This window comes from Gouania willdenowi, chromosome 17, assembly GCF_900634775.1.
Source record: "Gouania willdenowi chromosome 17, fGouWil2.1, whole genome shotgun sequence".
Taxonomy (NCBI): domain Eukaryota; kingdom Metazoa; phylum Chordata; class Actinopteri; order Blenniiformes; family Gobiesocidae; genus Gouania; species Gouania willdenowi.
In genome coordinates this window covers 4,512,970-4,655,358 of record NC_041060.1, presented here as the reverse complement: position 1 = coordinate 4,655,358, position 142,389 = coordinate 4,512,970, and the positions used below count along the sequence as shown (strand labels likewise).

The window sequence follows — 142,389 nt, the reverse complement described above, 5'->3', positions numbered from 1 at the left end:
AATAACACGAGCAGCCCGCGCCATGTTCTACGAGCACCTGCAATCTCGACACGAACTACAAACCTAGCTAATTAATTCTCATCTGGACTTCATTTGAAAGAACTACGCCTGAAGGCATCATCTGACATCATCATCCCTTTAATTTTTACCACTTCCTGAAAAAGAGCAGAACTGTTTTTTATATTTCTATATTTGTTACATCCAGGGTTGGGTTCAGTTATAATTGTAATCACGTAATTGATAATTAATTACAATTATGGTGTAATTGTAATTTAAGAAATCAGTTGCAGTAGTAATCGTAATTTAGTTAAGATAATTGACTTGATATGTCTCGTTGCCATGCAAATTCTATAAATATCGTCAATTATATTTTTACGCAAAACTGCTTCTTCACATATGTAGTTAACAATTATTCTCAAATCAATTAATTTTTCCCACGTTTTACCGTTTTAGAACGTTTGAAATCTACGGATTTACTGACACAAAAAAGGCTCAGACGCCCACGCACAAATATATTAAAATGTATATTTTCATTGATTAGGAAGCATAACAAGGAAACCAATAGATAGGAAAGAAATTAGACGCTAGATATTTGTTTTTAGTGTATTTTACAGTTGATTTAGCACCCGTTATCATAGGAGATGCTAACACAAGACTTTTATTAGATTATTTATTTCAGTCTCAGTCATTGTAATATAATTTAAGTAATTGAGAACGTAATTATAATTGACTTTCTGAGGATAAAAAATAATTGTAATTGGAAAAAAAATGCTGGTCACTGTAATCGTAATTGAATTGTAATTGAAAAATGTAATTGACATCAGATTACATCAGAAGCTCATCTTAAGCCTCCTCCCGAACCTTCTCCATCCTCTGCGATGCTGGACGTGAAGATGAAGGACACGTGTCGTATCTGCGGCCGCGAGCTCTGCGGGAACCAGCGTCGGTGGATCTTCCATCCGACGGCCAAGCTCAACCTGCAGGTGCTGCTGTCGCACGCCCTGGGCCGCGAGCTGAGTCGCGACGGGCGCGGCGAGTTTGCCTGCTCAAAGTGCACCTTCATGCTGGACCGTATGTACCGCTTCGACACGGTCATCGCCCGCGTGGAGGCACTGTCAATCGAGCGGCTGCAGCGCCTCCTGCAGGAGAAGCACCGCCTCAGGCAGTGCATCAACGGACTTTACCGGAAGACCAACAACTCTAGCGAGGAGGAGGGTGGTGGCGCCGTGGTGGTGACGGCGCCGTGCGACGGCATGGTGGATATCTCGGGTCTGACCCACGCTAAATACTGCGCTCTGCTTCAGGAGGACTTGGTCTACTCTCTGTACGAGTCGTGGGCAGAAGACGGCGGCGGCGTGGACGGCCACCATCACCCTCACCCTCCTACTACTGGTTCTGGATCTGACGCTACGACTGCTAGCTCGCACCGCTGCACGCCCAACACGCCACGCAAGTGCCGGGGGTGTTCCCACCTGCGCGTGGCCGACTCCGACTATGAGGCCGTGTGCAAGGTTCCCAGGAAGCTAGCTCGTAGCATCTCCTGTGGACCCTCAACCAGATACTCGGCTAGCGTCGCTGGTGGAGAAGCAGATGACGAGTCTGAAGAACCAGAACCCGCATCCTCGATAACCCTGGTACCTGGTTCCGAGGATCAATCCAGGACCTCGGACAGCGACCGGACCCTGGCCGGACGGGCCAGCTCCAGCCTGTCGGTTGCTTCCCTGGAGACGACCGAGGAGTTCACTCAACATGGAGCGTTTGACGACCTGATGTCTGAGCTTCTGTCTGAGGAGCACATGGAACCCCCTGCTGGTCCAAGCTCTCCAGGACCAGATCCCAGCCTGTCCCTGACCCTGTGTCTGCTGCAGAGCTGCTCCACGTACCGGCCGGTCCAGACCTCCAGAGGCAGTAGGCTGCCCGTGCTCCTCAGACATAGGAATGGAGATGCTAAACCACGTCTGTCTCCATGTAGGGGTAGACATCACCAGACCCTGGACCCGCCTGTGATCAAACTGAACGCTGAGAGAGACCAGGACCTGAACCTGGGCCACATGGAGAACCTGTTGGAAGATGTATACAGAGAGTGTCCTCCTCCTCTTCCTCATCAGGTATAAAAAACCAACAAGGATGGGGGAGGAAAAGGACTTTTACTCTGAAAATCTGCTACACATTCTTTTATTTAAAATGACCCACAAAGGGCAGCTTCTACGTCAACGATTGGATACTGACCACAAAAATGTTTTGTGTATATTTTCCTGTCATTTTGTGTGTTTTTGTGTTATGGAGTCATTCTCTTTATTTTTGGTTGTCATTTTGTATATTTTCCTGTACTTTTGTGAATTTTTGTTGTCCTTTTGTGATTTTTTTTTTTTTTTTTTTTTTTTTTGGGAGTCAACATGAAATATGTGTGTGTGTGGCATACATGAGTGGAAGAGGTCAGGTGTTGTTAAAGCAGTGCACAGCGCGGCCTAATTATGCTGTGTATGTGTGCATGCACATGGAAAAAGATCATCAGTATTGTCAGGCAGAAAATAAGCAATTCATTTAAAATGAAACAATGTAAAACAATTTAGCAATCAACGTGGAATTATCTATAAAGGCTTTTGGAATTTTTTTCAGTTCTTTTTTGTGCTTTTGTTTTGTATATTTTTCTGTCGTTTTAAGTATATATTTTGTGTATTTCTAGTCATTTTTGCGTAATTTAGTTTTATTTTTTGTATTTTTTTAGTCAATTTGTGTATATCTGCGTTTCATAGTCATTTTTGCGGGAGGTTTTTCTCTATTTATGTATTTTCAGTCATCCTGTGTATTTTTGTTGTCATATTTCTTGTTAATGTTCTTGTTTTTGTGGGAAATTTGTATAATTTTTGTGTTTTTGGTGTCATTTTTGTGTATTTATTTTTTCTTTCATTTTGTGCCTCTGTGTGTTGTATCTTTGTGATTTTGTGTTTTATAAGTTATTTTTGTGTATTTTTTTTTTGCTTATATTTCTGTTTTTGCATTCGCTTTACGTATTTTTATGTAATTTTCTTGCGTTTACTTTGGGGCTGCATCAAATAAGACCGAGCTGATTTCTAATCTGATCTACAGTGAAGCTAACAGTGAGACACAGGAAATGATGAAATGTTTATATAATGCAGCACTAAAGATATTTGAGCTCCTTTTTGGATTTTGAGTTTTTAATGTATTTTTTTACTTTTCTTTAAATGTTTCCATGGAATGCATGTCCCGTAACGAACATCTGAAGTAGATTATATGTGACAGTCTATTTTTCCAACTGGCCTATTTTCATGTAGAGCCCTGGAGGCAAAGTGATGCACGTCTGAGCGCTGATCTGTCCTCCGCACTGGTTGGATAACGCACGAGCACCATACAATGCTACGTTTTTTGGAACTGTCTCTCACACACACACAAAATATGTACATTCCAAGGCTGAAAATCCTTTCAAAAGTTGTCGTGTAGACAAACGTGATGGAAAATGTTTTCCATCACGTTTTATTTTGTTACATGAAGTTAGCACTTAGAGGCACAAATGTTAATTCATGCATACACTAACCTCTCCAACATCGCTTTTTACAGCAGAGCCACACAAGTTTTATCAAGGCGGGACCACAAAACTGTGACACATGATCAACATTCATGTCACATCAGAGCTTTAACACAGGACACAACAAAGAGTTTTTGTATATATTTTTTTTTTTAGCTTTGGTTCAGTTTGTGTATTTTCTGTCATGTGTATTTTTGTATATAAATTATGTTTTTTTGTGTTTTTTGGAATATTTTGTTATTTTTATAGTTTTTTTTTCTTGTTATTTTGTCTGTTTTCAGTGTCACTTTACATATTTGTATTGTCGCTTTCTATATATTTGTCATTTTGTATATTACTGTGTGTTCTTTGTTTCTTTTGTCATTCAGTGTTTTTTATTATTGTAATTTGTATTTGTTTATTTTTCTATTATATTGTGTATTTTTGTCATAATGTGTGTTTTTGGAGTACATTTTCTGTCATTTTCAATGTTTTTGTCAAAATGTGTGGGGGGTAATTTTTGTGGATTAATTTATTTTGTGTGTGTGTGTTCTTTGTTTCTTTCATGTGATTTAATGTGCTTTTATTGTAATTTAGTTGTATATTTTTTGATCATATTGTGTGTTTTTGAAGTAATTTGGTTGTCATTTGTTGCATTTCTGCTGTTTTGTTGTCGTTTTATATATATTTCTGTCATTTTGTGTATTGTGGTTGTCATAATGTGTGTTTGTGTGGTATTGTGTAAGCAGAGCTGTATTTTGTGTAGCTGCAGTGTTAAACATCCCTCTGTGGCTTTCTTAATGAGTTGAGGAATCAAACCTATGATGAGTATTTGCTCTGTAATGTGTGCACAGGTTCATGTTTGCTCATCTTGTTTGTTTTCTCAGAGTCTCGTTGAAGAGCGCCAAAGTCAGCTGAGCCAGTACGAGTGTGTGGCGGGTCAGTGTGTGAGTGAACTGCACAAGGCTCAGCTACAGGTCCAGTCACTGCAGGCCAAAGTAGACGAGAGCGAGACCAACAACCTGGTATGATTACGGGATGCTACAACCAGGGTTGGGGTCAATTATAATTATAATCGCATAATTGTTAATTAATTACAGTTTTGGCATAATTATAATTGTAATTTTAAACATGTTTGCTGTTGTAATCATAATTTAATAGTATTTGAGTTCAGATAATTGACTTCATAATTGTAATTGACATGGAAATTCTATTAAAACTGTCAATTACAATTTAATTAAACACAAACCTGGTGAATTATTTGTAACAGATTTTTAGGAATTGAGAACTTAAAAGTGCAGTCTGCAGATCCCTCCCTCCCCGCTGCTCTCTTGCCCTGCCTCCAAACTTTCCAAAGTCCCACCCTCAGAGGAGCTAACAAGCTAACGTTAGTCCAACAGCAACATCACAGTAATATAACATGCTCTGTTAAAAGCATGTTACTGCAACGCTTCTCTCTCTCTATGTGCACACACCTCAGCAGAAGCAGCAGCAACAACAGAGTGTCACTTACAGCAGCTCACACGGAGGCTGCTGCGTGCACACAAACGTCACATGCACTATAGAGTTCTAGTGTAACAATTAAAAATCAAACATAATGTAAATCAAGCAGCAGTAATTACCTTTCAAGCAGAAGCTCTCAATGAGCCTGTTTTTTTCACACAAACTACTAGTTTGATGTAAAGCTGTCCTTGAATAGTGACAGCTTTAGCAAATATTTTTTTAGATTTTAAGTAGGTGAATTGATTTGTTTTACTGGCAAATAACTAAATTAGTCTAAATGATCTGAATGAAAAAATTGCTATAAAATTGTGATCTTGATTTTACAAAGAATAAAATAGTGATATGAATTTTTTTCCCATATCGCCCACCCCTAGTTCATGTGTGTGTGTTTGCAGAAGCTTCAGGAGAAACTGGACGAGATGGAGAGTGAGCTGCGTTTGCTACGACAAGCGGCGCAGAGCAGCGAGCGCACCATCCAGGGCCTGACCGAGTCCATCAGCACCAAAGACGGAGAGGTGAGTGTGTGTGTGTGTGTGTCTGTGTGTGTGTCTGTGGGGAATGTGCTTCTACCTGAAAGTCTGCCCTCAGGCTCAGGAGCTGTATCAGCTGATCGAAGGGCAGAACGCCACTCTGTGCACGCTGCAGGAGCTTGCTCATCGTAACCAGCTGTCCCAGCGCACGGTCAGAGCACCACCACAAACACCCTCGTCACAACACAATCAGAGAAAAGATACTAAAAGACTACAGAAATACACAAATCGACTCAAAAAACATACAAGATGACTAAAAATACACAAGATAACAATGAAAATACACAAAATAACTTAAAATACTCACAAAATGACTATAAAATAACTGAAAATAATAGAAAACACACACAAATCAGAGAATATATACTAAATAACTATGAAAATACACAAAATACGAGAAAAAAAACACAAAATGAGAGGAAAATATACAAAAGAAAAACAAAAATACAGAAAAGGGCTCTAAATACTCACAAAATGACTACAAAATAATCAAAAATATACAAAATTACACAAAAGTACTCCAAAAACATGCAAATATACAAAAAAATGTACGTAGATGACTCCTAAAATCACAGAAAACAATACAAATTCACTCCCAAAACACACACGACTTGATAAAAATATACTGTACAATACCACTATAAAAAAATACTGTCAGAAAAATTTACAAAACAACATAAATTACTCCAGAAACACAAAATCACTAGAAAGTGACTCCAAATAACGCTCCCACCTAAAGCTCTTTCTCTCTGTTCTTCAGACTCCTGCAGGTGAAGTGGGCGACGCCCTGACTCTGTCCCGGCTGCAGGGTGAGCTGGTGGGCGTGCAGAGCTCGCTGTTCTCGCTAGGCCTGGAGCTGGAGGCGAGCCAAAGGAGTCTGAGGCACAGCCAGAGGCAGGGAGAGGATGTGTTCAGGTTCAAAGACAGACTGAACTCTGACCTACAGGAAGCCCTGCAGCACAGGGAGGAGACGGAGAAGCACAACCAGGTGAGTGAGCGCAAAGAATGGCAACCTGAAGCACAAAGCCACTCCAGAAATACACAAAATGTACTCCAGAAATACACAAGACCACTGCAAGAACACAGAACAATATACAAAACAACATCAAGATATTAAAATATACAAAGATGACTCTTTAAAAAGCAAAATCACAAAAAATAACTCAAATTTACCCCGTAAACACACAAAAATGACCACAATAAAAAAGACACGACAGAAAAATGACTCCACAAACACAAAATCACTGTAAAATGTAAAAAGTGTAAAAACACACAATTTGAGAGAAATACGCAAAACCACTGTAAAAAAAATACAGTGTCAGAAAAATATACAAAGTGACAAAAATTACTCCACAAACACAAAATGACTAGAAAATGTCTCCAAAAACATACAAGATGACTACAAAATAACAGAAAAACCCAGACAAAATCAGAGGAAAATGCAAAATAACAACAAAAATACACAAAATGACTCAAAACGCAATTTGAAAAAGAATACACATTAACAGAATTAGAGAAAACCACACACAAAATGTACACAAAAAACTCCAAAAACATATAAGATGGCTGAAAACATACAAAAACACACAAAATGACAGAAAAACACACTCACGCAATCAGAGAAAAATATTCAAAACAACAAAAATACACAAAATGACTACAAGAATACCCAAAAAAACTAAAAAATATGCCAAAGTACAACAAAAACTCACAAAATGAGAGAAAAATATACCAAATGAAAATGCACAATGATTTAAAGAACACATAAGATGACTACACAATACAGAAAAGGGAGAAATTATTCAAAACAACAAAAATAAACAAGATTACTGTAAAAATGTGAAAATTGTTTCAAATTAAATCAGGAAGGAGTTGTAACTTTAGTGTAAACACCTAAAAACAGGTTTTAGGTGTTGTAAACAAATTGTATGCTCATACAGATGATGTGTAATCAATGTAAGATGTGAAGGAATGCTGAATGTGTGTGTGTTGTGCACACTGCAGGACCTGCGCTGCTCTCTACACAAGCTTCGGTTGGAGTTGGAGGCTAAAGAAGCCCAGCTGAAGGAGAACGAGGTCCAGGGACTCGTAGCAGAGCAGGAGAAGGACCGGACTATCGCTCAGCTACAGAGTTCTGTGCAGGACAAGCAGCGACTGCTGGAGGTAACACACACACACACACACACACACACACAGGTGGAGATGTGAAGTCAAATGTGTTTGTTTCCAGGAGTATTCTGAGATGCTGGAGTTGACGAGAAGCTCCAAACCACGAGATGCTTTGTTGGACAAGATGAGAGAACGTATTAAAGAGCGAGACAAAGCTCTGGAGGTAAAACACACACAAACATCTCACAGAAACGCACAACCAACATGTTAGACAATGTGTGGCACTCACAACAGTAAATACAAAAAATGGCTAAAAAATACACAACAATGGCAGTAAAAATGCACACAATGAGAGAAAAGTGCACAAAGTTACAACAATAACATTCAAAATGAGAGAACGAGTAATGAAATGACAACAAAATTACACAAAATGGCTCAAACACAAACAAAATGATGGAAAAATACACAACAATGAGACTAAAAACATACATAATGAGACAAAAGTAGAGAAAGTGACAACAAAAACAAACAAAATGACTACAGACAAAATGACTACAAAAACAAACAAAACAGTGAAAAAATACAAAATGACAGAAAAATACAACAGAAATACTTGAAATGACTCCAAGAACACATCAGATAACAGGAAATTACATAAAAACAAAAACACACAAAATGACCCCAAAAAATGGGAGGAGAAATATAGACAATGACATCAGAAATACACAAAGTTAACTAAAAGTTGCACAAGACAATTAAAAATACAGAAAAATGTACAAAATGACAACAAAAAATAGCTTTACAGTAAACTTAAACTCAATAGTAAATCAGCACAAACATAATTTTTTTAATAATGAGTTAATGTGAAACATTAGCTCATAAAGCTAAAGCTCAGTCAGAGCATGATTGTGTATTTCTGGTTAATGATTTTTAAGTCCTCAGATCACAGTTGAAGCTGTGATGAAATGTAACGTGGTGTCATGTGTTTCCTCAGCGCTCCATCGATGAAAAGTTTCGCACTCTAGAGGATCACGACGCTGAGGTGAGGAGCCTGCAGCTCGCGCTCAGGGAAAAGGAGCGTGACCTGGAGAGGCTGCGCTGCATCCTGTCCAACAACGAGCAGACGCTCACGGTGCGTACACCCCACACCTCGTTGTTTTTGTGTGTGTGCATGCTCTGAGTGTGTGTATGTGTCTGTGTCAGAGTGTGGACGCTGTGCTGAGAGCTAAGGAGCTGGAGCTGGAGCAGGCGGCCGACGCCTACAGGAACCTTCAGTGGCTCAGGACGCAGAGCGAGCAGGAGGAGAGACACGCTCTGACAGAGAGAGACGCCATCATCAGCCAGCTGCAGGACGCCCTGCGCACACACAGCCAGGAGACTCAGGTAACACACACGCACGCACACTTTCACACGCAGCCTTAGTTTGTGGTATATCTGACTTTCTATTGTTTGTTTTCGGATTGTAAAACCCTTGAAGCTGTATCTGGTGCAGACAAACCAGTGGGACTCGTTTAGCTCGCAGCAGCAGCTGACACCGCTCTTTCATCGTGTTCACTTTTTCCTTGTCCCCTCCCACAAAAATAAATAAGGAATTTTTTAACAATAAAAAAATAAAATGGTACAAAAAAATGCACAAAACAACAAAAATGATCTACAAAAACCAGAGACGTTTATTAATGTTGTAATACGATGTGTATTGATATGATATGAAAGAAGGTTAAAAAAAATAATAATAGGTCAGACTGTAACCAGTGATGAAAGTATTGACATGTATTGATGATAGAAAGATGTACAAAACTAAAACACTAAAAACAACAATAATATACAAAACCTACAGGAAATTATACAAAATGAATCCAGAAACTCAAAACAACAATAAAAATACACATAATGACAGGAAAGGACATCAAATTTATACAAAATTACTCCAAAAACACTCAAAATAACAGAAAAATACACAAAACTACATCCAGATTAGACAAAATCTATCCAAAAACACAAAACGACAAACAATTACAATACACAAAAGGACAATAAATTGACTTTAAAAAACACATAAGACTACTATTTAAAATTTACAAAACCAACAGAAAAATATATAAAACCACGATGAAATATGCACTAAATAACTAAATACACACTATGGCAGAAAAATAGACAAAACGACAGAGAAATTATTTGAAAGACACACAAAATGACAGAAAAATTCAACCAATACACACAAAGATGACTCGAAGCACAAAAATAACATGAATAATGCAAACAATTACACCAAAAACACACAAACAAACCGAAAATGAAAGAAAGTACAAATCCAATCCCACAGGCGCTGTGCTGACACCGCTCTTCCTCCTCGTCTCCTCCCACAGGCGCTGACGGCTGGCCGTGCTCCGCCCAGTCCGGGCGAGGCCGTGGAGGAGCTGAAGGCTCGCCTGGCGCTGAAAGAGAAACTGATCCAGGAGCTGCTGTCGGACCGACGCCGTCAGTCAGAGGAACGCCACGCTGAGGTCCAGGAGCTGCTGAACGCGCTGGGATCTAAAGATCAGTACCTGCAGGTAAGGCTGTGCAATTCAATTATTACACTCAACGGTAATAATAATATAAATATATATATATATATTTTTTTTTTTCTTTCCCCCAATTATAAATATTTTTATTTGCTATATAAAACAAATGTCCACGATTTAGGAAATCTACAAAAAATAAATCTTGGCACACCAATTATTAATTGTACGTACACGCAAGCTCCTGTGCCCTCTCCTGTTAAAGCTAAAGCTAGCCTGCAGGCTAACACAAAGAAACAGCAAAAACGCTGGTAAAAATTATCTTATGTGGGAACTTCTTGGGTTTAATGATAACGACCTAGAGCAAAGACACGTCTAGTGTAACAAGTGTTTTGTTTTGAGCAAAAAGTGAATGTACTTGATTTTAGTGTTTGAAGAATTATATTTATGTTTAAAGAATTTAAAGATTTCACATTGTTTAATGCAAAAAAAAAAAATAACTTTTTGATTGAGAAATAATCTGGATTTCAATTATGACTAAAATAATCGTGATTATAATTATTTCTATAATCGAGCAGCCCAACCTACAGGTGGATGATGTGCCCGCTGACGGTGGGCGTGGTTTCAACCTTCTGTGCGTCTTCTTTACCTGCAGGACTCCTCCCACAGGCTGTCCCAGGTGATCGCTGAGCGCACTGCACAGCTGCAGGAGCTCCGTGCACAGCTGTCGCTACGGGAACAGGAGCTGATGGAGCTGAGGAGGGAGAAGGAGAGAGAGAAAGGAGAAGAGGGCGTCCAGATGAGGGCGCTGATCAAAGAGAAGGAAGCTCTCATACAGGTATGTTTCCTGTTTCCTGTTTGTGTGTCGCTGCTCGTCCTCACACTGCTACGTTTGATCAGGAGTTGATGCAGGCACAGGAGAGCCAGCAGGAGGTCAAGGTTCTGCAGGAGGAGCTGCAGCTGCTGCTGAAGAAGGACAAAGAAGCTCAGGTATGTTGAACATTTCAGCTACATGTTCTCCACTCAGTACCAGCTTCATCCTCTCTCTCTCTCTCTCTCTCTTTCTCTTTCTCTCTCTCTCTCTCTTTCTCTCTCTCTCTCTCTCTCTCTCTTTCTCTCTCTCTCTCTCTCTCTCTCTCTCTCTCTTTCTCTTTCTCTCTCTCACTCTCCCTCTCTGTGTACAGGAGGAACTCTGTGCTCTGCGCTCAGCTTTGGCTCAACAAGCGTCGCACAACACGACAACAGATCACAAAGTAAGAATGAGTTTTTGACAACATCGCTTCATAAAAAACAAAATGGATAAGTCCCCAACCGCACAAAATGACTCCAAAACAACATCACAGAAAAATACAGCCAATATACACAAAAATAACCCGAAAAATAAAAATGACACCAATAATACAAACAATTACTCCAAACACAGACAAAATGACAGAGAAATACACAAAAGGACTACCAAATGCACTCAAAATGAAATGAAATACACAGTTACTCCACAAACACACAATGACAAAAAAATACACAGAAGGACTACAAAATAAACCCAGAAACCCAAAACAAGAAAAATTGACACAATGATGCCAAAATGACATGAAAGGACATTAAATATACACAAAATTACTTCAAAAACTCTCAAAATGACAGAAAAATATGCATAAATACTTGTACTGCATATAACACAAAAAGATTCTTAAAACAAGACTATAAATATGTACAAAACTAACAGAAAAATATACAAAACAACGTTGAAATACGCCGAACACTGAAAATAAGAGAAAGATGTACAAACCTAAAACAAAAACACACAAAACAACAGAAACAGTTTCTTTGTAGTTTCCCGTGTTAATGCTTCTGTTTCCTGTGGTGTGTGTGTGTGTTCCAGGTTGAACTGGATCAGCTAGTGTCCCAGTACAACCAGCTGAACGACGCCCTGAGAACAGAGAAGAGTTTATATCAGAGTCTGACCCACGCTCACAGGTAGGGGGAGGAGCCTATCTATCATCTGTATGTGTGAGCTCTCTGTGTAACTGTGTGTGTGTGTGTGTGTGTCCTCACAGCAGCAGCTCAGCACACACCCTGGCCCTCCACACAGAGTTAGATTCTGTTCAGGCGCTGCGTGGGCAGCTGGATGAGGTCCTGTCCAGGGCGCGGCACACGGCGCTGACGCTGCAGCAAAGACAGCCTGACTTTGGAGGTGGGAACGGGCACGATGGCTGTGTGGCTAACGCTAATCGCTAAGGGGTTAGCCTAGCATCGATGGAGGCGCATGCTGACAGCGATTATGCTAACAGCTAAACCTCAGTCTAAAGATCCACCTTTATCAGACTTTTATTTATACTAAACTAATATATTTTGTCACATGGTCTGAAGCTGTTTTTATTTGTTGTTGTTTTTTTTAAGTGTGCCTGATGCTCGACATGCTGCCATTTGTGTGCCGTTTCTCACCGTTGTTGTTCTTTCAGCCTTTTTGTCTCATGGAGAAGCTTCTTCACCACAATCGTTTGTCTGATGTCATTCTGTTTGCCAACGACGGCCTCGTGCACATTTAACTCACACACACACACACACACACACAGAAAGGATGGTCGTGTTTGATCAATAACTCCTTTTACTTTATTCCAGACATGGGCAACTGGCAGCACCCAAAGGCAACACACAAAACCACTCCAAAAACACACCATGACAACAATTGTACACTAGATGACTCAGAAAACACAAAACAAATTGACTCTCAGAAACATACAAATTCACAGACAGATACTCAAAAAGGACAAATAAAAAGTACACAAAATTATTCCAAAAAAACACAAGAAGACTTCAAAATAAATAAAACACAAAATGACAAATATCTAGAATGAGAGAAAAATATACAAAAACACAACATAACTCCCAAAAAAAACACACAACTACCAATAATTAATTAGGAAAAGAAATACAAAATGACAACAGAAATGCACAAAAGGACTACAAATTTAAAATGACAAAATCCCACCAAATTATTCTTATTAAATATGCAAAAAGACACACAAAACGACTATAAATAAGTAAATGACAAATATACACAATTACTCCAAAAATAAATGACAGCAAAATCAAACAAGTCTACAAATAAACACCTGAAAAATATACAAAAACACAAAAAGAATATACAGAATGTCAGAAAAATATGCAAAACACACGAAACGACAACAAAAACGCACAAGACCACTATAAATAATAAAAACACAAAATAATCTAACAAAAATATACAGAATGAGAAAAAAAATATAGAAAAACACAAACTGATCATTATTCTAATGCTAACATAAATGTTGATCACATATAATCACATGTTTGTGTCCCTGCTGTGGTGACAGTTGTCCATCTCTGATTTATTTATTAAACTAATCATTAGTTCCAGTGTAGACGATGTTCATGGGGGAAAAAAATCTTTATTATGAATAATTATAGTGTATCTTGTTCAGTTTGTGCAGAAACGTCGACCACAGATGTGTTTAAACCTGGTCCTGGAGGACTGCAGTCCTGCACAACATGCAAAATGACACTTTCAGTTTCTGCAGTAAAACATGCAGTACTGTGGCCCTCCTGGACCAAGTTACACACATAACATACAGCTTTTATTTTGAAAGTTTGTGTGCTTCATTGTCTTCATCCAGCCTCAAAGATGGATTACTGTCAACATTCCTTTTTTTTTTTTATTGTAATTTTCTTTTTTAATGCATCATAAATAAAAATGTGCTGCTTTTGGTGAAAAGCACGTGTGCTATGGATTCCTCTTTATTGTGTTGAAATGGAAAAGCTTCCAAACCCAAATAATTCCCCTTCTTCATCCTTGAAATTCCCTCTTTTATCCCAAAAAATGAACAAAACACACCCCCTAGTGAACTTTGTCCTTTTCTGGTCCCACACAGTAAAAACGTTTCAGAAGCACAACACACATCAGCCCTCATGTCACTTATTTTGTAAAAATAAGACAAATCCATTGGTTTTCATTGTCAAAATAGTAAAATTCCTTCACTTTTCATTCATAAAAATCAGTCAAATCTCCATTAATTGTTTAAAATTCACCTTTAACCATACATGCTTTTAGTGTTAACACACACACACACACACCAGCATGGCACAGTGTGATGATCTGGGTTTGATTCAGTGTGACTTGCAGCTAAAGCTTTGTTTGATGTGAATAATTATAGGTATTAAAGAGTTTTAATGTCTGATTATAAGTCACTGACATGCCCGTGCACACGTAATTCACTCCCAGCTCTACACTGTGTGCACGTTGAAGCATCATCAGTCACTTTGTTCTGAACCAGCGTTAATAACTGGTCATAGAAGATATTTTTAATGTGCTTTAAGTCTCACACACTTCAGTATGACATTGGTTTCCAATTTGTCCTTTTAGGAAACTTTTATCACAGTGAGATCACAAATGTGATTATATCTGATCTGAGGGTCACATGATCAACATTCATGTCAGCATTAGAATAATGACCAATCAGAGCATTAACACAGGAAACTGCAAAGAGATTTTTTTCTTTATTTTTTATTGTATGTGTTGTTTGAGTTGTATGTTTTCTTTTGGGTGTTTATGGTGTCATTTTTGGAGATTTTAGGGCCATCATGTGCATTTTTGTTGTATTTTTAGAGTTATATCTGTATTTTTTTCTGTTTTCTTGTGTGCTTTTGTTTTTTTTATTTTGCATGCTTGTGTTTTTTGATAAATTTTTGTTTTCATTTTGTGTATTTTTCTGTCTTCGTGTATGTTTTTAGAGTCATTTGGGTTTTTTTGTTTTTCATTTTGTTTCTTGCTGTTCTTTTGTGACTTTGTCTCGTCATTTTGCACATTTTTGTTATTTTGTTTCATTTTTCTCTCCTTTTGTGTGTTTTGGAGCTGTACGTTTTTGTTTTGGGTGTATTTGTTGTCATTTTGTGTCTCACGAGTTTTTTCGTGTATATTGTCATTTTGTGTGATTAGAGTAATTTTTGTTGTAAATTTGTGTATTTTCTGCTATCTTCTGTTGCAGTTGAATGGCCTTTTGTGTATTTTGGCGTCGTATTGTATATTTTGTTGATTCTTTTGCATGTTTGTGTTATTTTGTGTGTTTTTTAATTATTTCTGTTGTCCTTTTGAATGTTTCTCTGTGTTTTTAGGGTTGTATATTGTCTTTTTTTGCCATTTTGTGTATTTTTCTTGTCGTTTTGTATCTTATGAGTCTTTTTTTGTGTGTATTTGTTGTGATTTTGTGTTTTAAGAGTTATTTTTGTGTGTGTTTGGAGTGATTAAGTGGATTTTTGTTTATTTTTGGAGTAATTTTGTGCATTTACTTTGGTACGGCCGCACAAAGTCATAGCGTGGTCCACCTTTTGCCCGCGGGCCTCGTGTTGTCTATGTCTGTCTCAGATTGTGTCATGTGTTTACTGAGATCCAAAGCAGGAGAGAATACTAACCTAAAATGGTGATTGTGTTTCCAGAGCTCAGCAGTGACGAGGAGGAGGAGGAGGAGGGAGATGATGAAGAGGGCAGCAGTGAAGAGTTCTCAGACAGCATAGAGGATGATAATGATGAGGAGGAGGAGGAGGACCACAGAGCTTCAGCAAGACCACAGGAGAGTGATGGATGTGTTTCTGGGGCTCAGATGAGGTGTTTTAATCTTCCAGTGATTGGTCATGTGATGTGATTGGTCTTTGATCATGTGATCAAACTCCTTCATCTGTGCAGAACTCTGCACAGCCTGAGGGAGGAAAACCAGAGCCTGGAGGAGGAGGAAGAGGAGCAGATGTGTCCTCTGGTGGGGGGAAAGCGAGGCCCTCCATGTGTGAGTCTGAGCGACGAGCCTGGAAAGAGACAGTGTGTGAGGCCCAGTGACACGGTGAGCATGACTCAGCACTTTCAAATACTACTTGTTACTTTACAAAGTAATTAAGATAATTACTGTTAGTTATTAAAGGCTGAATCAATGACAGTAACACAGGAAGCAACAAAGTTTGTGTGAGTTTTTGGTCTCATTTTGTGTATTTATTTTTCTTTAATCATTTTGGAGATTTTTTAGTATATTTAGTTGTCTTGTGCAACTTTTAGTAAATTTTGTGTGATTCTGTTGTAATTTTTTACATTTTTCCTCCCATATTGTGTGTTTTTGAAGTCATTTTGTGTGTTTTTGAAGTCATTTTGTGTGTTTTTGGTCATTTTGTGTGTTTTTGGAGTCATTTTGTGTGTCTTTGTCGTAATTTTTTGTCTTCTTGAAGTCATTTTGCTGTTTTTGTTATATTTTGTGTATTTTTTTGTATTAATAATAATTGTTCTTTTATTTTGTATATTTCTCTAAATAATTTTTTATATTTTGCTTTCATTCTGTGTTTTTTTTTAAGTAGTTTCTTGTATTTTTGATGATGTTGCTTTTTTGTTTTTTTTTTAAAAGAAAAAATATTTTTCTGTTAATTAAAGTCATTTTTATATTTTTTTCTGATTTTCATTATTTTGACTTTGTTTTATAGGTTTTTGAAGTAATTTTGTGTAATTTTTCTGTTATTTGGTATATTTTTAGTCATTTAGTCTATTTCTGCTGTTTTGTTTGTTTACTTTTGGCCCCTGGGCCCCTGGGTCACTCTTTGCTCATGTCTGGTCTCGGCAAAGTTTCAATATATTTTTTTTGTTAATTTTTTCATTGACTTTAATTGTTGTTGTGTTGTTGCTGCAGAGTTCTGCTGGCGATGGGACAGAGGTGGACGTGCTCTGGCAGGACATAGACGAGGGTCTCCGTGAGCAGGCGTCTCGTTTGACCTCTGACCTGGCTCTGAGCCAGCAGGAGAACAGGGACCTGCTGGAGAAGCTGATGGTGTCTGAGGCCACGGTTCAGGCTCAGTCTGAGCAGTTGAAGGACTACAGAGACCTGCTCAGTGAGTCTTCACACCACCACCACCATTAGAACGCGTTACAGTCCTAATCAATCACTGTGTCTGTGATCAATAACTGTGTCTGTGATCAATAACTGTGTGTTTACAGCAGAGACGTCCGTCCAACAGGCCAGTAAACAAGTCCAGGTGGACCTCCAGGACCTGGGCTACGAGACGTGTGGACGCAGTGAGAACGAAGCAGAGAGAGAAGACACCAGCAGTCCAGGTGGGAGGAGGACAGGAACCAGGAAGTCAATCAATCAATCAATCAATCAATCAATCAATCAATCAATCAATCAATCAGCAAACTGGGTTTTATAAAACATCTTGTAAAAAAAAAAAAAATGTTTATCAAGCCACAAAGTTTTATTGGGATTGACAATCTCTTAAGTAATAGAATGATCAAGTTATGCAAAGGTCAACAAACAAACAAATAAATAAATAAATAAATAAACAAATAAATAAATCATGTTTAGAACGTATTAAACACATTTTCAAAAATGAAAATGTGTTAAAGTACAATATTTAACATGATTAAACTCCAGAAAGAAATAAAAATATATATGTTATGCTAGGTTATGATGTGCTAACCTGTGCTATGCTCTGCTATACAATTCTATGCTAGGCTATGGTGTGCTAACCTGTGCTATGCTATGCTATACAATTCTATGCTAGGCTAGGCTATGATGCGTTAATTTGTGCTATACCATGGTATGCTGTGCTAGGCTATGATGCGTTAACCTGTGCTATGTCATGCTATGCTATGCTATGCTATGCTATGCTATGCTATGCTATGCTATGCTATGCTATGCTATGCTATGCTATTATGTGCTAAACTGTGCTATACCATGCTATTCTATGCTACACGATTCTATGCTCGGGCATGATGGGCTAACCTGTGCTAATCCTCGCTATGCTATGCTATGCTATGCTATACAATCAATGCTAGGTTATGATGTGCTAACCTGTGTTATGCTATACAATTCTATGCCAGAAAAGGCTTGATTTAGATTAAATTAATTAAATTGAATTGAATGAAAAACATGAATAAACTATTGAAAACCCTCACTCATCATTAACATGTTATTATTTCTTCTCCTTTATTTTACTTCACCACGTTTAGAGTTTGACGACCTGGAGATGTGCACGTCTCTGTCCCATCACCAGGACGGGGAGGGTGTGGGTGGGGGCTGGTTGGATCCAAAGCGCTGTGGTCCCAGCGGTGATGAGTCAGCACTTCTTCATCATCTGGTCCAGGACCTGCGCTCTCAGCTCAGCCGCTGCCATAAAGTGATCAGAGGTCTGCAGATAAGAGTCCGTTCTCTGTCCACCACCAGTGACTACGCCTCCAGCCTGGAGCGCACACCCTGCAAGGTGCTCACCCTAAAACAGTTCACTGGGTTTTATCAATTACTTAACTTTTATCATCACAAACATGATTATTAACATTCATGTAAACATTCAGCATAATGACCAATCTGAGCAATAACACGGCAAAAAAAGAAGAGTTTGTATGTTTTTTAGAGTCATATTGTGTGTTTTTATTTTCATTTTGTATATTTTACTATCATTTCTGTATCATTTTATTATTGTGCTTTTTGTACGTTGGTTTTTGTGATCATTGTGTGTGTTTTTTGTGTCATTTGGTTTTTTTTTGTTGTTTTGTTTGCATTTTGTGTGTCAATTTATTATTATATATTTTTTATGCTGTTTGTGTGTTTCTGTCATTTGGTATGTTTTTTGTTGCTGGTTTGTGTGTTTTTGCTGTCCTATATGTTTGTCATTTTGTGTTTGTTGTCATATTGTATATTTTTTTTGAGTGTTTTTGGAGTCATTTTGTCGAGTTTTGTGTGTTTTTGGTATAACTTTGTGTGTTTACTCTGGGTAACTTGTCTGATCTCTCTTGTGTTTCTCAGGTGAACTGGGCTTTTGAGACGTCTCTGGCTCCCAGCGCTGCAGAGGAAGATGAAGGATGGATGTCTGACACTCAGGGGACCGTGTGTGGGTCCAAGCCCAGCTCGGAGCTCCAGGAGCTGGTGTCACGTGTGGCGTCTCTGGAGGCTCAGCTGAAGAATAAAGGCAAAGCAGAGGAGGAGAAATGTCCCACGTGGCCTGAGTGAGTGAGAGATGAGCGACGGATGGATATTATACACTTTAAACTAGTGGTTCTCAACCTTTTTTGGGTCGTGACCCCATTTTACACATTACTTTTTGATGATGTTTGTGATCCAGAGTTACGAGTAGTACTATAGTGACGAGATTTATATTTGAGGAAGTGAAAGTGTAGAATACAGTTGCCTGAGATTGTCTGATAGTGTTTTTAATAACTATTATTCTAAAAATTACAAAAATATAATTATAATTTTATTATAATTTAATTATTTATATTTTTTTATACTGTATTTTCTTTAACTACATGTATATTTGAGATAGAGAAAGTATAGATGATAGTTGTTTGAGATTGTGTGTGGTGTCTTCATTTGAAAAAGAATAGTTGTTTAAAAAAAGTTCCAAAAAATTTGATTTTTTATTTTATTATTATTCAAAAACCTATTTAATTATTTAATTTTTTTTACAGTTTTTTTTTTTTTTAAGCTAGATTTATATTTGTTGAAGTGAAAGTATAGAATACAGCAACCTGAAATTGTGTGATGGTGTTTTAATTTAATTCACTAGACATTTTAGACGACCACATTTTTAATTCTGGGCGACCCTTTGGTCTGCTATACACGTTGAAAAACACTGCTTTGACCTCTTTCTGTTTGGTTGTTAGCAGGAAGTACAACTCCCTGATCCAGGCCCAGGCTCGAGAGCTGTCCCACCTGAGGCAGAGGATGAGGGAAGGCCAGGGAGTGATTCACATCCTCAGCCAACACCTGGGAGACACTACCAAGGTAACAAAAAACCCACACACTGTAAAAGGCTCACATGTTATAGAATAAAGTGCTGACTGTTACATTACTGATGTTGTGCAGGCCTTTGAGGAGCTGCTGAGAGCCAACGACATCGACTACTACATGGGTCAGAGCTTCAGAGAACAACTGGCTCACAGCTCTGCTCTGGTACACAGAGTAGGAACCAAGATCAGCTCAGGTAACATAACACCACCTGATCACCTGCACCTGTTCTCATCCAATGAGATCACACCTGCACCTGTTCTCATCCAATGAGATCACACCTGCTCCTGTTCTCATCCAATGAGATCACACCTGCTCCTGTTCTCATCCAATGAGATCACACCTTCAGCTGTTCTCATCCAATGAGAACACACCTGCTCCTGTTCTCATCCAATGAGAACACACCTGCACCTGTTCTTATCCAATGAGAACACACCTTCACCTGTTCTCATCCAATGAGATCACACCTTCAGCTGTTCTCATCCAATGAGAACACACCTGCTCCTGTTCTCATCCAATGAGAACACACCTTCAGCTGTTCTCATCCAATGAGAACACACCTGCTGCTGTTCTCATCCAATGAGAACACACCTTCAGCTGTTCTTATCCAATGAGAACACACCTTCAGCTGTTCTCATCCAATGAGATCACACCTTCACCTGTTATCATCCAATGAGAACACACCTGCTCCTGTTCTCATCCAATGAGAACACACCTGCACCTGTTCTCATCCAATGAGAACACACCTGCTCCTGTTCTCATCCAATGAGATCACACCTTCAGCTGTTCTCATCCAATGAGAACACACCTGCACCTGTTCTCATCCAATGAGAACACACCTGCACCTGTTCTCATCCAATGAGATCACACCTTCACCTGTTCTCATCCAATGAGATAAACTGACGTTCATATCTCTGGTTCTGTTCCTAAAGGAGAATCTGTGGAGAACTCTGAGGATAAAATAGGACACGAGTTACTCACCATAAGGTGAGTTCAAATACACAAATGTGATAATATTTGTCTTTTTCATTTTTCATTTTTCATCTTTTATTATTTTATTTTAAACGTGTTTTCTTCATTTTTATATCTTTTTTTTAAAACTTCTTTTCTTCTTCTTTTTATATATTATTTTTTCTTTTCTAAAAACATTTTTTCTTTAAAAAAAAATAGTCTTCTTTTTTAAATAAGTTTTTTTTTTTTCATTTTTTAAATAAATAACATTTTAATTATTCTTTTTCTTTTTAAACGTGTTTTGTTTTTAAATTTTGCAAAAATATTTTATTGTTTTTTTTTAAAACATATTTAAAAAAATTCTAGATAGGCTTTTTTCTTTTTTTAAACATTTTTTTCTTTTTCACTTTTAAATAATTATTTATTATTTTTAAACACATATTGTCTTTTTAATTTTTTACATAAGCTTTTATTCTTTTTTTATATATACTTTTTCTTTTTCATTTTTAAATGATTATTTATTCTTTTTTTAAACTTATTATCATTTAAATTTATCAAGATTAGCTTTTATTCTTTTTTTTTAGAAAAATAACAAAAACTTGTTTTTGTTTTTGTTATTTTTGTTATTTTTTTAAAACTGGCTTCTGGTATAAAACTCTAGCAGAAAAATACATTTATGTATCAAGTATTTTCTCATGAATTTAGACAAGATTTCATATAATATTCAGTAAATCACAACAGATGAATAATAATCATTTAGCAGTGGATGTGTTGTGTTGTCAGTCTGCTGCAGTGTTTTTAATCTGAGGTCATGTGACGTCCACCTTCGTCTTAGCGCAGCAGGAGGTTAATGTTGATGTTAATCTTCTCACAGACGCCACAAGGACGCGCTGAGTTGGCGTTTCATCCAAAACGATTCAGTCTCTGTTTCTGCTGCGGATTTATTCATTTTTAACATTTACTTCTGTTACAGACTCGTCTTGATCTCATTCTTCACATATTGTTTCACTTTGACATCAGAGCATTTTTCTCCTGCACTAAGACGTTAATCTCATTAAATGTTGGATGCTTTAAGTCCTTCGTCTGTAGAATCCAAGGCTCCAATAGAGCCTCTAATCACAGAAAACATAGTAAAAACAAAGGTAAATCTAAACCTTTTTTAAATTTAAAATTAAGCCTCGATATGACACGAAAATGCCTCACACGCTTGTTTTAGGACAATATCACACATTTATACGCTATTTTTTACCCAGAAAGCTGCCAATGGAATGTTTAGAAAGTTTAGCAAACGCACAAATTTTGTCCAATTTTGCTCATATAATGTGCAAAAAAAAAATTTTTTTTTTTTTTTTTTTTTTTTTTGGAGTGCATTTTACTGTCATTTTGTGTGTTTTTGCTGTATATATATTTGTTGTCATTTTGTATATTTTACAATACAGTATTTTTCTTTCATTTTGTCTGTTTATGTTGACATTTTGTGTGTTTTTGTTGCTGTCCTGTGTGTTTTTGTTGTCCTATCTCTTTGTTGTAATTTCTGCATGTTTTTGTTGTCGTTTTTTTTAACTTTTTTGAAGTAATTTTGTTTTCATATTGTATAGTTTACTCTCATCTTGTGTAAACTGGTGTAAACTCATCTTTTTTGTGTTTTTTGTTGTCATTTTGGGTTTTTGAAGTCATTTTGTGGAGTTTTGTTGTCATTTGATATATTTTACTGTCATCCTATGTAATTCTGTGTGGTTTTGTTGTCATTTGTGTGTTTCTGTTGCTGTTTTGTGTGTTTTTAAAGTCCTATCTGTTTGTTGTATATTTTGTGTATATTTTGTTGTCTTTTTTGTTTTTTTCTGAACGTTTTGTCTGTTTATGTTGTCATTTTGGGTATTTGGAGTCATTTTGTGTAGTTTTGTTGTCATATTATAGATTTTTGGAGTCATTTTGTACCTTTTTGGACAATTATTTTATATTTTTTGTTGTTTTTGTGTATTTTTGTCATTTGGTGTATTTTTTTGTTCTTTTGTGTGTTTGTTGTCTTTTTGTGCATTTTAGTTGTAATTTTGTGTAATTTTGAATTCTCTCTGGACATTTTTGTTGTCTTTCTATATATTTTTCCACTCCATTTGTATATTTTTATAATCATTTTGTACATTTTTCTGCTGTTTTTGTATATTTTTCTGCTGTTTTTGTATATTTTTCTGCTGTTTTTGTATATTTTATATGCTATTTACACAGAAAACTGCTGACGGAATGTTTAGCAAACAGACGAATGGGTCCAATTTTGCTTATATTTCACGCAAAAAAAAAAAATTGTTATAATTTTAAAAAAAAAGTTATTTATTTTCACGTGTTTTTTAATGGTAGATCTCCCTCTCTTCTTCTTAGGTTGAGTAAAGAGCTTCAGCAAAAAGATCAAATCATCTCGTCGCTGCACACGAAGCTCCAGCAGCGTGTGGAGACGCCGTCCAGCTGCCACGCCCTCTCAGAGACCACCGAGCCCTCAGACAGGACCTCACTGGCATCGGACGAGTACCAAACCAATGAGGACCTGGACATGTGCTCCGATTTAGACGCTGGAGACTTTCAGCACCAGGAGCCAGAAGCAGATGGTAAATAAATATTTATGTATTTACTTATCTACAGAAAGAATACTCTCAAAACCCACAAGACAACAAAAATATTTAAAAATACAACTGAAAATGTTCCAAAAATCACATAATGATGACAAAACTACACATAAATGACCCCAAAAACATCAAATGACAACGAAAACACACAAAGTTAGAGAAATATTTACAAAAAGACTCCAAAAATACACAAAATGATGACTAAAGGCACAAAATTTCTCACAAAAGAGAAAAATATACACAAAACTCCCTCAAAAACGCACACATTTTCTCCAAAAACATACAAGATTACTACAAAATACTAAAAATCATACAAAGCGACACTTAAAATACACATAAATGGCCCAAAAAAATCACAAAACAACGACAAAACACACAGAATTGGAGAAATATTTACAAAATGACCTGAAATATGTACAAAACGAGTCCAAAAACCAACAAAATGACGACAAAACAATAAATCATGGGGGTATTTATTTTTTTACTTCCATCAAACTCTTTATTTTCCATGGTTTTCGTAGTCCGTCCATCCTCTCCATCTCCATCTCGTCATGGCTTCCTCACGGCGTCCAGCAGTTGTCCCAACATGCTCTCCTCTGCCTTTGTGCCTTTGAGCAATCAGCCCGGCCCAGGTATGGGACTGTTCTCACCTTCACCCTCCTTTGTTTTCTGTTGGAGTCACTCCACTTTCATTCCCTTCCAGTCCCGTTCAGGGAGCCTGTCCGCTCATCCCTGTCCACACCCTCTGGTCCGGGGCCCCGGCCCAGGTCTCTGACAGTGATCGCTGTGCGGCCGGAGCTGGAGATGTTGTACAAACGCACAAATGAGCTCAACGGGGGTGAGGGATGATGGATATGAAGTTCAAATCACGCCAAAAACATGTTTTAATACAAAACTTCACTCACAAACAAAAGCATTTTGGTCTGCATATAAGAAACGTACCTATCAAACAAACACAGCATGTTTTAAACAGACAAAAAATATCCAGGTACAAAAAACAATTCTGCAACTACGAAAAATATTCACGCAACTTTTCGGCTATAATGTGCTGCGATGCAGATTTACACACAGTTGTTTTTTTAACTTCAATTATATTTTGTAATTGAAAGATATTTTTTATAATTGACGTATTGTTTTTCTACTTGAAGACAGGTTTCTTTTCTATGAGTAAAACATGCTGCATTTGTTTGATTGGTGCGTTTCTTATTTGCTGCTGCATTCGTTTGTGAATTATGTTTTGGATTTGAGTTTGTTTGCGAATGGTTGGCCGCACAAACACACAAAACACGTTTTACCACTCACAAAACAAACTTAATACAAAACTTCACTCAAACTAATGCAATCTGCGTTGCAAATAAGAAATGTGCCTATCAAATGAACACAGAGCTGTTCTCATGATGGATTTTCTGCAAATGTGTCGCTGTAACATGTGTTTTTATTGTCCTGATTGCGCCCAATTCACTAGTTTTCTTTTTAAATTAAACTGTTTTTGTCTTTAATTCTTATAAAAGCCCTTTTACAGGGACGTGTATGGCAAACTAGCATTCGCTACTATCATAACACTATGATACTTGCATGGGGTGCCTGTTTTCAGCTGTCTATGTTTATTGTATCTAATCTGTCCCTAACAAATAAACCTTACATAAATAATGTTTTACAAAAAGAAACACGTCTTCAAGTGAAAAATGCTTCAGGTACAAAAAACAATTCTGCAACTACAAAAAACTGTCACGCAACTTTTGACTAATATTCCATCTTGCAGATTCACTTACAGTGTAATTACAGTATTTTTTTGTAACTGAAGACATGTTTATTTTCGATAAGGAAAACTTGCTGTATTTGTTTGATTGGTGTATTTCTTATTTGCAAAACATGCTGCATTAGTTTGTAAATGTTTTGTGTGTTTTTTGGAGTTTTTGGCTTGATTTGAACTCCATAATTCACAACACGAGACTTTTTTAAAGCCTTCATCCCACCCTCCACTTCTCCTCTGTGTGTGTTCGTGTCTTTTTCCAGGATTTTCAGTTTCTCCGTCCTCCAAGCCTCTGTTCGAGCTTTCAAACTATAGCCAGCTTTCCCATCCTGCCTTTCAACAATACCCGCTGGGTGGGATTATTCCACCGAGACACCCAATGACGTGTGAGCCAGGGCGGCCGGTGTGGGACGTGGGAAACACGCAGACAACACGAGGAGGTAGAAAAAGAGCAGAAAACATCCTAAAAACTCTGTTTAAAATCTTATTTTTCATTTGATGTGTGGATTGTTTCCTCTATCGGTGATTCTAGGAGTGAATCTGATGGAGGAGCACCTACAGGAGGTGAGATATCTGCGTCAGCGTTTGGACGAGTCCATCAGAACCAACGAGAGGCTCAGGCAACAGCTGGAGGAGAAACTGGCAACCGTTGGAAGGGAAGGAGGTAAATATCAGACATGGGTCACATGGTTGGGTTCTGTGCAGGCCCCCAAAGGGAACACACAAAATAACTCCAATAACTCAAAACAACAGCAAAAATACACAAATTTTCTCTAAAAATGCATATAATGACTGAAATATACACAAACCAACAGCAAAAATAAACAAATTTACTCCAAAAACACACAAGACAACCACGAATATTGAAAAAAAGAACAGAAAATTAAACAAAACAACACTAAAAATACACTTGAATGGCCCAAAAATCACAAAATGATGACAGAAACACATAAAATTACTCTAAAAACATGAATTGACAACAAAAAACACAAATTGACTCCAAAAACACTCAAAGTTATAGAAATATTTGCAAAACAATTCCAAAAACAAAACAAAACACACATAATTTAAGAAATATATATACAATTACTTCATGAACACACAAAATCAAAAGACATGTACACAAAATGACTCCAAAAGCAAACAAAATGACAAAAATATACACAAAACTACAGAAATTATACACAAATTTACTCCAAAAACGCACAAGACAACAACAAATATTGATGAAAGATATACAAAACTACACTAAAAATACACGTAAATGACTCCAAAAACATAAAATGACAACAACAAAAACACAAATTGACTCCAAAATCACACAAAATGACAAGAAAACACAAACAATTTAAGAAACATTTGGAAAATTACTTCATAAACATAAACACACAAAATGAGGACAAAATACAGAATTTGAGAAGTATTTACAAATTTATTCATAAACACACAAAATGACAAGACAAACACAAAATGACTCCAAAACCACATAAAATGATGGCAAAAACACACAAAACTGACAAGAAAAATACACAAAATGACTCTTAAAAACATACAAGATTAGATAAAAAAAAAATACAAAACGAGAACACAAACTCTGTTGTTTCTTGTGTTAATGCTCTGATTGGTTATTATTCTAAAATGCTGACATGAATGTTGATCATGTGACCCTCAGATCAGATTATAATAATAGCCGTGTGTGTTCCAGGTGCAGCTACAAACATCTACATCCAGGGTCTGGACACAGTGACTCAGCTGTCCAATGAGATCCGGATCCTGAAGGAGGAGAACGTGGCTCTGAGGTCCCGCCTCCAGTCCACCTCAGGTGACACACGTTTAGTCCAAAGACGTTTTTATTCCTCCAGTCAGCCTCAGGCGACGGGAAAAACTCAAAGTGACTCCAAAAACACACAAATGACAAAAATATACCCAAAACTACAACAATAATACACAAATATACTTCAAAAACGTGCAAGACAACTACAATTATTGAAAAAAATAACTGGAAATGATAAAAAAAATACACAAAAGTGACCCACAAATTTGAAATTGACATTGAAAATACACACAAATGACTCACAAAACACACAGAATTTAAGAAAATTTTTACAAAAGGACTTCATTAATAAGAAGACAAGTATCCAGCACAGATGACACTCTATCTAAAGCGTTTTTTTATTTCTCTGGCTGATGTTTTTTGTTTTTCTCAGACACGAGTGAGGAGGTGGCTCAGCTGCGTGAGACGCTGTTGTCATTGCGTGCACGTGTGAAACAGAGCGAGCTGGAGGCGGAGCAATGGAAGGAGGAGCTGAGACGTCTACAGACTCACAGTCAGGACCAAGGACAGCTCCTCCACACGCTGAGACAGGAGAGACAGGACGAGCAGGACAACACCAACAGGTCACTGTGTGTGTGTGTGTCTGTGTGTGTGTGTGTGTGTGTGTGTGTGTGTGTGTGTGTGTGTGTGTGTGTGTGTGTGTGTCTGTGTGTAAGTGTGTCTGTGTGTGTGCGTGCGTGCGTGCGTGTGTGTGCAATGTTGTGTAGTAACCCGTGGGTGTGTGTGCATGCGTGTGTGTGCGTGCGTGCGTGTGTGCGCGTGTCTGTGTGTGCACCGTTGTGTAGTAACCCGTGTCTGTCTGTCTGTGTGTGTGTGTGTGTGTGTGTGTGTGTGTGTGTGTGTGTGTGTGTGTGTGTGTGTGTGTGTGTGTGTGTGCGTGCGTGCGTGTGCGTGCGCGCGTGCGTGTGCGTGCGCGCGTGCGTGTGTGCACCGTTGTGTAGTAACCCGTGTGCGTGCGTGTGTGTGCGCTTGTGTGTGTGTGCACCGTTGTGTAGTAACCCGTGTGTGTGTGTGTGTGCGCGTGCGTGCGTGCGTGTGCGTGCATGCGTGCGTGTGTGTCTGTGTGTGCACCGTTGTGTAGTAACCCGGGTGTGTGTGCGTGCGTGCGTGTGTGTGTGTGTGTGTGCGTGCGTGCGTGTGTGTGCGCGTGTCTGTGTGTGCACCGTTGTGTAGTAACCCGTGTGTGTGTGTGTGTGTGTTAGGCTACAACACGAGCTGTCTCTGCTGCAGCAGCAGTTGTGTGAGAGCAGACGACTCGTTCACTCTCTGCAGAGCGAGTTACACGTCTACGACCGCGTCTGCTCCAGCTCCAACACCAACAAAGGTCAGTGATAAATAATCAGGATCAATATATCAACATATATTTAACATAAATCATCCATGGAACAAGTGGACTTAGCTTTTCCTTCATTAAGGAATAAATACTTTTTATCTAACAATATTTACCACGAGTAAATCGTGAGTAAACAAAATAAATTAGTAAATAAACTAAATTAAAAATATTTAAAAATATATATAAATGAATTCAATGTAATATAAATAATTTCATATATTAACATTTTAAATAAATAAATAGATTTATAAATATAATAAATGTATTTGTGAGTAAACTAAAATAATTAATGTAAAAATATGAATAAATATAGGATATTTCAAATAAATAAATGTAAAAACAAATACAAATAATGAATTCATTTGCTGGTAAAAAAAAATCAATTGTGAAAATGAAATTTAAATATATAAATCAAATGAAATAATAAAAAATACTAATGAATTATTATTGAGTAAACATGAATGAATGAATGAATGAATGAAAATGAATTAATAAGCAAGTAAACTAAATTAATTGAAAAATTAATGTAAACATAAATAATATATAACATTAAAAATACTTTTTTACATTTTTAAATTAATGAAAAAATAATGAAATAATCTGTGAATAAAAAAAATTGAGAAAATAATTTACAAGAATAAATACATTTAAATAGATATATAAAAGTAATTGATAAAAAATAATACTGAATTATTGAATTGAAATAATGAGTGATTAACAAAATTAAGTCATAAAAATACATCAATTTAGATGAATATATAAAATTCAATATTAATGATTTCCAAAATGAATTCATAAAATAGTTATGAATTAATTATTGAGTTAACATAATGTATTGTATTTTTTTTAAATGTAATTGTAAAAAAATGCATGTAAAAATATAAATATGTAATATGTGTATAAAATGTAAAATAAATAAATGTGAAAATTAATTAAAAAAAGAATGAATTATATTGTAAGTAAACTTCCATATACATAAACTGATTGTGAAAGGAATAATTTGAATAAATACATAAAATTCAATAGAAATAAATATAAAAGGGATTGAAAAAATAATAATAAATTAATAATTAGGTAAACTAAATTAATTGTGTGTGTGTGTGTGTGTGTGTGTTTCAGGCTATCTGTGTGAGTTGCCGGCTCTCCCTGTGGAGCTCAGGGAACTCCTGCAGGAGGTGAGGAGTCTCAGAGCTCAGCTCCAGAACAGCGTACAGGAGAACAGCGCCCTGAAACAGCTGGAGCTGCACAAACAGCTGGAGCAGAAACTGGGTGTGGCCTCTCCACGCACCCCCTGTCTGAGCGCGCTCAGTGCCAGCCCTCAGAGGGAGAACTTCTGCAGGCGTCTGCTGCTTCACGGTAAAGGGGGAGGAGCCTGATGTATGGCTGTTATTTAGTGTTTTAGGATTAATATTTTGGGTGATTTTGTTGTGGTTTTGTGTATTTTTGTTTCCATTTTGTATATGTTTATTTTATATAATAACCTCTTGTAGTCACTTTAGTGTGTATTTTTTGTCATGTTCTATATTTTCCTTTCATTTTGTGTGTTTTTGGTGTTTTTTTTGTTGTCATGTTCTGTATTTTTTTGTGTTTTTTAGTCATTCATTGTAGTATATTTCTGTTATTTTGTGTTTCAGGAGTCATTTTTGGGTGTTTTAGTTGTCAAGCTTATCAGTTTTCTGTCAATTTTGTCTGTTTTTCTTGTCCTTTTGTGTATGTTTGAGGTTATTTTGGATATTTATTTTCTCATTTAATGGATATTTGGAGTGATTATGTTTTTGGGTGTTTTAGTTGTCATTTGGTGTATTTTTGTTGTAATTTTGTTTGGTTTTTTGAGTCATTTTGTGTAATATTGTTGTCCTTTTGTGTATTTTTCTGTCATTTTGTGTTTTAGGAGTCATTTTTGGGTGTTTTTAGAGTTACGTTGTGTATTTTTGTTGTCCGTTTATAAGTTTTCTGTCAATTATGTGCGTTTTTTACTTATTTTGTGTACTTTTGTTTTCGTTTTGTATATTTTTCCGTCATTTTATGCATTTTTAGAGTCATTTTTGTTTGTTTTTAAGGTCATCCTGTGTGTTTTTCTGTCAAATTGTGCGTTTTCTGAGTCATTTTTACTGGGAGTGGTTTAGCACTGGTTTGTGTGTGTGTGTGTGTGTGTGTGTGTGTGTGTGTGTGTGTATGTGTGTGCGTGTGCGTGTGCATGTGTGTGCTCCACAGATCCATCTCCGTCCCCTCCTGTCAGAGACATTGGTTTGTTTAACTGTGGATCTCCTGGTCTTCCTTCTTATTCAGACCTGGAGGACAACCACAGCACTGCTAATGGTGTGAACTAACAAATGCTTCTTTGGGGTTTGAACTAATGCACACACTGTGACTGAATAACATCAGATCCTCCAGTGCTTCTATCATGGATGTAAACGTGTGTCTCTTCTTCTTCTCTTCCTGTCACAGACGCCCTGGACCCTCACTCTGAGCTGGAGGGAGAAGCTCCCGACGGGTCGTTCGCAAACCGTAACGGGCGCCACGCGGTGGGTCACGTGGACGACTACAGCGCCCTGCAACAGCAGGTCCTGGAGGGCCGAGGCCTCGTGCACAACATGGAGGCCACGCTGGAGGCCCGTCTGAGCCCCCTGCTGCTGGAGGGAAGGAACAAAGAGCAGGTGGAGGATTAGAGCTCATGGAAAGAGAAGCAAAAGCTCTTAAAGAGTCAAACCTGCACCAAGGATCTGAAAATCAAATAACTGAAAATTACACAAAACAACAGTAAAAATACACATAAGTGACCCAAAAATCAGAAAATAATAAATTGACTCCACAAACACACAAAATGTCACAGAATATGAGAAATATTTACAAAATGACTCCAAAAACACACAAAATGACAAAAAATATACACAAAACTACAACAAGAATAATAATTTACTCCAAAAATGCACAAGACACCTACATACAGTATATTGAAAATAATAACTGAAAATGATATAAAACCACACTGAAAAATACACATAAAAGGCCAAAAATATCACAAATGACAACAAAAATAGTAATTACACACTCCAAAAACTTAAAATGAAAACTAAAAATACAAAATAATGACAAAACACACAGAATTTAAGAAATATTTACAAAATTACTTCAGAAAAACACAAAAAATACATGAAATTACTCCAAAAATACACAAAATGACAAAAAAATATATACACAAAACTACAACAAGAATACACAAATTTAGACAACTACATATATTGAAAAGAATTACTGAAAATTATATCAAACGAAACTAAAAATACACATAAATGGCCCAAAAAAATCACAAATGACGACAAAAATACACACTCCAAAAACTTGAAATGAAAACAAAAAAACACAAATTGATGAGAAAAAACACAGAATTTAAGAAATGTTTTCAAAAATACTTCATAAACACACAAAATTATGAGAAAACACACAGAATTCATGAAATATTTACGAAATGACTCTATAAACACGCAAAGTTAGAGAAATATTTACACAATTACTTAATATACACACAAAATGACTCAAACATATCAGAAAAATATACAATAGAAGAAAGAAAACACCCAGAATGTGTTTGGAAGTGAAAAAAGTACCATAAATTATTACCATATGATGTTATGTATGTTGTGTGTGCAGCAGGTCCTGGACTATGAGTGTGTGAGGACTCTTCTGTCCAACACTAAGACCCTCAGACAGATCCTGGAGGAATCCTCGTCTCTACTCAAGATGTTCTGGAGAGCAGCTCTACCCAGCAGTGACCCGTCTGTCCACAGCCTGAAGAGGGTGAGCACTCGCTGAGGGGGCGGGGCCTCACAGCGGGTGTGTGTGTTCATCAGTGCTGTGTGTGTGTGTGTAGGAGCAGAGCATGCAGGAGGAGCTGCTGTCCCTGAAGCTACGTGTGTCTGAGCAGGAGGAGGTCCTCAAAGGAACGATCCAGAGGTTGAGAAGCACCAGCCGCTCCAAGGAGAGCATGGAGCACTTCATCGTCAGCCAGCGTGAGTTTGATATCAAAGAAAAATAAAGGAGGATCAAAGGAATCATCATCAGTGAGTAATGAATCTTTATGTTCCAGTGTCCAGGACTCGTGACGTGATGAAGAAAGCTCGAACTAATCTCGAGGTACGGTTCGATCCTTCAGATTCATCACATACATCAGACATATCAGACATGGGCAACATGGTATATATAAGGGTCACATGATCAACATTCATGTCAGCATTAGAATGATGAGCATTACCACAGGAAACAACAAAGGGTGGAGTCACTTGGTTTAAGTTTTTCTCCTTCAATAACCTTTTGGAGTCACTGTTGTGTGATTTTGTGTATTTTGTGTGTTTTTGGAGTCACAATATGTATTGTTTTTTTTGTCCGATTGTAAGTTTTCTGGCCATTATGTGCATTTTTGCTATTGTTTTGTGTACTTTTGTTTTCATTGTTTTATTTTTCTCTAATTTTATAAAAAATTTTGTCATTTTTGTTGGTTTTTGTTGTCATTTTGCGTATTTTTTTTTTTTTTTTTTTTTTTTAATTGTATTTTTAGAATCATTTGTGTGTTTTTGTGGGTATTATGTATTTCTGGAGTTATTTTTTTGTAATTTTCCTTCGTTCAGTATCCTTTTAAAATCTTTCTATTTGTTTTTGGAGTTTTTTTTTGTGTATTTTCTTGTCATTTTTTGTGTTTTAAGTCATTTTTGGGTGTTTTGGTGTCTGTTTTTGTTGTCCTTTTGAGTATTTTTTATATTCCTTGTCACTTTAATGTGTTTTTGTGTGTTTTAGTTGTCATTTTGTGTGTTTCCTAATTCATATTGTGCATTTTTTTTGTTTTTTTTGTCATTTTGTGCTTCTGGAGTGATTTTGTGTGGTTTTTTGTCCATTTATCATTTGGTTCTGTGTATTTTTGTTGTCATTTTGTGTATTTTATTCTCATCTTTTCTGTTTTTTGAGTCATATTGTGTGTTTACTTAAGGGGCAAAAAAATTCAACACAGTTGCCCATTTCTGATGTAGATGTTTGATAATAGATCTAGTGTTTCATATGTTCATATGTTTATTGAGATGTCCCTTGTGTGTATTAAGATCATCACCTCCTTGTTGTTTCTTCCTAAATCTGCCTCTTGTCTTTTTTAAATCTCTCTAGAAGAATGAGCTGAGACTTTCCTCTCTCAGCGCCTCCTCTTCCTCTCATTGTGCTGGTAATTGTCCTGACATCATGTGTTTGCTCACAGGTAGAAGCTGCCCACGGTAAACCACCTAAATAACTTATCTCCAAGGTTTCATTCAAGATAGTACATAAGATAAACAAAAATATTAATAAGACATGCAAAATGCCAACAAAATTACTCAGAATGAGAGAAAAAAAACCACAAAACAACAACAAAAATACAAACAATGAATTCAAAAATTTACAAATTGACGACAAAATTACAGAAAATGCAAATAATGACTGTAAAAACACAACTGATGATGGAATTTCCCAAAATGACAATGAAAAATACAAGAGAATGACTACAAAAACACACAAAATACACAGAAACACACACAAAACAATAAAACAATACAGACAATGATTAATAAGACATGCAAAATGACAACAAACACGCACAAAAGAACAAATTCACTACACAAAATGACGAAAGAAGAATAAAACAACCATTTAAACACAGGAAATGACTCAGAGGATACACAAAATTCCAACACAATGGCAGAAAACGACACAAAACAACAGAAATTTGTCCAAAAATGTAACAGAATTTCAGAAAGTACACAGAATAACTCATAAAACATAAACAATGACAAAAGACACCTAAAACATCCATTTAAACACACAAAATGACTCCAAAGATGCACAAAATAAACAAAAAAAACACAAAAGATTGAATAAGACAATGACAACAAAATTACTCAAAATGAGAGAAAAAGACACAAAACAACAGGAAAAATACTAGCAATGATTCCTAAATGTACAAATTGACAACAAAAATTCATAAAATACACAAAATATTAACAAAAACACACGAAGTGACATTATGATTTACCAAAATGACAGAACAATACACAAAAATAGTGAAACATAAAGAGGATGTGGTTTCCTGAGCAGATTTTACCTCTTTGTGGTTTCTTCCTGATCTTTTATGTCGTCTAATCACTCTGTGTGTGTGTGTGTGTGTGCGTGTGTGTGTGTGCGTGTGTGTGTGCGTGTGTGTGCGTGTCTACTAACTGCTCGTTCTCATCTTCTCATCTGCATTAAGTCGTGCTTTGAGACTTTTGCAGTGATCGTTTTTGCAAAGTCCTTTAAAACATCACATTTGTTAAACCAGACATGGGCAACTGGCATGTCATGTGACCTCCAAAAACGAACTAAATGAAAGAAAAATACACAGGAGCATAATACAATTACAAAACTATACAATTTGACTCCAAAAACACACAAAATCTCCTCAAATACGCACAGAATTACAGAAGAACACTCAAAAGGATGAAAAAATACAAAAAATATACGAGAGAACAATAAAATGACAAAAATATAAAACATAATTCCAAAACACACCAAATCACAACAAAAATGTTGAGAACCCTCAAAAAAACAATAAAATAATAAAAATACACAAAAACTCACAAATTGACAATACATCACATAAAATGACAGAAAAAAATACACAGGAGTACAATAAAATTACATAAATATAAAAATGTCCCCAAATACACAAAAAATTACAGAAGAATACTCAAAAGGATGATAAAACACACAAAATGACTACAGAAATAAAAATTAAAAAATCCCCAAAACACAGAAATTACAGAATAGTCAAAAGGATGATAAAAAAATACACAAAAACACACACACAATTACAGAAGAATACTCAAAGGGACAATAAAAATGCACAAAATGACTATATAAACAAAAAATTAGAGAAAAAAAAATAATTATAATGACTCCAAAGACACACAAAATAACAGAAAAATATACAAGAGGACAAAAAAATTACAAAAATCTACAAAATGATTCCATGTACACAAAAAAGAATAATAAAAATACACAAAATAACTACAGAAATAAACAAAATGTTCGCAAAACACAGAAATTACAGAATAGTCAAAAGGACGATAAAAATACACAAAAATATTCTAAATAAATAAAGAAACACACCAAATATTCCCGTGGCGCTCACTGTAATAAAAGTCGCTCATTTCTGGTTGAAATCAAATTATTTTTGCTAAACGACTTAGTGTGCTCATATGAAACTCGACTATAAAAACAGCTAAATCATCTGCTCATATAATCTCACTGATATAATCTGGTTTTTCTGCAGCTGAGGACTCGGGAGGTCCTGGTGGGCGGCGGCCTGCTGCTGGTGGGCGTGTCTTGACAGCGCTGAGGAAGCGCAGCAACCAATGTTTGCTTTAGAATGTCAACAACCTGACCTCTGACCTCTGAACAGCCATGTTCCATCACTCCCTCCTCCCCCCGCCTGCACCCACACCCCGCCCCATGCCCCGCCCACACGCTGTCAGCAGGCTGCCTTTGTCTAGAGAGGTTTATCAGAAGGTGTTGGACACGTGCCTGGAATGGATTCAGTTGATGAGGTTCCATGAGGGTCTTGATCTGGATCAGGATCAGGATCTAAATCAGGATCTGGATCTAAATCTAAATCTGGATCTGGATCTGGATTTAAATCTGGGTCAGGATCTGGATCTAAATTTAAATCTGGATCTAAATCAGGATCTGGATCAGATCTAAATCAGGATCTGGATCAGATCTAAATCAGGATCTGGATCAGATCTAAATCTGGATCTGGATCCGGATCAGGATCCAAATCTGGATCAGAATCTGCATCTAAATCCAGATCTGGATCTAAATCTGGATCAGGATGTGGATCAGGATCAGGATGTGGATCTGGATCTGAATCAGGATCAGGATCTGGATCTAAATCTTAATCTGGATCAGGATGTGGTTTGAGATGCTCTTAGACTCCACGTTGCCTGTGGATCTCTGTCCGTGGTCCTGAATGTTGTGGTTACATAATGAGCTCTTAAAGCTGCTCCTCTGAGTCTAAGAGCATCATCCACTAAGAACCAGACGCTGCTGGAGGAGAATTAAAGTTCACGTACGTTAGAAATGGATTGTGAGAGGAATTCTGCACACGGGAACGCTCGCGTAGATTTATTGATTGATTGATTGATTAATTTACGTGTTTGCTCCAAGAAAAGACGGCCTCGAGTTTGAATGTTTAAACATTACTTTTGCTTCTTCACACACACACCAAACATGAGTGAGGGATGATGATTATGAAAGGGGGTGGAGCTAGAGCGCTAGCAGGGATGCTATTGGTCGCCTGGTGATTGACAGCTGACTTTCTCTCACAATGAAAAAGTCAATTTAAAATGAGTTTTCAACTAAACGCTTTGACTGTCTAAAGCTATGAAGCATTAAAGTATAAAAAAGAGGAATGTTATGGTTGGACTAATATTAAAGCATATCTGTCAAACTCAAGGCCTGGGGACCAGATCTGGCCCTTTAGAGGATCCAATTCGGACCCTGGGAGAAAACAAAAAAAAAATGACATGAATCAGCCCCTCGAAAAATACACATGGAGACAAATTTACAAATTTTTAATCTGAAATTATTGAAAAAACTCAAAATGTTTCCAAAATCTGGCAATTTTCTTTAAATTATTCAACAAAACTTCCTCAAATTGAATAGAAATTGGTCCAAATTTTAGATTTTTTTTTTTTTTGGGGGGGGGGGGGGGATTTCTCCCCAGAATCAATTTTATAAAAATGAATACAATATAATAAAATACAATAATAAATATTCAATTTTATGACAAATATCATCCATCCCTAGATTCAACTTTTGTTTTTTTGTTAAACAAAATAGGGGAATTAAAGTTGTGATAATCGTTGTTATTTAATTGCGTTACTTAATAAATCAGAATCACAATATAAATGTAAATATATCGTGATTAAAATCGAATCGGGAAAAATGCATATCGTCCCAGCTCTATTATATCTGATCTTTAATTGAGCTTATCACTAAAATTATGCTAATCCTTACAATTGAGTCGCGTGAATTAATAACTTGGAACTACAATCTAAAATGGAAACGGCACCTGAGTATCGTCATTAAAATCAAATGGGGCTAAGCGTATATCATCTCAGCACTATTACAGTATATATGATCTTTGATAGAGTTTATAATTAGAATTATGTTAATATTTACTATTGAGTCACATGAATTATTAAATCAGAACCACAATATAAATTGGTAACGAGACCCAAGTATAATGATTAAAATCCAATCGGGACAAAAACATATTGTCCCAGCTCTATTATATTTGATCTTTAATAGAGCTTATAATTCATATTTAATTACAGGTACACTTTAACTTGGTTAAACACTAGAGATAAGAATAAATTGTTAATATTTTATTTACTTTTACTTTATTGGCTATTATGCGTTGGCCACGCCTTATTTGAAAGTATAGCTCCGCCCCCTGGTGGTTACACACAGTAATTGGTTTATAAAGCGTTTGAACCAGGCTGAACTAGACTCGTTGTTATCGAGCACGTGCAATACTAGGATTTAGTGTGAATTCATTGGTTGTCACTGAATTATCACCGACAATCATATAAACAGTGTTAGGAAACACACACACACACACGTGCGGTGTGTGTGTGTGTGTGTGTGTTAATGATTGTACTTCATTCTCCAGTGTTAATGCATGAGAGAGTGTGTAACGGTATAAACTAAAGCTAGGGAACAGGATAAAGCATTAGCTAAGCCAACAATTGCCAAAGTTTGAACTCTTTTCTTTCCCTCTGACTTGCCTTGTCCATGAGAATGACTCAGCCTTAATAGCTAATTAGCTAATTAGCTCATTGGGTTAGCGAGGTCGCTAGCTATTTGTTAGCCACCTAATCAACCACAAAGACGATAACCATGAGACAGCAGGTTTGTTTAAACCTTTTTTGGACCAAAAGTTTAGCTTTTTTCCAAACTGTGCTGGTTTTGGATGAAATTAGCTTAGCTTAGCATTCCCATGGCAATGGCAACAAAAGATGAGGTTTTTGTAAATGATCCAAACTTTGGCAGGAGGCTTTTGGTGTTGTCATTGTTCACTTTGTTACTTTAGGCTGTAAATAACTTGTTTTTCTGTACAAAATGACGTGTGCGTGTGTGTGAACATCCAATATTTGCTTTTTAGCAACGTTGATTTTCTGGGTAGCTGTGCAATAATAGTGTGAGCTTTTATTTTGATGTTAAACATTGTACACTTCCTGCAGTGTGTGTGTGTGTGTGTGTGTGTGTGTGTGTTATGGATTGTATTGCTGAGGTTAACCAATCGACTGCCTTTATATAAACACACACACATTGATCACACACTCGTTTTGGCGTCGCTTCGCTTGCCTTTGAATTAAAGCTCACAGGCGTTTTCAGAAATTAGCTTTAGCATTTGCTTTGTTTTTGAAAAAGCCATGGACTTATAGGATTGTTAAACACTAAGTGAAAGTAAAGCTTTGTGCTCTGTGTGTATAAAGATGTGTAATAATAACATTTGTACATAAATGCTGCTGCGTTGCTTGTGTTTTGTAATGAACTAGAAAAGCCGATGCAGGTCTTGTATCTGATGAAACTGCGTGTGTTGTCTTGACTTTGAATGAAGAAATAAATCTCTGAATGAGTTCATCTTTAAGTTTTTGACTCCTTTATTTTAAAACAACTGAAATCCAAATGTTGGGAGTTAAAATAGACAGACACAGACAACCCCCCAAAATGTAAAAAAATTTTTTTGAGATAATGCTTTCGGAACCCTAAAAACTATTGCAAATTTGACGAGCACACTTAAACTGGGATAAAAATGTAGTAAAGCATGAAAAATGAGAAAAAAATGACAAACACCTAAAATCAGATATAAGGCTATAGTAAGGCATAAAAGTTGAAAAACTTTCGATTTATTTTTTCTCAGATAATTTTTTCAAAAGACCCAAAAAACTAATGCAAATATGATGAGCACACTTAAACTGGGATCAAAATGTAATAAAACATGAAAAATGAGAAAAAAGTTGAAAATGAGAAAAAAATGACAAACACCTAAAATCAGAGGTAAGGCTATAGTAAGGCATAAAAGTTGAAAAACTTTTTTTTTTTTTTTTCTGAGATAATGCTATCGGAACACCCTAAAAATTAGTGCAAATATGACGAGCACATTTAAACTGGTACGAAAATGAATTAAGGCATGAAAAATGAGAAAAAAGTGACAAACACCTAAAATCAGAGGTAAGGCTATAGTAAGGCATAAAAGTTGAAAAACTTTTTTTTTTTTTTTTTCTGAGATAATGCTATCGGAACACCCTAAAAATTAGTGCAAATATGACGAGCACACTTCAACTGGGATGAAAATGTAGTAAAGCATTAAAAATGAGAAAAAAGTTGGAAATGAGGAAAAAAAAAAATGACAAACACCTAAAATCAGACATAAGGCTATAGTAAGGCATAAAAGTTGAAAAACTTTCGATTTATTTTTTCTCAGATAATATTTTCAAAACACCCAAAAAACTAGTGCAAATATGATGAACACACTTAAACTGGTACGAAAATGCATTAAGGCATGAAAAATGAGAAAAAAGTGACAAACACCTAAAATCAGAGGTAAGGCTATAGTAAGGCATAAAAGTTGAAAAACTTTTTTTTTTTTTTCTGAGATAATGCTATCGGAACACCCTAAAAACTAGTGCAAATATGATGAGCACACTTAAACTGGGATCAAAATGTAATAAAGCATGAAAAATGAGAAAAAAGTTGAAAATGAGAAAAAAAAAATGACAAACACCTAAAATCAGAGGTAAGGCTATAGTAAGGCATAAACATTTTTTTCTTAAATTCAAATGCCTCGAAACGGAGGTAAGGCATAAGGTATGACATAAGAATGCACACATAGTTGATTTTTTTTCTCAACTATACACTACAGATTTGTACTTGACATCATGAGGTTCCACTGAGAGTTGAACTCAGATCACTGGATTCAGAGTCCAGAGTGCTAACCATTACACCATGGAACCCTTAAAATCAGGATTTTGCAAATTCTTTTTTTCAGAGGAAAGGCTAAAGTAAGGCATAAAAATTGCTGAAAATATTTTAAACAACTCAAAACAGAGGTAAGGCTATAGTAAAGCATAAAAATGGGCAAAAAAATTTCAAATGCCTCGAAAGGGAGGTGTTTTATGTTTTGCATAAGAAAATTTCAAAAAAATTAAAATGCCTCAAAACAGAGGTAAGGCTATAGTAAGGCATAAAAGTTGAAAAACTTTCGATTTATTTTTTCTCAGATAATATTTTCAAAACACCCAAAAAACTAGTGCAAATATGATGAACACACTTAAACTGGTATGAAAATGCAGTAAGGCATGAAAAATGAGAAAAAAGTGACAAACACCTAAAATCAGAGGTAAGGCTATAGTAAGGCATAAAAGTTGAAAAACTTTTTTTTTTTTTTCTGAGATAATGCTATCGGAACACCCTAAAAACTAGTGCAAATATGATGAGCACACTTAAACTGGGATCAAAATGTAGTAAAGCATGAAAAATGAGAAAAAAGTTGAAAATGAGAAAAAAATGACAAACACCTAAAATCAGAGGTAAGGCTATAGTAAGGCATAAAAGTTGAAAAACTTTCGATTTATTTTTTCTCAGATAATATTTTCAAAACACCCAAAAAACTAGTGCAAATATGATGAACACACTTAAACTGGTATGAAAATGCAGTAAGGCATGAAAAATGAGAAAAAAGTGACAAACACCTAAAATCAGAGGTAAGGCTATAGTAAGGCAAAAAAGTTGAAAAACTTTCGATTTATTTTTTCTCAGATAATATTTTCAAAACACCCAAAAAACTAGTGCAAATATGATGAACACACTTAAACTGGTATGAAAATGCAGTAAGGCATGAAAAATGAGAAAAAAGTGACAAACACCTAAAATCAGAGGTAAGGCTATAGTAAGGCATAAAAGTTGAAAAACTTTTTTTTTTTTTTTTCTGAGATAATGCTATCGGAACACCCTAAAAACTAGTGCAAATATGATGAGCACACTTAAACTGGGATCAACATGTAATAAAGCATGAAAAATGAGAAAAAAGTTGAAAATGAGAAAAAAAAATGACAAATACCTAAAATCAGAGGTAAGGCTATAGTAAGGCATAAAAGTTGAAAAACTTTCGATTTATTTTTTCTCAGATAATATTTTCAAAACACCCAAAAAACTAGTGCAAATATGATGAACACACTTAAACTGGTATGAAAATGCAGTAAGGCATGAAAAATGAGAAAAAAGTGACAAACACCTAAAATCAGAGGTAAGGCTATAGTAAGGCATAAAAGTTGAAAAACTTTTTTTTTTTTTTCTGAGATAATGCTATCGGAACACCCTAAAAACTAGTGCAAATATGATGAGCACACTTAAACTGGGATCAAAATGTAGTAAAGCATGAAAAATGAGAAAAAAGTTGAAAATGAGAAAAAAATGACAAACACCTAAAATCAGAGGTAAGGCTATAGTAAGGCATAAAAGTTGAAAAACTTTCGATTTATTTTTTCTCAGATAATATTTTCAAAACACCCAAAAAACTAGTGCAAATATGATGAACACACTTAAACTGGTATGAAAATGCAGTAAGGCATGAAAAATGAGAAAAAAGTGACAAACACCTAAAATCAGAGGTAAGGCTATATATAGTAAGGCATAAAAGTTGAAAAACTTTTTTTTTTTTTTCTGAGATAATGCCATCGGAACACCCTAAAAACTAGTGCAAATATGATGAGCACACTTAAACTGGGAACAAAATGTAGTAAAGCATGAAAAATGAGAAAAAAGTTGAAAATGAGAAAAAAAAATGACAAACACCTAAAATCAGAGGTAAGGCTATAGTAAGGCATAAAAGTTGAAAAACTTTTTTTTTTTTTTCTGAGATAATGCTATCGGAACACCCTAAAAAATAGTGCAAATATGACGAGCACACTTAAACTGGGATGAAAATGTAGTAAAGCATTAAAAATGAGAAAAAAGTTGAAAATGAGAAAAAAAATGACAAACACCTAAAATCAGAGGTAAGGCTATAGTAAGGCATAAAAGTTGAAAAACTTTTTTTTTTTTTTTCTGAGATAATGCTATCGGAACACCCTAAAAACTAGTGCAAATATGACGAGCACATTTAAACTGGTACGAAAATGCATTAAGGCATGAAAAATGAGAAAAAAGTGACAAACACCTAAAATCAGAGGTAAGGCTATAGTAAGGCATAAAAGTTGAAAAACTTTTTTTTTTTTTTTTTTCTGAGATAATGCTATCGGAACACCCTAAAAACTAGTGCAAATATGATGAGCACACTTAAACTGGCATGAAAATGTAGTAGAGCATTAAAAATGAGAAAAAAGTTGGAAATGAGGGAAAAAAAAATGACAAACACCTAAAATCAGACATAAGGCTATAGTAAGGCATAAAAGTTGAAAAACTTTCGATTTATTTTTTCTCAGATAATATTTTCAAAACACCCAAAAAACTAGTGCAAATATGATGAACACACTTAAACTGGTATGAAAATGCAGTAAGGCATGAAAAATGAGAAAAAAGTGACAAACACCTAAAATCAGAGGTAAGGCTATAGTAAGGCATAAACATTTTTTTCTTAAATTCAAATGCCTCGAAACGGAGGTAAGGCATAAGGTATGACATAAGAATGCACACATAGTTGATTTTTTTTCTCAACTATACACTAAAGATTTGTACTTGACATCATGAGGTTCCACTGAGAGTTGAACTCAGATCACTGGATTCAGAGTCCAGAGTGCTAACCATTACACCATGGAACCCTTAAAATCAGGATTTTGCAAATTCTTTTTTTCAGAGGAAAGGCTATAGTAAGGCATAAAAATTGCTGAAAATATTTTAAACAACTCAAAACAGAGGTAAGGCTATAGTAAAGCATAAAAATGGGCAAAAAAATTTCAAATGCCTCAAAAGGGAGGTGTTTTATGTTTTGCATAAGAAAATTTCAAAAAAATTAAAATGCCTCAAAACAGAGGTAAGGCTATAGTAAGGCATAAAAAGTTGAAAAACTTTCGATTTATTTTTTCTCAGATAATATTTCAAAACACCCAAAAAACTAGTGCAAATATGATGAACACACTTAAACAGGTATGAAAATGCAGTAAGGCATGAAAAATGAGAAAAAAGTGACAAACACCTAAAATCAGAGGTAAGGCTATAGTAAGGCATAAAAGTTGAAAAACTTTCGATTTATTTTTTCTCAGATAATATTTCAAAACACCCAAAAAACTAGTGCAAATATGATGAGCACACTTAAACTGGGATCAAAATGTAGTAAAGCATGAAAAATGAGAAAAAAGTTGAAAATGAGAAAAAAATGACAAACACCTAAAATCAGAGGTAAGGCTATAGTAAGGCATAAAAGTTGAAAAACTTTTTTTTTTTTTTTTTTTTTTAGATAATGCTATCGGAACACCCTAAAAAATAGTGCAAATATGATGAGCACACTTAAACTGGGATCAAAATGTAATAAAGCATGAAAAATGAGAAAAAAGTTGAAAATGAGAAAAAAAATGACAAACACCTAAAATCAGAGGTAAGGCTATAGTAAGGCATAAAAGTTGAAAAACTTTTTTTTTTTTTTTCTGAGATAATGCTATCGGAACACCCTAAAAAATAGTGCAAATATGACGAGCACACTTAAACTGGGATGAAAATGTAGTAAAGCATTAAAAATGAGAAAAAAGTTGGAAATGAGGGAAAAAAAATGACAAACACCTAAAATCAGACATAAGGCTATAGTAAGGCATAAAAGTTGAAAAACTTTCGATTTATTTTTTCTCAGATAATATTTTCAAAACACCCAAAAAACTAGTGCAAATATGATGAACACACTTAAACTGGTATGAAAATGCAGTAAGGCATGAAAAATGAGAAAAAAGTGACAAACACCTAAAATCAGAGGTAAGGCTATAGTAAGGCAAAAAAGTTGAAAAACTTTTTTTTTTTTTTTTCTGAGATAATGCCATCGGAACACCCTAAAAACTAGTGCAAATATGATGAGCACACTTAAACTAGGATCAAAATGTAGTAAAGCATGAAAAATGAGAAAAAAGTTGAAAATGAGAAAAAAATGACAAACACCTAAAATCAGAGGTAAGGCTATAGTAAGGCATAAAAGTTGAAAAACTTTTTTTTTTTTTTTCTGAGATAATGCTATCGGAACACCCTAAAAACTAGTGCAAATATGATGAGCACACTTAAACTGGGATCAAAATGTAATAAAGCATGAAAAATGAGAAAAAAGTTGAAAATGAGAAAAAAAAAAATGACAAACACCTAAAATCAGAGGTACGGCTATAGTAAGGCATAAAAGTTGAAAAACTTTTTTTTTTTTTTTTTCTGAGATAATGCTATCGGAACACCCTAAAAAATAGTGCAAATATGACGAGCACACTTAAACTGGGATGAAAATGTAGTAAAGCATTAAAAATGAGAAAAAAGTTGAAAATGAGAAAAAAATGACAAACACCTAAAATCAGACATAAGGCTATAGTAAGGCATAAAAGTTGAAAAACTTTCGATTTATTTTTTCTCAGATAATATTTTCAAAACACCCAAAAAACTAGTGCAAATATGATGAACACACTTAAACTGGTATGAAAATGCAGTAAGGCATGAAAAATGAGAAAAAAGTGACAAACACCTAAAATCAGAGGTAAGGCTATAGTAAGGCATAAAAGTTGAAAAACTTTTTTTTTTTTTTTTCTGAGATAATGCTATCGGAACACCCTAAAAACTAGTGCAAATGTGATGAGCACACTTAAACTGGGACCAAAATGTAGTAAAGCATGAAAAATGAGAAAAAAGTTGAAAATGAGAAAAAAATGACAAACACCTAAAATCAGAGGTAAGGCTATAGTAAGGCATAAAAGTTGAAAAACTTTCGATTTATTTTTTCTCAGATAATATTTTCAAAACACCCAAAAAACTAGTGCAAATATGATGAACACACTTAAACTGGTATGAAAATGCAGTAAGGCATGAAAAATGAGAAAAAAGTGACAAACACCTAAAATCAGAGGTAAGGCTATATATAGTAAGGCATAAAAGTTGAAAAACTTTTTTTTTTTTTTTCTGAGATAATGCCATCGGAACACCCTAAAAACTAGTGCAAATATGATGAGCACACTTAAACTGGGAACAAAATGTAGTAAAGCATGAAAAATGAGAAAAAAGTTGAAAATGAGAAAAAAAAATGACAAACACCTAAAATCAGAGGTAAGGCTATAGTAAGGCATAAAAGTTGAAAAACTTTTTTTTTTTTTTTCTGAGATAATGCTATCGGAACACCCTAAAAACTAGTGCAAATATGACGAGCACATTTAAACTGGTACGAAAATGCATTAAGGCATGAAAAATGAGAAAAAAGTGACAAACACCTAAAATCAGAGGTAAGGCTATAGTAAGGCATAAAAGTTGAAAAACTTTTTTTTTTTTTTTTTTCTGAGATAATGCTATCGGAACACCCTAAAAACTAGTGCAAATATGATGAGCACACTTAAACTGGCATGAAAATGTAGTAGAGCATTAAAAATGAGAAAAAAGTTGGAAATGAGGGGAAAAAAATGACAAACACCTAAAATCAGACATAAGGCTATAGTAAGGCATAAAAGTTGAAAAACTTTCGATTTATTTTTTCTCAGATAATATTTTCAAAACACCCAAAAAACTAGTTCAAATATGATGAACACACTTAAACTGGTATGAAAATGCAGTAAGGCATGAAAAATGAGAAAAAAGTGACAAACACCTAAAATCAGAGGTAAGGCTATAGTAAGGCATAAACATTTTTTTCTTAAATTCAAATGCCTCGAAACGGAGGTAAGGCATAAGGTATGACATAAGAATGCACACATAGTTGATTTTTTTTCTCAACTATACACTAAAGATTTGTACTTGACATCATGAGGTTCCACTGAGAGTTGAACTCAGATCACTGGATTCAGAGTCCAGAGTGCTAACCATTACACCATGGAACCCTTAAAATCAGGATTTTGCAAATTCTTTTTTTCAGAGGAAAGGCTATAGTAAGGCATAAAAATTGCTGAAAATATTTTAAACAACTCAAATCAGAGGTAAGGCTATAGTAAAGCATAAAAATGGGCAAAAAAATTTCAAATGCCTCAAAAGGGAGGTGTTTTATGTTTTGCATAAGAAAATTTCAAAAAAATTAAAATGCCTCAAAACAGAGGTAAGGCTATAGTAAGGCATAAAAGTTGAAAAACTTTCGATTTATTTTTTCTCAGATAATATTTTCAAAACACCCAAAAAACTAGTGCAAATATGATGAACACACTTAAACTGGTATGAAAATGCAGTAAGGCATGAAAAATGAGAAAAAAGTGACAAACACCTAAAATCAGAGGTAAGGCTATAGTAAGGCAAAAAAGTTGAAAAACTTTCGATTTATTTTTTCTCAGATAATATTTTCAAAACACCCAAAAAACTAGTGCAAATATGATGAGCACACTTAAACTGGGATCAAAATGTAGTAAAGCATGAAAAATGAGAAAAAAGTTGAAAATGAGAAAAAAATGACAAACACCTAAAATCAGAGGTAAGGCTATAGTAAGGCATAAAAGTTGAAAAACTTTTTTTTTTTTTTTTTTCTGAGATAATGCTATCGGAACACCCTAAAAACTAGTGCAAATATGATGAGCACACTTAAACTGGGATCAAAATGTAATAAAGCATGAAAAATGAGAAAAAAGTTGAAAATGAGAAAAAAAATGACAAACACCTAAAATCAGAGGTAAGGCTATAGTAAGGCATAAAAGTTGAAAAACTTTTTTTTTTTTTTTCTGAGATAATGCTATCGGAACACCCTAAAAAATAGTGCAAATATGACGAGCACACTTAAACTGGGATGAAAATGTAGTAAAGCATTAAAAATGAGAAAAAAGTTGGAAATGAGGGAAAAAAAATGACAAACACCTAAAATCAGACATAAGGCTATAGTAAGGCATAAAAGTTGAAAAACTTTCGATTTATTTTTTCTCAGATAATATTTTCAAAACACCCAAAAAACTAGTGCAAATATGATGAACACACTTAAACTGGTATGAAAATGCAGTAAGGCATGAAAAATGAGAAAAAAGTGACAAACACCTAAAATCAGAGGTAAGGCTATAGTAAGGCAAAAAAGTTGAAAAACTTTTTTTTTTTTTTTCTGAGATAATGCCATCGGAACACCCTAAAAACTAGTGCAAATATGATGAGCACACTTAAACTAGGATCAAAATGTAGTAAAGCATGAAAAATGAGAAAAAAGTTGAAAATGAGAAAAAAATGACAAACACCTAAAATCAGAGGTAAGGCTATAGTAAGGCATAAAAGTTGAAAAACTTTTTTTTTTTTTTTCTGAGATAATGCTATCGGAACACCCTAAAAACTAGTGCAAATATGATGAGCACACTTAAACTGGGATCAAAATGTAATAAAGCATGAAAAATGAGAAAAAAGTTGAAAATGAGAAAAAAAAAAATGACAAACACCTAAAATCAGAGGTACGGCTATAGTAAGGCATAAAAGTTGAAAAACTTTTTTTTTTTTTTTTCTGAGATAATGCTATCGGAACACCCTAAAAAATAGTGCAAATATGACGAGCACACTTAAACTGGGATGAAAATGTAGTAAAGCATTAAAAATGAGAAAAAAGTTGAAAATGAGAAAAAAATGACAAACACCTAAAATCAGACATAAGGCTATAGTAAGGCATAAAAGTTGAAAAACTTTCGATTTATTTTTTCTCAGATAATATTTTCAAAACACCCAAAAAACTAGTGCAAATATGATGAACACACTTAAACTGGTATGAAAATGCAGTAAGGCATGAAAAATGAGAAAAAAGTGACAAACACCTAAAATCAGAGGTAAGGCTATAGTAAGGCATAAAAGTTGAAAAACTTTTTATTTTTTTTTTCTGAGATAATGCTATCGGAACACCCTAAAAACTAGTGCAAATGTGATGAGCACACTTAAACTGGGACCAAAAGGTAGTAAAGCATGAAAAATGAGAAAAAAGTTGAAAATGAGAAAAAAATGACAAACACCTAAAATCAGAGGTAAGGCTATAGTAAGGCATAAAAGTTGAAAAACTTTTTTTTTTTTTTTCTGAGATAATGCTATCGGAACACCCTAAAAAATAGTGCAAATATGACGAGCACACTTAAACTGGGATGAAAATGTAGTAAAGCATTAAAAATGAGAAAAAAGTTGGAAATGAGGGAAAAAAAATGACAAACACCTAAAATCAGACATAAGGCTATAGTAAGGCATAAAAGTTGAAAAACTTTCGATTTATTTTTTCTCAGATAATATTTTCAAAACACCCAAAAAACTAGTGCAAATATGATGAGCACACTTAAACTGGGATCAACATGTAATAAAGCATGAAAAATGAGAAAAAAGTTGAAAATGAGAAGAAAAAAATGACAAATACCTAAAATCAGAGGTAAGGCTATAGTAAGGCATAAAAGTTGAAAAACTTTCGATTTATTTTTTCTCAGATAATATTTTCAAAACACCCAAAAAACTAGTGCAAATATGATGAACACACTTAAACTGGTATGAAAATGCAGTAAGGCATGAAAAATGAGAAAAAAGTGACAAACACCTAAAATCAGAGGTAAGGCTATATATAGTAAGGCATAAAAGTTGAAAAACTTTTTTTTTTTTTTTCTGAGATAATGCCATCGGAACACCCTAAAACTAGTGCAAATATGATGAGCACACTTAAACTGGGAACAAAATGTAGTAAAGCATGAAAAATGAGAAAAAAGTTGAAAATGAGAAAAAAAAATGACAAACACCTAAAATCAGAGGTAAGGCTATAGTAAGGCATAAAAGTTGAAAAACCTTTTTTTTTTTTTTCTGAGATAATGCTATCGGAACACCCTAAAAACTAGTGCAAATATGATGAACACACTTAAACTGGTATGAAAATGCAGTAAGGCATGAAAAATGAGAAAAAAGTGACAAACACCTAAAATCAGAGGTAAGGCTATAGTAAGGCATAAAAGTTGAAAAACTTTTTTTTTTTTTTTTCTGAGATAATGCCATCGGAACACCCTAAAAACTAGTGCAAATATGATGAGCACACTTAAACTGGGAACAAAATGTAGTAAAGCATGAAAAATGAGAAAAAAGTTGAAAATGAGAAAAAAAAATGACAAACACCTAAAATCAGAGGTAAGGCTATAGTAAGGCATAAAAGTTGAAAAACTTTTTTTTTTTTTTTCTGAGATAATGCTATCGGAACACCCTAAAAACTAGTGCAAATATGACGAGCACATTTAAACTGGTACGAAAATGCATTAAGGCATGAAAAATGAGAAAAAAGTGACAAACACCTAAAATCAGAGGTAAGGCTATAGTAAGGCATAAAAGTTGAAAAACTTTTTTTTTTTTTTTCTGAGATAATGCTATCGGAACACCCTAAAAACTAGTGCAAATATGATGAGCACACTTAAACTGGCATGAAAATGTAGTAGAGCATTAAAAATGAGAAAAAAGTTGGAAATGAGGGGAAAAAAATGACAAACACCTAAAATCAGACATAAGGCTATAGTAAGGCATAAAAGTTGAAAAACTTTCGATTTATTTTTTCTCAGATAATATTTTCAAAACACCCAAAAAACTAGTGCAAATATGATGAACACACTTAAACTGGTATGAAAATGCAGTAAGGCATGAAAAATGAGAAAAAAGTGACAAACACCTAAAATCAGAGGTAAGGCTATAGTAAGGCATAAAAGTTGAAAAACTTTTTTTTTTTTTTTTCTGAGATAATGCCATTGGAACACCCTAAAAACTAGTGCAAATATGATGAGCACACTTAAACTGGGATCAAAATGTAGTAAAGCATGAAAAATGAGAAAAAAGTTGAAAATGAGAAAAAAATGACAAACATCTAAAATCAGAGGTAAGGCTATAGTAAGGCATAAAAGTTGAAAAACTTTTTTTTTTTTTTTCTGAGATAATGCTATCGGAACACCCTAAAAACTAGTGCAAATATGATGAGCACACTTAAACTGGGATCAAAATGTAATAAAGCATGAAAAATGAGAAAAAAGTTGAAAATGAGAAAAAAAAAATGACAAACACCTAAAATCAGAGGTAAGGCTATAGTAAGGCATAAACATTTTTTTCTTAAATTCAAATGCCTCGAAACGGAGGTAAGGCATAAGGTATGACATAAGAATGCACACATAGTTGATTTTTTTTCTCAACTATACACTAAAGATTTGTACTTGACATCATGAGGTTCCACTGAGAATTGAACTCAGATCACTGGATTCAGAGTCCAGAGTGCTAACCATTACACCATGGAACCCTTAAAATCAGGATTTTGCAAATTCTTTTTTTCAGAGGAAAGGCTATAGTAAGGCATAAAAATTGCTGAAAATATTTTAAACAACTCAAAACAGAGGTAAGGCTATAGTAAAGCATAAAAATGGGCAAAAAAATTTCAAATGCCTCAAAAGGGAGGTGTTTTATGTTTTGCATAAGAAAATTTCAAAAAAATTAAAATGCCTCAAAACAGAGGTAAGGCTATAGTAAGGCATAAAAGTTGAAAAACTTTTTTTTTTTTTTTTTTTTTGAGATAATGCTATCGGAACACCCTAAAAACTAGTGCAAATATGATGAGCACACTTAAACTGGGATCAAAATGTAGTAAAGCATGAAAAATGAGAAAAAAATTGAAAATGAGAAAAAAATGACAAACACCTGAAATCAGAGGTAAGGCTATAGTAAGGCATAAAAGTTGAAAAACTTTTTTTTTTTTTTCTGAGATAATGCTATCAGAACACCCTAAAAATTAGTGCAAATATGATGAGCACACTTAAACTGGCATGAAAATGTAGTAAAGCATTAAAAATGAGAAAAAAGTTGGAAATGAGGGGAAAAAAAATGACAAACACCTAAAATCAGAGGTAAGGCTATAGTAAGGCATAAAAGTTGAAAAACTTTTTTTTTTTTTTTTCTGAGATAATGCTATCGGAACACCCTAAAAATTAGTGCAAATATGACGAGCACATTTAAACTGGTACGAAAATGCATTGAGGCATGAAAAATGAGAAAAAAGTGACAAACACCTAAAATCAGAGGTAAGGCTATAGTAAGGCATAAACATTTTTTTCTTAAATTCAAATGCCTCGAAACGGAGGTAAGGCATAAGGTATGACATAAGAATGTACACATAGTTGATTTTTTTTCTCAACTATACACTAAAGATTTGTACTTGACATCATGAGGTTCCACTGAGAGTTAAACTCAGATCACAGGATTCAGAGTGCAGAGTGCTAACCATTACACCATGGAACCCTTAAAATCAGGATTTTGCAAATTCTTTTTTTCAGAGGAAAGGCTATAGTAAGGCATAAAAATTGCTGAAAATATTTTAAACAACTCAAAACAGAGGTAAGGCTATAGTAAGGCATAAAAGTTGAAAAACTTTTTTTTTTTTTTTCTGAGATAATGCTATCGGAACACCCTAAAAACTAGTGCAAATATGATGAGCACACTTAAAATGGGATCAAAATGTAATAAAGCGTGAAAAATGAGAAAAAAGTTGAAAATGAGAAAAAAAATGACAAACACCTAAAATCAGAGGTAAGGCTATAGTAAGGCATAAAAGTTGAAAAACTTTTTTTTTTTTTTTCTGAGATAATGCTATCGGAACACCCTAAAAACTAGTGCAAATATGATGAGCACGCTTAAACTGGGATCAAAATGTAGTAAAGCATGAAAAATGAGAAAAAAATTGAAAATGAGAAAAAAATGACAAACACCTAAAATCAGAGGTAAGGCTATAGTAAGGCATGAAAGTTGAAAAACTTTTTTTTTTTTTTTCTGAGATAATGCTATCAGAACACCCTAAAAATTAGTGCAAATATGATGAGCACACTTAAACTGGCATGAAAATGTAGTAAAGCATTAAAAATGAGAAAAAAGTTGGAAATGAGGGGGAAAAAAATGACAAACACCTAAAATCAGACATAAGGCTATAGTAAGGCATAAAAGTTGAAAAACTTTCGATTTATTTTTTCTCAGATAATATTTTCAAAACACCCAAAAAACTAGTGCAAATATGATGAACACACTTAAACTGGTATGAAAATGCAGTAAGGCACGAAAAATGAGAAAAAAGTGACAAACACCTAAAATCAGAGGTAAGGCATAAAAGTTGAAAAACTTTTTTTTTTTTTTTTCTGAGATAATGCTATCGGAACACCCTAAAAACTAGTGCAAATATGATGAGCACGCTTAAACTGGGATCAAAATGTAGTAAAGCATGAAAAATGAGAAAAAAATTGAAAATGAGAAAAAAATGACAAACACCTAAAATCAGAGGTAAGGCTATAGTAAGGCATAAAAGTTGAAAAACTTTTTTTTTTTTTTCTGAGATAATGCTATCAGAACACCCTAAAAATTAGTGCAAATATGATGAACACACTTAAACTGGTATGAAAATGCAGTAAGGCACGAAAAATGAGAAAAAAGTGACAAACACCTAAAATCAGAGGTAAGGCATAAAAGCTGAAAAACTTTTTTTTTTTTTTTTCTGAGATAATGCTATCGGAACACCTTAAAAACTAGTGCAAATATGATGAGCAAACTTAAACTGGGATCAAAATGTAATAAAGCATGAAAAATGAGAAAAAAGTTGAAAATGAGAAAAAAAATGACAAACACCTAAAATCAGAGGTAAGGCTATAGTAAGGCATAAAAGTTGAAAAACTTTCGATTTATTTTTTCTCAGATAATATTTTCAAAACACCCAAAAAACTAGTGCAAATATGATGAACACACTTAAACTGGTATGAAAATGCAGTAAGGCATGAAAAATGAGAAAAAAGTGACAAACACTTAAAATCAGAGGTAAGGCTATAGTAAGGCATAAAAGTTGAAAAACTTTTTTTTTTTTTTTTTTTCTGAGATAATGCTATCGGAACACCCTAAAAACTGGTGCAAATATGATGACCACACTTAAACTGGGATCAAAATGTAGTAAAGCATGAAAAATGAGAAAAAAGTTGAAAATGAGAAAAAAATGACAAACACCTGAAATCAGAGGTAAGGCTACAGTAAGGCATAAACATTTTTTTCTTAAATTCAAATGCCTCGAAACAGAGGTAAGGCATAAGGTATGACATAAGAATGCACACATATTTGATTTTTTTTCTCAACTATACACTAAAGACTTGTACTTGACATCATGAGGTTCCACTGAGAGTTGAACTCAGATCACTGGATTCAGAATCCAGAGTTCTAACCATTACACCATGGAACCCTTAAAATCACAATTTTGCAAATTTTTTTTTAATGAAAGGCTATAGTAAGGCAAAAACATGTATGGCGGAAAATTTTTCAAAAATTTGAAAAAAGTTCAAATGCCTCGAAACGAAGATAAGGCTATAGTAAGTCATAAAAATGGACAAAAAAATTCAAATGCCTCGAAAGGGAGGTGTTTTATGTTTTGCATGAGAAAATTTCAAAAAACTTCAAATGACTCATAACGGTGGTAAGGCTATAGTAAGGCAAAAAAAACATTCACAAAAATGTCAAACGCCAAAAAACGGAGATAGGCATAAAAATGGGTAAAAAAAATGTCAAACGCCTCAAAACGGAGGAAAGGCTATAGTATGGCATAAAAATGGGTTCGGGTTAGAAAGAAATTCAAACAACTCAAAACTAATGAAAGCATTAAAATGAGAGAACAGTTTTTAAACAACTCCACTGAGACTTGAACTCAGATCTCAGAGAGCTAACATTACACCAGGGACCCCAGAGGGGCTCTCGAATGACTCAAATCAGCGGTAAGGCTATAGTAAGGTATAAAAATGGGCGACTCAAAACAGAGGAAAGGAAATCAGAGAAATGTAAACTTTTTGGAACTTTTTTCTGAGGTAACTACACTAAAGAAAGCCTCCTGATTGACATCATGAGATTCCACTGAGACTTGATCTCAGATCACTGGATTTAAGGTCCTGAGTGCTAACCATGGAACCTTGACAAGACAGGTGAGGAACAGAACCCAAGCTGCTTGAGGTCCAGTGTGAAATATCCAGTCAGTCATGATTTGGGGTGCAATGTTCTGTTCTGTTCCTCACCCGTCTTCCTTCTCTCCTTTGGACCTTGATTCCCAAATGAAAGACACACTTCACTTTCATCGGAAAAAAGGACCTTGGACCACTGGCCATCAGTCCAGTCCTTCTGCTCCTCCTTTTTTTTTTCTGCAAAACTGAGAAGTAAATGGTGATTTCTTCACATTTTTTGAAATCCTGTTTGCGTGGGTTTTATGAGCTGGAAGCCCAAATTATATAAAAAATAAACAAATAAATACTTGAAATCATTAAATTGTGGGCCCTGAATCTATAATCTATGAAAGTTTAACTTTTTGAATGGAATTATAGAAAATAAACCACTTTTCCATGATATTCAAATTTTTTGGAAAGGGTCTGTATATTAATAAATCATCCGCATATAAAGATAATTTATGTTCCTCCCCTCTCTGTGAATTCTGTTTATTGATGATAGATGATTTAAAGGTATTGTGGAGGATGTTATTTTGGCTTCAATATCCGAGTGGATCATCAAGACTATTGGTTCTCCTAACTGTCAATCATTCTGGTGATATGTTTACGTATGGCTGTCGTATGTGCTCGTCCCAAGCTAGTTTTTGCTTGCTGCGCATGCACACTTTTGACTTAACGGTGGAAAATTGTGCAAATCTTCTTTTGGAAAGTAAGCTGGAAAGTGAGCGATGCTGACACCAACTTGAAAACAGAGCTGTGCACGAGAAAAACTCGGAGTATAATCTTTTCATATTAGAAACCAAACAATAAGCACAATGAGCTGCTGTGACTGGACGAGCCTTTATTTACAAACCAGTTCATCCTTCAGCAAAGCCCTTTGAAACATTTAATCAACAATGTTACAATAAAACATTTTAACTCCATATAAACTCAGTAATATTGCACACTTTTCTCATGTCTTTAAAAACTCTTCTTTGGACCAAACTTCACCGCAAATGTTAACATTCCAGGCTTTTAAAAAAAAGGCCTTAAATCAGCTGCACACAGTCCAACTAACTTTACACAATAACATAATAATATATTTAAAAATAATGCAACACAGCAGACGTTACAGTAGTTAGGAGTTCAAACACTCATGAACCAACATAAAGAATAAAAGCAGCAGCTAAACTCTGCTTTCACACACAAGGAAACAAATCCAACAAAATGGGTAAAATGTCTGAAAAACTTTGGTAAAAACACAAAAAAAACTCTCTTTTAGGAAAAGTGTTTGAGCATAAATGTGATATAAAGCATAGTTAAGCTTTACTAGTCCTAACATTGGGTTTACTAGTGAAAAAGTAGACTACTAGACATGCAAAAGGTGTCGCTAGTACCGGTACAATGAGTAAACCTTCTCTGCAAATAAGGGGGTGGGGAAAAGCAAATTCAGTCTTCCCATTGGCTGAATTTTTTCCCCAACCAATCAGAGAGCTGGAAATGGTTAAAATAATTTGGTTATGAAACAGTATTAGTAAGTAAGTAAAACAAACTGTTTGAACTCTAGTAGTAGTACTAGTAAAACTAAAATATTCACTTGTAGTACTAGTAGATTTAATGCAAATGAAGTAGGAGGGATTAGAACCAAATCCAGCTCCCTGATTGGTTGGAATATTTTTAAATATTTATATAAAAAATAAATAAATAAATGAACTTTTCCTGCCCTTTTTAGCATATGACGCTAACTAGTAGTACGAGTGACCGCTAAAGTCTACTGGAGTACTAGTAAACTCAATGTACTAGTAAACTAAATGTACTAGTAAACCCAATGTACTAGTAAACTAAATGTACTAGTAAACTCAATGTACTAGTAAACTCAATGTACTAGTAAACCCAATGTACGAGTAAACTCAATGTATTAGTAAACTCAATGTACTAGTAAACCCAATGTACTAGTAAACTCAATGTACTAGTAAACTCAATGTACTAGTAAACTCAATGTACTAGTAAACCCAATGTACGAGTAAACCCAATGTACTAGTAAATCAAATGTACTAGTAAACTAAATGTACTAGTAAACCCAATGTACAGGTAAACCCAATGTACTAGTAAACCCAATGTACTAGTAAACTAAATGTACTAGTAAACCCAATGTACTAGTAAACTAAATGTACTAGTAAATCCAATGTACTAGTAAACTAAATGTACTAGTAAACTAAATGTACTAGTAAACCCAATGTACTAGTAAACCCAATGTACTAGTAAACCAAATGTACTAGTAAATCCAATGTACTAGTAAACTAAATGTACTAGTAAACTAAATGTACTAGTAAACCCAATGTACTAGTAAATCAAATGTACTAGTAAACTAAATGTACTAGTAAACTAAATGTACTAGTAAACTAAATGTACTAGTAAACTAAATGTACTAGTAAACCCAATGTACTAGTAAACTAAATGTACTAGTAAACCCAATGTACTAGTAAACTAAATGTACTAGTAAATCCAATGTACTAGTAAACTAAATGTACTAGTAAACCAAATGTACTAGTAAACCCAATGTACTAGTAAACCCAATGTACTAGTAAACCCAATGTACTAGTAAACCCAATGTACTAGTAAACTAAATGTACTAGTAAACCCAATGTACTAGTAAACTAAATGTACTAGTAAATCCAATGTACTAGTAAACTAAATGTACTAGTAAACCAAATGTACTAGTAAACCCAATGTACTAGTAAACCCAATGTACTAGTAAATCAAATGTACTAGTAAATCAAATGTACTAGTAAACTAAATGTACTAGTAAACTAAATGTACTAGTAAACCCAATGTACTAGTAAACCCAATGTACTAGTAAACTCAATGTACTAGTAAACCCAATGTACTAGTAAACCCAATGTACTAGTAAATCCAATGTACTAGTAAATCCAATGTACTAGTAAACTAAATGTACTAGTAAACTAAATGTACTAGTAAACTAAATGTACTAGTAAACCCAATGTACTAGTAAACTAAATGTACTAGTAAACTAAATGTACTAGTAAACTAAATGTACTAGTAAATCAAATGTACTAGTAAACTAAATGTACTAGTAAACTAAATGTACTAGTAAACCCAATGTACTAGTAAATCAAATGTACTAGTAAACTAAATGTACTAGTAAATCCAATGTACTAGTAAACTAAATGTACTAGTAAACTAAATGTACTAGTAAACTAAATGTACTAGTAAACCCAATGTACTAGTAAACCCAATGTACTAGTAAATCCAATGTACTAGTAAACTAAATGTACTAGTAAACTAAATGTACTAGTAAACTAAATGTACTAGTAAACCCAATGTACTAGTAAATCAAATGTACTAGTAAACCCAATGTACTAGTAAATCAAATGTACTAGTAAACTAAATGTACTAGTAAACTCAATGTACTAGTAAACTCAATGTACTAGTAAACCCAATGTACTAGTAAATCCAATGTACTAGTAAACTAAATGTACTAGTAAACTAAATGTACTAGTAAACTAAATGTACTAGTAAACCCAATGTACTAGTAAATCAAATGTACTAGTAAACCCAATGTACTAGTAAATCAAATGTACTAGTAAACTAAATGTACTAGTAAACTAAATGTACTAGTAAACTAAATGTACTAGTAAACCCAATGTACGAGTAAACCCAATGTACTAGTAAACTAAATGTACTAGTAAACCCAATGTACTAGTAAACCCAATGTACTAGTAAACTAAATGTGATACTAGTAAAGTTTAACTATGGTTGATATCACGTTTTAAACTCAAACTACTTTCAAACACGTAGGATTTTCTAAATGTGATCAGTAACATTCAACAGTTTCCGTCACAGAATCTCACGCACACACACAGGCTGTAGCTGAGCTCTAGATGGGTTTGTAGAGCAGAGAGGTGACGTACTTCTTCTTGTATCGATGCGTTGCACTCAGCACCATCACTCCATCCTGATCATAGAGAAATAGAAAGGAAACACAATTAATGAACTTAAAATTATTATTATTGGAAAACCAAAGATTGATTAAGTAAATAAAACCAGTGATGGGCAACTGTTATCACAGCGATCTGATCACATGATCAACATTAGTGTCAGCATTAGAATAATGACCAATCAGAGCATTAACACAGGAAACAACAAAGAGTTACTGTGTGTGTGTTTATTTTTGTTGTCATTTGGTATTTTAGTTGGTTTTTTTTTGTTTGTTTTAGTGTATTTTAGTTGTTTTTTGTGTAATTTAATTGTTTTTTGTGTTTATTGTCATATTGTGTATTTTACTTTTGTTTGTTTTTGTTGTTGTGTATTTTAGTTTTGTGCGTTTTTGTGTATTGTAGTAGTTGCTTTCTGTGTTTTTGTTATTTTGTTTATTCTTGTTGTCGATTAGTGTGTTTTTAAAATCATTTTGTGTGTCTTTAGAGTCATTTTGTAAATTATTCTCTCAGTTTGTTTTTCTGTTGTTGTTTTATGTGTTTGGAGTGATTTTATGTATTTACTGTATGTATCTTTGTTGATGTTTTGTGTATTTTTATTATCATTCAGTCTGTTTTTGTTTTCATTTAGTGTGTGTTTGAAGTCATCTTGTGCATTTTCTCACATTATGTGTTTTTGTGTACATTTCTGTTGTTTTTGTGTATGTATGTTGTAATTGTATGTGTTTTTGTTACTGTTTCGTGTGTTTGTGGAGTCCTTTTGTGTATCTTTCTGTCATTTTCTGTGTTACTGAAGTCATTTTGTGCGATTACTTGTCTTTACCTTGATTGAAAGTGCATAGAGGTGATTTAACATGACGTGGTTGGGCTCAGGCAGCAGGGCGGGGTCACACTGACAACAAACAGGAAACCAGAGGACAAAAGGTTACCAAAGTAAAAGCAGAGTGACCAACAGATGTGAGTAAGAAAGTCTCTCACAGATACGTTGGTGTCTTTGTTCAGAATGACTTGGAGCAGGTGAGGAGGAAGTATTGGAGGAGCTTTGAAATGTTCCTCAGGTCTAAACAAGTACTGCTCCTGTCCATAGGGACCGGGAGGAGAACTGGACAAGTCTGCAATCACACAATTACACAACATTTACAACTCATCTATCAAAACATCTACAACAAACAAAATGACTTCCAAACCACACAAATATTACAGAAAATAAATACTACATGAGGACAAAAATACTTTCTTCAAAAACACCACAAAAAACAAATATAAAAAAAAAACAGCAACAAAAATAAACACAATGACTATGAAGACATGCAAAATTATACAATACAAAATGACAACAAAACTACACAAAGTGACTCGAAAAACCCACAAAACAACAAGAAATGTACACAAAGTGACAAATAATATACAAAACAATAACAAATATACACAAAATGACTTCATGAAGACATGCAAAATTACAGAAATAAACATAAATGACAACAATACACAAAAATAACACAAATATAGTTGAAATTACAACAAAACTACACAAATAATAATAATAAAACACAAACGACTCCGCAAACACACATTTAATGAGAAATAGTAAAATAAATACAAAAATACACATGATGACTGAATTTACACAAATTTACAGAAAAATACACAAAATGACAACAGAAATAGAACAAAATAACAGAAACAAAATACAAAAACACACAAATTTTAATTACAGAAATACACAGAAAAAACACCAAAAAAATACACATAATGGCTCTATTAAAACACAAAAATGTACAAAATAATACACAAAATGACAACAAAACTACACACAATGAAAGCAAAAATGTGTGATTAAAGTTGCATATCTTCTACATTATTATTCTGTTATTATTTGACTTGAACCATTTTCCTGATTCCATCTACAGTGAAACCTCATGGATGTTCCTTTGATGTTTGACTGACCCGATGTGTCGGAACTGTCCAGAGAGTCGACCTGCAGAGCGTCAAACACTTCAAAGTCCGATTTCTTCACCTGGATCAGGTTGTTGGTGGTTCCAAGTTGGCTGGTTACTACCGCCTTGAAAAATGAAGAAAGAAAGAAAGAAATGTTATTGAGCATCTTTTTAACACTTAATTGTAGCATTTTTCAAACAATCCCACATTGTGAGAGCAGCTTCCTGCTCTAGAAAGTAAGAGACAATCTTACATCCACAGTATTTGATATGAGTTATAAAGAATATTTCTCATTTCATGATGTAAACTGTATGTTTTAAGTGCCGAGAAAATGAATTTACTTTTAATACACACATACAAACACATACAAAGATTCTGGCACAATAGGAAATAAACCACAACCTCCTTTATAGTCTGCTATGTTACTGTTGTTTGCTTCAGTCTGTGGTCCGAGGGCCATACGCAAAAAGTTATCACAGAAAAAAACACAAAGTTATAGAAAAAAAACACAAAATGATAGAAATACACACAGTTATAGAAATACACACAGTTATAGAAATACACACAAAATGACAGAAAAACACAAAAAGTTATAAAAAATCACACAAAATGACAGAAAAACACATGAGGTTATAGAAAAACACACAAAATGACAGAAAAACATACAAAGTTATAAAAAAATCACACAAAATGACAGAAAAACATACAAAGTTATAGAAAAACACACAAAATGACAGAAAAAAACACAAAATGACAGAAAAAAAACACAAAATGACAGAAAAAAACATAAAATGAAAGAAAAACACACACAATTTTAGAAAAACAAACATTACAGAAAAATGCACAAGATTACGCGCAAGACTCACAAGACAACTACATAAATACACAAAATGAAAGAAAAATATACAAAATGACAACATTTATACTCAAAATGACTTAAGAAACAAAACACAAAATGTGAGAAAAATATAGAAAACAGCAAAAACCACAGATAAAATATATATCATTATATATAATAAATATATAATGAAAGAAATATATTTAAAAAAATACACAAAATTAATACTGAATAGCAAAAATGACAACAATAAACACAAATTGAGGCAAAAACATAGTACTCGTCTACCTCTGAAGGATCGTGGACCCATTGTCCGTCCACAAAGAACTTGTACTGATGTTCTCCCTCAGGCAGGTCCAGAATGGCTACAAAGTCATTATGGCTTTGGAGAGAAAGAGAGAAACCATTTAGGGTCTGTTTTAACTGTGTTTACCTTTTACTGTGTGTACCTTTTATTTAAGGGTATTTTGGTGCTCCAGTTATTGAAGGAACCAGCTATAAACACCTCCTTCCCCCCTCCGGCCCAGCGGATGACGGTGGGTCGGGCCTGACGACCCGTTTTAACCGGGTCATGGAGGTCTGCTGTCACGTCCTTTCCCTCTGCCGTCTAAAAGCAACACACGTGTGAATGTGCACTGTGTGTGCTGTTAAAGGGACGGGTAAAACTCTGGGAACCTTGGACTCTGGGCCGTGGGTGTTGAAGATGTTGGGGTCGTCCGTGCTGTCCCCCATCTTGGGTTCGTGGTCCTTGGAGCTGCCGCTGCTGTCTGAGCGCTGGGCCTTTCCTCCTCCATGGCGCTCTGATGACACCCTGTCACTGGTGTTGCCCATAATGCCTCCACCACCACCACCCAGCTATTTATAGAGCAACTGGGAAGAGAGGGCAACTTATGACACACATGGGAACAAACATTGGGATAAACAACACTGGGATATTTAAAGATAGAATATCCAACAACCTGCTGCAAACTTTATCCACATTTCCTATTTCTCACTGTAATGTTGTTTGCTATTTTTGTGTTTTTGTTGTCATTTTTGTAATATTTAGTTTGTTTTGTGTGTGGTTTTCTATATATTTACCGGTACTCTTTTGGTCACACAATATTAGTTAGAGGCCGCATTTGGACAACAAAAGAAAACAAATACACATAAAAACAACAGAAAAAATTACAATATGTCAACAGAAATACACAAAATGACAACAAAAACACAAGGGCAATAAAAACATACAAAACAACTTACCTACACAAAATTACAGAAAGAACATACACCAAAAAAACAACAAAAAGACTCCAAAAAACACACACAACAGTAACAAAAATACATTGAAATGAGGACAATATACAAAACAATGGAAAAATACACAGGAAGGGGTGACAAAATTACACAAAATGACTCCAGAATGGCACAAAAGGACAACAAAAATATACAGGACAACATGTTACTCAAATTGACAGAAAAATATACCAAAAATCAACAAAAATACATGAAAATGCACAAAATTATTACAAAAACACAAAATAACACAAAATTTGAAAAAAATATGGCAAATATACAGAAAACTTCATCTACATTAGCTCTACTAGTACTACTAGTGACTCTATTGACTATCTGGCAAACTATAAACTGTTTACAAGTACTAATAATAATTAATAATAATAATAATAATTAACAACTAATAATAGTGAGATATTTTTAGTGTTCTAGTAAATGCTAATTTTGTGGCACACTAGTGGGTGAGTAGACTTTACTAGTGAAGCTAAATGTCTACTAGGAGATAAATTTGTGTTACTGTGAAAATGTGACTGAAATAATAATACAGGAAAGAACAAATGTTTTGGTGTGTTTTTGTCATCATTCTATGTATTCTTCTTGCTATTCTTGTCATTTTGTTTATTTTTGTGTATCTTGCTGTTATGTTTTGTGCTCCAGTTGCCATTTTGTGTGTTTTTGTTGTCCTTTCTGTATTTTTAGTGTAATTGTGGGTATTTTTCTGTCTCTTTGTTGTTTCTGGAGCCATTTTGCATAATTTTGTAGTAGTTTTTGTGTGGTGGACGGGGGTTTGTAAGGGGTGGGTGTTTTTAGATTTTGTAAAAGCACTTTGAGCTGCATTTTATATATGAAAAGCACCTTTTTTATGTAAATAAATATTAATTGATTGATTGATTAATGTTTGGTGTAATTTGGATACTTTTCTGTCTCTGTTGTATCTGGAGTTTGTTTGCGTATTTCTCCGTCAGTTTACTTTTGGAGTCATTTTGTTTACTCTTGTTAGTATTGCTTTTGTAGTTATATTGTTTCATTTTCCATCTTTTTGTTTGTTTTTGTAGTCATTTTGTGTATTTTGTTAACATATACCTCTGTTATTTTAGGTTTTTACATTTTTTTTACGGGGGTGTATTATTGTCTGTTATTTTAGTCATTTTTCTGTCTATTTTTAAATAATTTTGTTGTAATTTTCTGTATTTTTTGCCATCTGTTTACTTTTGTAGTCATGTTGTGTATTTTTCTTCTTGTTTTTCAGTGATTTTGTGCAATTTGGGCCTCTCAAAGTCTAACTCTATTATTAACTTGATGAATTAATAGTTATAGATGTCAGGTCTAGTGCGTCTGTTGTTTATGACGTCATTAGAATAAGATAAATCCCGCCTGTTGTCATCAGTTGTTATACAGCTATTTGAGGCTAAATGAGACTTTTAAAAAATGAAGAGCTTTCCTCAGAGATTAAGACTTAAAGATAAAGAATATTTAACCTGAACTATCAACAGGTCATAAAGTCTCTCTCACTGACTGACTGACAGACACAGTTTTGTTGTCCATGGAGTATTTTTAGCTTCTGCTGCTCGCTGTAAACCTGACGTTGAGGCGTTACCGCTACTCTAAACTACTATATTTACGGTAACTTCACACAAATGCAGCTTTTCTCATGTGCTGAAATGAAGAGGAAGACTCTCACCGACTGTGTTGGAAGCTGTAGTGTCAGTAGATGTATTTAGAGGAGGAGAAACAGACTAAACTACAGACAGCTGCTACTGTTGCTGAGCTCACTGAGGAGGCTACGGAAGGAGAGAAAGGACAAAACTCATCACAACGCCCACAATCACACAGTGATAGAGATGGACAAATAAAGTTCTTTTTTTTTTTTAATAATGACCAGAGGAAAAACAATTTAATGGCAACATGCTTAATATTATGAAAGCTGTCAATTATTATTTTATGTAAATTCATTTATTGTATTTTAATTTTTTGCGTTAGTTAGAATAAAGACGAACATGAGCATCAACGCATGAAAAAACAATAGCTTATTTTCTTGTTTTTTGCTTCTTTTTCATTTAGAGCCATTTTGTTAATTGTGTGTGCTTGGGAAGTCAGTTTTCCTGTATTTTTTGTGTTTTTGATGTCATTTTATGCATTTTTACAGTCTTGTTTGTGTACTTTTGTTGTCCTTTCATTTATTTTTGGAGTAATTTTGTGTTTTTGTTTATAATTTCCCCTTTTCCCTGTATTTTTAATGTCAATTTTTGTGTTTTTGTTGTCATTTTTGTGATATTTAGTTGTTTTGTGTGTATTTTTTATTCACTCCAAGGGCTGCCCAAAATTAGTCAGAGGACCACATTTGGACAACAAATACACATAAAAACAACAGAAAAATGTACAATACATCAACAAAAATACACAAAATAATTTCCAAAACACACTTAATTCCAAAATGGCTCCAAAAATGCTCAAAAACACACAAAACTAGAAAAATACACTTCAAAATTGCGACAAAAACCACAGAAAATCTGAAAAAACAAAAACATTTGAAAAATACACAGAATGACGTCAAAGAAATACAAAATTATGACAATATTATATAAAATGACGACAAAAACACACACAAAATATAAATACACAAAATGACAAAAACACAAAACAGAGGAATACAAATGATAAAAACAATAATACACAAAAAAATACACAAAATGAATATATACAAGGACAACAAAAATGTACATAATGACAACACACATGCACAAAATGACAACAAACATGCACAAAATGATGACAAAAACCACAGGAAAATATACAAAATGACAAAAAAAATACTGCCCAACAAAACACAAACTCAGTTGTTCCCTGTGTTAATGCTCTGATTGGTCATTATTCTAATGCCAACATGAATGTTGATCATGTGACCCTCAGATTAGACACAACACATTTTATTTTGGTGTTTCCACTTTAATAAAAGTCACTAATCTCTGCTCTAATGCAAGCATTCCTGAAAGAATGGTATAACATTTGTATATCAAATATTTTCTTTATTCAAGTCAACAGCTCATCTTTTTGCTCACGACTCCAAATGACTGAAAGCAGTCGGAGCAGCTGAAATCAACGAGGAAGACTTATTTTCTGTGGCGATTGAGGATGCAAACAGTTTCCTGTTTCTCGGAGTAAATCAAACACACAAACACACAGGTACATTGTTCTTTAGCATGCTATATGACAAATATAATAGTTGTGTTTTTCTATTACATTTTCAGCCAATAAATCCCATTCAAGAGCATAAATACACACATTACAGAACTAATGAAGAGCTCATACAGTAAGAAGGCACATTCAAATATTATCATCACACAGCATCAGAGGAGGAGTGCTTTAGCATTGCATAATAAGACTGGCTCCGCCCACACTCTCACACACTCTCACACAGGAGTTTCCAGTGTCAATGAGTATTGATTCAGGTTATTTTTAGTTGACAGTTGAAGTGTTGATTATTAGTATTAAATGTCTGAATGTGGAATCATCTAAAGTGGCTTTTTTCCCTCAGAAAATACAGAAAAACAGGCTAAGTTTTAAAAACAAAAGCTGAATATGTGGCTTTGTTACAGTCTGGTTTAAACCATGAATAATTAATGGCTTCTTCATCATCTGATGAGCAAGAACAGTCTCTGTTGAAATGAAATCAGGCGTCTTCCAGTCGTATAAATACAGTAAATGTTCCTTTTTTTTTTTTTTAAATCGTTGGCATCACTTGGAGATGCCCAGGCCTGTTTTTGTGTATTCATAAACCACGTAGCTGATGCTAACCGCAGGAATTACTTTCATAAAGTTGGGCAGGATGCCTCGGTACAGTCCGAAAAATCCGTCTTTGGCCAGGATCTTCCTGATCAGAGAACTCATGGACGACTGGTCGGACGCGTCCAGAGAAGCTGAGAGAAAAATATCAACATATTAATAGATGGCAGATTTCAAATGGCTGTCAAGAATAAATCTATGAAGAAAAAAATCCCAAAATACACATTTAAAACCAAGACAGAATGGATATGTTGGTATTATTTTTTTAACAATGACGTATTGGAAAAACTGATGTTTAAAAATGACTTTTTTTTCCTTTTTTTTTGCATCGATTCCCATTGTTTGAATGAGAAAACAAATCAAAATGATGTAAAAAAAAAAAAAATCAGTCTTTGAGATAAATCTAGGACTTTTTTGACAAGAAGAGAAGAAGAAGAAGAAGAAGAAGAAGAAGAAGAAGAAGAAGAAGAAGAAGAAGAAGAAGAAGAAGAAGAAGAAGAAGAAGAAGAAGAAGAAGAAGAAGAAGAAGAAGAAGAAGAAGAAGAAGAAGAGCAAGAAGAGCAAGAAGAAGAAGAAGAAGAAGAAGAAGAAGAAGAAGAAGAAGAAGAGCAAGAAGAGGAAGAAGAGCAAGAAGAAGAAGAAGAACAAACAACAAGGAAAACAAGAAGAAGAACAAACAACAAGGAAAACAAGAAGAAGAAGAAGAAGAAGAACAGGTTTACCTTGAGCCTGCATACGTGTCCTAACCAGAGCCAGAGGGTAACTGGCGAGTTGACCACACGTACTAGATATGGTTCCACATCCCAACAGAACCAGAATTCCAGGATTAGCAGAATCTTTAGGATGATACGACAACCACGAGTTCTTGAGGCTCTGAAACGAACAACATACAGTTAGTTAAAGCCTATGATGATGGGAAATACAGAATTCACTTCCTCAAATGGAAAAAAGACACTAGACATGAAATGTGACACCATTTAAGTCGTTACAGAGTTCAAAAATAAAGGTTCAAAGTCCAGTGGTTGGTCACATGGTCACATGGTCCCGTACCTCGTACACAGCCAAGTCGATCCCAGCGTAGGGAATAATGCCGAGCAGGTTTGGAATGTAACCCTTATAAAAAGCCTTCACTCCTTCCTTTCTCAGGATCTTTTTGGCACAGTCAAACATTCCAGCGTACTGGCCTGTTTTCCTCAGAGTCAGACGAGTTTTTAAAACCTGGAAGAGACAAAACAACAAGACAAAGACAACAGGAATGAGACAAGGTTCAATAAGTGTCTTGTTTTGTTGCTGTTTTCAGTGAAATCAGTGCAGTGGCTGTTAGCTGCAGATACAAAGAAGAGTGGACTGCCAAAATGAGATGTGATACAGTGAGGCCACAAACACGTGATTGTATCACACGATCAACATTTATGTTAATATCAGATGAATGACCAATCAGATCACTAACACAGGAAACAACAAAGAGTTTATGTCTTGCTGCCCTATATTTCTGTTGTTTCATGTGTGTTTATTGTCATTTTGCATTTTTGTTGACCTATATTTTTGTCATTTTCTGTATTTTGTCATGATTTTGTGTATTTTTCTGTTGTTTTATACGTTTCGTTGTCATTTTGTATATTTTTGTTGCCATTTGTGTATTTTAGGAATCATTTCTACATTTTTCTGGTGTTTTGTGTATTTTTGGAGTCATATGTATATTTTTCTGTTGTTTTGTGTGTATTCATTGTCATAATGTGGATTTCTGGAATCATTTTGTCAATTTTTGGAGTCATTTAGATTATTTTTGGAGTCATTTTGTGTATTTTTCTGTTGTTTTCTGTATTTTTTTTTATTTATTTTGTACATTTTTGGATTTGATTTGTGTAATTTTCTGTTGTATTTGTACATTTTGTGTATTTTTGCATTGTTTTGTGTATTTCTGCAGTCATTTTGAATATTTTTACCTTGTGTTGTGTGATTATGAGTCATTTTGTGAGTTTACATTTGAGGCTGCGGGCTGGGGGTTGCCTGTGGCCCCCATCCTGCCAGTTTCTAATTGTCTGATCTAAAGTGTACATGTTAAAGTCTTTGTAATTCCAGGATACAGTGATCAGATACATGTGTGCACATTCTCTTCTCATCCTCCTACCGTTTATCAGCGTTGGCAGAGAACAAATTGTCTTTAAGTGAATCCCAATGTTTAAGTGTGTTCCAGTGCACGTGATGATCCCAGTGTGTTACCTCCATAGGATAGATGGCAGTCTGTGCTGTGGCTCCGGCCATAGAGCCGGCCATGAACCTCTTGTGTGTCTCAATCTTTTTACCTTCGGACGTTAAAAGCTTCTTGTACTGTTAATGAAAAGCCAATCAATGACTTGTCATTTAATCCTCCATCAATCACCCACTGTGTGTGAAAGTGCTGCGCCTCACTTGTTCATAAGCCATGAATTTAATTGATGTCTCTGGAGCGATTTTCATCACATTGATCCCGTTTCCTCTCCACAGGGACTTCAGGCCTCCCTCTGCAATCATCTGCTTAAAGCCTCCGATCAGACCCATCTTAGAAGAATGAACCTACAGAGTAAACGAAGCATTGAGTCAGACAAACACATGTATTATTAAGCTGCTTGTAGAGCAGGCATGACTCAAAAACACACAAAATTAGATGAAAAATACAGAAAACCATAACAAAAACACACAATTTCTCCAGAAAATGAAATAGAAAGATACAAATAAATCCAAAACACATAAAATGACAACAAAAATACACAAAATTACAACAAAAATACACAACATGTCTCTAAAAATCACATAAAAAGATACAAAATGAATCCAAAACACATAAAAGAACAAGAAAAATACACAAAAACACAACAAAAAAAACAGAATATAAGAGACACAAAATTAGAGGAAAAATACATAAAACCACAACAAAAGCACACAATATTGCTCAAAAAATTAAATAGAAAGATACAAATTAGTCCAAAACACATAAAATAATGACAAAATCACAACAGAAATACACAAAATGTGAGAAAAACACACTAAATAAAATACAATTTCACAAAATGACTCCAAAAACACACAAAACCACAACTAAATTACACAATATTACCCTAAAAACACAGAAATAAACACAAATTAAGAGGAAAAATACACAAAATCACAACACAAATACACAAAATGTCTCTAAAAGAAGACAGAAAGACACAAAATGAATCCAAAACACATACAATGACAACAAAAATACACAAAATCACAACACAAATACACAAAATGTCTCTAAAAGAAGACATAGAAAGATACAAAATGAATCCAAAACACATACTATGACAACAAAAATACACAAAACCACAACAAATATACACAAAATAAAAGAAAACTTTAAAAAGCGAAAGACAAATACACAGATGAGGCCAAAAACAAAAAAAAAACACAAAATTTCTTCAAAAACACACACCTAAAAAGAGATACAAATGAAATACAAAAACACATAAAATGAACATAAACAAGCTGACATGGACACACACACAAACTGTCGTTTCCTGTGTTATTGCTCAGATTGGTGATTATTCTAGAATGTTATCTTCACATAAATGTTGATCATGTGACCCTCAGATCAGACACAATTACAGTTTTGTGATCTCGGCTGTGATAACAGTTATTATAACCTTTTGCTATCTCTTATGCTAAAGTATCAGTTCTATATGTTGATGCACCTGCATGAAGACCTTCATCCGGTCCAGGGGGGCGGTGCCAGTGCGAGACACGCCTCCTGCTGCTGCCCCAGCGACCAGCTGCTTCCACCACACACCAGAGCTCTTCTCTTCTTCTGTGAATTCATCTGGGACGGCCAGACTGTCCCCGATGTCCAGGAACTACAGTCACACATAGGGGACATGTAGAAAAAATACAACATTTCACTGACAACATCTGGTATGTAGGAATTACGTCAGGTTTTGTACAAAAGCAACAACAACAGACATAATTTGTCAGTACGTGACAGACAAAATCAGTACGCTCTCACGTAGGAGCATTACAGTTAAGGGCCAGTAGATGGCGCTTTTAAACAACTCTACAATAAAAGTTGCAACACCAGCAGTTGGTGCAGTGCTTAGTGCAGTTTTATCTTCCAACGTTGGAGCCAAAATGAGACAAAACCTTCCCAGAAAATCCACAACAACCACAAGACAACGTGACGTTTGTTTTTCCCGCAGTTGTGTTTTGATTTTTACCGACGAGTGCTTCCAGTAACGTATGATGTCCTCCAGGTTGTGAGCAGGACGTAACAGGAAGTGTTCCCTCCATTCGTTCCAGTCCACCATCATCGTTCCATCAATGTCCATGCTGAGAAATACATGGGATATATTCATGTTAGCATTAGCATTAGCACAGGAGAGAAAACAAAGCTGTTGGTCCGTTTGTGTGGCATTCTTTTTGCTTTTTGTGTTTTTAAGAGTGATTATGTCGATTTCTGTTGATAATTTGTGTTTCTGAAACCATTTTGTGTTTCTTTTTTCATTAGAATTTTGAACGTTTTCAGAACGATTTTGTGTATTTTTCTGTCATATATGGAATTTTTGTCAGTACTTTGTGTGTTTTTAATTTAGAGTCATTGTGTTGGGTTTTGTTATTAATTTGTGTGTCATTTTCTGAATTTTTTTGTCATTGATTTGAGTGTTTTTATGTCATTTTGTGCGTCTTTGGAGTAATTCTGAATGTGCGTAAGTGATTGTTTTAATAATTGTCATTGTTGTAAGAGTCTTTTTGTTTATCTTTGAAATATTTTTGTGTGTTGTAGTTGTTATTTTATGCACTTTTGTTGACATTTTGTATATTTTTCTGTGGTGTGGTGTGTTTTTCTGTCATGTTTTGTGTGTTTTTCTGTCATGTTTTGTGTGTTTTTCTGTCATGTTTTGTGTTTAAGTGGTTGTTGTATGTGTCTTTGTTGTCATTTTGTATGTTGTATGTGTCATTTTGTGTATCTTTGTAATCTTTTTTATTGTTTTTTGGGTACTTCTGTTGACATTTTGTGTATTTTTTTTGTCTTTTTGGAGTTAATTTGTGTAGATTTAAAATGAAAATACAAAACTACTTTTGACAATACAATGATTACATTTTATTAATTTGTTCCATAAAAGCGACTGCAGATTAAAGGCTTTAATTATGAAGTGTTTTACGTGGTTAGCTTTATTGGTTTGAATGGTAACTCCCATGTGCTTGCTCGGCCTGTGTGGGCCATCATTTGCAAACCACTGCAGGCATTTTGGTGCTCTGTGCAAACAACAAGCTTAAAGAAACACTTTGCAAATCAAATGATTTGAGGATTTAATAGTTTTCTATTGATGTTTTGGCATTTAAATTTCAGCTTGTGCTCTTTGATGAGCTTTTAATGTATTATAAATGAGTTAAGAAACAGTCATGTTTGTGATTTATCATTGTAAACTTGAGTTTTATGATGAAATAGCGGACGATGATGAGTGCTATAACCTCTGCAGGATCTTCATGGCGTCCTCTCTGCTGACGTTGATGCCCAGCTCCTCCAGGGACTGTTGGATCTCGGAGGCGTCGATGCGTCCTGACAAAAGGAAAAACAAACAATAAGATCACGTGACTTTAACAAACAGAGGAAAATCAAGCAGCTGCAGACGATCCCACCGTCGTTGTTTCTGTCCAGACTTTTGAACGTGAGCCTCAGCTTCTTCTCGTGCTCCTTCAGGTATTTGGTGAACTCGTTGAAGTCCAGACTTCCATCTTTGTTTTGGTCTCCGGACGAAACAATCTTCTGCAGAAGGGACACCGTACATTTGTATTTGTAAAACAATAACAAAAACACATAAAACGACAACAAATATATACCAAAATGACTCAAAAAATATACGAAATGACCACAACAAAAAACACAAAACTACTATATACAAATTGACTAAGAACATTTAAAAAACTAATAACAAATATCCGCAAAAATGACTGCTGAAAAAATAGAAAATGTAAACAAAACACATAAAATGACTCACAACACACAAAACAAACAAAATAATGTAACAAAATGACAGGAAAATACACAAAATGACTTCGAAAACATACAAAACAACAACAAAAATACTCAAAAACTGACAAATTTACAAAAAAATGCAACAAAATGACATAGAAACACCCAAACGGCCACAAAAATAGACAAGACAATAAAAAGCTCAAAAGCAGAAAAATAAACAAGACAATAAAATGGAATAAATGAGAAAAATATACAAAATTACCACAATCCAACAACAACAAAAAACCACCCACAAAAATGACTCCAAAAATCAAATAATTACAACAAATATATGCAAAGTGACTTCAAAAACTGACAAAAATACACAAAATGACTTCAAACACACACAAATGAAAACATAAATTCACAATATGAGTTATCACACATAAAAACACATTAAAGGAAAATGCAACAAAATGACTTAAAAACACCACAAAACTCACGAAAAAAATGAATAATAAAAACAAAGTTACTTAAAAAAATAAAAAAAATTCCTACAAAATTAGAGAAATATACAAATTCGTCAAAAAATAATGACCAAAAAAATAAATAAAAATATCCACAAAAATGAAAAATAGACAAGACAATAAAAAAGCTCAAAAGCAGAAAAATACACAAGACAATAAAATGCAATAAATTATAAAAATATACAAAATGACCATAAGCCAACAACAAAAAACCGCCCACAAAAATGACTCCAAAAATGAAACAATTGCAACAAATATATACAAAGTAACTTCAAGAACTGACAAAATGAAGGCAAAAATATACAAAATTACTTAAAAAATACACCAAAATGCACATAATAATAATAATAAAAAATATCAAAAACGACCACAAAACAAAAAATATAAAACTGAGACAAAAATATTACAACAAATATATACAAAGTAACTTCAAGAACTGACAAAATGAAGGCAAAAATATACAAAATTACTTAAAAAATACACCAAAATGCACATAATAATAATAATAAAAAATATCAAAAACGACCACAAAACAAAAAATATAAAACTGAGACAAAAATATTACAACAAATATATACAAAATGACATAACTTAAAAACACACAAAATGAACACAAAAACCCTTTACAGCTTCCTGTATTCATGCACATGTTGATCATTATTCTCATGCTGACATTAATGTTGATAATGTGGCCCTCAGATCACAAACTGTGGCCCCCACAGCTGTAGTAGCTAGAGTCGCCCCTGTCCCGTAGAGAGGGTCCTACCTGAGCGGCCCCCTGTCTGAAAACGCCCCTGGCTTGGAGTCCAGCCCGTAGTTCAGCTACGTCCACCTTTCCATCCTTGTTGGTGTCCAGGGAGGTGAACAGGTCCTGGTAGGAGGACCTACTGTCGGCATCCCAGCACCGAGCTATCGGTACATTAAAAAACCGGTTCATAGTGAGTGACGATAAAAGCCGTCCCAGTGGATCAATCAGACATTATCAATCCATGCTGAAAGGTTGTATAGATGATCAATGATCAGTCCACTGCTAACTGCTAGTCACATTAGCTCTGCCCCTGTGTGTAAAACTACAACAGTGTGTGTGTGTGTGTGTGTGTGTGTGTGTGTGTGTGTGTAAAGGGAACTGAACTGCTGCAGTGGGCGGGGCCAGAGAGGAGACGATTTTTACGGAAAAACAGGAAAGATGATGGCAACATGGCGGGATAATCCAGATCCAGAGCTCTCTAAACCACAGAGTGATGTTATTATCTACAGATAAAGCTAATGTACTCAATGTTAGACCAATAACTCAGAGGAATATATCTAATCTGTTCATCTACATTAACCACGAGTCACACAGAAACAAGAAGTGTTGTATTACAGCGGCAGGGGGCGACATTTAAAATTTATTTAAACGAAAAAAAAAAAAACTCGCAACAAACAGAAATAATAATAATAATAATAATTATTATTATTATTATTGTAACCCTTTTCCCCATAAAATTAGGTTTTTATATTATTAGGTTTTTTATATAAAAATTGTGACTTTTTTCTTGTAAAATATGATTTTCTTATTGTAATATTATGACTATTATCATAAAATTATGATTTTATTCTCACAAAATTATGATTTTATTCTCACAAAATTAATGTCATTTCTTATTGTAATATTATTACATTATTCTCATAAAATTATAAACTTTTTCTCATGAAATTATGACTTTATTCTCACAAGGTTATGACATTATTCCGATAAAATTATAATATTTTTCTCATAAAATAATGATTTTATTTTCACCAAATTATAATTTTCTTTTTATAGTATTATTACCTTCTTTTTTGAAAATAAAATTGTGACTTTCTTCTTGTAGAATTATTAAATTTTTCTCAAAAAGTATGACTTTATTTTCATAAAATAAAAACAAATTCCTCATAAAATGATAAAATGTTCCTCATAAAAGACTTGTTTCTTATAAAATCACCATTTCCTTATTGTGATATTATGACCATATTTTTGTAATATTGTGACGTTATTCTAATAAAACTTTAATCTTTTTCTCATAAAATTATAACTTTATTCTTGTAAAATTGCGATGTTCTCGTTGTAACATTATGACATTATTCTCCTAAAAATTTGGTTTTTTTCTTGTAATATTATGACTTTACGCTCATGAAATGACTATTTTCATGAAATTACAAATTCCTCATTGTAATATTATAAACTTTTTATATAAAAGATTGTGACTTTATTCTTGTAAAATTATGATTTTCTCATTGTAACATTATGACATTATTCACATAAAATTGTGGGTTTCTTATTTTAATATTATGACTTTATTCTCATAAAATAATGAGTTTATTTTCAGGGAATTACATTCCTCATTGTAATATTATAAACATTATGACATAGTTCTGATAAAATTGTGATTTTCTTATTGTATAACTTTATTCTTATAAAATTGTTAGTTTCTTATTGTAACATTATTCTTATAAAATTATAACAGTATAACAGTATTCTCAGAAAATGTTGACCTTAGTCCCATAAAACTGAGTTTCTTCTTGTAATATTATGACATTATTCTCACAAAAATATAACCTTTTTCTCAAAAAAATTATGACTATTCTCATAAATTACAATTTCCTTATTATAATATGAGCTCATTTTAATATGAAATTGTGACGTTCTTCTTGTAAAATTATGACATTATTCTCATAAAAATATGACTATTATAAAATGATAAACTTTTTCTGATGAAATGGTTATGGTTTGGTGTTTTTTCTTGTCCAATCAGAGCTTGACCTCCCTCAGTGGGCGGGGCTGAGGAGGTTTGAACTTTGGATGTGAAGTGAGTGAAAAGTATCGCGTGCATCACAGTGAGCGCGTGACAGCAGAAAGAACATGTCTTTCATTCTGATGAAGAAAAAGAAATTTAAATTCATGGTGGACTTTGATTTGGAGGAGCTTTCCTCGGTTCCCTTTGTGAACGGAGTCTTATTTTGTAAAGTCAGGCTCGTGGACGGAGGCTTTGCTGAGGAATCGTCTCGGTAAAAAAAACAACTAAGTTTCACTTTTCTCTTCTATTTATAGCTGCTGTCACTTGTTCAACTTGAACTGGGGATAAACATTTGGCCCCTCGGTGTGCTGAGAAAACACCTGTTTGAGCATTTGTTGGCTGTTCTTGTTGTTGAAGAGGAAACACATTCCTCTGCATTTAGTTAACGTTTAACTAGCTCCTGCTAGCTTACTTACGACACTTCTCTACCGGAAACCCCTTCTTTCTCAACAACTAACGCAACTAATGAATTTATGTATGACGTAAAGTCATTGTATTCAAATGTAAATGTTAAAAAACATGACCAAATGAAATTATGACTACTTGCCGGCATTTTGTACTTAAATGAGTCACTCTGGAAAAAAAACACGTTCCACCCGTTACGTTTCCATGGTAACAGCCTTGTCATAGAAACACCGTATTCAACCACTTCCGGTTAGGTTATTACCATTTGTTTCTTAGACACTCTTTTCTCTTTCATTCTTTCCTGACTACTTTCATTTTCTTTGTTTTGTGTGTTTTTTTTAGTAGTCATGTATTTTTGCTGTGGTTTTGTATGTTTTAACGTATTTTTGTATGTTTTCGGAGTCACTTTGTGTTATTATTTTTTTCATTTTGTGTACTTTTGGAGTGTTTTGTGTACATTCTTGTATTTCTGTTTTTCTCAGTAATTTTTATTTTTGCTCAGATTTTGTGTTTTTTAAGTCATCGTTTGTGTTTTTTGTTGTGGTTTTGTGTATTTATTTTTTCATTTTGTGTACTTTGAGTGTGTTGTGTATATTCTTATATTTCTGTTTTTCTCAGTAATTTTTATTTTTGCTCAGATTTTGTTTTTTGTTGTGGTTTTGTGTATTTCTGTGAATTCTTTTTGTATTGTAGTAATTTTATGTATTTATTTTTTTAGTTTTTTGTGCTTTATAGACTTTTCTGTATATTTCTCTCATTTTGTGACCATTTAGTGTAGTGCATTTTTCTTTTCTTGTGTGGTTTTGTCTACTTTTATTGTCATTTTGTGGAGTTTTGTTGTAGTTTTTTGTGTTTTGGATGTATTTATTGTGTTGGTTTTGGGGGGCTGTAAGTGACCCCCGGTCCACCCGGTGTTGAGTTTGGAGTTTCATTTGCTTTGTAAATGAAAAATGACATGAAATCAAGTGACGTCTGTTGATTTCCTGTTTCTGTCTGACAGTAAATCCATACGTTCCGTAACTTCATAGATTACTATTGTATCTGCTGTGTGTTGTAAGCATTCAGTTTGTTTGTCTAATAAATGTCTTTTCTTTCTCACAGTGAGTCTGTTCAAGCCAACTGTGTGCACTGGAGGAAACGTTTTTCTTTCCTGTGTAAGATGAGTGCCAACGCAGGGACGGGTGTGCTGGACCCCTGTGTATGTCGTGTGTCTGTGCGCAAGGTTTGTCACAATTTTATCCCATCATCAACATCATCTTTACATTATAATTGTGTAGAAATATTAAACACTTCCTTTTTCTGTCTTTGTAGGAATTAAAAGGAGGGAAAAGCTTTGCAAAGGTAATAAATCTCACCATAATCCCCTTGTTATGATGTATGGAATAGTTTTTGTTTTTTTTAACATGTCAACTCGCCCTTTTTTTCCATCTTTGATGACTAATTTCTATTTATTTTCAGGTTTTTTAATCAGTTTATCTAAGCGTGTATTATGTTAAGCTTTATCTGGATGAGGAGTTTGAGAATTTCATCCCAAGTATTGAATGTCCGAGATCCCCAAAGTAAATGCACAAAATGACCGCAAAAACAGCAGAGATACACAAAAAAGTAGAAAAATACACACACAAAAAACAGCACCATACACAAATAACCCCAAAAATGGCATAAATGCACAAAAAACAGGAAAAAACCCCAACAAGTAACTGCAAAATACTCTTAATTACCTCAAAAACATCAAAAATACCAAAAAAACTGCAAAAATACACAAAATTACCCCAAAAACAGACGATTGCAAATTAATAACTGAAAAACACACAAAAATGCAACAAAAACACACACACTGACTTTAACACACAAAACATAAAAAATATAGATTCACCAAAAATACAATTTGCTCCAAAATCACACACAAAATGACAACAAAAATACATGGAAAATTACTTTAAAAAAAAAACACAGAATACACACACAGAATGGCAGAAAAATATTTAAACAAAATGGCTACAAAAATTTTACAAAATTACTCCAAAACGCACAATGACAAATAAATAACTGAAACTTAAAATAAAACAACAAAAATATACAGAATGACAGAAAAATGTACAAAATGGAAACCAAAAATACATGAAATGACTCTAAAACCACATTAAAAACACACTAGAATAATGACCAATCAGAGCATTAACACAGGAAACAACAACAGTTTGTTGTTTCCTGTGTTGTTTATTCTAATGTTGATCATGTGACCCTCAGATCAGACACAATCACGTCTTTGTTGCCTCGCTGGGATTACTGTTACTTTGTATTCAGGAATTTGTCCCTTGTTGCTAAGCGAGGATTTCTTATGCAAGAATGAAAGCAGCTGATTGGTGTGAAATAATTAAAATTCTAACGTTGTAAATATGTTTTGCAGCTGGGCTTTGCGGACTTGAACCTGTCGGAGTTTGCCGGTTCTCGCAGTACGGTGCGACGCTGCCTGTTGGAGGGGTACGACACAAAGAACACACGACAGGACAATTCAATCCTCAAGGTTTGGAAACATGTGGTTCATCCATGGGAATGTTGCTCTAATGCTCTAAAACACGTCACTCAACACTTAAGTGTTTGGTTTCATTCCCACACTTGTCTGAGCCTGTGACTCCATAAAAACTACGTAAATCCAAAGTTTCCCTGGGGCACAAAGCTGGAATTCTCTCTCACATTTCTGACAAACGTTGATTCAGAAACATTGAAACATCTCTAACAACGTTTCACAACCTGTGACTTGTGTTGTTTTTGTGTTTATTGCAGGTTGTCATCACTACACAGCTAATGTGTGGAGACCCCTGTTTTAAAACGTAAGGGACACTCATGCTTTGTTTGTTTTAAATCCTTTTCATTTCTGAAGTTAAACATTAGATCAAAGCAGCTTTATCACTATGAAAAGAGCTTTACTACCACCTCCTTGTCATGGAGGGAGTGTTTGAAGCCTGAGAATTTATCATCTAATCTGAAGCCTCGCCCTGACATTCATCAGCTGCTGGGAACACAAGGGAGCAGTTTGTGGAGCTGTTGTGATGTAACATCCAAACTGCATGCTAACAACTAGCTAACAGCTAGCTTTGAGTAACACCAACGTCTGTACTGTAACACAAAGCACAGAGAAAGGCACTTTATTAGCTGAGTGATTGACTCACAGAGCAAAAATCTCACTGTACCTTAAACCGTTTCCTGGTTCTTACAACATCAAAGCAAAGCAGTGACCAATCACTGTCAATCTTATCCAATCCAACTAGAACATTTAAAGCCAAATTCTATAGTAAAAAGTCGGTTTTTGTTTCATTTTTTAAATCTTGAATGATGTAATGTGACTGTGTAAAATAACCTGCTCCCACTGGTTTCCATGTGGTGTGTTTAGTCCTCCGTCCACAGCGATGACGTTAGGAATCCCTCAGTCTAAAGCTGAGTGTCTCCTGGAGGACAGAAAAGGAGGAGAAGCTCACACATCGTTTACTGGTACCAAACATGTGATTAATCACAGCTGCTTTCTGTTAAAAACTATAAAAACACAAGCTGAACAATGTGGGACTTTTTCTGTTTTTTAGAATCTTGTGTGAAGTCCGTGTCGGTCCCAGATGAGCTGGTGGTTTATGGTCACTCCAGAAGTTCCAGCTACGCTAGTCAGCATTCTAGAATCTCAGGTACAAACACATGGTTTTCATGCTTTTTAAAGGTAAATAAGAGTCACGTTAAGGGTTTTATTCTCCTCCTCCTCCTCCTCCTGTGCTGTAGGTTACAGCTCCAACCACTCCAGTTTAACAGATCTGAGCCACAAAAGGAGTGGCTCAGGAGGCTCCGCCTCCACGGGCATCGGCAGCATCCTGGAACCCTGTGATCCAGTCGGAGAGAAGGAGAGCACGTCCAGCACACCTGAGAAAGTCTCCACCCCCACCAAGAACCCCAGGTAGGCTCCGCCCCCTTCCCCCACAGTTGCTCTGCATGTGTTCTCTTTCACATTTTAAGCTCCTCCTCCTCCCACAGACAACCAGTGAAGCAGAACTCTGTGGAGAACCAGCTGAAACGAGTGGATGCCACCAGAGTCGATGCTGATGACATCATCGAAAAAATCCTGCAGAGCCAGGATTTCACACATAGCGTCTTGGACTCCAGTGCAGAGGGTGTGTGTATGTGTGTGTGTGTATCAGGATATCAGTATTGTTTAGTTGAAGACACACAAACCTTGATGATAAAAATCCTTTTGTGTGGGAGTTCTTCAACAGCCCGTGATTTACTCGCTAACTTCAGCCACCAGAGCGCGTCAGCGCACTGTTTAAGGGAGTGTAAAGATCCCTTTTGAGAGCTCTTCTTCTCTGCTTTGTTTACTTCCAAACCGCAGAGTTGAAACTGTCGCCCCCTGCGGTCACTGATTTTTTGTATTCTCTTTCTGTAAACAAAAGAGGTTTACATCAACATCTCTAACTTTTCCTGGTTTTTTTAGAGCAACCAAAAGCAGCACAAGTTGTAATTTTGCTTCCAAATGATCTAAAAAGCTGTTAAATGATCTAAAAATCAGGCTGAATGCTTCACTCCATTAGAAAACAATGGGATGTTTACAGGCAGTAGGGCCGTGTGACATCATCAATCACGTGATTTCAAGATGGAGGAACACAGGCTCTAAAACTATAAAGTACTCCCATTTTTAAAAGGCAATAAAACAAATATAGTGCATAATGATATGTGTTTTGTTAGTCATAGATCTTCTTATTAGTACATTTCAAAGATTTTAGGCCAAATTTGTAAAAACAGTGGAGGATCCCTTTGAAGTTACTGGAGATTATCATTGTTTATCAGATAAAAACACTGCGTAGGCCTCGTAAAGCAAGAAAAAAACGATTCTAAGGCAGGGGTGTCAAACTCATTTTAGTTCAGGGGCCAAATACGGAGCAGTTGGATCTCAAGTGGGCCACAAATTTTGTGCAGGAAAATGAGTGATATCAACATTATTGTTCCCTAGTTTACACTTCTACGTATACATAAAATATTAAATACGTAAGAAACTGACCACATCCAAGCAATAAGTGACAGATATCAGTCCCAACAGGATCTTCACTATACATTTCCTAGATTTTTGTGACCAATTTATATTTAAGGGAAATATTATGTCATCATTTGAGGAAAATTGGAGGATTTTTTTCAGCTGTTTAACAATAAAAGTGACTGAAATCCTGTGAGCACCAGTTAAACTGTGAGCACAATGATTACACAATGTTTTCTCTTTCATTTTCACTTTCTCCTGCGAGCTGAATTGAATGCTCTAAAGGGCCAAATTTTGCCCCCGGCCCATGAGTTTGACACGTGTTTTAAAGTTGTTGTTTTTTTTTAATCTCCACAGTAAACTATCTTATTGACATTTTCTGAATAGTTCGGTGCATTGCATTGTGGGATGTAGACGGATGACTAGAAGTGTCTTTACTTCATTTTTACTGGGATTTCTTGAAAGAATTTAGTAAAAACACTTCCATGCATCCGTCTACAGAACTCCACATCCCACAATGCAATGCAACAAACCGTTCCATCAGTGTAAATATGAGATTGATCATAGCTTCATTGATGTGTGTGTGTGTTACAGAGGAGGGGCTCAGTCTGTTTGTGGGTCCCGGTGGGAGCACGGCTCTAGGAAGTCAACACACGAGGTGGGATCTGTTACGTAACGTTCCTCCACATTCCTACAGCATGTGTTCCTATGGACACACACACGTTGACCCCCATGGTGTTTTGTTTCAGGGTCACCGCTGGCGTCTTCGAGCAGGTGGTGATGAAGCGTTAAGCTATCACACCTATCTCCGGTCCTTTTCTCTTATGCAATCTGACCTCCAGCAGGCTCCGCCCCCCTGATGGTGAAGGACAGATTATTGGATCGTTTTCCTCCCAAATGGATCCATAATAACAGATTATTACCACTACTGTATGAACTTTAAGTGCCAAAAGGAAAAAAGTAGATTCATGAAGCATTAAAACTGACATTTGTACCTTTAGTTTTATCCTAAATGTAAAAACAGTGGCTGTTATATTATCTACACCACACGCATGTTAATAAGTAATTTATTTATCTCATTGATTTTGTAAATCAAGTGTTCCATTGTAGTATAGTGTATTTTTAAACCATAGATGTATTTAAACTGTAGTACTGACCATGATCAGCTTTTTAAATAAAAACATTTGCACTAAATTGTCTCCAATCATTAGAAGTGCTTGTTCTTTAAAATCTAGTCTTAAGGAAGCTTTTAATAATGTTTTGTGATGATGAAATTGGAATATTCCTTAATTCAAATTGACATTGACAATTGTCTTTGAATGCCTCCTTCTGTAAATGTGTCTAAATCAATATTCTGGGAAGCAGCTTCAGTGAAAGAGTGACTTTTTCATATATATATATATAGATATATTTTTTTGTGGTCTTGTGGTTGATTATGAGGTTTTTATCCCTTTTTTCAGTTTAAAGTATTTATATTTATTCTGGGTTTTTTAGGGTCTGTTTGAGTATTTTTTATCTTTTTCTTGAATTGTTTCTTCTTGTTTTGTTCTTGTCTGTATTTTGTCAGGGGTTTATTGTCTTGATTTATTTTCTGGGTATTTATTTTTTACACTTGTTTATTTTGTCCCATTTTATTTTATTCTTTTTTAATTAATTTTTAATCTCAGTTTTTTTGTCTTTTTATAGTTCGGGTCTCATTTAGGTTTTTTTGGGTCTTTTCTCTTTAATTTTTAATCATTTATTTTTTTCTTTGTCTCTGGTTTTTATATTGTCTGGATTTTGTTTTCATTCTGTTTTTTTTTTCTCTCTATTTTCTCTGGGTTTTTAGGTTTTCGATTTTTTTTTTTTTCAGTCTCTTTATTCTTTTGTCTTGTTTTTTTGTCTGGGTATTTCTTTATTTCGTCTCGTTTTTACCTTTTTCCTAAAGTTTTTTTTTTTTTTTAAATGTTCAAGTTGTTTCCACAGATTGACAGTTATAAATATGTAGTAACACACTGTAGCCGCTAGATGTCAGTCATTGATCATTTACACCAAACACATCACATAATAAAGCTATTATAATGTATATCTATTGTAGACTATGATTTCACATGCAGGAATTGAACTCATAAAACACACACTTATTACTTCTGTTGTGGAAACGTGTTATTCTTTCTGTCAATATATTTGTTTTTGGAGTCATTTGTGTTTTTTTATGGAGTAATTTTGTATAATTTTCTCTAATTCAATATCCTTTTGGAATATTTTTTTGTGTTTTTTGAGTGATTTTTCTGTCAATTTGTGTGTTTTTAGACTCATTCTCTGTACTTTTGTGTCCATTTGTGTGTTTCTTCCAAGTCATTTTGTGTATTTTTCAGTCATTTTGTGTGTTTTTGCAGACATTTTGTTTAATTTTGTTGTCCTAGGGTTTGCGTGTATTTATTTTGAATATATTTCTCTCATTCAGCTTGCCTTTGTTGTTGTTGTTTTGTACTTTTTGTGCATTTTTCTTCTCTTTTTGTGCATCTTTTGAGTCATTTTGTATTATTTTATCTCGTTTCATGTCTGTTTCTTGTTGTTTTGGAGCATATTTGTGGATATGTTGTGTTTTTGAAGTCATTTTGGGTTGTTTTTTTTTTGCTGTATTTTTGTTGTCCTTTTGTGTGTTTTCATCCTCATTCTGTGTCTCTTCTCCTATTTAGGAAGTCCCCTTAATCAGCCCCTCCCTTCCCAACATATGTTTAAAGTAAGACAGTATAAGTGCATTAGTCTAATCCGTCCTATCAGCCATGCAGTGATCAGAGCCAGTCACTGAACACATGCAGGTGAGGATGGAGCAGAACACACGTGGGTTCAACTCCTGTTTATCACCTTAAATCTATACATTATTCACTGACCTCAAAGACCATGATGAACTTTATTATTCAGCTCTGGATGCTGTGGATGCTTTCTGCAGGTAATCACACTTTAATACTTCTTATTTATTAAATGATAAAGCAGCTGTAAAGGACTTATAGTTAAAACTACATTATAAAGAGCCGTTCTTTCTGTAATACTGCTTTTTTTAAATTACATATTTTATACAGTTTATTATATATAATAAAAAATAAATCAGCAGCCCAACTCTAGTGCTTTGAAAATATCAGGTAACATTCCTTCTGCAACAGAAACACAGTGAGGAGCAAAAAGTTTGTGATTGTATCTGATCTGAGGGTCACATGATTAACATTCACGTCAGCATTAGAATAATGACCAATCTAAGCATTAACACAGGAAACAAAGAGTTACTGTGTGTTCTTGATTTAGTTTTGTATGTTTTTATGTCATTCTGCATATTTTTGTTGTTTTGTGTGTTATGAGTAATTTTGTCTGTTTTCGTTTTTTCTTTTTTTTTTTAGCATTCGTTGTTTTTCTGAAGGTTTTCTGAGACATTTTCTTTATTTTTCTGTTGTTTTGTGAGGTTTTTTTTAAAGCATTTTGTGGGTTTTTATTGGCGTTATATGTGTGATCAGTCATTGTTTCCAAATTTTTGTTGTTTTGTATATTATTCTGTCATTTATTGGGTTTTTGTAGTTATGTTTTGTGTTTTTGTTATCATATCGTACATTTATTTATATTTTTGCTGTTTTTTGTATATTTTTCTGTCATTTTCTGTATTTTGTCATCAAGTTGTATAATTTTCTGTCATTTTTGTGTTTTGTAGACATCTTGTGTTGTCATTTTGTGTAATTTTGGTCCTTTCATGTATTTCTGTGGTCCTTTGGTATCATTTAGTTTTTTGAGTCATTTTATGTCTTTTTGTCATTTTGTGAGTTTTTGTTTTTGAGTCATTTTACACGTTTGCTAGTTTTTGTGTATTTGACATTTTCTTTATTTGTGTGCTATTATTGTCCTTTTGTGTGTTTATCTGTGTAATTCTAAAGGTTTTGGAGACATTTTGTGAATTTTGGCAGCTTTTTTGCAGTTTTTGTATAATTTTGCAGATATTTTGTGTTTATCTGTCATTTTGTATGTGTGTGTGTGTTGTGTACTCACACAGGTTGTATGTGTGTGTGTGTGTTGTGTACTCACAGGTTGTGTGTGTGATGATGTCGGGGGGGGGTGTGAGCAGCATCCATGTCAACACGGTGGGGTGTGTGAGAGTGTGGGGGAGGGGTTCCGATGCATCTGCTCCCCTCACAGCGATGATGATGATGATGATGGTCGTCTGTACGGAGGGGAGACCTGCAGCGTCCCCCTTACGGCCTGTGATGGTCCCCAACCTCAGTGTGAGAACCATGGGACCTGCTCCCCATCGTTCCAGGACCAGCGTCACACCTTCACCTGCCTGTGTCCCCAGGGCTTCACGGGCCCCCGCTGCCACACCTCCACCATCTTCTCCTTCAGGTCCAGGGGCCACGTGGCCCTAGAGACCCACAACAAGGATCCAAACGTCCCTCTGAGTATCTCCTTCAGTTTTAGAACCTCCAGGCCCTCAGGGACCCTGCTCCAGCACCAGGTGGACCAGCTGCTGCTCACGGTCCAGCTGAAGGACGGACACCTGCGTCTGCTCAGCCTCAGGGGCCCCGAATCCAGGACCACCCTAGTTCAGGAGCTCCCAGAGTTCTTGTCTGACAGCAGCTGGCACAGAGTGGAGGTGTCACTGGGAGGGGTGGTCAGCCTGGTCCGGCTCCTGGACCTGTGCTCCTCACAGGGGAACTGCACCAGAACACAGACCAGCAGCACCAGTGAGGTCCTCCAGAGTCCTGGGTCAGGGTCCACATCTGGGTCTGGTTCTCCTCCCCAGACTATGATCCTTGGAGCCCCAGGAGCAGAGGACCAGGCTTTCCTGGGCTGCTTCAGAGACATGATGGTGAACTCCCTCCTACTGCTGCCCCCCCCACCCTCAGACCCTCACTCTGTAAACGTCACCATGGGCTGCAGCGACCTGGATCAGGACCAGCACCAGGAACTGGACCAGGACCAGGATCAGGACCCCTGTAAGGAGAGCCCGTGCAGGACCAGAGGATCCTGTATTAGTCTGGACTGGAGGAGCTACAGGTGTGAGTGCTACAGACCATACGAGGGGCACGACTGTGGAGAGGGTGAGACACACACACACACACACACACACACACACGTTACTTTAAACAGGAAATCAGCAGCCGGGGGCCACAGGCGGCCCTCGGACAGTTTTTGTGTGGCGCCCAAAGTGAGCATAGAAAAAGAGTCCAAAATCACACAGAATATAAATAACAAGAAAAGATAGAAAACAAGAACAAAAAGATACAAAATAACAAAAATACACAAAATGACGACTCTTGACACACAAAACAACAAAAACACACAATGTGAGAAAAATGACAACAAGAACACACTAAGGGGGTATGTTATGAATCTAGATTACCTCTTATCATGTTAACTTCCAGGATTTAATCAGTGTGTTCTGAACTACGAAGCTCGCTAACGTGTTACAGAGCTAAATCACCATGGTAACTTATGCTGAACGACTAGCCTGCTCGGGAGCAGGTTTTGCTCTGGCTAGGATCTTAGCGAGTGATAAAGTCCCGCCTCCTGACCAATCAGTGCTTTTAGAAAGCGAGCTGTCCAATTAAAGGTGATGTGTGAACACGTCACTGTGTGGATCTGATCTGATGCTGTCAAGAGAGAAAATATTTAGAATCAATCCTTTCATTTATTGACGACATCCTTTAGGAAACATATAGATTTATATCTGATGGACTGATCTACAGTCAGCTGATGAATCCTGTGTCTCGATCGTATGCACAGACGGTTGAATTAATATATGACTTCACTCGTCCACGCATACAGATCGAGACACAGGCTTCATCAGCTGACTCTGTTACTGCGTAAAAACGTCACATTATTTATGATATTAATCCAGTGAATGGGTTATTCCATAATCCAATGGATTAATATCATAAAAACTGTAAATTTCTCCATTGCAAGATGAATAAAGGATAATTTTATGTTATCTTATCTTAATCTCACGCTTTTACACATTAACAGTGTCAGCAGCTTCCTGTCTGTGTTCTTTCATTCCTGCCTTTTCTGTAACAACACTGTTGTTTTTGGTTTGAATTATGGATTTTAATTATTCATCCTGGTCGGGACCAAGTTATGAAGTGGATCAGATCTGAGCGAGTAGAAAAGCTCCGCCTCCTGGTGCGCAGCACTACTGTTGCTCTTCGCTGTCATCATGGATTTAAATTCATTATATTTGTTTCAGATCATAAACTGTTTGTAAAGACGCTCGCTCTGCTAGGTTTCTCCATCGTAGTGATTGGTCAGACGCTGCAATCTCCGCCCCTTTTATGTGAACGCACACGTACCAAGGCTGAAAACACGGCTTAAATCAGCGTGTTGTGATGGACCGTCGTAGGACAGCTTCTCTCTAACAGGGAATGTTTGGTTAGTTGAATCCCGCTAACAGAGATTAATCCAGGATATAATGATCTAGATTTGTAGCATGGGGCCTGAATGACAGCATAAGTACAGTACACAACACAACCTAAACAAATGTACAAAGATGGCAGGAAAACATACAAAACTCTTTGTTGTTTCCTGTGCTAATGCTCTGATTGGTCACTATTTTAATGCTGACATTAATGTTGATCATGTGACCCCCAGATCAGATAATATCACATTTGTGGCCCAGCTGTGATAAAAGTCTCTGTTCTACATGACTTTGTGTTCCTTAATCTTTCGTTGAGCTTGATTCAAGTTTATTTGCAGAGTCGTGCTAACGTTAGCCTGAGGACGTTAAAGGAGCTTAGCTTAGCGACGCTGTAGAAATAGCTCAGACAGCAACAATGGAGTCGAGCCATGAAAGGATTAATCAAACGTGGCTTTGAGCAGCACATGTCACGTGACCTACACGTGATCTTACATGATTCCCACCTGCAGCATTAATTAATCCATCACACACTAACGAGAGTCGGTACGGCTCAGAAATGGTTCATCTGCTGAGAAACTAACTGAAAACATTTGTTCACATTTACATTTAAGATCCACATACTGTGAATTTTACACTTCACTGATCATCTTTCAAATCATCAAAGTATCAGATATTGCTTTAATAGATCAATTCATTTTAATATTAATGTTTTTAAGGTTTAAAGAAGTAATTTAAATACTCCACGTCAGTAGGGGGCAGTAAGCAGTACAGTAATGTTATTATACAGACATATATATATATATATTATCATATTGAATTATTTTGAGCAACCCCCAAAGTAAACACAAAAAGACTCCAAAAAACACAAAAAAATGACAATGCAAATAAACCAAAGGACAACAAAATACACTACAGTCAAAAATACACCAAATGAGTCAAAAACATTCAAAAATACTACGAAAACACAAATTATTAAAAATTTTTAAAAATTGGTCAAAAAAAATTCAAACAGATTAAATTAGTCAAAAAGATTCAACAGTAGTACAAAAAACACACAAGTAAAAAAAAATAACATTCAGAAATACACAAAAAGAGTCAAGCATTCAAAAATACAACAAAAACACAAGAAATGTCTCAAAAACATTTAAAAAAAAAAAACACAAAACGAGTCAAAAAGACTCAAAAAATAGTACAAAAATATTAAAAATTAGCCAAAAATTGTCCAAAGTTAGTCAAAAAACATACAAAAATACACGAAAGGACTCGAAAAAAGACACAACAACAACAAAAATACACAAAAAGACTACAGAAACTTACAAGACGCTAACAAGAACACACAAAATAACAATAAAAATACACAAAAGGACAACATAAGTACACAAAATCAAAGAAGTGAAAACAAATCCACAACAAAAATGCACAGAATGACAGCAAATAAATGAAATGACAGAAAAATATATGAAATGTCAAAAACACAATGTGTCTAAAAAAAGAAAACGAGAACAAAAACACACAAAACTATGCAAAATAACTAAAGAAAGACACTAGTGTGTAATTTAATTGAATTCAGCTTTATTTATAAACCACCAAATACAACAGGAAGTGCTAAATGTGTGTGTTATCTGTGTGTGTATTTTCCAGAGTACATCACTGGGCGTTTTGGTAGCAGAGGCGTGGGTAGTTATGCAGTGTTTTTGTCTCCTGATGAAGATGATGTCACAGATCATGTGATCATCTCCATGTTTATACGTAGTAAACATCCCAGTGGTCTCCTTCTCATCATGGCCAACAGCACCAGTCACTACCTGCGTGTGTGGCTGGATCAGGGCAGGGTCAAAGTTCAGATCAACCACTTTGAGACCCTGGTGGGCGGAGCCTCTGTGGACGACGGTGGTTTCCACCTGGTGACGTTGAAGCTGGAGGGAGGAGTGGCCGCTCTACTCCAGTCGGCCCAGACTCAGGCTGTGGTTCCCATCAGACCCGTTAGGACTCATCCTGGGGACCTGGTCTCAGTTGGAGGTCTGGAGGACCCCGAGGCAACGGGGTCATTAGGAGGGTACTTCAGGGGGTGCATCCAGGATCTGAGGATTAACAGCAGGAGGCTGCAGTTCTTCCCTATTTCTACTGAGGTGGATTCATACAGGTTGGAGAGGATGGTCAACGTGTCGGAGGGATGTAGCAGCGAGGACGCCTGTGCTGTAAGCATCACTGTAATCTAGTGGTTCTCAACCAATTCAGCCTCCAAAATAAAGGTTCATGTTCCATAAACATTGAAGAACAGTCATGTGGAGACAGGACCATCTATAAGGGGGAATAAAGGGGAGAGATTTTTGGGCTCCATCCATAAAGTCAGCAAAATGATGGTCCTGTGATAGCTGTGATAACCACATTTATTTATTTATCTGAATAATATTCACTATTATACAGGAAGTTTACTATTACTTGGTAGTCATCTTAAAGATGTAGATCCTTGTTTAAATCATGAATAAAATGTGTTAAAAGTGTCCAAAAATGGTGGAAAAAATGTTTTAAAAAAAAAAAAAAAAAAAAAAGGTTGTCAATATTGAATTAAACGTGGCAGAAATGGGGTAATGAAATTTAAAAAGTAGGAACAATTAGTTTAAACTGGCAAATACTGGGCAAATCAAATCGTCAATGTGGTTAAATTGGCAAAAATAAGCACAAATTATGGTGAAGAGGTTAAAAGTGACAATAATGGTTCAACATATGCGACATTAAGTGAGAAAAGTGGTGGACGTGGTTTAAATGGCCAGAAATGGGAGTAATGTAACAAAAATGCATTAAGAGGAGCAAAAATATGGCGAGAAAAAGTGATGAAAATAGGTTAAGACATGGTGTAGTTGGCTCAAATTGGTCAAAAAAATATTGTGGTGGTGAAATGAGATTTAGCAAAACTACAGAAATTGGTTAAAAGTTGCACATTAGAGTGATCAAAACCCTTTGTAAAAAGAATTACAAGTGTCAATATTGGAACACTTAGTTTAAACATGCAATTAATGGCCATGACAAATTGTGAATGTTGTTAAACTGGCAAAAATAAGCATGAAATACGGTGAAAAGAGGTTAAAAGTGACAATAATAGGTCAACATATGCGACATTAGGCGGAAAAGTGGTGGAAAGGTCTTGAAAGTGGAAAAAATGTGCAGAAAAGGCATTGAAATTTGATGGAGAAGTGGTAGAAATGGGAGTAATGTAGCAAAAATGCATTAAAAGAAGCAAAAATATGGCAATGGGGTGATTTAATTTAAAAAGTAGGAACAATTAGTTTAAACTGGCAAATAATGGGCATGACAAATTGTGAATGTGGTTAAACTGGCAAAAATAAGCATGAAATATAGTAAAAACAGGTTAAAAGTCACGGTCACACTTTATTTGAAGTTTTATACATAAGGCTGACAATACGCTGTCATTATCTGTCATTAGCATGAATACGGTGTCATGAAGGCTGTGATTAAGTGTTGTTCGCTAAATTGTGCAACAGAAAACATTAAACAGCTTAAAATCAATAAAAACATTAAAATCGGTAGCAAAAAACATTTAAAATCATCAATAGTCCAGTCTGCTGGAGATAAAAGCATGGACCAGTTTCTCCTGATCTTTCTGAGTCATTAAACCTTTCACTCTGGAGATGTTCTTTAGGTGGTAGAAGCTGTTTTTGTGATAGATTTGATCTGATGCTGAATGTAAGATCTGAGTCAATCAGAACACCAAGGTTTTTGACTTGGTCTTTAGCTTTTAAAGATTGAGACTCAGACACTTGCTGATATCAGTCCTCTTTTCCTTGATACCAAAGACAATCACCTCCATCTTGTCATTGTTAAGTTGAAGGAAGTTTTCACTCATCCAGCAGTTTACTTTTTCTAAACAGTCACACAACGCCTCTAAAGGACCATAGTCATCTGGGTTCAGTGATAGATATAGTTGTGTGTCATCTGCGTAGCTCTGATAATCAACCTTACAGTTGTGAAAAAATTGTCCTAAAGGAAGCATATGAAGGCTAAACAGAAAAGGTCCAAGAACAGATCCCTGAGGAACCCCACAGGACATTGGTAATCTGTCAGATTCAAAGTTTCCAATGCTTACAAAATAACTTCGCTCCTTCAAGTAGAACTTAAACCATTGCATTGGACTAACATGGGTTAGTCCAACCCATGTTTAAAATCTGTGCAACAAAATTGTATGATCTACAGTGTCAAATGCAGCACTTAGATCCAATAGAATGAGAACAGATACTTTTCCTGAATCAGTGTTCAACCTTATGTCATTGATCACTTTGATCAGATCAGTTTCAGTGCTGTGATGAGAACCAAAACCTGACTGAAATGTATCAAATATTTTGTTGAATGTTAAGAATTGACTCAGTTGGTTGAAGACCACCTTCTCAATGATCTTGGCCATGAATGGAAGGTTCTGATTGGTCTATAGTTAGCCAGTATAGAGGCATCCAGTGTTCTCTTTTTTAACAGCGGTTTCACAGCAGCTACTTTCAGGGATTTTTGTACGGTGCCTGATTGGAATGATCAGTTAATTATCTGACACAGGGTTAGGGTAACAAACGACACCTTATTCATGCTAATGACATGTCAGAATAATGACAGCGTAATGTCAGCCGAATGTATAATACTTGAAGTAAAGTGTTACCAAAGTGACAATAATGGGTCAACATATGCAACATTAGGTGGAAAAGAGTTTACAAGTGCTGAAGATGTCTGGAAGGTGGAACAATGTGTAGAAAAAACATTTAAATTTGATGGAGAAGTGGCAGAAATGGGATAAAAAGGATAAAAGAAGCAAAAATTGGCTCAAATTGTTAAAAACATAATCTTAGTTTTGGGAAGGCATCTGGCGACCCCAAGGTTGAGAACCCCTGCTTTAACCACCCCTGTGTCTCCCTCAGGGCGACCCGTGTGTAAATGGGGGCGTGTGCTACTCCATGTGGGAGGACTTCCTGTGTGCGTGTCCCTCCAGCACAGCAGGGCGGCGCTGTGAGGAGGTTCAGTGGTGTAACCTGGGCCCCTGTCCCCACGATGCCCAGTGTCAGCCTCAGCCTCAGGGATTCCAGTGTGAGTCTCTGACCATCAATCACTCACTTTTAGTAAATCCCTCCTGATTGGGATTTTCAACACGAGGTTCCTTTAAGACGTGCTAATCCTGTGTCAGATTAGGTCTACGGCCACATGCTCATGGTGTGTGTGTGTGTGTGTGTGTTCAGAAAGAGAAAGGGTTCAGGGTTTGTGCTCAAAGGACACACAAAGGTGACAAAGTCAGCTTTAACACGATCACGTCACTGCCTCACATTTAGACTCAGTTACCATCAAACCACAGTTTTAGGGCCACATTCAGGATGTTTTCACACTTCATAGACTAAAGTCGTAAAATTACAAGAATAAAGTTGTAATATTATGAGAATCAAGTCACAGTAATTCGAGTATCAAGTCTTAACACTACACGAATAAACTTTAAAAATGAAGTTGTAATATTGAGAATAAAGGTGTGAAATTAGAGACAAAATTCAAATGTTATAAGAATTGAACTTGTAATACTACAAAAATAAAGTTGTGTATAATTTGAGGATAAAGTTGTAATATTACAAGAATAAAGTTGTAATATTACAAAATGAAGTAATTTGTAATGTGCTACTGCAAAGAAAGGTGGAATATTACAAAACTAAAGTGGTAATATTACAAAAATGAAGTCGTAACATTACAAGAATGAAGTTCTAATATGAGAAATAGACTTGTAACATTACAAAAAATAAAGTTGTAACAATTTGAGGATAAAATTGTAAAATTAGAAGATTAAAGTTCTAATATTATAAGAAATAAACTTGTAATATTATGAACAACCTGTTCATTCTGCTCAAACTCTTTTCCTCTGTGCTGAGTTTGCATTTCCTCTTTAACTGTAGTTGTAATTAAATGTAATTTCATGTCCTTTTTCTTTGTTAATCTTTCTCACAGGTTTGTCCAACGTGACGTTTGCTCTTGAAAGCAGCGTGCTGCGTTACCGTAGCAACAGAAGGATCAACCGCAGCCTGTCGAGCATCTTCCTCAGCTTCCGTACGAGGCGGCCTGATGCCACGCTGTTGCATGCGCACACAAACACTTCCTCCCTCACCGTCTCCCTCCACAGCTCACGGCTGCTCCTGGAGCTCCAGGACAAATCGTCTGAGGTGAAGGTTCAAAGCCAGGCCTTGCTCAGCGACGGCCTGTGGAACAGCGTGAGGCTCCGCCTGGAGGAGGAGCACGCTCCAAACTCCAGGTGGATCATGGACGTGAACGGAGACACAGAGGAGATAAATATGTCCGACGCAGCTACAGGAAGTCTAAACTTCCTCCAGGAAGGAGCCGACGTCTTCCTGGGTGGGCGGGGCCTGGATGACTTCGCTAACTTCTCAGGATGTCTGGGTCCAGTGGAGGTGGGAGGTCTTCTCCTCCCTTTCCACCTGGACACAGAGTTCAAGCTGCCACGCCCCCAGGAGGAGCTCTTCTCTCTGACTGGACACCCGGGGGTGGGGTCAGGGCCTCGGCGCGGCTGCTGGGGCTCCAGCGTGTGTGAGCCCAACCCGTGCCTCCACCAGGGGGCGTGTGACGACCTGTTCGACCTTCATCAGTGTACGTGTCCCCCAGAGTGGGCGGGCCCGCTGTGCGCCCACCCTGCCGACCCGTGCACGCCTAGCCCCTGTGTCTACGGAATGTGCATCAGTAACAACACGCACGCGGGCTTCCAGTGTGTGTGCGAGCCGGGCTACGGCGGCGAGCGGTGCGAGGCCGAAGTGAACGCGTGCGAGAACAACGAGTGCAGCCACGGGGCCACGTGTCTACGGGGCCGCCACAGCTAAGCCTGCCTCTGTCCACATAACAGGACGGGCCCCCGCTGCCAGTGAGTCTAACAGGAAGTACAACAGGAAGTCTATGGCATCACATTAGTTTCCAAAAGCCACACGTGTGAAAACAACAACCGCGCACATAAAACCCGTAGTTAGCAACTCTATGACATGTCAAACTCAAGGCACGGGGGCCAAATCCGGCCCTTCAGAGCATCCGATTTGGCTCGCAGGAGAAAATGACAGAATACATGAATTCAGTTGTAAATTGTTGTTGAAAAACTCTCCATTCTTCCAACATCAAGCCATTTTTGTCAAATTATTCCACAAAATCTTCCCAAATTAAATACAAATTTGTAAAAAAAAAAAAAAAAAATCAATCAATCAAAGGACATTTATGTTACTGTCAGTTTTCCCGCCTAAAATCTGTGGCCCACTTGTGATGGAACTGGTCCGTATTTGGCCCCTGAACTAAAATGAGTTTGACACCCCTGAGCATGTGCCCGCTCGCTATAACTACAGGTTTTATGCAGTGGTTTGTGGTTTTCACGCGTGTGGCTTTTTGAAACTAACATGACGCCATAGAAGTCCAACAGGAAGTCCACCAGGAAGTGAGTGAGTGATGCCATCCACGCTCCAACCAACATCTTTTTCTTTAACTCTTACAGTGAGAACATCCCAGAGATCCCCTGGTACATCGAGACGCGTCCGTGAGTCCAAACAAACACGTTTCCAAAGTGACGCACGGTGAATGAATGAATGACTGAATGATGGCATGATTCATGTAATTTCACTTCCTGCTCAGCTTCCCTCAGCTTCCTCAAACCCACTGTGTCGGAACCAGATGGAACTACAGCTGCTTCAACGGAGGAAACTGCTCCAACGCAGAAAGCTGCGACTGTTTGCCTGGATTCACCGGACAATGGTCGGAACTACGTAGCGTTTTTTATAATATTAGTAATGTTTGGGATATCAATGATATTTCAAATACTAGGGAAAAGAGCTTGAAAAAGGAAAATAGTAGATGATAATAATCACAACAGAGGAAATAAAAACAATAATAGCAGCAGTCGTAAAAAAGAAATAACCACGGTGTAAAAATAAATGAACATTTAAGGTATTTATTTATTTATTTATTTAATTGAAGTGATTATTGTAAATTTTTTGGGGATTGAAAATGTTTTAATTGATTTGATTGAAGTAAAGTTTATTTATTGGTTTGAAAATGTTTTTTTGATTGAATAACAAATACACAAATCTAATAATCTCATCTAATAATAATAACCAGTGTGAACACCAGTAAGAAAAATACTAATTAAATGAACATTAAAGAGGACCTCAGGTAAATATATAATAATATAATATATTATAGATTTGTGTCTTTATTAATCAATTAAAAAACTTTTTCAAGAAGTATTCAAATGTCATTTTTAAATTGAATGGAGTTATTTGATTAAAGTAATTTTTTTGGATTGAACAAATTTTTTAAAACTAGACATAAAATGACAAGAAAAACCAAGAAAAAATATACAGATATACACTAAAAACAAATATATACAACACAGATACACAAAATAACTAAAAAAAAAAAAACATAAAATGGCCCCAAAATTCCACAAAAAGACAACAGACTTGCAAAAAAGGACAACATAGGAAAAACTCCAAAAACACACACAATTAGAAAAAAGTATATAAATAGCAAATACACAAAATAACAAATACAGTATATACAACAAATATACACAAATTAACTTCAAAAACACATATAATGACTCCAAAAATACACAAAAGGACAACAATAGAGAAAAACAACTCTAAAACCACACAAAAAGACAGAAATAAACATAAAACGACATAAAACACACTCAAAAATTACTCCAAACACATAAAACTCAAAATCTTTTGAAATTCCTGCACTTTTTTTCCACAAAAAAAGCCACAAAATGTATCTAAATCCCACAAAAACTGGTCACTAAACCAAGGGTTTTTGAAGTAAAGCTCCTGCAGGAACTGATATCTGTCACTTATGCCACATATGTGAGTCTGTGTGTGATTGTGAGTCTGTGTGTAATGTGATATTTTCTGCTCTCTGACCCGTGTAGCGGTTCATAGGATGGACGTGTTTTTATCTCTTTCTTGTGTTCCAGGTGTGAGAAAGACGTGGATGAGTGTGCGTCGGACCCCTGTATGCACGGAGGCTTCTGTGTGAACTACATCAACGCGTTTGAATGTGTGTGTGACATCAACTACTCAGGAATACACTGCCAAAAGGACGTCAGCGACTTCTACCTCTACCTGTTCCTGGGCCTGTGGCAGAACCTGTTCCAGCTCGTTTCCTACCTCGTCCTCCGCATGGACGACGAGCCCGAGGTAGAGTGGGACTTTTACCTTAACGACTAGTACGGACGCAAAACGTCGGACACAGAAGGCCAGTGGTTTCATTTTGTGTAGTTCCCAAAGCAAATACACAAAAAGACAGAAAATATACAACAAGGACAACAAATACACACAAAAGGACTCCAGAAATACACAAAGACATAAGAAAAATACGCAAAATTAATCAGTAAACGACTACCAAAAGAACATACAAAATTATAACAATACACAAAACTATCCAACAGAACCACAAAAAGATAACAATGAAACAACAAAATAATACGTAACAACAAATTGACAACAAAAACACACAAAATCACTCCAGAAACGCACAAAAGTACAACAAAAGTACACAAAATGACTCCAGCAAAACATAAAATTACAAGAAAAACACACAAAAAAATGTCTAAAAAACAACATATAAATCTAAATTAACAAATATATACAACAAAAATACATAAAATAACTCCAAAAACACAGACTCCAAAAATTAAAAAAAGGCAACATAAATACATAAAATGATTCCAAAAACACATTAAATGACTCCAAATATTGAACAAAGAACAACAAAAACACACAAAGTGACAACAGTTCAGAAAAATACCTCCAGAAACACACAAAATGACAGTAATATACACAAAATGACAACAAAAGTGCACAAAAAATGACTCCAAAAACACACAAAATAACTCCAGAAACACATAAAATGACTCCAAAAATAAACACAGAACAAATGAAAAAACACACAGTAACTCTTTGTAGTTTCCTGTGTTAATGCTCTGATTGGTCATTAGTCTAAATGCTGACATGAATGTTGACCATGTGACTCTCAGATCAGAAAAAAAAAATCAGTGTCGTGGCCCCGCCCCCTGTGATAAAAGTGCACATCTGGACTAAATGTGTTCTAATCCACAGCTGCTGCTCAACACTTAGTGTGACTTAAAGGTCTTTCTTTGTCAAAGACTGAATGAACCAAACTGTACAGACTCGTGTTCTCTCTCTTCCATGTGTCTAATATTAGCCACGATCAATAATCAGTGTATTTTATGTGTTGTTTTGTGTGTTAAACACATTGATTTACAGGTTTGTCAAAAGCTAATGAGATGAAACGTCTGTTAATGATCTCTCTTCTGTTATAAATCAATGTAGCCTTAGTTTGTTCATTTTAATATTTTATATCCCAGGAGCTCTTTTTGTGCCTTAAATGCTCTCATCTGATTCTGTGTTCAATCATCATCTGTACTTTCAGGTTTAAAGAGTAATAAATATTTTATTTTAGAACTAAAGTCTTGCTTTTTTATTTTATTATTATTTTTAAACGAAATACACACACACACACACTTCATTTCTACAAATATAAATTAGTAGGATAATTATGGGTTATGAGCGACTGGCCTCCACTCAAAAGTAAACACATAAAAGGACAACAAAAATGACCCGTAAAAACACACAGAAACATGCAAAATAACAAAATATGACTCAAAACACACAAAATGACTTGGAAAAAATAAACAAAAGTGACTTTAAAAACACAACACAACAAAAATATGCAAAATAATAAAAAATATACAACTAAAAACACACAAAATGACTGCAAAAACAAACAAAAGGACAACAGAAATCACTAAAAACACACAATAAAACAAAGATATGCAAAATAACAAAAAAAAAAAAACACAAAAAAACAAAAAGTATATACAAAAAGACTCATAAGACAAAACAACAAAAGTACATAAAATGGCTAAAAAACATAGAATAAGACTCCAAATGACTCCAAAAATAGACAAAATGACACAAATGTACACAAACTGACAACAAATACACACAAAAATGACTCCATAAACAGACAAAATTATTCTAAAAATACATAAAAGGATAAGCAAAACATATAATTGAAGAAAATATATAAATAACCAATATATAAATTGACCAATATAAACAACCAAAATAAAGAAAATGACTGCAAAAACATACTGTTCCTTTGTTGTTTCTTTGTTTACATCATTCTAATGTTCACATGAATGTTGATCATGTGACCCTCATTGTGATAAAAATTGCCCATCGTTGCTTTAAATCCTCCACAGCAGAGTGAAGAGTGAGTGAAATATTATCGGCTTAAAAAAGTATTTTTTCTGGTTTTCCCAATAATCAATCATATCAGAATGTAATTAGAACATTGGATGTTTTATTATAATCAGTAGAAGAACATTAATAAATAAACTAAACTCTGACATCGCTCATGCAGCTACAAAAGCACAAACGCTGTCAGACGGATAGAAAACAGGGTTTTTTAGGCTAGCTTAGCGAGCTAGCTGCTCGTCACACGTGGACCTTACATTCACAGAGTTCTCTGTAGATCCTCTTTCTAATCTTTGGAACGTCGTTCTGTGTAAAGTGCAGTGGTTTGTTGAGGCCGAAGCATCTGGAGTACTGGAAAGGATCAGAGATAGACGTTAGCAAACGGCTAACAACGCACTAAAGCTAACGAAGCTGAGAAGAAGCAGGTCGTACCTCCAGGATGAAAACTCCACAGTCGTTGCTGTTCTTCTGCTGAGGAACGTTCTGTGGAGAACATCAGAGCAGATGAACAGGAAGGATCCAACCTGAAGCTTTAAGTCTGTCTTACCTCGTCCAACGACACCATCCAACCGTCCTTGAACGATATCTGATGCTTTTCTTTTGCTTCGGTCATCAAGTACCTCAGAATGTTCTGTAGATCAACAGAGATAATAAACAAACAAAAGCAATAATGAACCAAAAATATAAAAATGTTTAAATTTGTGAAGATTCATTCGAATCCTGTCCAAAATTTTATGAAATCTTCCATGGCGTAAGGCAGGGTTTTTCAACCTTGCGGCCGTGACCCCATGTAGGGTCGCTTGAAATGTCTAGTAATTGAAAAAATAAATCAATGTATAAAAATACATTCTTAACTGTATTCTCTTCTTTCACTTTCTCAAATAATAATATATATAAAAATATTTCAAATATAATATACTGTAAAAATTCTCGAAGGGAAAAAAGCTTCTTAGCTGTCACTATAAACGTTTTATATATACACGAAAGGACAGCAGAAATACACAAAATGACGGAACATACACAAAAGAAAAAGAACAACATTACACAAAATGACAGGGAATATGTAAAATACAAAAAATAAATACAGACGAAATGACTCCAGAAACACACAAAAACACAACAAGGCTGAGAAACAAGTCCAAAACACACATAATTACAGAAATAAACACAACAGAAGTAGAAAAAATGACTCCAAAAGCACAGAACTACAAAAAGAGTCCAACAACACATAAAATCGCAAGAAAAAACACACACTAGCCTCAAATGTCTAGTAATTAATTTAAAAAACAAATAACTAATTAAAAATAAATTATTTACATTCATAACAATAATTTATTACATTAATATTATTATTATTATTTATCATTTAGGAAGATAAATTGTATGTAAATGTGAGATTGTAATTTCCACTTGAATTTTCTTTTTTTTTTTTTAAACACTAATATAATAATATATTGCCTTTTCTGTTTCAGGAAGTCAATTCCATATTTTCAGGCCCTAATTATCTAAATTCCTACATAAATTAACTATTGTACACTATTTAATGAAAACATCAGGATTTATCCTCAAAATTCTCCCCGATTACCTTTGTACGTATTACGTAAAACAAATCCAGAAAGAATTCATGATGCAACAGAACAAACTGAATGAAGGTGGAAGATGTGAACAGCATTTAAATTTAAACTATCTAAATAATAAGGGGGGGGGGGAATCGATTTTACGAATTATCGCTTTTTTTTGGGTGCTGATTTTAATAATCGATTCTGCTTCCCAGTATCGATTTTTTTTTAATTGTATTTTTCAAGTTTTCGTGGGCGACCACTGGGTGGCGGTAATGCACCAACAAGTGAGTGCAACCACAAGGAAGACTGCAGCACACAAACCAACAACCGTAATTAAACCTGCACCTGTACTATTTAAAGCCTTTGTGACCTAAAGAGTTGAGTTCTTTTAAATGATTCCTTAGACCAATATACAGCGCTGGACAGTATCAGTGCTCCGAGCGGGGCTGCCATCTTGAAATACCGCCCATGTAAGTTTGTGACCACAGGCTCTGATATACTCATGGAGCTAAGGCTTTTGCTACTACTTTTCACTAAGTGGTGCTTTCTGATCACTCCATCACTTTATCGCTCCACTGAGGTGATGACCAGAGAACAGTGTGTGTGTGTGTAGAAGTGGTGACAGAGGAGAGAGAGAGAGGGAGGTCTGATCACTTCTTTTCCTTCTCCTCCGGCCGTACGTTTACAGCACTTATCACAGACAGCTTTGCTTTTACGGTTTAAATGATCAACTTACGGAGTTACTAAAGGATGAGTTCACTCAGAACGTAGGCTTATTCAAGAAGTTAACTGCTTTAATTTTCCCCTGATAAAATGAGGAAGTGTAGTACAGCCCTCTGCTGCAGCCGTCTGCACCGTAGCGGGAGGGAGTACTTTTCTTTAATAGTGAGTCGATGATCTCTCTTCAACCAACAGCTCAACTACTGTCTGCTTACACAATCAAAAGACAAGGGAGGCTGGCCCGACAGACTGTTCATTTTTGTGACAGTGCTGAGGCGCTTGTGGACACGAGGGGCGCTTGACGTGAAAGTTACTGGTCTTAGCGCCCTTAGTGGCCAAAAGTTACACGGTGTTGCTTTAAATTAAAAGTATGAACATACTTTTAATCGATTCCATGGTGAACGGATTTAGACATGACCAAAGCTGTATTAAACTCTGCTCTGGACAAGTAGCACATTGTGTAACACAATGAACATTACTGCTCATCTGGTCCGTCACCATCCGGACATAAAATCAGAGCAAGATAAGATAAGACACAGCAGCAGACCAACGGACCCTGGATGGGACACTGAATAAACTTATCCAGGTAATGAAGCCAGTCAAGGTGTCAATGTGCGTTATGGCAGATGAGGCGGACCCAACCCTGTCCATCATAGCACCGCTACACGCACACCTCCTCCAAGCTACACATGTACGCCAAAAGATTGACCATCAGCATTTCTAATAAGTTCAAATTTACCAGTTTTAAATGGGACAAAATGTTACATTTAATTATATTTTGTCCTTGTTGTCCACTCCTTTTCTTGGAAGGATGGTGGCTGCTGCGTCGCGGAGCAAATCACCGCTTTCCACACAAACAAACGTTATTCTGTCGTTAATATGAGGGGAAAAAGAGAAATTTTAAATGTGGCTCGGACAGAAAAATGAGGCCAATCTTCACACTGTAATACATTGTGACTTCTGTTTTGGAGCAGCATAACTACTATATATATATATATATATATATATATATACACATACACACTATATATATACATAAGTAAAAAATCTTGATAATCATCACTTCAGAATCAGTCATTTAAATTGAATCTGCACACAAAAATCGGAATTGGAACAAAAGATGTATCGTCCCAGCCCTACTAAATAATAGTGGAGTAGAACTAAAGTGTGTTCAGACCTGGGCCACTTCATGGAAGGCTATGCCCCGAGAGTCATAGAGGCTGATCTTCTTAAGGGACATGTCCACCGTCACCAAACACCAGTGAACCTGCAGATGAACGGGAACCAGAAGAAGATCCTTGGAGAACAAATCCACCTGAAGAGAAAGGAGGAAGGAAAGGGGGTGGGTTAGACCGTCACATGATGATGAGTCCAAAGGGGCGGAGCCTGACCTTCTTGGTCCATCGCTTCACACCCTCGTATCCTTTAGTCATGAGCTGACGATGGAAGAAACTGTTGAGAAAGTGAACCTGGAAGGAGAAACAAACACACATTATTCACTTAAACTGTCGAGGATTATTCTCTTTAAGTTTAAACCAACAACAAAAGACTTTAATCACAGGGGGCGGAGCCACAAACATGTGACTGTATCTGATGTGAGGGTCGCGTGATCAACATTCAGGTCAGCATTGATGATAATGTGTTTTTTCAGTAATTTTGTGTCCATTTCCTGTCCTTTTGTGTGTTTTTCAGTCATTTTGTTACTTGTGTTATGAGTCATTGGGTCTACAAATGTCCTCTTCTATTTTCAGATTCATTTTATGTACTTTTGATTTTTTTTGTATGTTTTTTGGAAGTCATTTTGTGTTTTTTGGTAGTTCTTTTCTGAATAACTGTATTTTGTTGTATTTTTGTATAATCTTATTGGTAATTTTATTTTGTAACATTGTGTGTCATTTTGTGTATTTTCGTAGTTGTTTTCAGATTAATTTTGAGTATTTTTTTTGTTCCTTTGTATAGTTTTATTGTGTATTTTTTGTAGATTTGTATGTTTTTTAAGTCATTTTGTGTATTTTCGTCGTGGTTTTCTGATTAATTTTGTGTACTTAGTATAATTCAATTGTTTATTTTTTGTAATTTTTTGTGTAATTTAATGATTTTTTTTTTATTCATTTTGCATATCTTGTTGTTCTATTGTATAACTTTGTTCATTTTTTCGTATGTTTATTGTGTGGTCGTTTTCTGATGAATTTTGTGTAATGTTATGTTTTGTAATTTTCTATGTTATTTTAAGTAATTGTGTGTATTTTAGTAGATGAATTCAGATACATTTTGTCTATTTTGTTGTTCTTTTGTATAATTTGATTATGCGTTTCTCTGCAAGTTTTTTTCTATTTTTGTGGTCATTTTCTGATTCATTTTATAAATTTTGTATAATTTTATTGTCTGTTGTAATTTTGTATGACTTTTGTAAGTCGTTTTCTGATACACTTTGTGAATTTTGTTGTAATTTTGTATAATTTTGTTGTTCTATTTCTTGGTAATTTTGTATGTTTTTTTTGTCATTTTGTGTATTTTTGTAGTCATCTTTCTTAGTTGTTTTCTGATTAATTTTCTATAATTTTATTGTTCATTTTTGTTTAATTTTATATGTTTTTTGAAGATATTTTGTGTATTTTGTTCCTTTGTACAATTTTGTCGTGCATTTGTTTTTTATTCTTGTAAGTTTTTTTGTTTGTTTTAGGATTCATTTTGTAGTTCTTTTGTATATTTTTTTGTTCTTTTTTTTGGTAATTTTGTATGTTTTTTTAAGGCATTGTGTGTATTTTCTTAGTCATATTTTGTGGTCGTTTTTCTCATTAATTATGTGTATTTTGTTGTTCTTTTTGTACAATTTTATCGTGCATTTTTTTGTACATTTTTTTGTTGTCGTTTCCTGATTAATTTTGTGTATTTTTGCTGTTTGGTTTTGTTTTTTTCTCTAATTGTGTGTAATTTAAAATGACGTTTTACCTTTAATTCACCCGTTGGTGCTGCATTAGTCGACCTATAAACAGGTTCTTATTAAAAGCTTTAACTGACTTACCTTGTGATTGGATGAATCCACAATCAGCTCGCCGTACATATTGATCACCTTAGAGAGCAAGAATTGATCTTTAAAAAAAATCACCTTAAAACATTCAGGTGAACTTCATCATCACCACCTGGTCATTGAGCCAATGCTGATCGGCCAGGGTCAACAAATCGTCCAATCGGAGCGCGTGTTTCCTGTAGCGCACGCAGAAGGGGGGCGTGGCCTTCTGGGCGATCTCGGATTGACATATGTCGACCTCAAACAAGATTTCATCCCTCCTGTAGGGGTAAAAAACCCTCATTAGCTGCTCATCAGTAACGAGTCCAGGTGAAACGTACCGATCGCTGAGGTCAGCGTTATTAAACGTCCTTTTCACGTGCGTCAGGACGTCGTCGCGATGCAGTGGGATGAAACTTCCGTACGTCACGTAGAAGTCAGAGAGGAACTCTAGAGGAGCAACGAGACTAAAGGTTAAAGAGAGGAAGATGATCAGAGCCAGGATGGAGGAGGAGAAAGGATGAGAACCTTTAATGGTGGCGCTGAGCTCTCTGTGAGGGGGCGTGGCCTGGCTCTGACACGCCATGACCTCTGACCTCAACCTTCCTGCTTCAGTTTCCTCATCGTCTTCACTTGTGAGAGCACTACAGGAAGAGACGAGATGACAATGCTTTATCTATTTAGACGAGTTTATTCTCAGAAAATTATTACTTTATTCTCACAAATATATAACTGTTCTAAAAAATATGACCAATCTAATAAAATTGACTATTCTCATAAAAGAATTACATTTTATTTTCATAACAGTATGAAATTTTATTTTCATAACAGTATGAAATTTTATTCTCATAACAGTATGAAATTTTATTCTCATAAAATGATGACTGTTCTAAAAAAATATGACTATTCTAAAAAATATGTGACTATTCTAATAAAACTGACTATTCTCATGAAAATATTACCTTATTCTTATAAAATTATGAATATTCTCAGAAAATTATGACTGTTCCTAAAATTATGACTTTATTCCAATAAAATTAACTTGATTCTCAGAAAATTATAATTTTATTCTCAGAAAATTATAATTTTATTCTCAGAAAATTATAATTTTATTCTCAGAAAATTGTGCCTTTATTCTCATCAAATTTAAGATTTTCATTCTTGTAATATTATGACTATATTTTTAATTATGGCAGTTTGTTCTCATAAAATATTACCTTATTCTGATAAAAGTATGAAAGTTTATTTTCATAAAAATATGACCGTTCTTAAAAACCATTGACTTTATTCTAATAAAATTGACCTTATTCAAATAAAATTGACTTTATTCTAATAAAATTGACTTTACTCTAATAAAATTGAATTTATTCTCGTAAAATAATGACCTGTGAGGGGGCGTGGCCTGGCTCGGAACTGCGGTGACCTCTGATCTTCGTGCTCCAGTTTCCCGTTCGTCTTCACATGTGACGACACTGCACGAAGCGACGAGACGACAACGCTTCAGACGATCCTCCGTCTCACTGAGTTTGAGCTGAGTGTCTGAGCTCTGATTGGTCGGTTCAGGTGAACCATCGGCTGATCTCATTGGTGGGTTAAACCACAGAGGTTTGAGTTTCTTCATCTGCACCTTTAACGCGAGGCAGGGGTCAGAGGTCGGTCTGACGCGTTGTTTCATTCTGAAGTGACATCGTAGCCGGCGCCGCCTCCTCCACAGCTGCTGTTTACATCGAAGGCATGTCTTAAAGAAGAGGCGTGTCTTACAGAGGAGGCGTGTCTTCGCTCTCCTGGACAGAACACACCACACTTTGCTTTCTGCACCTTAAACGTGTGTTATTCTCATAAAATTGAGACTTTATTCTCATTAAATTGTTGACATTCATTCTTGTAAATATTATGACCATTTTTCATGAAATTATAACCTTATTCTCATAAATGTATGACAGTTTATTCTCCTAAAATTATTACCTTTTAATCCTAAAATTGACATTTTATTCTAATAAAATTGACTTTTTAAAAAAAATAAAATCATGACTATTTTCATAAAATGTGACTTTCATTCTTGTAATATTATGACCATATTTTCATTAAATTATGACCTTATTCTCATAAAATTATTTCATTTTATTCTCATAAAATTATGAGTTTATTCTCATAAAATGATTATGTTATTCTCATCAAATGTATGACATTTAATTCTCTAAAAAGGAGGCTATTTAATTCTCATAAAATGTGACTGTCAATTTTGTAATATCTCAATATTTTCATTAAACTATGACCTTATTCTCGTAAAATTAGGAGATTTTATCCTCATAAAATTGTGAGTTTATCCTCATAAAATTATGAGTTTATCCTCATAAAATTATGAAAGTTTATTCTCATAAAATGATGACCTTATTTTCATAAAATTATGACTAAACTCACTTTCCAGGACGTGATTCACAGCTTTCCATTGGATCATCCCTTTGTGTTTGTGGAGCTCCAAAAATCCACAGTCACTGCAATAGAAAGAATAAATGTTACCTAAAAACTAAATCTAGAATAAACATGTCTTCTTGCATATTTCCAAGTTGTAATAGTGATGATAATGTGGTGCAGGTGAGCCAAAAGATGAAGTTTTATCTTATTTATAAAACCTATAGTGTAGCACAAACTAAGAAAGTCACATTTTTAATAGCGATGTAACGATTGATCGTAAGGCAGTTAAAAATCGATTCATAGGTATCACGGTTGATATCGATTTTCTGAAAAATGAATCGCAGTACTTTTTTAACCAGCAGAGGGCGCTATCCACAAGTGTAGGCGGCGGGCGGAGTCTGCTAATACTTTCTTTCTGGCCGCCTTCTACTTTTAAATATGTTAATAAATGATTCATTACCCCTTTAGCACCGAAAGAATATCTGTAATATTACTTGAATATCTGTAAAAGTCACATTTTTCTATTAGCTCTGTCTGCTAGCATAGCTTCTCTTCTTCACTGCAAGATATCTGCATGCCAACCGACCACTGTGTTACCAGCGCCCTCTGCTGGTTCAAAAAACAAATATATGACGTAAATCAGTGTAATCACGGCTTTTTTTTTTTAAAGTCCAATTGTTAAGGCACAAAATACATTTTCAGTTGCACTTTTAAAGGAAAAAGAACTATTATGCAGTTTTGCATTGTTTATTATAGAACCAGAATTTAAATGAATAGGCTTCATTTTCATTTGTATTATTCCTCTATTTATTTCATTCAAGATTTATTTTTAGTTAAATTGCATTGTTTTGAATAGTTTATCTAGGAATTTTTTTGACAATGAAAAATAAAAGGAAAATAATACAGTATTTTCTAGTTTTTTTCCCAAAAAAAAATTTGTCTGCAGTCCCATTTTGTAAAATAAATCGTGAGAGAATCGTATCGTGAACCCAGTATCGTGAATCGAATCGTATCGGAAGTTGAGTGAATCGTTACATCCCTAATTTTTAACGCTCTGTGGATCTAACTCTGTAGATATGGAGACACAGACACTGCAGTCTTTATTCTCATAAAATTATGACTATTTAAAAAAAAATAAAATTATGACATTTTATTCTCATAAAATGATTACTCGATTTTCATACAATTGTGACCTAATTCTCATAAAATGATTTATTTTTTCTAAGGAAATTACGACTTAATTCTCATAAAATCTGGACTTTGTTCTAATTGTTCGGGTCTTAACCAGAACAAAGATGTTAGAACACATTAGTCCAGTTTTAAAGTCTTTACACTGGTTCCCAGTCAGCCTCAGAATAGACTTTAAAGTTCTGCTGCTGGTGTATAAACCTGTGAATGGGTTTGGTCCAGAATACATCAGTGACATGTTAGTCAGGTATGAACCCAGCAGATCTCTCAGATCTATGGACACAGGTCAGATAGTGGAGCCCAGAGCTCACAGTAAACATGGTGATGCTGCTTTTAGTTGTTATGCTGCAAAGAAGTGGAACAAACTGCCAGCAGAGCTGAAGTCAGCATCCAATGTGAACATTTTTAAATCAAAGTTAAAGGCACTTTTTTTCTCTACTGCGTATGATTGAGAGAGAGATTTTCAGTCATGTTGTTGATGTCATGATGATTTTACTGATGATTTTAATTGATTTTACTGACGATTTTAATTGATTTTACTGATGATTTTAAATGTTCTTATTGATTTTAAACATGAATGTTTTATCATGTAAAGCACATTGAGTTGCCTTGAGTATGAAATGCGCTATACAAATAAATTTGCCTTGCCTTGCCTAATATTATTATGACTTTCGTTCTTGTAATATTAGGACCATATTTTAATTACATTTTCATTTTATTCTAATTAAATAATTATGTCATTCTCATAAAATTATAAACTTATTCTCATAAAATGTATGAATTTATTTTCATAAAATTATGATTTTATTCCCATGAAATTATTACTTTTTTCATACAATTCTGACCTTATTCCCGTAAAATGATGACTTTCATTCTTGTAATATTACGACCATGTTTTCATTAAGTTATTACCTTTAATCTCCTAAAATTATGACTTTATTCTCATAAAATAATGACTATCATTCTTGTAATATTATGACCACATTTCAAGAAATTATTAAATTAATATTAAAATTTTGACTTCATGACAATACAATTATTACTTTTATTCTTGTAATAATACAATATTTTCTTTCATAAGATTAAAAATTAATGTCAGTAGTATGATGATTTTTTATTTATTTTTGTGACTTTTGGACTTTGTCATCAAAATATTGTTTCTCAAAAATACTTTTCTGGACGTGAGCATTCTTTTTGAACACAGTCGTACAGATATAACACTTTCTTCAATATTCTGCATAATATTAACACTTTTAAAGAACAGAGGATAAGATAATAAGAGCATTTACCTGTGCAGGTTTAGGGTGGGAAACGACACAGGAATTATATGCGTTTGGTGTGAGTTTAGGATCAAATAAAAGAGTCATGAGTCAAACTCACCGCTTCACTGAAGTTCCTGAGCAGCAAACGTTTGAAAATCAACGTGTTTCCGTCCATAAATCCGCAATAAAAGCTTCTGAAGCTCAGTAATTATACAGTATTCATTTCAACTGACACCTGACCTGAAACCTGCTGCCGGTTAACTGTCGCTCACGACACACGTCATCACGCTGCGGCGAGAGATTTTGTTGTCGTTTTTAAACAAATGAAAACCACATAAATAAATAAATAAATAAATAAATAAATAAATAAATAAATAAATAAATAAATAAATAAATAAATAAATAAATAAATAAATAAATACAAATAATATATACACAGACTGAATTAAAACTCGAGGTCTGGGTTCATTCTTCATCGACAGAAAATAAAAACTAAACTCCAAAATAATGGGAATATTAACAGCAGACAAATTCAAATGTTGTGTATTTTGCTGTATTTTTGTATAATGTTATTGTGCCTTTTTTTGTATGTTTTTTTCTTTTTTTGTATGTGTTTTTGTGGTTGTTTTTTGATTCATTTTGTGTGTTTTTGCTGTTTAGTTTTGTGTTTTATATAATTCTGTGAATTTTCTTTGATTTAAAATGACCTTTATTACAGTTTCTTCACAAAGACTGAACAGAAAATAAAAACTAAATTCCAATAATTTTGGAAATATTAACAACAGACAAATTCTACACTGCTTTTTAAAAAACTTTTTTTTTTTCAAACAAAACTTTAGCAGACAAAACTCAAGAGAACCTAATTTAAATAAATGTTTTCTAATATTTATAATCTGCACAGCCAGATTAAAAGAATCCAGGTTGAAGGAAAAATGTAAGTCTGTGAATATGACAAGCATTTATTATCATCATTTTAATCCTAGTACAAATGATGTTTTTAATAGCATCACTAGCTTAAGGGGATATGCTACGAAGCGAAATTACCTCTTATTGCGCTAACTTCCGGGATTTAATTAGTGTGTGCTGTCCTACGAAGCTCACGAACATCTTACAGAGCTAAATCACCATGGTAACTTAAGCTGAACGACTAACCTGGTTTTGTTCTGGCTCGGAGCTTAGCGAGTACTAAAACCTAGCTTTAATATCATAATAAATCACACGCTTTTACGCATTAACAGTGTCAGCAGCTTCCTGCCTGTGTTCTTTCATTCCTGCCTTTTCTGTAACAACACTGTTGTTTTTGGTCTGAATTATGGATTTGAATGATTCATCATTTTAAACTTAAGCAACACCTAACCTGGTCGGGACCAAGTTATGAAGTGGATCAGATCTGAGCGAGTATAAAAGCTCTGCCTCCTGTCATCATGGATTTAAATTCATTATATTTGTTTAAGATGATAAGATGTTCCTCCATTCATTATAAAGACGCTCACTCTGCCAGGTTCTTCATTGATTGGTCAGATGCTGCAATCTCCACCCCTTTTATGGGAGCGCGCACGTACCGAGGCTGAAAACACTTGGCTTAAATTAGCATGTTGTTATCGACCTTCGTAGGACAGCTTCTCCCAGACAGGGAAGGTTTGGTTAGGTGAAGCCCGCTAACAGAGATTAATCCAGAATATAATTATCAAGTTTCGTTGCATGGCTCCGTAAAACACACAAAACAACAAAAATTCACAAAATGACTCCAAAAACACAAAACCGATGTTGTTTCCTGTGTTAAATATGTGTTAATAGTTGTTATATCACAGTAATCCTGTAATTTATCAGCGTTACCAGTGTCCTCAGACGACTTTTAAGAGAATAGTAAATTGCCGTCGTGCTCAAACACTGGTGTGTAGTGTTGCATTAAATCAAACAGTGCAGCAGGATGTCTTTCAACATCACTTTATTGATCTAACGAAAGCTTAGAAAACATTCAATCAGATCAGAAGCTAACTGCTAGTTTAAACCTGCTGCTGACCTGAAAGGACATCAGATGTGCACAGAGAGGAAAGAGCAAAAGTCGCCTCAGTAAACATCGACTGTGTCCACCAAAAGTGTCTGTACAGCATCACGTCTGATAGCATTAGCAGTCGTCTGTTAGCATCACGTCTGTTATTAGCAGTCGTCTGTTAGCAATATGTCTGTTAGCAGTGTTCTTACCTATGCTAGATTATTATAGGCAGTGGCTATTCGTGCGGTTGCCGTATCAATATACTGTCATTCTATCTGTACGCAGCGCCCCATTTGGCCAGTTTAGGTCATGTGACTAAGACTAAACCTTACCCTAAACCCAACCCTAACTCTAACCCTAAAAATTGTTGCGATATTGGGTTATAACCTAATCTAACCCTAGACGCTACATACATGTACTTCGGTAACCGTACCAATAGCACCGGGGGTTGTCCGTACGGCAACCGCACAAATGGACACTTTCATTATTATAATAATATCCACCACTTCCTGTTTATGGGTACAACTTCCTGATCTAAGATAATGTCATTTTTTTTTACCCTGAATCACCTCAATATATACTATACATCAGTGATGGACATTTTCCTTTCATTTCAATGTATTTTGTAGTTGTTTTGTGTGTTTTTGAAGTCACTGTTTGTATTTTTTGTTGTTGTTTGATATATTTGTCTGTCATTTTGCATATCTATGTTGTGTTGTGTGTCTGAAAAGTAATTGTGTGTATTGTTCTTTGTCTTCTATGCAATATCCCGTCATTTTGTTTATTTTTGTGTATTTTGTCTTAATTTTTTGTGCTTTTGGAGTCATTTTGTGCATTTCTGGTGCCATTTTTTGTATTTTGCCAGTCACGTTGTAAAGCGGTTATTTGTGTTGTTTTGTTGGAAGTCAGACATTTAGTATATTTTTGGCAGACATTTTGTATATTATCCATCCTTTTGAATATTTAAGTGTGTTTTGGAAGTCTTTTTGTGCATTTTTCTTGACATTCTATGTATTTTCCTGTCGTTTTGTGTATTTTTGAAGTCTTTTTGTATATTTTTGGTTGTAAGTTTTTATATTTTAATGTATTTTTTTTTAATCATTTAGAGTTTTTTTGTCATTTTGTGCTTTTTTGGTGCCATTTTAAGTATTCATTTGTGTTATAGAAGTCGATGCGTGTACTATTGTTGTTTTGTGTGTTTTTGCAGTCATTTTGTGTATTTTTTTGTGGGTCAATTAGTATATTTTTAATTGAAATTTTCCTAATTTTTCTGCAGTTTATTGTACTTTTGTAGTTTTTAGAGCTATTGTGTATATTTTTAGTTGTAATTTTGTATAATTTTCCTGTTTTTTTGTGAACTTTTGTTCCATATGATTTGAACCCACTCACCCTGAGCTTGTAGACTTGGTCAGATTCCATTTGTTTTGGCACTTTTCCTGCTAGTGACGCAGGACTCAGTGTTTACATTTCAGACACATGTTCTGCTCCTGCTCAGACTCTCCTGCTAATATCTGGGATGATCTGGGATGATTTCAGAGGCAGAAATGAAGGTCCTGATGAGTGTTGTGTTTGTGGGGCTGGTGCTGAGTGGAGCTGGGGCCCAGGTAAACGTTCTCAGGCCCCTGTGTGACTCCCCAGAGGCCGAGGAGGCGGCTCTGCTGGTCCAGGACTATCTAAACGCTCAGCACATGCACGGATACAAGTACGTCCTGAACAGGATAGAGGACATCAAGATCTACACTCAGGTACACACGAATACCCACGGGGTACCCAATGTAAAAACTCTGTCACTATTTCATAGCGACATATTTTGAACATTTAGCTCATTTTTCTTTCAGTCAAGATAAATTCATTTAAAAAAAAAAAACATGTTCTATATCATTGTTAAAAATGTGAAAACATGAAAAATAAATCTAAATGTAAATGTCAAATCTAAATGTAACAGGTAGAGCCATTTAGCAAATTAAATATATATTTATTGACTCTGGGAATATGGAATGAATGAAAAGTCTGAATTATATGTATTCAAACTTATATACTTATATATATATATATATATATATATATATATTCAAACTTCCATATATATATTCAGACTTTCATATTTACATTCAAACTATATATATATATATATATATATATATATATATATATATAGTCAGATTTTAATATATTTAAACTTTTGTTATACAAATTCAAACTTCCATATATATATTCAGACATTCATTTATATATTTACACCTTTTATATATATATATATATATATATATATATATAGTCAGACTTTTCATTCATTCCATATATTCCAAGAGTCAATAAATATAAATCTAATTTCCTAAACGGCTTACCATTATACATATATACATATATAAAATAGCCATCTATTTGTTTTGAGTATAAATATATAACATAAATAAAATATACACACACTGATAAACAGAATACATGTATATATGTACACCTATATTCAGTATAACTTAAAAAGAGGTCAAGCTCATTTAATCCCCTTCTCCAATATTCAATAATCTCACTTTATAACCAAGCTGCATCCTCAGTCTTTATGTTTGTATGAGTTACTTTTTTTCAAAATAAAATACCTAACAATATATTTAAATGCTGTTTTTTTTGTAGGCGGATGGAAACAGCACGTATTTACTGGAGCTGGACCTGCTGGAGACCGAGTGCCACGTGTTGGACCCCACGCCTGTGTCCAACTGCTCAGTGAGGCGCAAAATAGTGACGGTGAGAACATAGAAACTCAACCTAAACACTGTTCTAAACAGTTTAAGTTTTATTTTCAGCTGTAATGTGTTCCTATGTGACTGTTACTGTTTGGTTTCCCAGGCCGTAGAAGGAGACTGTGATGTGGTGCTGAAGAAGGTCTCTGGAGCTTTGATGGTCACAGACTACAAGTGTAAGACAGAAGGTAACATCACTGGTTTACTATGTGTGTGAATGTGTGTGTGAACGTGTGTGTGAACGTGAGTGTGAACGTGTGTGTGAACATGAGTGTAAACGTGTGTGAATGTGTGTGTGAACATGAGTGTGAACGTGTGTGTGAACGTGAGTGTGAACGTGTGTGTGAACATGTGTGAATGTGTGTGTGAACATGAGTGTGAACGTGTGTGTGAACGTGAGTGTGAACGTGTGTGTGAACATGAGTGTAAACGTGTGTGAATGTGTGTGTGAACATGAGTGTGAATGTGTGTGTGCAACGTGTGTGAACATGAGTGTGAACATGAGTGTGAACGTGTGTGTGAACGTGAGTGTGAACATGTGTGTGAACATTAGTGTGAACGTGTGTGTGAACGTGTGTGTGAACGTGTGTGTGAACATTAGTGTGAACGTGTGTGTGAACGTGTGTGTGAACGTGTGTGTGAACATTAGTGTGAACGTGTGTGTGAACGTGTGTGTGAACATGTGTGTGAACATTAGTGTGAACGTGTGTGTGAACGTGTGTGTGAACATGTGTGAATGTGTGTGTGAACATGAGTGTGAATGTGTGTGTGCCACGTGTCTGAACATGAGTGTGAACATGAGTGTGAACGTGTGTGTGAACGTGAGTGTGAACGTGTGTGTGAACATGTGTGTGAACATGTGTGTGAACGTGTGTGTGAACATGTGTGTGAACATTAGTGTGAACGTGTGTGTGAACATTAGTGTGAACGTGTGTGTGAACATGTGTGTGAACATTAGTGTGAACGTGTGTGTGAACGTGTGTGTGAACATTAGTGTGAACGTGTGTGTGAACATTAGTGTGAACGTGTGTGTGAACATGTGTGTGAACATTAGTGTGAACGTGTATGTAAATGTGTGTGTGAACATGTGTGTGAACATGAGTGTGAACGTGTGTGAATGTGTGTGTGAATGTGTGTGTGAACATGTGTGTGAACATGAGTGTAAACGTGTGTGAATGTGTGTGTGAACATGAGTGTGAACGTGTGTGTAAACGTGTGTGTGAACGTGTGTCTGAACATGAGTGTGAACATTAGTGTGAATGTGTGTGTGAATGTGTGTGTGAACATGAGTGTGAACGTGTGTGTGTGATGTTTTCTATGTGTAACAGAATCCAGAGAGGACAACTGTGTGGGGTGTCACTCTCTACTTCCTTTGAACCACACCTCAGCTCTGGAATTTGTTCACATTTCACTGGAAACATTCAACAATAGGACGAAGAATGAAACATTCCTTCTCCACGAGGTTGGAAGGTTGTCCTCACGGGTCAGTATGTATCTGCCACGCACAAAAAACCCCAAAACACCCAAAAAAAATGACAAAATTGACAGAATAATATAGAAAATGACAGAATTATATGTAGAATGACAACAACAAAAACACAAAAGAAAAACAAAAATTCACAGTATATAAGTATAGGAAAATAATAAAACATTTAATTCAATATATTTTTGATCCACATTTGGAAAATTCCAAAATATACAAAAATTCTCCAAAAACACACAAAAGAACAACATATGCTCACAAAAATACAGGAACATATACAGCATTTAATTCAGTATATTTTTGATCCAGAGAGCAGCTGGACTATGAAGAGAGATATAAACACGTTCAGTTAATTGAGGTGGTTTCAGACAGACTAGTCTAACGACGGGGTACATTACAGCGTCAGAACAATTACAATCACAGAGAAACTGTGTAGAGCAATTCACGTCACAATTCAGACCAAAAACAATACTGTTGCTGCAGAAAAAAGCAGGAAGGAAAGAACACAGACAGGAAGCTGCTGACACTGTTAATGCGTAAAAGTGTGACATCATCAATATTATTTAATGGGATGATAAACGAACACTGGATAGGTGGTACTTCAGTACTTCCTCAGATCTGATCCACTTCATGACCTGGTCCAGTTACCATGGTGATTAAGCTCCATAAGATGTTAGTGAGTTTTGTAGGACAGCACACACCGATTAAATTAGCGTGACAAGAGGAAATGCAGCATTGTAGTACAGGACTACTGTGATCATGTTTGCCCATCTCTCTATCCCTGTTGTAACACTGACTCCGCCCCCTTTACAGATTGTGTCTGGAGGCCTAGCGTACAAGGCAGAGTATGTTGTTGTTGAGGGAAACTGCACAGATGAACCCTGCGTGCCCCTGAATGATGTCAAGGCGGTAATTTCACCAAAACCAATGAATGAGTGCTTTTAAAAAAAAAAAGATTCAATTAGAAAATATATTGTACGTAAGCAGATTAGAGCCATTTTTAATGGAGAAAATTATTTTGGATAAATCAAGAATTAAGTTAAATGTTAAGATTAAAGTCTAAATTTCGAAAATAAACTCAAAATACAATATCATGACGAAAGTCAACGGTTTGCTAATCAAGTCAAATCTACAGAGGCTGACGAGGGCCAATTCACCATATGACAACAGTCTCAATTTATGTTTATGAGATAAAAGAAATAAACTGTTATTAAACCCAACTTTGGTGTAAAGTTTCACGCATTCATTGATCTACAGCCACGATCTGCTGTTTGTTGTCATATATGGTGAATTGGCCCTCTTCAGCTTCCATAGATCCCATAGACATTTCGACTTTACGCTCAACATAACTTTATTTTTGATTTGCCCAAAATTATTTTGCCCATCAAAACTGTCCCTAATCCTCTTCTGTAGTATTGGAATAGAACAGATGGAGAACTTCTAGTCTTTAATAGATTTTCAATCAGCAGGCTCGTGGTCTCTGCACTGCCAGGGGCTCCAACCTCCAGCACACAGTCGACTGCAAGATGTTTCCTTCGCTGGTAAAACACTACATGCTTCTTCTTCTTTAGGAAAATAACGCTATGATCAACAGCATGTGTCAACCCTTTTTTCCAGGTGCCCAGTCATGACACCAACAGCACTGCAGCCGTGGTTCACACTCACGCGCACACTGGCAACCTGACACACACACACACACACAGGCCTGGCCTGAGGCACCACAAGCTCCCGTCTGTCCACGGCCCCGAGCTCATTAGCCTGTTCTCATCTGAGTCAGATGAGTCTGAGGAAATGCTACCAGTAGCAGCACCCACTGGTGTCCAACAACCAGCAGCACCTACTGGTGTCCAACAACCAGCAGCACCTACTGGTGTCCCAGTAGTAAAATCAGTAGCTGGTCCAGATCCTGCTCCTATGGCCAGTGATTCCAGTTCAGCTGCAGACGAGTCTGAGAGCATGCAGGTTCCCGTCCATTTCAAAAGAGACCTGTCTGCGGTCCTTCATGCTGCGTCGCCCAATGTCCCAGAAACTCTCACTGATCCAGTTTTAATGAAACCCGTTTGTCCAGGAAGAGTTCGGTTCTTTTAAGAGTCAGGATCTCTTTAAGTCACGTGTGTCAAACTTAGGCTCAGGAGCCAAATCTGGTCCTTTAGAACAGGGGTTCTCAACCTTGGAGTGGCAAGACTGCACTGGGAGGGGGTCGTCAGTTGACTTTAAGAAACCAAGAAAATATTTTTTTTTTTGACAATTTGAGCCCATTTTTGCTTATTTTTACCCCTTTTCTGCCACTACTCCAAACTTGCCATATTTGAACCTATTTTCATCACTCTTTGCCATATTTTTGCTTCTTTTACTGCATTTCTCCCACTTCATCAAATTTCAATACCTTTCCTGTAAATTTTTCCACTTTCAAGACATTTTCGGCACTTTATAAACTCTTTCCACCAAATGTCACATATGTTGACCCATTATTGCCACTTTTAACCTCTTTTCACCATATTTCGCAGACTGAACAGGTTGAGAACCACTGCTTTGAGCATCCAATGTAAAAAGTAAAAGTGACAGAAAACATGAATTATCAACTAATTCAGATTTTCATGCTTATATCACATGATGGCAGCCATTCTTTTCATCTGAAATTGTTGAAATCCTGCTTGGTCCTCAAAATATTCCACAAAATATCCCCAAATTAAATAAAAATCAATCACAAAATGAAGCAAATCAAAGGGAAGTTCCTACAGGGACTGATTTTGTCGCTGCCTTACATACTTTACATATCATTTATACGTGGCAGTCGAAACCAGGGCACACTCATGTAGAAATTACTAGTTTTCCCTCCTAAAATCTGCGGCTCAGTTCAGATCAAATTGCTCCATGTTTGGCCTCTGAACGTAAATTAACTTGACATTCCTGATCTATTTTTCCCTTTGCAGATTATGTTATAGGCAGATAAAAAGAACCAAACATTTAATTAAAACCTGCTAGAAATCTATATAAGATGGAACATTGCTGAATAAAAGTCTTTCACTGGGATACAAAACTGTTTAAATGTGTCCAACAATCTTTTCATAGATCCATGTAATAAGGAAATGCTCATGTTGTGCTTTAGAACACACACACACACACACACACAAGCATTGATGAATGAACAAGTTCTAGTTAGTATTTAACAGAAGAGGTCAAAGTTTGAGGATCACCGTTTCAGGGAAAGGCAAATAAAATAAGCAAGACAAATAGTTCAGAGGAAAAACAAGTCTAGAGTCAATAAAAGCAGAATGAAAGCCTCCGATGCACAAATGACAGTTAATGAAAAAGTGCCTCATTCAACAATCTGTGCAAAACATCTCACTAATAGTCAATAATTATCAGTCTGTTTTCAGCAAAAATGAAAGGTTTGGGGGGTTTTGTTACTTTATAAAAACAAATGTAATCAATCAATCTTTTATTTGTATAGCGCCAAATCATAACCAATGGTATCTCAAGACACTTTACAGTAGAGCAGTCTTAAGGACGGACTCTTCATTTTATGGATACACACATATGCATATATACACATACATATGTATCCCACACCCAACATGAATTCATGTACTAGAGTACTATTAGGTATTGTTGATTCATGTCGGTTCAGATCAACTCCTGAAATTTTAGTCCAAGTATTTTAGTTTTTTGTAAATATAAAAATGCCCTCTGAGGGTTGAAATCAGGCTGTTACATTTAAATTGTACTATTCACTAAGAATGGAGATTTGGGACATTTTGATGGCTTCTTACATCAAACCAGCACTGTTGGCTCCGCCCCTTCCATAATAACTATCACTTGTGGACTACAATCTGTTGAGTAGGTCAGATGGAGAGATTTGCAAACAGAAGTATCTAGAGTAGAGCGATTAAACCCTGAGGTTTTGGCTGGAAATTTGATAAATACCTTGATTATGGGGGTGGCTCCTGGAGCCATTAAGACACACCCAGTCTATATTATACCATCTCTAAAAAAAAAAAAAAAAACAATTTATGCTATGCTAACTAGCTACTCATTACAACTTAATTTACACCTCTCTCAATCCAACATACGAGCAACAGATTGCAGAGTCCACAGGTGATAGTTTTTATGGAAGGGGTGGAGCCAACAGTGGTGGTTCACAAACCTTTGTCAGCCAATAGCAAAATTTCATTGTAATGGTCAGGTTTCAACCCATAGAGGGCAGTCACTTATATTTTTACAACAAAATACACCAAATTAAAATACTTTAACTAAAATGTCCAAAGTTGGACAAGAATTAAACACTACTTCATACCAAACCTTGAATTAATGTCCATCTCAAATAGGAAGTCACACCTTCTCGTTTTGGTGGCCCTGGAAATGCTTTGGTAGCTGAGTGACAGTGGCAAAAGGTGAGCCCTCGGTGCCTTTAAATAACTGGAACCAGTGACTCAGGGAAGGAAAATCAACAGAAAACCACCGGTTCTCCAGGTCCAAGGGGGTTGTGCTTGGGGCTACCAACCACAACAGAAACCTATACAACAGCTTTCGTTACACTTCTAGAATATTTAAGAGTAACTCGTGACAATTGAATTAATGAAGCTTGGATGTTGGTTTTACTCATTTATTCAAAAAAACTATAGTTTATCGATGCTTCTCACTTCCGGGTTCTGCCAACGGGGCTTGGTTCAATCCTGCACAAGATATATGAAAACAAGGTTAAAAGGTTCAATAAACAAAACCTCTGTCAGTTATGATTCACCCATCACTCACTGACCTGCGATCACGTTCCGCCTTTGAACCGTCTTTCCCAGGACTTCAGGTGGAACACTTTGTCCAGGGCCAGACGACAGCAGGGATTGCCAAAAGTCCTTCTGTGACTCTGGGTGTTCAACTTTCAGCTGATCTTGGGGTTTTATCACAATCTGACGCCTGTTGGAGGGAGGGGAATGTGCACCCCCGTCATTCCTCGGCATGTAATGGACATTACCCAGAACTGGATCTGAGTTTTCCCCTCCTAACCAATTAGAATGGGAGATCTGTGTCTGCGCTATATTTGAATTCTTATCTTTTGGAGTTGCATTCCTGTGATTCCTGCCCAGATTTTGTGCAACTTTGTGCAAATCATGTACAATGTCCCTGAAAGACTTTAAAGAATCATTGAAACTAAGGTGTTGCGAACCTGGCGGGATGTGTTGTTGCACTGCAAAACTCTTCTTTTCAGAGTAAAAGTCCAGCTTCTGAATATGTTTAGAGGCGTTCTTTTTGGAGTCACTCACAGGTGACTTCAGTTTGGAGTTGTTTGTATCAACAGCAACAGGAGAATCTTGCAGCATACTGTACGGAACCAGAAACCGATCATGCCCAGGTTGATTGTCCAGATGCGTCAAGCTTTGAAGGTCACTGGGTTTTTTGTTGAATGTTTGTTTGATGGCAGTGGGTTTGTTCCTCTGCTTCTGCAAATATTGGTCAATAAAAAGCAACACATCGGGACTAGTTGCGCCTTCGTGGTGCAGGGCGTGTTTGGGCTTTGGGAAGGGAACGTTTTGAGCTTCTTGTTCCACAATCGGATTTAATGGAAGCGGATCCGAGGCCAGGGGTGGGGACATCACAAAAGGTTGTTGACTTTTGTACTGGTGATGTTGTGGCGAGTACATCCAGTGTCGATACAACGAATCAGGTTGAAAATAAGGAAACACAGGCATATTCACATTTTCACTCATGCTCAAATTATTCATTGGCCAAGTTGGAGGGTAGCCCTCTGGTGGATATTGTTGCTGCATATCGCCAGGTGGAAGGGGGAGATACAGAACGGGCAGAGAGGGGGAGGTTGTAGTCGATGTCTTTACCTCAGACTCCTTTAGAGGAACCGGAGACCCCAAACCGTCGCCTGTGTCAGAATATACAACTGGATGGAGAACGAGCGGGTTCACATAGAAAGCCGGAGCTTCTTTACTCTCAGTGAAAACAGGAAAAACCTGATGAAGGTGTTGATGAAATGCAATTTGCGGGCAGCAGTTGGGAAATCCAGTGGGACAAAACTGGGAACAGGGAACATACTGCACAGGAACTGGGCTCTGTGGGGAGTCTGGGTCACTTACAGGAGGAAAAGGAGGAGGAACTGGTTGGTGCGTGATAATGACTAAATATGCTGCTGGGCTTTGGGGCTGCTGAGGAACATGTGGGTGATAGGTTTGCTCCTGCTGGGTTCTCCTAGTCTCAAGCTTCTCTGTAGGAATTATTCCATTTCTGTCATTTGTTCCCTTGGAGTGATCACATGGTCTCTGGACTTGTCTTGTTGGAGAATTCCCTTTTGGCTGATTCTCAGAGGTTAGTGTTGGGTACGAGTGTGTCGGTTGATGCAATTGGACCTCCAGATGTTCACCTTTGTGTGAGCGAGGATTAACAATAGAGGTCTCAGACGGCTGAACTTCAGGCTTTGGTTTTCGGTAGGATGAATGCAATAGAGGACGGACATGGCCCTGAGAAATTTCCACTTCAGACTTCCCAACGGGTTGAACATTAGTCTGAAATGGCTGCAGAACTTGTCTTTGAGGAAACGCTGGTTGTGAAAAAGTGGATTCTTGATCCCATGCCTTTGGCTTTATGGGATAGTGAACTCCATTGGGGGCCTGATTCTGAGGTGCTAGAAAAGTAGTGGGTTCTATCGGTGACTCTTGTTGGGGGTAGAAAGGGTAGGACTGGTGGTGCGCTGGGCCGTTAGCAGCCTCGGGTTGCAGTGCCTGTGTGTTCTCCTTTACAGCCGGCATCTCAGAAAATGTATCCCTAGGTTCAGGATTTACAGGTGATTTTTCAGGGTACTGACGGTGAGGTAAAGGAACTTCCAAAGGAGAGGGATGTGGTGCTTGTTGGGGATGGTAGAAAAGAAAATGGGCAACTTGTTGTTCTGGACCTGCAGGGATTGTTGCAGGCACGTCGACAGATTTCTGCGGTAGAACCGGTGGGTGAAAGTGTTCCCCTGAGTTATCCGATGGCAGATTATAAGTTGGTGGAGATTCTGGTGGCGGAGGCAGAAAAGGAAAATGGTAAAACATTTGCCCTCGTGGGTCTTGAATAGCTTGAATGGTTGGCATCATTGTCGATAAAGAACTTTTGGAAAGCTCGGTGGGTGGGCTGTCATGAGCTAAAGACTTTGAGTCGAGGAAACGCGGGTGAAAAATATAGTACGCCAAATGAGAGCGACCGCCGTTCTGCTGCGTCGGGCTTGGGTTTTCGTTCTGCATCAATGGTTTTTGAAGAAAGTTCTCAGGAATCTGGGATGCATCTAGCTGTTGGTGAGTTGGATAAGAGGTACGACCTAAACCAGGGTTGGATGGAGCAGTGAGGTTTTTTCTGACTTGAGGCGGAGCTACCAACAGCGACGGACATGTGATCTTTGTTTCTCCGTCACCAGAGAGCTCCAGCGTATACAATTCATCCTAAAACACAAAAACCTCAGCGTTGTATAATTACAGGGGGCTCAATTGTACAATCAGCTTACCTTTTTGTCGATACAGGGCACGTAATGAATAGAGATGACCACACCCTCGGGATGCTCAATTACACTGAACCGACATCTATGGGAAGCCTTCAGAAGTGGCTCCCAGTTCCCATTCACTGCAAAATCAAACACATGCAAGGTTACAAACAATGGAATTATTTAATATCTACATAACCTTTAAAGTCTCAACCTAAATCTTCATCGTCATAAAGGGTAACAAAACCCCAAAAATCACTTTTTTCTGCTGAAAATAAATGTTTGTGTTAGAAGTAGTTTGGAGTTTGACTCTTGCCAACTCTTGACATTTTAGTCAAACAATGACTCCAAAAAGTCAAAAGAAGAACAAAAATAGACAAAATGAAAAAGATACACACAAAAATGCCTAAAAAAAAAAAAACACTCAAGAATGACTACAAAAATGTGCAAAATGACAAATATACACAAGACAAGTGACAAATTACAACAAAAAATAACCAGAAAAACATGAAATTAGAGAATATTTTAAATACCAAAAACTCTATTGTTTCCTGTGTTAATGCTCAGTTTGGTTATTCTAATGCTGATAGGAATGTTGATCATGTGACCCTCAGATCAGATACAATCACATTGTGATAAAGGTAGCGTCTCAATGCTATTGCGAGCTACAAACTCTGCGTAGCTCTGGCAGTTGCTTATAAACAACTGCCTGATGCACAAAAGAAAAGCAGAAGCTGCTCACATGCATCTAAACTCACCGTGAACTTTAATCCTGGAGGCGGCGATGTTCCACTCCGTGGTCACCACCATGCCCTCAGCGTGGCAGGTGACCATTGGAGGGTTGGACGACAGTTGTTTGATCACAGGACATGAGACCCTCAGAGGTAACCCCCACCAGCGCAGCGGGAGAACATAGCTGTCTGCCTACCACCATCGACACAAACCCAAAACATGTCAACACACCAACTGACCTCAGATCAGGACGCCTCACCTCATGAGCAACGAAGCAGCCATCGTACGGTGCTACCAACACCAAGTTACTGTGCGTTGACTGGATGTCGTAACCACAACTGGACGGCAATTTGGACAAGGGCAGCGGGGGCAACCGATAACCTGAAGAATACAGTTCAAAATTATTATTTGTTTAATCCTAGTATAATCCTCATTACTAACACATTTTACCCTTGAAGTCAATCTGACTGCAGGCATATTTGGGATTTTGGTGGCAACACTTGCCAACCACCAATATTAGTGCGTATTCCAGCGTTTTCAGTGATAATTTGGTTAATCCTCCTATTATCCACAAATATTACTAACTTTTTTTTTACCCTTGGGGTCAATCTGACCTCTTGGAAATTTGCCTCCAGAAAAATAATTTCCAGAAAACTGTTGACCAAGTTTTTGTGTCAGGCACTTTATTTGTTGAATACATAAGTAAGGTTTTGATAATGAAACCATGACCTGTTCTCTAGCGCCACCATCAGGAGAAACTTGAATCAGAATTCATTTATATCCAAATTTTTTCAAATTTACTGACAACATTAATGACCGCAAAAGTATGAACCCTATTGTTGTGGTGATGACCTTTGACCTTTCCTGCATCACCACAATCAGGTCAAAGTTTCATTCAAATCAATCAATATCATGAAAGTGTTGTGTGTACCCATCAAATTAGGAAAAGTCATAAAATATGAAGCAAAAAAAAAAAAAAACTAAGGATAATAGGAGTGTTGGAATTAGGGTTGGGCATTGTTTAGATTTTAACGATTCCGATCCTTCTTATAAACGATTCCGATTCTTTGAGTTGTGCAGGTAAACCGGTCACAGATTTCACAGGAGAATTTTTTCATTTGCAAAAGCCTTTACACGGGCCATTTTTATTCATTCACTTACTTGATACAATTTATTTTGGTTCCCATACTGTAACTAGGGTATTCAATTACAAGGGTCCCCAACTGTAAAACTGAAACTTGCAGAAATAACACTACAAGTTGGCAGCAGAAACAAAGAGCTGCAGCCCAGGTAGATGTGAAACAAAACAAAACAAACTGGAGCAGTCATGTGAGAAAATCAACCAACAGTTCTAGTTGAGGAAGATTATTATTATTCTGGCAACTAGGTCCTGCAAGACGAGTCGCTCAAAGTTGAAAAATGTGAACTTTAAGCGTCACTGTCTGTTATCGCCGAGGCTCCCGCTACAGTGTGACGGCTACAGCGCAGGTTTGCAGCCAGGACCTCTTGAATTCACCAGGGAAAAATTAAAGGAGTTAACTTTTTGAATAAGCCTACATTCTGGGTGAACTCATCCTTTAGTAAGTCGGTAAGTTGATCACTTCTCCGGCGCTGTACAGCCGGAAAAGTGATCAACTCTCTCTTCCCAGCGATAAAGTGAGGGAGTGACCCTAACCCTAAGAGTGCCACTATGTTCAAGCGACTCATTACGGGCGATTGAAGTGACTGCAGTCGTTACAGTTGCGTTCGGCGTGAACGCACCTTTATAAAAACCCAGATCAAGCCAGGCGGAGTAATTCAAGCCGCGGAAACAAACTAGTGCGGGCATTAGGGAACTGAAAAAATTATCGAAATTCAAACATCTTTGTAACAGTTCCAGAACCGGACGTTAGGAGCCGGTTCTCAGTGCCCAACATTAGTTGGAATACATCACATTTATTAGCTCCATTGAAGGAGAAACACGTACCTCTGTCCACGAAGATGAGTGGGGTGGAAGCAGCATCGTGAAGCTGTAGCATAATGGAATCCACTGTACATTCAACCTTTGGCTCCAACTGAAGAAGTCTTTGTACGGTCGCCATGTCCTGCATCGGTCGATTCATTTGGCCAGTTTGTTGTGTTGGTCTCGCCCACTCACCTTAAAGAATACAACATGTTTAAAATGTTACTAAAATCCCTGAAAGTAGTGAGGTTGATTATCAGAGTTACGCAGACGACTAAATCTATCATTGAACCCAGATGACTATGGTCCCATGAAGCAGAGCTTCTCAACCCTAGGGTCAGGACCACATTTAGGGTGGCAAGACACTTAAAAGGTAGCCAAATGCCTTAAAAAATACCTTTTTTCTGCAACTACACCAAACTTGCCATATTGTCACCCATTTTCATCACTTTTTATTGCCATATTTTGGCTTTTTTGCTACATTACTCTTTTCTGCTACTTTTTCCAATCAAATTTCAATGTCTTTTGTGCATTATTTCTAATTACAATTCATTTTCAGCACTTATAAACCCTTTCCACAACTTTTTTTCCCCACCTAATGATACAAATGTTGACCCATTGCCACATTGAATCTCTTTTCACCTTATTTCATGCTTATTTTTGACAATTTAACCACATTCACAATTTGTCATGCCCATCAATTGCCAGTTTAAACTAATTGTTCCTAATTTTTTCTGCCACTTTTAAGCTAAAATTGACACTTTGAACCCTTTTTACCGCTGTGTGTTTTGCCCACTGTAATTTGCTGTAACTTTTAACCTATTTTTGTGGTTTTTAAAATCCCATTTCACCTCCTTTATTATTTTTCTTCATTTTGAACCCATTTTATTTCTGGTTAAAATGAGGATTTACAGCTTTAAGATGACTACATACTATGGCCTAAATAATACTAAACTGGATAACAGTGGCTATTATCCAGATCAATAAATAAATGTGGTCTATCACAGATTCATAGATAATCATTTTGCATTTTTAATCATGTAAAGCACATTGAATTGCCTTGGGTATGAAACGTACTATACAAATACATTCCTTGCCAACATCTCCTTACAGAGTTTCTAGTTTCAAACACATACCCATGTCTGCTTGGACATCTGCTCCAACATCCAGGAAGTCCGTCCTGGTTCCATTGGTACCACCTTGTTGGTTCTGGTTCTGCCCTATTAGAAGCCTCCCGTGATGCTGAAGAAGAGTTCCCTGGGCTTGTTTATGACTTGGATTCGAGCTTTCCTTCAGATTATCCAGGGCCTGAAGCCCCGCTACACTCGCACAATGGCACAGTGAGATAGCACACGCAAAAAGTCCCAAACGCAGAAGATTCTGTCTGCCCTTGGACTCTTTGCACGCCATTGATTTAAAGACAAAAAGAAAGCAGCTCTGCACACAGGCAAATGGCCTCAGCACTGTGTGCCACAAGAGCAGAGATTTTTTTTACCACTTTACATAGATTTAGCAGAGTTCCTTCTGCTGCTGATCACGTCTGATTAGACACCTGAGGACTGCAGGTGGAGGCAATCAGTCAGAAGAACAGCTCTAGCTCAACCTCTCTCTGCTTCATTATAGGTAATGTGAGACTTCTACATGTTTACCAAATCATACAAATCAATCTTTCTCACACATATGTCAATGTTAAATCTAAATATGAAATTGAAATCTAAATGTTAGATATTCAATCTAACGCAATACAAAGATAATGAAGTTTGATTGTATTCATGTTGTGTGAACAGTTAGATTCGATGTTACTTACCCCTGTGGTATTCCGTCTACCTTGTTACTTACCATTGTTGGTATTCAAAAATCATTGTTACCTGTGGTAATATCTGTATAATATGAGTCAGTATGTAGGTGTAGTTTTAATAACTATATTATTGTTTCTTAAAGAAAATTTTTTTTAAAGGAAGCAGGTATTTTGTTAATATTAATTATTTGCTAGCCTACACTTTTGTTTTCATCTTGACACACTTTTCGCTTGAAATAAAAAAAATGACAAAAAATAAAATAAAAATCTCAATGTTAAATCTAAATGTTAATTCTAAATATCTAATCTATATTGAAATGTTAAATCTAAATCTAAATGTCACTGGCGAAACTAAATATTTACCTAACTAATATGCAAATTCATCAGAAGTACCAAAATAAAAACAAATTTAGAATGGCTTTTCTGTTTAGATTTAATATTTAGATTTAACATTGACATATTTTTACGAGAAAAGTAAATATCACAAATTGCAAAATATTGCTGTAAATCTAGTCAAAAGTAACATAAAAAAGGTTACTTCCTAAATGTTTTCTTTAATTTATTCTGTTATTCAAAGTGTCAAAATGTCATGTGGTGCAAAAATTCCTAATTTTCCTACCTAAATAGAGGGTTTTCACGGCGGCGCATCATCACTGCGTCATCTACGGGAAGTGGCCATATTGGAGGTACTCAGCAGGTAAATGAAGCAGAAATGGTGAATTATTGCCGTGTTTTTGGCTGTAACAATCAGTCAGACCATGAAAAACATTTGGAGTTTTATAGACTGCCAAAAGTTGTAGCAAATCAGGGAGAACAGTGTCAATCAGTGGTTAGCGACGCTAAACCAGGATCTACAAGGCAAAAATCTAGACAACATCCAAATTTGTTCGCCCCATTTCTTGTCAGGTAAGTGAATTGTTGATAGCTTATTTTCTAGTGTGATAATCATTCATATCAAGCTACTGCATGTGGCATTATTGACTTAATATAATCACATTTAATAGAATGTTACAGTTGTTAAAATGTAGATCTAAAATGTAGAGCTGTATTTCTCATTGTATTCCAGTTAAAAGCTCTGAACTTTATCTAAAGGATGACCCAGATTGGGTTAGGGTTAAAACCAGGTAGTTGACCATATCAGGATACGAAATAGACGGAAGACTCTCCTAGTCATCATTGATCCAAGACAAGGGAGCCAACTCGTATGGATCATCTGCACCATCAATAAATTCCCTGAATGCCTTTGCATCTATAACACATTTTGACGAGCTTTTCTGTGGTTTTGGACATGTATCCATCGCAGTGTTTACCTATGAGTGCCTCCAATATGGCCGGGCATCCGGGTTACTGAACGGATAAACGTGACGTTGGTGAAAACCCTCCATTCTGTGGCCCACTTAAGATAAACTGCTACGTGTTTGGCCCCTGAACTAAAACGAGTTTGACAACCCTGGTCTAGGAGGTATTTTAGGTTTTAATCTATGGTTATTTGTTATTTAAATCAGGTTTTGAATTAAAAACACAATTCACTGCAGCTTCTTCCCAGTACAGTGGATTAGTAACTAGATGCTGGAATCATCTGCAGCTTTTTTCTCTCTAACGCTGCTGCCCCCTAGTGGACAATGACATGAACAGGTAAAATGTTCTGAAACGCAGTAATTCTCAAATTTGTTTGGCTGAAGTAGTGTTTTTTTTTTGTCCAGCTACAAGATTTTGATAAGAATACTATGAAGAAAATCCACTATAAACTTAATGATGTAATTAAAGTGTTAAGAGACATAAAAAAACATTGGTAAATAAGTGGAATTAAACAGTATTTAGTGCCTCCTCAATAGATTTATTTATCTCCCACCTGGTGTTAGACCAAGCCTCACTTTTGTATTTTCAGTTCATGTTTTAATTAAGATCATTTTCATTATCATTTTTAACCAAAAATCCCCATGTTTTTTATGTTATTTTCCACACACTCAATTTAAGTACCGCCTTGTAGTGTCATTGAGGGCCACTAGATGATAGAGTAAGTCTATTGCTTCAATGTAGAGTTCATGCACTATTTGGGGGGCATGTAAAAAGCATGGATGGGCACACTTATTATTAGTCTAATTTATTATTATTATTTTTTAGCATCACTGACACAATTCCAAACTCAATGAAATAGGCTCGGATATAAACAGACACTGATTTCATAATTGGCACCAAGTCGGAGCACTTACACGTTTTTTTTTTTAAATGTCTTTAAAAAAAGGAAATGCTATCCGTACGGTTGCCGTATCAATATACCGACATTCTATCCATACGCAGCGCCCCATTTGGCCAGTTTAGGTCACGTGACTAAGACAAACCTATTTGGGTTATAACCTAACCCTAAACATAATCCTATCATTTTGAACTTCTTAAAAGATCCTTATGGAACAAAAAGTCAAGTGAGACCCAAAAAAAAAAAACTGTCCCCAAGCTGGAGGATCCGATTGGCTGTATGTCAAGACACGGGACAATCCTGGACCCAAATGAAGGTTGTTACTGATGCCGACTACGATCCAATAACCATCAGACAACATCTGTGAGAGACGGACTTAAAGAACTACAAACATCTCCAAAGGCCTCTTCTCCTTCAATGCCACAAAACTCTTAGTTTGGAGTTTGCACGAGAGAACCAAAGTGGGACACTGAAAGGTGGAAGAAAGTTTTCTCTGATGAGAGAAACAAACAACCTTGATGGTCCTGGTGGTTTTAACATTACTGCATGAAGAGGAAATCACACTTGTGTGGAGGGGGCCCCATCATGGTCTGGGTTGCTTTTTCAATCAATGGAACAATGGAACTTCAGCTTGTGCAGAGGCTGAGGTGTCTCAATCCAAGAACATTTAGTGATGAATGGCAAGGGAAGTTCCAGACAGTGAAGGCCCTCCATGAAGCCATCTTCACCACTTGGAGCAACGTTCCCACTATTCTCCTGGAAACATTAGCATCAAGCATGCCCAAAGACATTTTTGAGGTGATTAAAAAGAATGGAGCAGCTACACATTACAGAGTCCTTTTTTTAAACTTTAAAGTTCTGTTTTAGGGTTGTTTTTTTCAACTATGATCTTAAACTTTTGATGAGCTGCTCAACAGCCTGTTTCAGTTTAATTATTGTTCACAAAAAACAAAATGCTCTCAAATTTGTTTGGCAGTGGCTATCCGTACGGTTGCCGTATCAATATACACACTTCTATCCGTACGCAACGCCCCTATTTGGCCAGTTTAGGTCACGTGACTAAGACTAAACCTTACCCTAAACCAGGGGTGTCCAATTCCGGTCTTCGAGGGCCACTATCCAGCATGTTTTAGATGTTTCCCTCTTCCAACACACCTGATTCAAATGATTAGGATCGTTATCAGGCTTCTGCAGAGCTGGATGAGGAGTTGATCATTTGAATCAGGTGTGTTGGAAGAGGGAAACATCTAAAACATGCTGGATAGTGGCCCTCGAGGACCAGAATTGGACACCCCTGCCCTAAACCCAAGTACGTTTACTTCGGTAACCGTACCAATAGCACCATTGGTTATCCGTACGGCAACTGTACAAATAGACAATTGCAATTTTTTTGTCTCATTCACATTTCTTCGTTTTGCATTTTGAAGCTCAACTTAGAACCTTCTTAAGATCCAAGAGTGCAAAATGTCATTTGACAATTTTTCAACTGGTCTTAAAATTTTGATTAGGAGTGTATATAAGGCAAAACATTTATACATTTTGGACTCAGCATCTAGTTACATTATTGACCAGTTGTAACATTTTGGGTTTTATTACATTTCCGGCTCAGGATTTTTGTTACATTACTGACCAGATATTACATTTCAGGTTTTATTTAAAAAAAAAAAAACAATTCTTGTTACATATTTGGAGCTAATACTGCCGATCAGTGATTGAAATGTCGTTGCAATGATTTTTGTACACATTTGTGGATTGAAGTAGTTAAATTTAATCGTACCACTCACCATCAAAAATAGATAATTCAAGAAAGTTATTAGTCCCTGTCTTAGATATTTTTCTTTTTTCAAATTTGAACTAATGTGATGAGGACTTTTGGAATGGTCCTGACTGTTAAAAAGCAAATCCCAGTGGGGATTTCAATAAAGAAAAATACATCTCAAGTGCTTCAATTGCACTTATAAAGAAGCTTTATTTGATTTGTATTTAAATATATAAAATAAGCATTGTTACATTTATTCCTTTAACTTAGAAAGCATCTGTAATTTAATACAATTTACTGTAAATAGGCCACACTCAGAAATAAATGTATCATTAAATTACTTTTAAATGAGTTTCCATTATTGTGTTAACGCCAAGTCATGCTGTAAACAATGGGATATCTTTCAACGTAAATCTGTGCCCAAGTGTAAAAGGAAATGACAAAATTCTTTCTACGAAAAGACGACATTCAGACATTACCTCTGGTTGGAATAAAGTTTAATTGATCAGTCTGTAAGCAAGACATCTCATTTCATGGCAATGAACCCATTCTGTGGCAGAAGGAATCTGACAAAAGAAAAATAAAAACAGAAAGAAAAAATACAAATGGGTCTTTTAGTGGTGGTTTTAATTCTGTACAAACCCAAAGTATCCCGTAGGAAAAGTGCCATTCAAAGTTACTTAACGTTTGGGCAAAAAGAAAAAAAGAAAAAAAAATTCTGATGAAATGTGGACTTTTTATGGCACAGAATTATTACTTTTTTCTTCACAAGACAATTTTTACAAATTTTTTTTTAATCCAACCAAAACACCATTTCCAATATTTTGTGTACACGTTTTCTTTTTAATATACTTCTAAGTACTGTACTATGACAATTGATGAATACACCTTCGATGACTAAAAGCACAAGGCAAAATTATTCCAAGGTGATGAAGACCAGCGACCTCGGGTTTTTACAGTAAGAACGCATTCGTACTATAATAGTAAAGACAATAATGCAGCTTTTATTGGTTAATGGAACATGATTAGTGAGTAGTGTTTGTTACATGGTTTTACAGTCAACAGGTTGATGAGTAACAATCGTCCAGAAGTTCACACGTTGATCCTCCTTCATTGATGGATGGGGGGAGGGGGGAGGGGCTGATGAATGAGCGATAGACGCCTCAGACGTGTCCACAGCGGTGAGAAGCAATGACCTTGAACTAACACTCGTTACAGCCCAATGACACATGATCGACTCCAACCAATCAGGGCAAGTCATAACGATCTCATTCAGGGGACTATTGTCTCTTTTTTTGGTTGTTTTTATTTTTTTTTAACAGGCTTACTTAAATGGAAGCTGGAGGACTTATTTCAAGGAAATGACATGGTTTTTGGCTAGAATTTCGTGCTAAGGGGAAAAAAAAACCAAGTGGAAACTTGGGTATGCATGCATGCAACTTGTAAATGCTTACGTGCATAAAAAAAATTAAATAAAATGAACTCCAGCATCTGAAGCTAAAAATTACACGTACACTTCCCTGCTGCTACAAACGCTAGCTAAGTGAATGTTATACAAAGCGAGTCCAAATTTGTTTAACACTTTTGCGATCATTTCTGCACACTTTTGGTTATTAATAAACATTTCCATGAACATGCCATTTTTTATGAAGTGCCATAAACAAAGTATAATGTTTAATAAGTGGTATGGTTTGGTTGTTTTTTTAATAAAGGAAAAAAAAGGGGGAGGAAGTGTATAAAAGTGAGAGGAAGTAACCTTGGATGCCACCTAATTGTAGAAGAAGTCACAAAACGGTGAGTGGGGGTGTAGTGTGTGTTGGGGGGGGGGCTGCTAATGTTGATGGAGCTTGCTTTAATATCCAGACTTCCTCAGGTAATCAGCCATTGAATGTGCTTTCTTGTTAAGATTTCCACCATGGACCGCCTCCTTCCCCATGACTATAACCAATACTGGAGCACACAGGAAAAAAAAAAAAAAAAAAAAAAAAGAAATGAACAAAAGTGACGAGCTTCTCCCCCCACCTTACCAAAGGGGAGGGGGGCGGGAACAACGGTGACAGTATCTTACCACTCTTCATTGCTATTAAAAGTTTCCAAGACATTAAAACTGCTCGCAGGAGAAAATCTTTAACAGCAATATTTTCTTTTCTCTTTTTTTTTTTTGCTTTGTCCCTCAATTTTTATCTAAACCAGCGTGAAAACATTAAAAGCCTGAATCCCTCAAGTATTTTGCCATGGAGTAAGCCTTCTTATTCAATCCGCCTCCGTGGACCCCTTCCTTGCCCATTACAAGAACCAAAACTGAAAGAGAAAAAGAGATAGAAAAACAGGGACAGTTAAAAGCAAAAAAAAGGTGAAGGAAAGCCAATAAAAGGGATCCTCCACTGTTTTTACAAATGTGGCCTCAAATCTTTGAAATGTAATTAGAAGATTTATGCCTAACAAATCATTGTTATGCACCATATTTATTTAGTTGATTTAGAGACTGTGTTCCTTTATCTTGAAATCATTGAGAAGCTTTTTCATTGGGCTGCTTTGCTCTAAATAAATAAAAAAATATACAGGAAAAGTTAAAGATGTCATGTAAACCTTTTGTTTACAGAAAGAGGATAAAAACAGTTGACCCCCCCCCCCCCAAAAAAAGAAACCTTTACTCTCCCTTAAACAGTGCACTGACACGCTCTGGTGGCTGAAGTTAGCAAGTACTCATGGACAGATGAAGGACTCCCACTCAAAGGACTTCTGCCCTCAGGGTTTGTGAGTCAACAGTTTGTGATTTAGTTGCCAACTTCAGCCACCAGAGCATGTCAGTGCCCTGCTGAAGGGGAAGTAAAGGTCCCTAAGGAGAGATTTTCTTTCCGCTTCATTGTCTACTACCAAATCACAGAGGTGAAACTGTTGCCCCCTGTGGTCACTCTTTTTTTTTTTTTTTTTGGGGGGGGGGCAGAACAGAACAGTTCCAATCCTTTGATACATCAACATCTTTAACCTTTCCTGATTGTTTAGAGCAACCAAAAGCAGCACAAGTTGTCCTTTTGATTGACAAAAAAAAAAAAAAAAAAAAAGAAAAAAAAGAAAAACTCCACAATGATCTAAAAATCAGGCTGAATGCTTCACTCCAGGCAGTGGAGCCGTATGACATTAATCACGTGATTTCAAGATGGTGGAATACAGGCTCTAAAACTGTAGTCAAATTTTCCAAAGGCAATAAAACGAAAAAGGTGCATAATAATGCGTATTGTTAGTCATAGATCTACTAATAAGTACATTTCAAAGGTTTTAGGCCAAACGTGTAAAAACAGTGGAGGATCCCTTTAAAGGAGTTTGTAAAGCAGGGATACACAAGTCTGAGCCCCGACACCAAAGAATGTGATGTGAAAGTTTACATTTGCTTTAATATTGCACCAAAAAACCAAATAAAAGTAAAAGAGTAAAGTTTGACAGTTGAAGTACAGGTTGTAATATCTGGAGGTTTGGTGTGTTTGATGATGTCATGAAAACTTCTCCAGCCTTTGCTGCTCTTCATGAGATCAAGTGTTTAGGTAGAGATGGTACGTCATCATGTTGATAGTTTTATGTGCAACAAAAACCAAGATCTGCAGCAGTTTACATGCAGTCAAACATTGAGGGCCTCCGATTTTCTGTGATCGCGGAAAAAGATGAAAACAAAAACAGAATTTGTGTTCCGAGACAGAAAAAGAACATTTCTCTGTATTTCATTTGTTTTTTTAAAATCGGACGCCAACATGATACGAAGAAAAGGAAAAAAAATAATTAAAAAAAAGCATGTTTAGGGACAATGTCACACATTCACAAAGTATTTTTCACCAAAAAACTAGTGATTGAATGTCTACAAATTGTGACAAATGGACAAAAATGTCAGTCTTGCAGTACCTGTCAAGGTTTCAGTAGTGATCATGTTACCCCGTGATTAGAAATTAATAGAGATTCATCTGAAGTGTGTTTTTAATGTGTTGGTTCAGATTATTATGACTGCATTCAAATGTGAAAATGCAGGTTTAACTGATGATGTATTAGCTAAACTGGTGATTATTTTATCTGGTGACAGGTCACAGCTTAATTATCCAAATTATGTAAATTCTCTGAAACAAAATGAAAAATGCTGTTTGTATTAACCATATTTATAATGTTTGCTACCATTTCGGGTACTTTGTGTACCGTGACAGAAACCTTAACCTTAAAACAGAACCTAGAAAATTTTTAAACTGAAAGTCGGAGGCCCCAAAATCAGCAACATTAATTATATGGTGCAGAACCTGTGCTACCTTTGACTGGTGCTCGCGTTATTACTCGTGTAAAGTGCAGCATGCAGAGCAGGAAAACAGGAGATGAAAAGCTTCAACAGAAAATGGAAATAATAAGGGAAAAAAAAGCTTGGAATGGAAAATAAGAACTTTTTTTTTTTTATTACTATAGTGATGTTTCTCAGCTTGAATTGGAGAATGTTTGCATTTCCCCTCTGAATTCTCATGTTTAATACAAAGAAATGAGGCCATCGGCTTCCCTAGCATGCATGAAGTAGATCTGATAAGGCCTTCATGTTTTTCTACGGGCTAAAGTAATTGATAACCTAAGAAAAACAAAGGCAACAAGGACCACAATGGCAAACAGACAGGAGAAGGCTAACCACGGCATGCTAAGCTAATGGGCTAATATGGCAGCTACGTCTATTAGCCTTTTATAGAAACATGTGCATAGCCTTTAGCATTAGCAGAGGTATCTGAAATGCAAAGCTTGATAGAGTGAAGAATATTCATCAGTTCCGCAAGTTTAAGCTTCATAGAAGTTGAAACTTGCTTCATAGAGTAATTATAAGTAACCTCGTCATTAAGTTCCTCATCAAAAAGATCTTATAACTGAAACAGAATATCTTTAGATTTCCATAAAGACTGGCACAATATGGCTAAATGGGAACATTTAAGCCAATCTGGGAAAAGTTCTCATGACAAACATTAAAACCTATAAATCATAAGAAAAACTAATTCTGTACTTTACAAGACAAATACCATATGTCAAGGTTTCATTTATTCAGATGACTTTTTTCCCAGGAAATTTACTTTGATCTCCTGACATATGTCAACTGTCGCTTTGATGTGTCCTTAACTTCCGCGTAATAATTACAGCAAGTGCTTTTTGAATAATATGTTAAGGTTTCATTTATTTAGACAACTTTTAACATATTATTCAGAAGACAAAAATTATTTGCTGGAATTACTACTTGGAAGTCAAGGACACAACAAAGTAAGCAAGTCAAAACATCTCAGGATATCAAAGTAAATTTCTGGGAAATAAAGTTGTCTGAATAAATGAAACCTTTACATATTTGTCAACTTTTCTCAGTTAATTTACTTTGATCTCCTGACATGTTTCGACTGGCAACTGCCAGTCTTCTTCAGAGGCATTTCCTGATAGCTTTGATGCGTCATTGACTTCCGCTTAATAATTCCAGCAAGCTCCATTTGTCTTCTTTTTGAATAATATGGTTTCATTTATTCAAATAACTTAACACTTCCAAAAATACAAAAACAACTTGCTGGAATTATTCAGACCCACCAGGAATTTGCGATCGCAACTATTAATGAAAATTCAGCGCAGCCTTGCCATTCTGTCCAAACACCACAACTTTACCAATCTGACTAAAGAATCCAGTCGATTCGGCAGGACAACATGGCTGAAGTCCGTCCGCCTTGTGTAAGTCACATCAACATCCGAAGCCGGCAGCCACCGGATGTCCCCCGGTGCAAGCGGAATCACCATATAGTCTGGTTACAGACTGTCGCAATAGCCAAACTGACTCTTTGAAGCAAAATAGCATCAAAAGTGTCTCACGAACACAACCGTTAAATGATCTCCTGCTGCTCTAGAAGGACTTTTAAAGAAAAAAACCTAATTAAACCTCTACTATTATATATGATCTTTGCTAGAGCTTCATTGCAGGTACTGTCTAAAAAGGTAGCAGTGGCCATATCATTGGTGCTTGCGCCCCCTGGTGGCATCTCCACGCACAAATTTACAAATTGCTGAACACATGAGACTCTTATGCAGCAACGGTGAACTTAAACTGATTCTCTGTAATATTCTCTTTACATGTGATGGAAATAATCCATATCTTGTTAAATTATTGTAAATCTGAGCTCTTTTCTGTATTGTTATGAAATTATTCAAAGGGAATCAAGTTTTTTGGAAAGTTATAGAAAATAACACCTTGAAATGTCGCAACTTTTGCCACATTTTTTTAAAAGCTGCCACAAAATCTGGCATTTTAGGCCGCAACAATCACAGAAAATGGCCGCAAAATTCTGGAAGAACCGATTATTATGCGGAAATGAAGGACTCAAAGCAATCGACAGATTGATGAAATGTCGAAGATCAAAGTAAATTTCCTTAAAAAAAAAGTCATCTGAATAATATGTTTAACTTTCATTCATTCAAACAGAACTTGATGGAATTGACATTACAAAGGTCTAACACCTTTTATTTTAGCGTGATTACGTTTTATTTACCTTTGCCAGCCTTTCCCACAGAGATATTGTACGTAGGTTCTCCTCCTTGGCTCTTTGTCCGGATGTCCATCGTCCAGTCGCCGTCATCGTGGAGGCTGTCTCGGAGGACTGAACACTTCTTAGAGCCGAGGGTGAGACCGCTGGTGTAAAAGGTCTCTCTGTCCTTACCAATGAGGACATCTATTTCCTGAGACTGGGGAGGGACAAAAAAAAAAAAAAAAAAAAAAAAAAAAAAAAAAAAAACACAAACAATGAGAACCATTTCCAAGAATCAAAAAACACTTCCTGCAAAGTAGTCATTAGAAACTGACAAAGAAATTCCATCTACTTTTGCTGCAACTCTTAATTTGTGAGGTTATAACTTAACTCAAAGATTTGATTCCTCATATAAAACTAAATAAGCAGGCACTTGGAACTGTTGTAGAGTCCATGTTTGATTTATCTTTAAAATAAGTGAAAACACTTCATTTGTTTATAGAGTTTAGTGATGCAGGGCTATTAAATTGAATATTTTTCAAATTTAAGATTGAGAAATAACCTAGTAGACAAACTGGACAGACTTATTAATATTCTGTCCAAAGCTGTCAGTTTTCGTGAAAGCAAAAATAAAATGCGTACTGAGGCCCTATGCAGTTATGTCACATATTCTTTAATCCTTGGATGCCAAAATATTTTTATTTAATCACACAGGGTCAGACTTTATCAAGTTTGAGAGACGGAAAAAACAGCAGTCACTTTCAGAAATTAAATGGGTTGTATAAACCAGAATATAGACTCAAATACTTTGAGATTATGTATTTTCATTATATTTATCCCCCCTAAAAATTGTATTTGTAGGTAGATAAACACTTAACAGCAGCTCTGTCCATTGGGTGAATGTGGTTAATACTGTGAAGCGCTTTCATTACTTGGGTGGTATTTAAAGTGCTACATAAGTCAAGTTTAGTCTGTTTTATGGGGAAAAAAATACCATGAAATTGCATCATATGAACGAGGATATATTCTGCAAATAATTGCTGAATCAAACATGCTGATTCCTTTAAGACTTCTGAAACGTGCAAAAGATGACAAATTATGAATATGAAACTCAATGAACGAATTTGGGAAGTCAAGTAATCTGACTACGACCGGGTCTTCCATTTTCGGCCCGATTAAAGCTCTATCCAGCGTACATCATTGTATATATTTCATATATTGGCCGATATGTTATTCAAAAACCCCAATATTGGTTAAAACCCACGGGCTCCATTTTGCACCAAGCCCTGCAAACTCTACAAGTTGATCAGTTTCCACTTAATTAAAAAAAAATGTTTTATAGTTAATCAAAAACATTGAAATTAGTCTAAAAATGTCAGAAACTAGATATTTGATTTTTCTTCTATAAATCAAGGCCATTTCCTAAAGATAGCAAAGACCTAGTGCTGGACCAATATAACGGTCTGAGTAACGGTATTCATACTGAGATTGTTAACGCAAATACTAGTATTACCTGTACCCGCAATCAGATACAAATATGCTGCCATCATTTGATGCGGTCACTAGCTGACTCTGAACACCGGGGGCTACTTCTTCCCATGCCTATGAATGAAAAGCCCCGAGTCATGCTGGCTGTGCGTGAGCGTGCGTGTGAAACTGGAAACAAATCACAGCCGTTGGTGTGATTTATTTGTTGCCAATGTCATTGTAGTACAAATGTTCGGTGATATGTGTTTTAAATACAGCCAGTGAAGAAGAAAAAGCAGCAGCTTAACGTGAGCTAATCAAAGCAGCCGCGCACACAAAAGCATGCACATTGCACGCTGCCCTGAAGCCGCTTCTTTTAACATCAACATTCACCCACGTAACGTCACCCAACGGACTCAAATGTTGAATAAACGCGTGTTTGTTGAAAGATTATGTGCAATAATGCCCACATTAAGTGATGCTTTAATGAGAACCACACGCGGTCTAATCCCGTTATGTTCCCATAGCAGAAACAGGCCGTTACCAGCTAGCATAGGAAGCTAACCCGTTAGCCCGTTATTCATTAATTCCCACCAGGAAAAAAATAACCAAATTACACCAGTGCACGTCTGAGCAAATAAACACATAATTAGAGGTAGTGTTAAGTACATTTTGGAGCCACCGGCACAGGCCTGACGTCTTACCGTGATGTTGTTGAATGTACCACCGGCATGTGCTGCCCAAACGTATTTGGCATCCGTGTAGCCAACAATGGCGCTATCCTGACAGCTGCCATCGGCCATCAGGTTCTCCACGTAGCTTTGCCAAGACATGTTGGGGGGGAAATTGGTGCTATGTAAAAAAAATCTACTAGAGTTGAGAGTAAAGTGGCGGAGGTGAGAAGAAGAAAGAGAGAGACAGACACGGGCCGGAGAGGAAAAGCTAAGCGTCTCCAATCTGAGCCACACGTCGACGCCGACCACCGCGGAGGAGGCTGGGCAGCAGAGAAAGGAGCCTCGGCTGGGTGTAGTCCCCTGTCAGATCCCTCCGCCACAATGAGCCGCACGACGCTTTTATGGGCAGCGGAGGAAGAAAAGAGCCGCTCAGCATCATCATCATCATCAGCATCATCATCATCATCATCATAATCATCATCATCAAGCTGCGCTCAAATCTCAGCAAACACACTGATATAATATCTCTGCATTTTATTATTTATTTCACCACAGGGTGTTTTCATGTGTGTTTTGTGTAGATATGATGACAAAGGCTGTCACTGTAGATAACATTACAACACTGTGTCAATACAAAAACAGCCTGCATCGCTCAGGATGAGCTGGATGGAGTCCATATATGATGCTGCTCATCATCCTATCAATATTATTAGTATTAATAATATTAGAAGAAAAAATCTAATCACAGATGGATTGATTTCTAGTAAATAAGAACAAAGAGTTTATTCTCTATTTCTGTTGTTTTGGAGTCATTTTGTATATATGTTTGCTCATTTTGTGTATTTAAAAAAAGATGAATTATCAAATATCTTTAAATCATTTGATTTAATCCAATCAAAGCATTACCATGTTTTAAGAGTCTTTTTGTGTATTTTGTTTTCGTTTTGTGTGTATTTGGAGTCATTTGTCATTTATATATTTGCTCATTTTGTTTATTTTCATTAATTTTTGGGGTAATTTTATATATATCTTTTGCTATTTTTGTGTATGCATAAATTAAATTAAATTGCTTTGTGTGTTTTGGGAGTCATTTTGTGTGATTTTCTTGTAGTTTCGCTGTCCATTTTTGTTGTTTTGTATGTTATGTGTCATTTTGTGTATTTTTACTTGCAATATTTTAGCATTTTTTTTTTTAGGGCCGCACAAAATTATGTTTTGTCATATTGTTAATTGTCAAATTTTGTCAAATTCACGTGAATTCAGGGGCTGCAAACTGGACGAAGTCCAAATATGCTGCTCATCTCCAGCCATCCTATCAATATTTTTAGCATTAATACTAGAAAAAAATCTAATCACACAGATTGATTTATTTTTAAAAACGGACAAAAAAGTGGTAAAAAGGGTTCAAAGTGTCAATATTGGCTTAAAAGGGGCAGAAATGGGTGTCATTTAATTTGGCATGAAAAATTGTGAATGTAGTTAAATTGGCAAACTAAGCATGAAATATGGTGAAAAGTGACATTAATGAGTCAACATATGTGACATTATGTGGAAAAGTGGTGGAAAGGGTTTATAAGTGCTGAAAATGTCTTAAAATTGAAAAAAAGTGCAGAAAAGAAATTGAAATTTGATGGAGAAGTGGCAGAAATGAGAGTAATGTAGCAAAAATGCATAAAAAAAGCAAAAATATGGCAAGAAAAAGTGATGAAAATATGGATCGATATGGATAGGATAAACCCTTTGAGATGAACCATCTCGTTTTGAACGGGGTCCACAGAAGCATTTAAACAAAAAAGAGATGCACAAGACCGAAGCAGCTGTTCATGCATTTCACAGAATACAAACAATAATACATAAAGGCCAACATTACAGTACGTTACATTCCAATCACACCATACACACAAACACGCAGGGCTCTCAACTATTGGAGGTCATATAAGATTGAACAACATTTAAGAAATAAACTAACAAATATAAGATATGAGCAAGAAAACTCAAAAACATGCATTTACATACATTTTGAAGGTATTGCACAAGAGCATTTTTAAATAAATTAAGGGAGGTTATAGTGCAGGTAGAGGCAGGAAGATCACTCCAATCAGAGGGGGCTTTTCAATAAAGAATGTTTGAGAGGTGTGTCTCAAATTATAGGTAGATCTAAAAGGAATTAAATATTGTTTCAAATAGTCAGGATAACTCAATGAATGCGTTTAAAAATAAAACGTAACCAGTGCAGTTGTCGTCCAGAGGAAGGAGTATAAGCCAGGCCAGTTTACAGCAGACAGTGGTTGGTTCTGAAGGGGCAGCGGAGAATGAACCTGTAATAAACAACACTGAGTGACTGCAGATTAGTAAGTGTGATAAATTATATCACCGTAATCTATAATAGGAAGTAATAATTGAGTAATAATCTTTTTTCCTATTAGGAAACTAAAGCAATGAATTGACCCATAAAGTAATTTTAAAAGATATGGATAGATAGATAGATAGATAGATAGATACTTTATTCATCTCCAAGAGATATGTGATTTTGTTTGTAACAGAATAAATATGAGAGGTAAAATAAAGAGTGGAGTCAAGCATAAGACCTAGATATTTAATGTGCTCTACTGGTATGATAGGTGACGTATCTAGATAGGTAAGATCAAGCTCACGGGCAGATATTGAGTGAGATTTTGTTTGATTGAGTTGTAGTTTATGATCTTGAAGCCAA

General features: G+C 35.8%; 9 protein-coding genes, 5 non-coding genes and 1 pseudogene across 24 annotated transcripts in view; 4 read left to right on the top strand and 11 right to left on the bottom strand.

Moving 5' to 3' along the window:
- The window catches only part of LOC114479062 (myomegalin), a 61,273-nt gene extending 24,216 nt beyond the window's left edge, over positions 1-37,057 (top strand). Inside the window, exons 1-40 of one of the 10 annotated variants that reach the window (XM_028472511.1) lie at positions 610-2,108; positions 4,414-4,551; positions 5,425-5,544; positions 5,618-5,710; positions 6,320-6,547; positions 7,564-7,722; positions 7,790-7,891; positions 8,663-8,800; positions 8,872-9,051; positions 10,038-10,223; positions 10,828-11,010; positions 11,073-11,162; positions 11,357-11,425; positions 12,055-12,149; positions 12,230-12,366; positions 15,645-15,813; positions 15,892-16,042; positions 16,871-17,069; positions 17,179-17,292; positions 18,190-18,440; positions 18,983-19,182; positions 19,840-19,960; positions 20,042-20,159; positions 20,896-20,950; positions 23,291-23,514; positions 24,054-24,164; positions 24,236-24,370; positions 25,549-25,725; positions 25,818-25,949; positions 26,991-27,107; positions 27,493-27,682; positions 28,322-28,443; positions 29,572-29,808; positions 30,667-30,771; positions 30,901-31,109; positions 32,104-32,250; positions 32,324-32,462; positions 32,540-32,586; positions 33,604-33,658; positions 35,777-37,057. In XM_028472511.1, coding sequence (XP_028328312.1) covers positions 879-2,108; positions 4,414-4,551; positions 5,425-5,544; positions 5,618-5,710; positions 6,320-6,547; positions 7,564-7,722; positions 7,790-7,891; positions 8,663-8,800; positions 8,872-9,051; positions 10,038-10,223; positions 10,828-11,010; positions 11,073-11,162; positions 11,357-11,425; positions 12,055-12,149; positions 12,230-12,366; positions 15,645-15,813; positions 15,892-16,042; positions 16,871-17,069; positions 17,179-17,292; positions 18,190-18,440; positions 18,983-19,182; positions 19,840-19,960; positions 20,042-20,159; positions 20,896-20,950; positions 23,291-23,514; positions 24,054-24,164; positions 24,236-24,370; positions 25,549-25,725; positions 25,818-25,949; positions 26,991-27,107; positions 27,493-27,682; positions 28,322-28,443; positions 29,572-29,808; positions 30,667-30,771; positions 30,901-31,109; positions 32,104-32,250; positions 32,324-32,462; positions 32,540-32,586; positions 33,604-33,658; positions 35,777-35,871 — 6,768 coding nt within the window. In that variant the 5' untranslated portion in view covers positions 610-878 and the 3' untranslated portion in view covers positions 35,872-37,057. Of the gene's footprint in view, positions 1-606; positions 2,109-4,413; positions 4,552-5,424; positions 5,545-5,617; positions 5,711-6,319; positions 6,548-7,563; positions 7,723-7,789; positions 7,892-8,662; positions 8,801-8,871; positions 9,052-10,037; positions 10,224-10,827; positions 11,011-11,072; positions 11,163-11,356; positions 11,426-12,054; positions 12,150-12,229; positions 12,367-15,644; positions 15,814-15,891; positions 16,043-16,870; positions 17,070-17,175; positions 17,293-18,189; positions 18,441-18,982; positions 19,183-19,839; positions 19,961-20,041; positions 20,160-20,895; positions 20,951-23,290; positions 23,515-24,053; positions 24,165-24,235; positions 24,371-25,548; positions 25,726-25,817; positions 25,950-26,990; positions 27,108-27,492; positions 27,683-28,321; positions 28,444-29,571; positions 29,809-30,666; positions 30,772-30,900; positions 31,110-32,103; positions 32,251-32,323; positions 32,463-32,539; positions 32,587-33,603; positions 33,659-35,776 lie in introns of those variants that run through there. The other 9 variants (XM_028472510.1, XM_028472509.1, XM_028472516.1 and 6 more) reach the window with 9 other exon arrangements.
- Positions 37,058-40,454: 3,397 nt separating this feature from the next.
- On the bottom strand, positions 40,455-40,526 carry trnaq-cug (transfer RNA glutamine (anticodon CUG)). Its single transcript has one exon. It is a non-coding gene; the product is annotated as a tRNA-Gln (tRNA).
- Positions 40,527-43,259: 2,733 nt separating this feature from the next.
- trnaq-cug (transfer RNA glutamine (anticodon CUG)) lies at positions 43,260-43,331 on the bottom strand. Its single transcript has one exon. It is a non-coding gene; the product is annotated as a tRNA-Gln (tRNA).
- Positions 43,332-46,478: 3,147 nt separating this feature from the next.
- On the bottom strand, positions 46,479-46,550 carry trnaq-cug (transfer RNA glutamine (anticodon CUG)). The gene has a single exon. It is a non-coding gene; the product is annotated as a tRNA-Gln (tRNA).
- A 4,283-nt stretch (positions 46,551-50,833) lies between these two features.
- On the bottom strand, positions 50,834-50,905 carry trnaq-cug (transfer RNA glutamine (anticodon CUG)). The gene has a single exon. It is a non-coding gene; the product is annotated as a tRNA-Gln (tRNA).
- A 2,889-nt stretch (positions 50,906-53,794) lies between these two features.
- trnaq-cug (transfer RNA glutamine (anticodon CUG)) lies at positions 53,795-53,866 on the bottom strand. The gene has a single exon. It is a non-coding gene; the product is annotated as a tRNA-Gln (tRNA).
- A 4,330-nt stretch (positions 53,867-58,196) lies between these two features.
- Positions 58,197-64,407, bottom strand: prkab2 (protein kinase, AMP-activated, beta 2 non-catalytic subunit). Its single transcript, XM_028472522.1, has 8 exons — positions 64,279-64,407; positions 61,998-62,192; positions 61,772-61,929; positions 61,611-61,704; positions 60,494-60,608; positions 59,525-59,658; positions 59,370-59,438; positions 58,197-58,566 (listed from the first exon to the last, which is right to left on the bottom strand). Exons 2-8 carry the CDS (start codon positions 62,151-62,153, stop codon positions 58,489-58,491), a joined length of 804 nt encoding a protein of 267 aa, XP_028328323.1. The 5' UTR covers positions 62,154-62,192; positions 64,279-64,407; the 3' UTR covers positions 58,197-58,488.
- A 1,899-nt stretch (positions 64,408-66,306) lies between these two features.
- Positions 66,307-74,100, bottom strand: LOC114479064 (calcium-binding mitochondrial carrier protein SCaMC-1-like). The gene is made up of 10 exons (XM_028472518.1): positions 73,630-74,100; positions 72,021-72,147; positions 71,853-71,940; positions 70,598-70,709; positions 70,082-70,240; positions 68,793-68,936; positions 68,604-68,711; positions 67,431-67,598; positions 67,103-67,253; positions 66,307-66,514 (listed from the first exon to the last, which is right to left on the bottom strand). Exons 1-10 carry the CDS (start codon positions 73,798-73,800, stop codon positions 66,333-66,335), a joined length of 1,410 nt encoding a protein of 469 aa, XP_028328319.1. The 5' UTR covers positions 73,801-74,100; the 3' UTR covers positions 66,307-66,332.
- A 1,580-nt stretch (positions 74,101-75,680) lies between these two features.
- LOC114479067 (protein FAM102B-like) lies at positions 75,681-82,289 on the top strand. Its single transcript, XM_028472521.1, has 11 exons — positions 75,681-75,890; positions 77,186-77,306; positions 77,396-77,425; positions 78,495-78,611; positions 78,872-78,918; positions 79,479-79,576; positions 79,666-79,761; positions 79,853-80,024; positions 80,102-80,238; positions 81,690-81,753; positions 81,845-82,289. The coding sequence occupies exons 1-11, from the start codon at positions 75,745-75,747 to the stop codon at positions 81,885-81,887; spliced, it is 1,071 nt and encodes a 356-aa protein (XP_028328322.1). The 5' UTR covers positions 75,681-75,744; the 3' UTR covers positions 81,888-82,289.
- Positions 82,290-83,981: 1,692 nt separating this feature from the next.
- Positions 83,982-96,719, top strand: LOC114479556 (protein crumbs homolog 1-like; annotated as a pseudogene).
- Positions 96,720-98,860: 2,141 nt separating this feature from the next.
- Positions 98,861-109,196, bottom strand: LOC114479065 (sentrin-specific protease 5-like). Its single transcript, XM_028472519.1, has 12 exons — positions 109,050-109,196; positions 106,488-106,561; positions 105,452-105,850; positions 104,595-104,710; positions 104,408-104,516; positions 104,200-104,347; positions 104,082-104,129; positions 102,448-102,525; positions 102,234-102,371; positions 99,322-99,405; positions 99,207-99,257; positions 98,861-99,125 (listed from the first exon to the last, which is right to left on the bottom strand). The coding sequence occupies exons 2-12, from the start codon at positions 106,514-106,516 to the stop codon at positions 99,015-99,017; spliced, it is 1,311 nt and encodes a 436-aa protein (XP_028328320.1). The 5' UTR covers positions 106,517-106,561; positions 109,050-109,196; the 3' UTR covers positions 98,861-99,014.
- Positions 109,197-112,471: 3,275 nt separating this feature from the next.
- LOC114479553 (alpha-2-HS-glycoprotein-like) lies at positions 112,472-117,236 on the top strand. Its single transcript, XM_028473291.1, has 8 exons — positions 112,472-112,672; positions 113,559-113,669; positions 113,772-113,853; positions 114,994-115,148; positions 115,962-116,057; positions 116,618-116,689; positions 116,766-116,991; positions 117,052-117,236. Exons 1-8 carry the CDS (start codon positions 112,472-112,474, stop codon positions 117,234-117,236), a joined length of 1,128 nt encoding a protein of 375 aa, XP_028329092.1.
- Positions 117,237-119,774: 2,538 nt separating this feature from the next.
- On the bottom strand, positions 119,775-123,475 carry LOC114479550 (pollen-specific leucine-rich repeat extensin-like protein 1). Its single transcript, XM_028473287.1, has 4 exons — positions 123,366-123,475; positions 122,632-122,747; positions 119,908-122,569; positions 119,775-119,824 (listed from the first exon to the last, which is right to left on the bottom strand). The coding sequence occupies exons 1-4, from the start codon at positions 123,439-123,441 to the stop codon at positions 119,775-119,777; spliced, it is 2,904 nt and encodes a 967-aa protein (XP_028329088.1). The 5' UTR covers positions 123,442-123,475.
- A 10-nt stretch (positions 123,476-123,485) lies between these two features.
- Positions 123,486-126,816, bottom strand: LOC114479549 (uncharacterized). The gene is made up of 4 exons (XM_028473286.1): positions 126,418-126,816; positions 125,306-125,476; positions 123,579-123,720; positions 123,486-123,531 (listed from the first exon to the last, which is right to left on the bottom strand). Exons 1-4 carry the CDS (start codon positions 126,689-126,691, stop codon positions 123,486-123,488), a joined length of 633 nt encoding a protein of 210 aa, XP_028329087.1. The 5' UTR covers positions 126,692-126,816.
- Positions 126,817-131,515: 4,699 nt separating this feature from the next.
- Positions 131,516-140,070, bottom strand: LOC114479790 (profilin-2-like). 2 transcript variants are annotated; one of them, XM_028473646.1, is made up of 3 exons: positions 139,707-140,070; positions 137,560-137,752; positions 131,516-132,985 (listed from the first exon to the last, which is right to left on the bottom strand). In XM_028473646.1, the coding sequence occupies exons 1-3, from the start codon at positions 139,833-139,835 to the stop codon at positions 132,888-132,890; spliced, it is 420 nt and encodes a 139-aa protein (XP_028329447.1). In that variant the 5' UTR covers positions 139,836-140,070; the 3' UTR covers positions 131,516-132,887. The 2 variants fall into 2 exon arrangements, with proteins under 2 accessions (XP_028329447.1, XP_028329446.1); XM_028473645.1 differs by lacking the exon at positions 131,516-132,985 and adding an exon at positions 133,201-133,336 and having other exon boundaries at positions 139,707-140,063.
- Positions 140,071-142,389: the final 2,319 nt, after the last annotated feature.

Bases quoted from the DNA above. Each gene is read 5' to 3' on its own strand.
- prkab2 (XM_028472522.1), bottom strand. From the start codon at position 62,153: ATGGGCAACACCAGTGACAGGGTGTCATCAGAGCGCCATGGAGGAGGA. The intron at 59,659-60,493 runs GTCAGTCAAACA...GTGTGATTGCAG, and splicing joins GGACAGTTCCGACACATCGG to ACTTGTCCAGTTCTCCTCCC. The intron at 58,567-59,369 runs GTAAAGACAAGT...CTCTATGATCAG, and splicing joins TCTATGCACTTTCAATCAAG to GATGGAGTGATGGTGCTGAG.
- LOC114479065 (XM_028472519.1), bottom strand. From the start codon at position 106,516: ATGGAAAGCTGTGAATCACGTCCTGGAAA. The intron at 104,517-104,594 runs GTTCTCATCCTT...TTGCTCCTCTAG, and splicing joins GCTCAGCGCCACCATTAAAG to AGTTCCTCTCTGACTTCTAC. The intron at 102,372-102,447 runs GTCAGGCTCCGC...CTTTCTCTTCAG, and splicing joins TGAAGCGATGGACCAAGAAG to GTGGATTTGTTCTCCAAGGA.
- LOC114479549 (XM_028473286.1), bottom strand. From the start codon at position 126,691: ATGGCGTGCAAAGAGTCCAAGGGCAGACAGAATCTTCTGCGTTTGGGA. The intron at 125,477-126,417 runs GTATGTGTTTGA...GTATTCTTTAAG, and splicing joins AGATGTCCAAGCAGACATGG to GTGAGTGGGCGAGACCAACA. The intron at 123,721-125,305 runs GTACGTGTTTCT...TGTATTCTTCAG, and splicing joins ACTCATCTTCGTGGACAGAG to GTTATCGGTTGCCCCCGCTG.
- LOC114479067 (XM_028472521.1), top strand. From the start codon at position 75,745: ATGTCTTTCATTCTGATGAAGAAAAAGAAATTTAAATTCATGGTGGAC. The intron at 78,919-79,478 runs GTAAGGGACACT...TGGTGTGTTTAG, and splicing joins GGAGACCCCTGTTTTAAAAC to TCCTCCGTCCACAGCGATGA. The intron at 79,762-79,852 runs GTACAAACACAT...CCTGTGCTGTAG, and splicing joins TCAGCATTCTAGAATCTCAG to GTTACAGCTCCAACCACTCC.
- LOC114479064 (XM_028472518.1), bottom strand. From the start codon at position 73,800: ATGAACCGGTTTTTTAATGTACCGATAGCTCGGTGCTGGGATGCCGAC. The intron at 72,148-73,629 runs GTAGGACCCTCT...TCCCTTCTGCAG, and splicing joins TCAGACAGGGGGCCGCTCAG to AAGATTGTTTCGTCCGGAGA. The intron at 66,515-67,102 runs GTAAACCTGTTC...TTTTTCTCTCAG, and splicing joins GACACGTATGCAGGCTCAAG to CTTCTCTGGACGCGTCCGAC.
- LOC114479550 (XM_028473287.1), bottom strand. From the start codon at position 123,441: ATGGTCACCTGCCACGCTGAGGGCATGGTGGTGACCACGGAGTGGAAC. The intron at 122,570-122,631 runs GTAAGCTGATTG...TTTGTGTTTTAG, and splicing joins TGCCCTGTATCGACAAAAAG to GATGAATTGTATACGCTGGA. The intron at 119,825-119,907 runs GTCAGTGAGTGA...TATCTTGTGCAG, and splicing joins AAGGCGGAACGTGATCGCAG to GATTGAACCAAGCCCCGTTG.
- LOC114479553 (XM_028473291.1), top strand. From the start codon at position 112,472: ATGAAGGTCCTGATGAGTGTTGTGTTTGTGGGGCTGGTGCTGAGTGGA. The intron at 113,670-113,771 runs GTGAGAACATAG...TTGGTTTCCCAG, and splicing joins TGAGGCGCAAAATAGTGACG to GCCGTAGAAGGAGACTGTGA. The intron at 116,690-116,765 runs GTAAAACACTAC...CCTTTTTTCCAG, and splicing joins GCAAGATGTTTCCTTCGCTG to GTGCCCAGTCATGACACCAA.
- LOC114479790 (XM_028473646.1), bottom strand. From the start codon at position 139,835: ATGTCTTGGCAAAGCTACGTGGAGAACCTGATGGCCGATGGCAGCTGT. The intron at 137,753-139,706 runs GTAAGACGTCAG...GTCCCTCCCCAG, and splicing joins GTACATTCAACAACATCACG to TCTCAGGAAATAGATGTCCT. The intron at 132,986-137,559 runs GTAAATAAAACG...TGTGTGCTCCAG, and splicing joins TGTGGGAAAGGCTGGCAAAG to TATTGGTTATAGTCATGGGG.